Below are 144179 nucleotides of genomic sequence, written 5' to 3' on the forward strand. Positions count from 1 at the left end.
ACCCCATTTTCGGCCTAATAAGCACAACCCGCACTTAGTCTTTCTTAGTCTAGCGCAGTTTAGCACCAAACGGAATGTTATTATTACTGATGGCTTCCAAATTTATTTACTTTTCCGTATGTACCGTAAGATTTGATAAAGAGAAACCAATCGTTGAGATATTGTCAAAAGTCTAACACTGCTTCTTGACGCCAAACTCGGCCTAACGCATTGAAACAGAATTCACTTCGGCCTATCGGATGAAGATAAAAATGGATTCGGTCGGAGCGCTTCTTTTGTTTTTCGGAATAATCGGTGCAAACTTTTATATCACGCGTTCTCATTGACTTCGTTACATAGCTTATTAACTAAAGTATCGTACCAACCGCATAATTGACTTGTTAACTCTGAAATCATGGATTTATTTGAAGTTTTCTGCTCGATATGCCCAACATGGGCGATTAGGCCGAAGTAGTTCTCTACCCTATTGTATCCACTTTTAGTAAACGGGCGCGATAATTTGATTTGCAAAGGTTTGTGCTGACGTTTCTCCCCTGTTGCTTAGGAGCTTGGTGTGCTCACGCTTTCCCTGTGTTGCCGGCAGTGATGGAAAAGTTCGCAAAAAATCACTACACTCAAAAAATTCCACACGCCATCATCATGTGTCTCACACTTAATTTTGCGCTTATTGTGAAACACATCCATTTCATGTGTGAATCTTATGCTATGAACTATGCCTGGATTTGAATTGTGACACACTTGGATTCTATGTGTCTCATATGGTGATATCAATAGCTTTGCACACCATAGTTCAATGTTCTACTTTATCGACTTCTACTTTACCGACTCTAAAAATTGAAACGACAAATATATAATCAAAACTGCCAGAGGCCAGAGCTTTCACATATCTTTTTAATGGGTCTGATTTGGGATTCGATCATGGACTGTTGGGGTGTGCTGCTGCCGGAGTCTTCGTTCTATCTCACTGTGCCAGGGTTGTTCTCATATATGAGGCGGGTTAATAGGATAAAGTCACAACTCTTGTTTTCGATGTTTACCTTTCTGAGCAAGCAATTCACATCGTATTGAAATGCAAAACACTTTAAATGCATGTGTTTTGAACAGTAGCGTGATTCAATGTGCAATACACTTGAATAGAAAGTGAAATTTTTTCAACATTTCAAAGTTTGAAACACTCTAAATTAACGTGTATAACACATCGAACCAAGGTGAAATACATTTAAAGTAAATGTGATTCTGCATTTAAAAAATCAAGTGTTTAAACACTTCGATCAAACGTGTGAAATTTTTTGAGTGTATGATTCACGATTTTTTCCCTTGGTTAACTTCGTGAAATATCGCGAACTTTTCCAACGTTGGAGGCGAACCAGCCCCAGGCTGAAAGCCTCCCTAATAAAGATAAATCAATCAATCAACTTTTCCAACACTGGTTGCCGGTGTGACTCGACAGCACTGATCTATTGTTAGGTTTTTGCTATGTGTATTGGAGATGACGGCGACTCTGTAGCTCTTTACGCTTATGAGAAAATCCATAAGCATCCGAGGCTGAGCGTGAAACATGGCGGACTTTGTACTATCCTTTCACTCCACCGAAAATGCCCATAAGAAACTGTCTATATTTGCTGGAAGAGCAAATTTTTCGACGGTGCCGTCAACGCCAATTAGGTTCTTTAATTTTAAAAAATATATCGGTTTTTATATATAATCTGAAAGAGCTTCGTTTTCTGAGCACAGCGATATTTTTTTCGAACCCACACACTTTCATCTCGATTTTTAAATCAAGATTTAAAGCAAAATAATAACTTCACTGTTTGACACTAAACTGACAAACTGACAGCTCGCTCCCATATAAAGTGACACCGAGGGGCGCTAATAAGGTGATTTTTGCAAATGTAATCGTACTTATTTAAAAAAATTCCAGTGTACCAAAATTAATGAAATTTTGGGTTTGGGTTCCATTTTTAATGCAGATTACGAATATGCATTTACCTCAATACCCTTAAAGAACCCAATTGCTTTTGTACACAGAGTGATTTGAAAAAGAAAAGTTACAGGGTAAATGGCTCTAATGTTGACCTATGGATCTAAGATTGGGCCCATCGCTAAAAATCTACTATTTATCAATTTTATCTGGATGAACGCGTCATTGGGACGGTTCTAGTGGACATTTTTGGTCGCTATTGAAAATTTTAGTCGATTGCTGAATTTATGTATGGGTCCAAATTAGGGGCATTAAGGCCGACATTACATCCATTTCCCCTATCTTGTTATTGTGAGGTTGAAATCGCTGGAGGAGGAATTGGGTTCTTTAATTTTGAAAAATATATCGGTTTTTATATATCATCTGAAAGAGCTTCGTTTTCTGAGCACAGCTATATTTTTTTCAACCCCACGCACTTTCATCTCGATTTTTAAATCATGATTTAAAGCAAAATAGTAATTTCACTGTTTGACACTAAACTGACAAACTGACAGCTCGCTCATAGAGGTAACTCTAAGACTAGAAGGTCCCGAAATAACGTGCTCAACTTTTTGGCTCCGCTCTGGTACTCTCTTCGGTCCCAAGCTAATCGATTCACCCCTCGAAACATAGGAAAAACCAATAACCCCTCATTTTATCTATCAAACTTTCATAGCGAATCAAAACAAACATTGCGTAGTACTAGAATTTCGACTAGAATAGGGTACGTTAATCGTTTGCTTGGGACCAATAGGCTACTAAAGTGGTGAGCCAATTTGAAATCGTTAGTTTCGTATTGATTGTTGGCTCGCTCCCATACAAAGTGACACCGAGGGGCGCTAATTAGGTGATGTTTGCAAATGTAATCGTACTTATTTAAAATAGTTCCAGTGTGCCAAAATTGATGAAATTTTGGGTTTGGGTTCCATTTTTAATGCAGATTACGAATATGCATTTACCTCAATACCCTTAAAGAACCCAATACGAAACTAACGATTTTAAATTGGCTCACTACTTGACTAGCCTATTGGCATAGAGGTAACTAAGACCAAAAGGTCCCGAAGAAACGTGCTCAACTTTTTGGCTCAGCTCTGGTACTCTCTTCGGTCCCAAGCTAATCGATGCACCCCTCGAAACATAGGATAATCCACGAGCCCCTCATTTGATCTGTCAAACTTTCATAGCGAATCAAAACAAACATAGTGTAGTACTAGAATTTCGACTGGAATGGGGTACATTAATCGATTTGCTTGGGACCAATAGGCTTATCAAGTAGTGAGCCAATTTAATATCGTTAGTTTCCACCGGTTGCTATTGGTCCCAAGCAAAAGATTAAAGTATCCCATTCTAGTCGAAATTCTACTACTACACAATGTTTGTTTTGTTTCGCTATGAAAGTTTGACAGATAAAATTAGGGGTTATTGGATTTTCCTATGTTTCGAGGGGTGATTCAAATAGCTTGGGACCGAAGATAGTACCAGAGCTGAGCCAAAAAGCTGAGCACGTTATTTCGGGACCTTCTAGTCTTAGAGTTACCTCTATGATGAAAGTGCGTGGGGTTGAAAAAAATATCGCTGTGCTCAGAAAACGAAGCTCTTTCAGATGATATATAAAAACCGATATATTTTTCAAAATTAAAGAACCCAATTGTTAATGACTAGAGAAAAATATGCGTGGAAGCAACGGGACCGCCATCCAATACACACCAATACACCGCCATCTTGCAAAAAGTAAATTTTAATTTCGTTCGCGTTCTAAAACGTCAGAAAAGTAACCGTTGCGTGTTTTTTTCGGTCGATTAGTGAGCAGCGATGGACGGCAATCGTTTTTCGTTGCAAAAGTTGAGCAACAGCAATTATCCGACCTGGCGCTTTAAGGTCGAGTTGCTACTTGTGCATGAGGAGCTCTGGCGCTACGTAGAGCCGGGAGTGAAGCCGGAAGCGGTAGCACAAGCGATTTGGGATGCAGGAGATGCCAAGGCAAGGACCACCATCGGGCTTCTGATCGAAGATAATCAGCACGGACTGATTCGATCATCGCAGACGGCCAATGCTGCCTGGGTCTCGCTGCAAAACCACCACCAAAAGACCAGCCTGACGTCGAAAGTGTCGCTGCTTAAGCGAATTTGTGACAAGCGGTTCGCAGAAGGCGAAGACATGGCGGAACATCTGTTCGAGATGGAAGAGTTGTTTACCCGTTTAGCCAACGCTGGACAGGAACTCGCAGAGAACCTCATGGTCGCGATGATTTTGAGGAGCCTGCCCATTTCGTTCGACACGCTCACGACCGCGCTCGAAAGTCGGTCGGACGATGACCTCACACTCGAGTTGGTCAAGCGGAAGCTGCTGGACGACGCAGCAAAACGGCAGGGTGCTGTCTCAAGTTTGGCGGTGAAGGTCGGTCATGGTAGCAAGAAGAAGTCGATCGTGTGTCACTACTGCAAGCGGCAGGGGCACAAGCAAAATGAATGCCGGAAACTAGCTCGTGATTCGGAGAAGGGTACCAAGCCTCAGGAGAAGGCCACCAACAAGAAGGAATCCGCTTCTTTCGCGCTAGCTGCAGGAGAAGCAACGGAAAACAATAGTAGCAAGCCTTGGATTGTGATTCCGGTGCAACGCGACACACCATCGCAGATCGAAGATTTTTCCGAGAGCTGCGGGAAAGTGAGGTTAAGTTCGTCAACCTAGCGGATGGGAAGCAAGTGGTTGTCGCCGGTGAAGTGGACCTCAGTTTTGCGCTATACGCTCCAAGCCTATCAATGAACCTGCTGCCCGTGCCGGCACTCATCCAGAAGCAAGGAACGGTGATTTTCGATACGACTGGTTGTCGCATTTTTCAAGGGAACGCCGTCGTCGCTGTGGCATACTTAAAAAAAGGTCTGTACCAAATCAAGCAACCGGCGGACACTGTGATGGTGGCAGGCGATCATCACAATAAGGATTGCTAGCACGTTTGGCATAGGAGATTCGGTCACCGTGACCCGAAAGCGATCGACCGTTTACTGCAGGCTGACCTGGCGGACGGTCTGACGATTCACGACTGCGGGTTGAACGAGAAATGTGAGTGCTGCTTGAAAGGTAAGACACCACGTAGTCCTTTTCCGAACGAATCCAAATCAAAATCGAATGCACCAAAGGACCTGGTTCATACGGACGTTTGCGGTCCGGTAAAAGCAACAATCAATACGAAACTAACGATTTTAAATTGGCTCACTACTTGACTAGCCTATTGGTCCCAAGCAAACGATTAACGTACCCTATTCTAGTCAAAATTCTAGTACTACACAATGTTTGTTTTGATTCGCTATGCAAATTTGACAGATAAAATGAGGGGTTAGTGGATTTTCCTACATATGTTTCGAGGGGTGAATCGATTAGCTTGGGACCGAAGGTAGTACCAGAGCTGAGCCAAAAAGTGGAGCACGTTTCTTCGGGACCTTCTAGTCTTGGAGTTACCTCTATGGTAAAAGCATAGAGGTAACTCTAAGACCACTGGGTCCCGAAGAAAATCATTATTATTTTTGGCTCACTCAGTACCAGAACAACGGTCCCAAGCAGTCCCAAGCTATTTCACTCACCCCTGCATGTTCTGCATGAATCCACACACCCCTGATGTTATCTGTCAAACTTTCATAGCGAATCAAAACAAACATAGTGTAGTAATAGAATTTCAACTAGAATAGGGTACGTTAATCGTTTGCTTGGGACCAATAGGCTACTAAAGTGGTGAGCCAATTTAAAATCGTTAGTTTCGTATTGATTGTTGGTAAAAGTGTCGTCGGTTAGTGGTTATCGGTATTTCATGACCATGATCGACGACCACAGTCGCTATTGTGTACTCTACCTCCTGAAAGAGAAATCGGAGGTCGCCATGAAGATCGAGGAGTATGTCGCGTTTGCCAAAACGCATTTCGGTCGAAAGCCAAAAGCAATCCGCTCCGATCAGGGCGGCGAGTATAGTGGGAGGCAGTTGCGTTCATTTTACAAGCGTGAAGGGATCACACCCCAATACACCGCCGGCTACAGCCCACAGCAAAATGGGATCACGGAACGGAAGAACCGTTCCCTCATCGAAATGGTACGGTGCATGTTGTTCGATGCACAGCTGGAACAGCGATATTGAGCAGAGGCGCTAAACACGGCCGTATATCTCCAAAACGTTTCGCCAACAAAACCCCTCGACGCCACGCCTTACGAGCTTTGAAACGGCGTGAAACCAACCGGTGAACACTCGTGTTTATTTCAGTTACCATGGAGACGTAATTTGTGATTAGCCCCGGTCCCTTTCAAATTGTATCATTATTTATGTACGTACCTTATATTTGAAATGACGTTTCACATTCATCTAGTGATGGCCGATTTTCATTCGAATAATTGATTAATCGATCAACGAACCGAAAAGTAAAATATTTGTAATCGGTTATATCGTGCCGATATAAGCATTAACATCTCCAAAGGATCATCACCGATCGTTTCAAACATGTGCTGCACTCCTATTGGTTAAAAAATGGCAGCACAGCGAACAAAAAATAATCGATTAGTTGTTAATCGAGTAATTAAAAAATGGGACATCTCTGATTTTGGTGTGCTTGTTTTGCTAAAAATGCGCGCAAAATTTCATCTCTACCGAGGGGGCAGCCAAACCACAAAATTACTTTGAATACGGGGGGTATTCATTGGATGAAAGGGACCGTGAAAGAGGACACTAAAATATAAAGTGTTTCTTCCGACAGTTTCATCTTAGTATTCATCTTTGGTGAAACCTAAGGTCGATCACCTGAAAACATTCGGCTGCGCTGCGTGGGTTCACATCCCGAAGGTGAAGAGGAAGAAGCTGAACGCAACAGCACAGAAGCAGACTTTCGTGGGCTATTCGTCGGAGCCGAGGTCGGAGCACAAAGCTTATCGCTTCCTCGACAAAGCTACGCGAAAGATCTACGTGAGCCGAGACGTCAAGTTCATCGAGAACGGTGCGGACACCAATTGGGTTCTTTAAAGGTTTTGAGGTAAATGCATATTCGTAATCTGCATTAAAAATGGAACCCAAACCCAAAATTTCATCAATTTTGGTACACTGGAACTATTTTAAATAAGAACGATTACATTTGCAAAAATCACCTTATTAGCACCCCTCGGTGTCACTTTGTATGAGAGCGAGCTGTCAGTTTGTCAGTTTAGTGTCAAACAGTGAAGTTATTATTTTGCTTTAAATCTTGATTTAAAAATCGATATGAAAGTGTGCGGGTTTCAAAAAAATATCGCTGTGCTCAAAAATCGAAGCTCTTTCAGATGATATATACAAACATATATATTTTTCAAAATTAAAGAACCCAATTCAATGGATGAGTCAGACGCAGGCAACGGTGAAGACGTGGAATTCGATCTCTTTCCACAACGAAACCCGGACGTACCCGAAGATCAACCAGAAGCGGAAGAAGATTACGATTCGGTGGTCGAAGAGGAGATTCAATCGGAGGATGAGTTTCTCGGTTTCAGCGATGAAGATCCTCTACTTGGAGAAGAAGCCAACACGGAAGCAAACGCACCAAGGCGATCGACACGCGCGACGAAAGGCATTCCGCGTCAGCGTTTCGATAATATTACCAGCGTAACGAAGCATGCAAGCGAAGAACCCCAAAGCTACTCCGAAGCGATCGAAAGCACCGAAGCCGCCGCGATGCAGGAGAAGATTGAAGCACTTCAAGACAATGGCACTTGGGAGCTCGCACCACTACCCCCGGCTCGCAAGGCGACAGGCTGCAAATGGACGTTCAAAAAGAAGGAGGATGAACACGGACGAGTGGTGCGACACAATGCGAGATTAGTCGCACAAGGATTCGCACAGAACTTCGGCCAGGACTATGACGAGGTTTTCGCCCCCGTCGTTCGTCAGACTACCCTTTGAACGGTCCTCGTACATAAAGAGCGCCTACCTGTACGCGGACCTGCATGAGGACACGTACATGAAGCAACAGCCTGGCTTCGTTCAAGATAACGGTATGGTATGTCATCTCAAGCGCAGCATTTACGGGCTCAAGCAGTCCGCTCGAGCATGGAACAAGAAAATCGACGGAGTTTTCAAGTCCATGGGTTTCCACCAGGCGGACGCCGATGCGTGCCTGTACATCCGGAACTGCAACGGGAAACAGGCGTACATCCTGATATACGTCGATGATATGGTCGTCATCTGCAACTCCGAGGAAGAATTCGAGCAGATTTGCCGACAGTTGCAGAAACTCTTCAAGCTTTCTTGCCTAGGCGAACTCAAGCACTTCCTGGGAAGTCACGTGAAGATGAATGGCGATCATTACACTCTCGATCAAGCAAGCTACATCGACAAGCTGATTCGTAGATTCGGACACGACCAGGCGAAGCCATCGAAGGTGCCGATTGACCCCGGATACCTCAAGCAAAAGGAGGAGCATGAATTGCCTGCAAACACATCATACCGCAGTTTGGTGGGCAGTTTGCTCTACGTCGCGGTTACCAATCCTACCAACCGCGATTGGACCGAAGCCAAGAGAGTCCTCCGATACCTGAGGGCTACGAACAACCACCGTTTGCACCTGGGTCCCGGATCCGACGAAGTGGAATGTTTTGTGGATGCCTAGGTGGATGCCGACTGGGCTGGCGACGAAGGCGACAGGAAGTCTCATTCCGGTTTCCTGCTGAAGTTCGGTGGCGGTCTTGTCGACTGGGGAACACGAAAGCAATCGTGTGTCGCCTTGTCCTCAACGGAGGCCGAATTCGTCGCACTGGCGGACGGATGTCAACAGCTCATGTGGTTCCGGAAACTTCTTAGGGACTTGAAGCAGTCGCAAACAAATCCCATAGTCGTCTGGGAAGATAACCAATCCTGTATGAAGATTGTAGAATCCGAGCGTCTAGAGAGGCGTTCCAAGCACATCGACACGAAGTACGCCTACACCAAGGACCTGCACCAGCAAGGTATCATCGAACTCCGCTACATGCCACCCGAGCGCATGGAGGCGGACTTAATGACAAAGCCCCTAGAGCGAGTTAAACTAAAGAGGCACAGAACTGCCTGGATCCAACCGAGACGTCGAACTAGCATCGTTGAGGAAGAGTGTCGGTTTACACAACCGTGTAACACCGATGCCAATTCGAAAAGTATGTTTTCACCCAGTGCATAATCCCCAAACATTCATGTATCGTTTACACGACACCCATACACGCACACTCACACACTTTGCTATGTATCACAGAGAAGTAGAAATATACGTTATTCAGTAATCGTCACTCAGTGGAGATAGTTTATCCCTTTATTTGCTCCGTTATAACCATTGCCCTGCAACAAAGTAAGGGGTACGGTAGCCCAAAAATGTGATAATTTTATGGATTCTGTTCCCGTCATACGTAAGGACCAAATCGAAACAGCGAACGTCGCGTAAAAGTAGAATTTAATTAAGGCATAAGCGTTTTTTCGTAGCTTTTTATCTCCAGGCTTAACAGATCATCGGTCGTAGATGCTTATTCTTATGTAAAGGGCACCGCCGTCGAGTTTGAGTTTGAGTAAATCCCAGGTCCTATCATAGTAAGGAGACTTATAGTAACATCGCTTGATTATCGTGTGTTTTGTGGAACTTAATATCGTTATCAACGTCAACGTCACCGTCGGAGCCGGTTTTGAATGGTTGCAATAACAACGCGATCGTAGCTTGTATTATGCGATATGAGGGGCTTGGTGGCATTAGAGCGACCATTTTTGCTTACTGAGTAAAACATCATGAGTTTAATCTCAAGCCTCTCCACATTCAAGATTCGTTGATCGCTTTATTTGTTAATGTGAATACATTGGAATAGCAACAAATCGATCAATGGTGTGTTGTAATGAAAGGTGCTCGTTTACCTAGTGGCAAACGGTTTTGCTTACTGAGCAGAAGATTGTGGGTTCAATCAGACCCCCTTCGCTCTTTGGATTTTTTAGAGACAGATAACAGCGCCAAACGGTTTGTGACGAGACAACGTTGAACTGCAGCGTTGGAAGAAAACACGCACACCAACATCTATACATGTACGAACCCACACAACTGAGCGGACGGTACAGCGCAAATCAAAACACGAAGCGGTGTCATCACTCATCGTCTTCATTCAGCTTCGGCTACTTCCGTATGCGTTTGCTTTCACCGGCGTTGACAAATACTTCCTATGTTATAAAATAGGAAAGTAATGATTATTCCAATGTAATTTTTGAATAGAATGCGTGCTGCGTTGGCCAAGACCAAGACGGCATATTTTATTACGTTTAGCAATGATTTCGATACGTTGCATTTCCAGTGACTGGGGTGTTGGAATAATTCTTTAGAGAGAGTGAATGCTTCTCCCATGTTTGCTTATTAAGATTCTTTTGAGCACCAGCTCCGCAAATCATCAGTTACTATTAGAGATTTGCATCCTACTGATACCGGTGGTATATTTAAAACTCTTTCGCTCGAAAGCAAAACATATTACAAGCACATAATGATGCGCGCTTGGATGTGTGATTGTTTTCTCAAGTGTTTCTGTTGCGTATAAAGTGGTAATGATTGAAAATCGGAACAATCACAAACAAGTAAGAATTTTGCTATCGCAATATAATGATGATGACTTCGAGGATGATATCGTCCTTTTTCCTCGGCTGATCATCAACGTCCGCATTGACATCTATCATGCTGACACCAGTCAGTTATTGAGCCCAGGTGGTGAAGTTGGCGGGGAACTCCCAACAGTTTCAATGTGCACTCAACAGATGGCACTGCGATCATATACGGGTGGTAATTATAACCCTTGTATGAGGAATTGATTAGTGGGATATCTTGTTAATTAGATATCTTTGCTTGTATGAGGAATTGATTAGTGGGATATCCTGTTAATTAGATATCTTTGGTTCAATCCCAAGCTCCTTACGTTATAGGATCGTTAGGATATCAATTCAGCTTATCGTTTTCCAAATCCTGCTGCAAACCCAACCCTTTTATCCAACATCCCAGTGATTTCTCTTTGAAGTGCAGAGTATTTCTCGGCTTTCAACAAAGCGGGCACAGACAAACAGACATAACACATTGAATATTATCGTCGCTAAAACATTACCGCCATCTGTTGAGTACACTGTGGTGGGCAGACGCTGAACAGATCGCGGTAGTGTGTAAACGTCAAATGAAAGGGAATTGACTATGCGCGCCACAGGTGGCGGTACAGCCAACTAAGATACTTTTGAATTGACCGTTAAATGCTTGTTCGATGAACAACTTGCGAGTGCTATGTCTGTTTGTCTGTGTAGCGGGTATCACGCCAATACATTCCTACCCTTTCCTTTCTTGACCTGTGCTCACTTTTGTAAAAATTGGCAATTGCAATAGGTATATAAATTTGTATACAACACCCCCTTATTCTGCGAGTCATGTGACTCTCTGTCACCGGTGAGGTAACTGTTCGTGCAAATCAAATGGAGAATCACCTAACACGAGGTGACTATTGTCACCTCATCGCTGAGAGAGAGAGGGCCTTATTACGGGTGTCACTACACGGTGATAAGGAAGTGATACTCAGAATAAGACCCGTGATTGCCGTACAAATCAAATGGGAATCACTTCACCGTGACAAGTTTTCACCGTGAAGTGACATCCGTAATAAGCCCCAGAGTCACGTGACTCGCCGAATAATATGGATACTTGCACGTTAAAAACCGTAAACTTTCATTAATTATTATTACTTTTGCTGAAACATGCCTTATTGGTGAAAACAAGGTCTTTTTTAATTGCATGATCGACGAACATGTCAGGTGAGCGGAAATTGGTACTCTCTTGGTACGAAACCTTAAAATTGAAATACGTCCCAGAACTTTGAAGAAATGATTCATGTCGTTGATCTTTAAAAAATGTCCCTTGTTCAAGAACTATTCCTTCGATTTCAATAGTTCAAGTCTAACTCCCTTATTCTGCGCCACGACTGAGATGAGGTGACTCGCTGTCACTAGTGAGGTGACTCTCCGTTTGATTTGCACGGAGAGTCACCTCACTAGTGACAGCGAGTCACATCACCTCACTCGCGGTGCATAATAAGGGGGTAAATCTTCTAAAAAAATTGTCTCCCTTTTCTTCATGATTGGTGATATCATTATAGTTTTTAATACAGTTATGAATAAGGATTTAGAAATAATTCCCTTGATTTAATGAAAATTCCCGGAGATTCTTGAACTTCAGCATAAAATACATTTCTCGATGAACATTTCAAATGGTCCTATCTGCTTTGATCGATTCTCTTCATCGACTTTCTCTTTTCATAACCACTGCTATGCAAACAGATTTCGCGCTAATTCTACCACATAGTTTGATAAAGGAGGTTCTTATCTAGCGTCCAAAACGTCAAATACAACAGGGAAAGGTTTTGCAACTGAGTTATTAACGAAAGAGAAAGTCGATGAAGAGAATCGATCAAAGCAGATAGGACCATTTGAAATGTTCATCGAGATTTATGCTTTCCCCCTGCACGCCCAACTATGTCCCCAAATAATGTCAATTTCTTTCCACAAGCAAAAATCAAGGTCAAGTAAAACAAAAGAGAATTTGGCGAGAATCAGCGAGGAGGAGAAAAATTCAGCAGAGCTCAAGGGAACGAATAGTCTTTTGTAATATATAAGTGTATTTTGTTTTATTTTATCTATAGTTATAAATCACATTAGAATGCAGTTTCTTTTTCTCATTTCTTGTTTCATGCTTTTGTTTATTTTTTTTTCCTCTGATTTCAAGTGTGTTTTTGCTTGCTATCCTCATATCAATTGAACAATGTATTTTAACCACTTTCATCATTTATTTAGACTACACGGTCCTGCGCTTACGGGCTTGAGATATACTGTGTTAAATGGTTTGCTATTTGCTTCGCTCTCAATTCAAGTTCTGTAAAGATATTAGATGTAGGTACGTTGCTTATGGTTGTTGTTTGTTGTCCGAATATGGAAGGAGCATTTTCTTTCCGGTAAAAAAAGAACAGCACTGCTCTCGCTATTGGTATTGTTCAAAAAACGTGTTCTAATATTTTCGATAGATGTTTTTTTTTTTTCATTTCTATTTTCTTATTTTCATTTGCATTGCGTTTGGTGGTGGTGTGGTGTGTGAATATTTATAAAATGAATGCCTTAGTCCATACACGCTGAGTTTGTCTTGTTCTACAATGACATTTTTTCTTTCTCCTACTAGTTACAATGAAGATGACTTTACTCTAGAGTCTGACGGATGAAAAAACTGCTTACTTTTCGTGATTTTTTGCATTTTTTGTCTTGTCATAATATTGAATCCTGCTAGAGTAACCCTAAGCGAAACTAGATGCCACACGTTACACGCTAAAAAGTTTCTGTCGATTTACAACGCGAGGGAAAATTCTGCCTGTTCTGTCTGTATCTGGTTACTAATTTATTCTGCTTTGTTCGGTGAATTAAGAATACTTTACATGCCTCGATGTGCTTAATCTTGCTATTGCTGGAAACGAAGACTCACGTTGCTAGCCAGTTTGTTCTATTAAATAATTTTGTAACATTCAACTTTTCCATTAAGCTTTCTAAACAAATGTCTCGTTCATTTTTACATAACAATGAATTTTCTCCGAGGGATTCGCAGAGCAAAGTATACGCAACAACTAAGTCAAATGGAAAAAAAAAACTAACGAATCCTTCAGATCGATCTCAATGGATGGCAGTACACAAATAAGCGATGCGATAAAAAATGAGTTATTTCCATAGCTAAACGGAACAAACAAAAAAAAAACGCAAAATCTCTACCATGCAGCTTGCGCAACTCACTATCACGATTTATAGTATGCGTGTGGGTGTGTTTGTTTTGTTAGATTTTTAGTTTTGGGCGATGTTCTGAGCAATTTCGATTTATACCAATCAACAGCTGAAAGTGGTTAATATTCCATTTCGTACTTTCTTCTACGGGGGGACACCTTTCTCTTCTCTGCAGTCTGTCTCGCGGAAGTTCGAAGACGAAGAATCGCTCGACGACCTCTCACTCTCGCTAAAGGGATTCTCTGATACAGAAAACCGAAAGTACCATGCATTGTTCTACTAGACTTAATAGACGCGACCGGCACAACAGGACACGATCTTGGTGGTTCACTTTTTCACAGTACTTTTCGATTTTGTTTAACTTGACCCTTGTTGTTTTGTTGGTTTCAAATATGCTTTCAGTATATTTTCCGATTTTTATTGATCAGTTTTCCATTTTTTTTTTAAATAATATTTTTTTAAAAAGAAGTTCCACAATCATCGTAGATCAATTCAGGTCCCTGTCTTCTAAGTACTTGTATTCAAAAGTGAATCCTTCCTTCTTTCGCTGACCCCACTTTTCGTAGTCGAAGTAGATGTAGGTTCCCTGTTTGGAACGAAAAAAAAACCCCGCATTAGAATGGATTTGAACTTTATGCTTATGGAGAAACTACGTACCTGCTCGAACTCTTCGTTGATGATCTTCGGCTCTTCATGGCGTTGGAACCACATCATGTACTTGGTATGGAATCGCCAGCTTTGCTTTTTGAGAGCCTTCGCTGCCAGGTATTGCGCCTTGGTGCCCTCCATGTAGTAAAACACAAAGAACAGCGTTTCGGGCGAGAGGCGTTGGAAAAACTCTACCGTGTCAGAATGTGGAAGTTGTTGCTGGAAAAGAAAGGGACGTGTGTTAACGATTTGTGAATGTGTGGGACTCATGATTCCCGCTTTCCATTTGATTTCTTAGCGTTGATATGGAGAAAACCGAGCATATTACTGAAGAATCGGCAAATTTACTTCTGGAATCAAGCGATTGAGCAGTAGACTGATGGATCGATGGACCCAAGGCGGATAATCAACGGTGCCACATAAGGAAGAAGTGTTAGTTTGTTTACTAAAATGAACTAAGGCGATTGTATATGGCATGTTTAGCTACACTCAAAAAATTCCACACGTCATCATCATGTGTCTCACACTTAATTTTGCGCTTATGCTATGAACCATGCTTGAACACTATGGATTTGAATTGTGACACACTTGGATTCTACACGCAGAAAAAACACTCAAGCGTTAATCAACAAAATATTTTGTTATATTATAATACGTTATTTCTGTTTGATTCAATTCATAAAAAATGTTTTAAATAAATGCAGCATTCCATTTAAATCAAACTAATAAAATTGTTTGAACCGCATGTCCGTGTTGGCATGCATTTCATGAAGATCTTCACCACATCTTTTCAACTATGTAAATATTTTTAAATATTATATATATTTTATAAATATTTCTTTAAAAAGAAGATCCGAGAGTTTGTTTTGGCAATTCCAAGCACACCGAAAACTACTAGGCCGCAATAAATGGCAAATGTGTCTCGACCAGGAGAATCTGGTAGGTGGAAGGTGAAACTTTCAAAATAAGCATTTACGAATCTTCTATTATTTCACAATTTCAGATGCGGATATGCTCAGTGGACACAAACCATAACAACAAGCCGAGTTGTAGCAATCCAGATGCTGACGCCACGTCCTCCTATTCAGCAAGAGAACCTTCAAAAGTAATGTACCACCATCGTAACTTAGGACAAGCCCAACTTCCATCAAGCAATCGGAGCTGAAACAAACAACGGCTACCGATGCCGATTAAAATTCCCCACTCTTGAATATGTGTCCATCCAGATGAATTTTCCCCTACCAGGTAGTGGCCCTCACTATTCCTCCAAAATATGGCTCCACCAAATTTCCACGAAAAATCATCCAATTTCCAACCCCAACGTCTGGCTCAGAAGATTTAAGAGGAACATCATCGTCACCATCAGCCACCATCGCTGCACTTACAGCAGATGGACTGGAAGAGAGTGTCACAAATAGTCAACATTAACACCAACAACATCAGAATCAACACCAGAATAGCTCTGGCTCTGGCAAATATGACGAGTATGCCAACTTAATTAATTGAACGTGACAAACAGTGACTGCTCAATTGTCTCAATCGAACAAAGACTTCTGGTACTTCAATGATTACTACTTTTACATGTTATTTGCAATATTTCTACAATAAAACAACCTGGGCATTGAAAAAAATAGATTCTTAAATAATTAAAATGAGGTTTCAAGACAACAAAAAACGTACATTGCTTCAAAAAATGCTTCAATTTGATCCAAGCAAACATTTTGTTTGAATCAATAATAACCGATGATCAATTCAATAAAGTTAGCATAATTATTTCAACTCAATGTTTTTGTTGAATTACTGTATCAATTTTATTGATCCATATTCTATTCTAAATTTTGTTTAAAGTGAAACAAATTTTATTTGATTCACCTATGTTTTTTTCTGCGTGTATGTGCCTCATATGGTGATATCAAAAATGAATCGACAAATATATAAACAAAACTTCCAGAGGCCAGAGCTTTCACATATCTTTTAAATGGTGGGGTGTGCTGTTGCCGGAGTCTTCGTTCGATCTCACTGTGCCACGGTTGTTCTCATATATGAGGCGGGTTGATAGGGTTAAAGTCAACACTCTTGTTTTCGATGTTTACCTTTCTGAACAAGCAATTCACATCGCATTGAAATGAAAAACACTTTCAATCCATCTGTTTTGAACAGTAGTGTGATTCAATGTGCAATACACTTCAATAGAAAGTGAAAGATTTTCAACATTTCAAAGTTTGAAACACTAGGAATCAACGTGTATAACACATTGAACCAAGGTGAAATACACTTAGTAAATGTGATTGTGCATTAAAAAAAATCAAGTGCTTAAACACATCGATCAAACGTGTGGAATTTTTTGAGTGTATAATCAATACTCCTCGTGTTTATTTGCGAAATTCACATCACCATGCCATGTATTTTGATGACACTCAATTTGTGATTTCCCTCTCACAGACTACAAGCTAGATTACCAGAGTACTACCGTAACTGGACCGTTATAGTACCGCAATTCTGTCACAAATCAATGGCCTGTTGAATGAAAACAACCGCACCCTGGATCTCTGCTTTGTGAGTGCTCGTGATACAGCTACTTTCCTCTCCACGGCACCCGAACCTTTAGTCAAGGAAGTGCATCATCACCCTGCTTTAGTTATCGTGATCGAAAATAATATTGTCCTTGATTTCACCAGCACTCCAAACGCTGTGTCATATGAATTCCGTAGAGCTGACCATCGCAGTATTGTCCATGTGCTGTCTAACCTAGATTGGAAGCATATTCTAGATCCTGTAGACGTCAACATTGCTGCACAAACCTTTTCTCACGTATTGGCATATGTCATTGACAGACACGTTTCCAAAAAGATCATCCATATCGACTCTCGCGTCCCGTGGATTACGAAAGATCTTCGCTTGTTGAAAAGAACTAAGAAGGCTGCTCTCAGAAGATTTACTAAGCTCCGCACACTGCCGCTGAAATGCTGCTATGTCAGACTCAACCACGAGTATAAGCGGTTAAGTCGTTTCTGTTTCTGAGCAACGCAGGGAAGTCGGCTTACCCTCTTCCATGATTTTTAATGGTGAAACTGCTGGCAATCAACAAGACATTTGCAACCTGTTCTCAGCCAAATTTGCTAGTATGTTTAAAGACGAGCAACTCTCCGCTAATCTCATTACTTTCGCGGCCAGTAATGTTCCTTTGGTCAACCAAACGTTCAGCATGATCGAAGCCACTACAGATACGATTTATAGAGCAGCATCTTAACTTAAGACTTCAACTAAGGCTGGACCCGATCACTTCTCTTTTAGATCCCCTGCACCGCATATTCCAGCTCTCTCATTTGAAGAGGCATTTTCCCGTCTTGCTGGAAGTCTGCGGATATGTTTCCTGTTCATAAAAAGGGAAGCAAACGCGACGTAAACAACTACCGGAGAATCACGTCACTGAGTACTGTATCAAAAAATTTTGAATTGGTTGTCATAAAGTCCCTAAATGCGCATTGCAAGCAATATCTAAGTATAGATCAACACGGATTCATAACTGGCCGTTCCACAACTACGAACCTGCTGTGCCTAAAGTCTTACATCACAGACAGTTTGATCGCTCTGACCCAAACGAACGTTATCTACACAGATCTTACGGCAGGTTTCGATAAGCTGAACCACGAAATTGCGATCGCTAAGCTTGATAGGCTAGGGATCGGTGGAAATCTTTTGAGATGGTTTCGTTCATACCTCACGGAGCGCCTATTGACAGTAACTTTGGGTACTTGTCGCTCAGCAAGCTTCTGCGCAAAGTCCGGTATACCTCAGGGTAGCCATCTGGGACCATTGGTATTTCTCCTTTACTTCAATGACGTTCACCATGTTATCACAGGGCCACGATTATCGTGTGCAGACGATCTGAAAGTTTTTCTGCGCATTCGCTCACTCGTCGACTGCCGTTCTCTCCAAAATCAGATTGACATCTTTGTTGACTGCTGTAGTCTAAACCGACTGGTGGTCAACCCAGCTAAGTGTAGTCATTACTTTCTCACGCAAGAAACAACCGATTATTTTCAACTACAAACTACTAGGCACGACTATCGAACGGGTGCATTGCGTGAAAGACTTAGGCGTTCTTCTAGACTCAAAGCTGACATACTCACACCATATATCGTATGCCGTCGACAAAGCGTCCAGAACTCTTGGCTTTGTCTCCAAGATTACTAAGAACTTCACAGCCATTTACTGTTTGAAATCGCTCTATTGCTTTCTCGTACGATCTACGTTGGAATACTGCTCTGCAATCTGGTGCCCGAACTACAATAATGGGGCCGAGCGGATTGAATCTGTGCAACGACGTTTTCTTCGCTTCGCGCTCCGTAAGCTGCCTTGGAGATACCCACTTCGTCTTTCAAGCTACGAGAATCGCTGCCAATTAATCATTTTGTTCGACCATTTTCCACAGAGATGGCGCTGTTCCGCTGGGAATAATTCGCTTTCGGTGCATATACAGGTCAAAAAAAGTGAACGACAACCTAAAAAAATTAATTAGGGACTTTGTCGTTCAGTTTTGTCCCGGAAATTATTGTTAAACAAGCTACAGTTAAATAAAAATGATTTTTCCCCATACAGTTTTACCTGCTTTACTACCAGTTCCCAGAGAGCCAAAAAATCAAATTCGAGAGAGAAAATTTGCTCTCACGAGCTCAATCTCTCAACATGCCATGTATTTTGTTGACACTCGATTTGTGATTTCCCTTTCACAGATTACAAAATAGAGTACCTGACACTACAACCCACTCACTATGGCGAGTATCCAATGAGACTTGGTCAGTTAATGCCTGATGTATCTGTGATTTCCAGGGAGAGCAGTCGTTCGATTCCTTGCCGCAAGCAGGACGTCGTGATCTTCTACCAAAAACGCCGGTGGAATGAATTCTGATGTTGAAAAGTACCGCCTAGCTGTTTCGGATCGTTGCTACGATATTATTGTCCTGTGCGAAAAAAACGTGGCTCGATTATCGAACGCTTTCCAGTCAAGTCTTCGGTCCTGACTACGAGGTCTTTCGTTGCTATCGGAATCCTAACAACAGCCGTAAATCTACTGGTGGAGGTGTCCTTGTAGCTGTCCGTAGCGGGTTGGAGGCAAAGGCCATCGGGAACGATTCATGGAACTATGTGGAGCGGGTTTGGACAGCCATCAATCTGGGTGATCGCACACTATTTCTATGCGCTCTGTACATTCCACCTGATCGAGTCCGCGACAATGAACTCACTGTCGGTTAGTTTTCACAGTTGTCGAAAGTGCCACTCCAGTTGATGAGATATTCATTTTTGGTGACTTCAATCTGCCAGGCGTTTCGTGGAGTCCATCTCATAGCGGATTCCTGTACCCAGATCCTGATAGCTCTACATTTCACGCAGGAGCTATTAGCCTTCTCGACAACTACAGCGCAGCGACGCTTTCTCAAATTTACATGGTTAACGAAAATGGTCGTAGTTTGGACCTCTGCTTCGTGAGCACACACTAACTAAGCTAGTTCCACATCACCCTCCTCTAATTGTCACTGTTGAGGACAAACTCGTGCGTGATTTCGACGACTATCCTGCTACGGTTTTTTAAGACTTCCGTAAAGCTGACCACCGTAGCATTATAGATGTATTGTCTAGCATGGTATGGGAGAACATCCTTGATCCAGATGACGTTGAGGCTGCAGCGCAAACCTTTTCACATGTCTTGGCATATGTCATTGACAGACACGTCCCGAAAAGAACTCACCACAAAGTGTCTCACCCTCCCTGGCAGACGAGAGAGCTACGTAGGTTGAAGTCAATCAAGAGAGCAGTATTGAGAAGATTTACGAAGTATCGCACACTTCCTCTGAAACTACATTATGTGAGGCTGAATCACATGTACCAGCGAGTCAGCCGTGAATGCTTTTCATGTTTCCAGCGCATCCAGCGCGAGCAACGCAGGGAATCTGGCCTCCCATCGTCTATGGAATTCAACGGAGAAGTTGCTGCCACTGTTCAGGATATATGCCACCTTTTTTCCGAAAAGTTTGCCAGTGTATTCACTAATGAGATACTAACTGACGACCATATTAACCTGGCTGCCAGGAACGTTCCAGTAAACGATCAAACGCTGGGTGCAATTGATGTTAATGCAGAAATGATTTCTAAGGCCGCGACTCTGCTCAAGTCATCCTTCAATCCTGGACCTGATGGAGTTCCATCTGTATTTTTGAAGAGACATATTGCTAGCTTGTTAATTCTGCTTCCTCGCCTGTTCCGAATGTCTCTCTCAGGTGGCATATTTCCATCTTGCTGGAAATTTGCGCACATGTTTCCCGTCCACAAAAAGGAAGGAAACGAGCTGTGGATAACTATCGAGGAATTACATCCTTAAGTGCCGTTTCGAAGCTATTTGAGCTAGTGATTATGGAACCGTTGCTGTCCCATTGCAAGCAGTATTTGAGTGCTGATCAACATGGGTTTACTGTCGGCCGCTCTACAACCACCAATCTGCTGTGTCTCACATCGTATATAACCGAAAGCATGTCGGATCGGGTTCAAACGGACGTTATTTATTCAGACCTATCCGCAGCATTCGACAAGTTGAACCATGCTATTGCGATTGCTAAACTCGGCAGGCTCGGTGTATGCGGTAATCTTCTGAGTTGGTTTCGATCATATCTTACCGGTCGGCAACTAAAGGTTGCCATAGGAGATTGCAGATCAGCTAGCTTCTTCGCCACATCAGGTATACCTCAGGGAAGCCACATGGGACCGTTAATTTTTATACTGTACTTCAACGACGTGCATCTGGTCATCGAAGCTCCTCGGTTATCATATGCAGATGACCTCAAAATCTTCCTACGAATCTGCTCCATTGCTGACTGTCACTTTCTTCAACGTCAACTCTGAATGTATTCGCTAGTTGGTGCAGGTTAAACAGAATGGTAGTGAACCCAGCCAAATGCTCCGCTATTACGTTCTCACGAAAACAACAACTGATAATATTTGGCTATGACCTGCTTGGCTCGACATTCGAACGCGTGAATCAGGTGAAAGACTTGGGTGTGATCTTGGATTCGCAGCTTTCATTCAAGCAACACATTGCATATGTTGTTGATAAGGCGTCAAGAACTTTAGGGTTCATTTTTAGGATAGCTAAAAACGTCACTGATATCTACTGTCTAAAATCTCTCTATTGTTCGCTTGTTCGATCGACGCTTGAGTATTGTTCAGCGGTTTGGAACCCAAACTACAACAACGGTGCCGAGAGAATTAAATCTGTTCAACGTCGCTTTCTTCGTTTTGCGTTGCGTAGATTGCCTTGGAATGATCCGTTTCGATTACCCAGTTACGAAACCGTTGTCAACTCATCGACCTAGAACTTCTCCGGACTAGAAGAGACACAAGCAGAGCCCTAACCGTGGCCGATATCCTGCAAGGAAGGACAGATTGCGAGGCTATCCTGAGGCAAATTGACCTGAATGTTCAACCCCGACCGCTTCGTAATAACCTTATGCTAAAACTGCCTCTACGTCGCATAAATTATGGAGCGTACGGTGCGATTTGCGGACTGCAGAGAACTTTCAACAGAGTTGCATCTGTTTTCGACTTTCATCTCTCCCGTGATGCGCTTCGTCGAAAGTTTTCTTCTGTTTTTCGCCGGCAGGAGTAACTGACTATAAGATATATGTTTTTTAATGTTTTTTTTTTTATGTTATGACCATGCTTGAATTTTTTTTTTTTTTACCATTGTTGGTAAGGTTAACATCAATGAAGCTTCATCCAGAATCTCTGACGCAGCGCCTCGCGTGCCAAGTGAAAATCAAATAAGGAAGCAACACGATTAAAAACCCTTTGTAGCACGATACGAACTATAGTTTGTGCGACGAAAAGGTATCCTCAGCATTGCGTTGTTACGGAGTGCTCGTGGTTGAGCGTTAACGTCAATTTGTTGTAGAATAGAAGGACAATCTATTCTGCACTGTAGAATGTCTGCCACAAACAGGGCCCTTGTCGTATCTCTTCGACTCCACAAAGGATCCAGGATTCGGAGATAGATTTTAATGTCGTCTGCGAACGACAGTCGTGGACCGTCGAGGACGAAATAGGCGTCGTTGAAATACACAAGAAATATCCACGGGCCGCCACCTCGACCTTGCGTGGAGTGGCAGGGAACGAACGAGGAGATGGGCAGTCGTCGATTGCAACTTCCAACTGACGATCAGATAAATAGGATGCGAACCATCGTAGGAGACTGCCGTTTATACCGAGCCTATCCAGTTTGGCGATCGCTATAGGATGGTTCAACTTGTCGAAGGCGGCTGATAGGTCAGTGTAGATGACATCTGTTTGCATATGGTCTGTCATACTCTCCTTAATGTACGAGGAGAGACACAGAAGGTTGGAAGTAGTCGACTGGTCTTCGCTCAAGTGGTGCTTGAAGTGAGAGACTAACTCGAACAGTTTAGCTATGGCACACAACGATGTGATGCCGCGAAAGTTGTCGATGTTTCTTTTGCATCCCTTCTTATGCACTGGAAACATCTCAGCTGATTTCTAGCAGGAAGGAAACACCCCTACTGGAGAGGGACATTTCGAACAGAAGGCAGTGAGGAGCCACCAGGCTATCGATGTGTTGCTTGAGAAAGACGGAAGGAACTCCGTCAGGTCCAGGCCTAAATGAAGACATCAGTTGCGAAGCCGCCCTAGTTATCATAGCGAGGTCGATGTTGATAGCTGCCAAAGATTTACCAGCCATTGGAACATTACTGGCTGCTAGAGAAACGTGCTCGTCAGGTAGGTTCTCATCCAAGAATACACTCGCAAACTTGGTTGAGAACAGACCGCAAATGTCCTGAGGGGATGAAGTTTCTTCGCCGTTCAAGTACCATAGTCGATGAAAGGCCAGACTCCTTTTGTTGCTCATTGACACAATTCCAAAAAGTTTTCTGGTGAGATCGAGAGCATTAGGTCCTAAGTAACATCCTAAGCAATGATCGATTCTCTTCGTCGACTTTCTTTTTCGTTAATAACTTGAGCGCATTACCGTTTCTTGTTGTGTGTGCTGAAAATACCTGGGAATGTTTTTACATGGTCGTGGGGATACAAAGAGAAAGTCGACGAAGAGAATCTGTCAATGTTACTTAGGACCTAATGCAAAGTTCAGCTTGAATTGTCTTTCGTGTGAAACAACAGATCAACCATATTGTATCATAGTATGGCCAGTAAGGTTTAGTTCGCATCACGGGATCCCGAGATGTAGGGAACTCTCCTATCAAAGTTTCAAGCTGTATTGATCATGCTTCTATTTGCGAGAAATTGACGGCTAAAGCCATTGTTTATAAAAACAACAATTACGCCCCTTTGAAATGTTGGCACAGAATTTATTAAAAAAAGACAAAGGCGCCATTTTGAAGGAAAAAAAAAATACAAGATCCGAGCTGTAAGATCTAATTACCTGTGGATAATGCGGGGGTGTCTGCACAGGCTGCCGTTGCAAATACGTTCTTAGCCTTTCGGAATCACTTGGCGTTGGCAAGTGGTAGTAAGCGGCTTCCATCATTTGGAACTGAAACGGAAAAAAGGTCGTTACATTTAACACCGGCACAAATGTTACTCTGCTTCGTTAATCTATATTACTTGTATTTGATGTTCTTTCTGCAGCGGCGATGGCCCAAGCGGTGCCACGCCTAATAGCGGCGGTATGTGTGCTTCGTTCGTTCCGCTCACTTTCATACTGGCGCTTGTCACGTTAGGATTCGCCGTATTTGCAACTATACTAGAGCTAGTGTTTATGATAGTATTCGGCCCGTTGCTGATGGCAGTAGATGACGACGTAGGTATCAGAGAGTTTGCACTGTTCGCCGGATCGACCAGGGTGAATGCCGGCTGCTGCTGCTGCTGCTGTTGTTGTTGTTGCTGCTGCTGCTGCTGTTGCTGCTGCTGCTGTTGTTGCTGCTGCTGCTGTTGTTGCTGTTGTTGCTGCTGCTGCTGTTGTTGTTGTTGTTGTGGTTGCTGTTGTGGTTGCGTTTGCTGAGGCGGCAGCTGCGGCTGAGCTCCAGGCTGCTGCAGACTTGGCTGGCCTGACTGACCACCAGGTTGTCTCGTATCTGGTTGGGGTTGTGGTTGTTGCGGTACCGTCGGAGGTTGAGGCTGCTGAGGTTGACCACCGCCTTGCGAGGGCTGCTGCTGCACCAGAGCACCACTAGCGGCCGGCGATTGGCTAGCGTCTAGACTTCCGCTGGTCCGGTTTATCACTTCCTGGGCTATGTTTTTCAATGTAGACATCGGGTGAGTGCTTGCTATATGCATTGATACAGCATGATTGGTGGCATTCTTACCGAGTGTTGTTGGACCGTTCAACAGTTGCTGCTGGGGCGGAGACATTAGGCTGGGAGATGCCCTAAAGTGAATTAAATTAAATTAGCGTTAGAGGATTTTTGATCCCATTAAACAAACAAAAAACTGGATTGGTTAGTACCTGCTGCTGACAGCCGAGTTACTAGGAGATACACAATTGTTGATGATATTCGCTCCACTACTGCTAATCGTTGACGCAGATGAGGTCGTCATTATGTGATTATTCTCGATGCCGGAGGACGCTGACGAGAGCGCGCCACCATGTGGTAGTGGTATGGAATTTTGACCCGGAACCTGCTGGGGCAGTTGCTGTTGCTGCGGTTGCTGTTGTTGGGGCGGAGGGGCTGGAGCTGCCACTACAGCCGCCGCATTCGTCAACAGACTGGACGCGAGGTTCGTCTGCTGTTGCTGTTGCGCCTGCTGCAGTTGCTGACTAAGCGTAGGTTGAGATGCATTTACTATCTGACTGAGGTTACTAACGGCCGCACCGGATGCGTTAGGTGCCACTGTTACCGACGACTGACCACTCGAAACCGACGACGCTGTCGACGAAGATGTGACGCTGGACTGATGTATGGAACCGTTTTCTGCAAAAGGATTTGTGAAACGTTACAATCATCGATGAGCTTTTCAATATTTACCTATCTTACTAGGGTGCTGCTTTGCCACGGCTGCAAATGCCGGACCAATAATTGGTTGAACGAGAACACCTGGCGGCATCTGGGGTGCTACGATACCGGTTATATTCGGTACTACCGCTCCCGCCACCACTGCTGCTGCATTCGTGTGATTTTTACTAGGCGTTGAACTTATTAGACCCGGCTTGCTACTGGACGTAAGGGTGGTGCTACTGCTGATACTCACACCAATACTTCCGATAGTGACTGCTAACACGTTCATGTCCACCTTACTTGCCCGAATCGCCATTGGTTTCACCGGCTGAAATAATCGACGGTCAGCAAATGCATGCCTCGACAGCAAATTGGATAACCTACCGTAATCTTCACATCTTTTGGTCGCTTATCGCTACTGCCATCGAGGGCAACGGCGGACACATCGCTACTGTGATTGTGCATCGTGGACGCACTGCAGTTCATCACTGGCGACTGCGACGGGCTGGTTCCGGAGATTAAGCTGCTGGGAGATCCTGCGGTTTCGTTACTGTTATTGCTATCCGGTGCACCTATGCCTGCCAACGGGAGCACTAAAACGTTATACAAGTGAAACTCTACCTTCTCGATGTGACTCTTGAAGGATTTGAAAACGTAAAATCTTACCGGACATTTCCACCTCGTCCAAACCGATGATATCGTCGTAGATGTACTCATTCTCCTCGAAATCGGGTTCCTGCGAAGAGTCGATGTAGTACTCCACGTCTTCTTTGATCTTTTTGATCTGTTCCACCTCCACCCCGTCGTTGTCCAACATTCGGAGTAACGTTTCCAGCTTTGTCACGTGGAACTTGTGCCTCTCCAGCTTGCCCTTCAGCTCGTCCATCTTTTCCTGTTTGTCCTTGTCGAGCTTTTTTTTCTTGCCGGCTATCAGCGATTCCACCTCGCACTCGAACTGGTCGATCTGTATCTGCAGCGAGCTAATCGACGTCGTTAGCCAACTGCTAATCTCCTCCTTTTCGCGCTGCGCCGGATCCATCTTCTGGGCAGCGCCGAGACCCTCCTTGGAGTATGCTTTCGTTTTCGTTTCCCGCTCGACCACCTTGAAGCGCTCCATTTGCTACAATAGAATAGAAGAAAACGATGTCAGAGACTGATCGTCGAAGGGGACGGGATGACGACTCACAGTCTCTATGAGCCGTCGATTCTCCAGCAGCGCACTCTTGTCCTTGATCTCGCCGGATGCGATCCATGATTTGATCTGATCACGTAACCTCTGCAGCTTCTTGATTTCCTTCTTGAGATCGGCTTCATATTTTTCCTACAAAACGGATGGAATGATGGCGCGTCAGCAGGTGGATGAGATGGACAGTAGATAGGAAGCAAACCTACCTTTTGATTACTGTTTGTAGCATTGTGTACCTTCTGCCAGATATCCTCGAACGTTTCTACACCTTCAGTGACTTTCTTGAGACACCGATCGATTTCACCTGTTGGAAGTCGGGGATTAAGAAGAGAAATTGGAAACATCAATCCATGTTCAGGAGCTTTCAAATTGCACATCACTTTCGTAAGACTTTTCATTTATTCGTTGAATGAAATCTCTTTAACTTTTTCGAAGGGACGTATCAGCTTTTGTAAACAATGCATTTGACTAATTTTTGTTCGTTTTGTGTAAGATTTATCGAATTTGACTCGATATTTTTATGTTACAGCCAAAAGTTTCCATACACATGTGTCGTTACTGCTCAATAGATGCCATCACAGAATGTGTTAACTTTCTATCCATGATGTATCGGAATAATTATTGAAAAAAAAGAAGATATAAATCGGCGAGCTATTTGAACGAATCCTAAATTTAGCTAAATAAATACTTAAATACCTGTTTGATCAATGCGCAAATGTTGCAAACAGATTCAATCATCCCAACAGCAAGCAGAGGCAAAAAAATACAACGATCATTTCGAGCGATTTTGCACGATACAAAAACAGTCAAATTTGAACTGATACCACAACGTTGTGAGATTTGAATAAGAAATACAAAGTATAGAGCATGGTTCTCCTATTTTTTGGGTATACAATGTAACAATTAAAAATTAATTTTGATTAACTTTGAAAATCGCCAGCTAGCTTAGAAGAAATACCCCTCTGTGAGGCGTTCAAAGAATAAAGATTGTAGGGACCATCCCTAAAAGACGTAGCACATTTTTGACCAATTTTAGACCCACCCCTCCCCCTTCGTAGCGTGTTTTGCCATACCTAATGCATTTATTTATTTATTTACATCAACAGGTTTAGTGTAGCCTAGAGAGGGTCTACTATAAGAGAGGAGCGGACTGGTTGGTTTTGAGCCGAACGAACTGTCAATGCCACACGCAGAAAAATGGATTTTTGTTTCAGGGCCTAATGTATTTTGTTATTGATTCAAACATATTGTATCACTATTTCAACAAAAAATATTTTTGAATCAACAAAATGGTTTTTAGAATCAACAAACAGAATATTGACTCTACAACCGGTTTGTTGATTCAAAAATATTTTTATTTGAATTACCGAATAATATATTTGGATCAACACCACAAATATATTAGGCTCTGAGCCAAAAATATATCCATTTGAATTTAAAAATCATTTCTCTGCGTGCAGAGCCAATCGAGCAGCGCCTATCTTGATTGCATTGCCAGTGTTGCTAACAATCACCTAGGCATAGTTTGCCAAGGTAGTTTGTTTTGAAACCGCTTCTCTTTTACACTAGACACATCTCTAGTTCAGACTAAAGAGTTATGAGGGTGTTACTGGGGGTGAGACAGCTTTCGATCAATCGGAATTAATTTTGAGTAACTCTAATAGCGAATTCGTTTATTATTCAGTTCCAACCTGGATCGGGTATCAAGATTGGGTCTGCTTGTTTTCTGACAAACGTCAGTTTGTTCGTTTGTTTTTAAAACCTAGCTCAGGTTGAGGTTCGCACTGACAAAAAGTTCGGTTTCGCACTGGGTTGGAACTGGTTCCAACCCCGATAATAAACGAATTCGCTATAAGTAACTTGCGTTGCTCAATATCTTATTCACATAGCAACCTGATTGTTATATTGAAACCAATGTTGATACCGATGCTGTCAAGCAAAGTAAGTTGACGTGCTTTCCAGTTTTCAATGATGAACCTCGATGTAAGTATCAAAATAAGAGAAGAGGTGACAATACGGGGGCGAAAATGAGCCACTTTTCTGTCAAACGTGAACCAGCTCCTGATTGACCGATTTCATGTGCGTACAGGGCTGGTAGCAGGTCACTTTTTAGTGACTTGGTCACTATTTTCAAGCCAGTCACTAAAAAGTCACTTTTTTCATCAAAAGGTCACTAAAGTCACTATTCCTTAAAATTTAGTCACTAAAGTCGCTTTCTTACTACCATGTTGAGAGTAAAAACAAATTTTAAAAACTTACATCAAATCATAGATTTATTTGGTAACAAATGCGTGTTAGAAAGATTATTTGTTTGATCTCGAATTGGTTTTAGACCTATCACAAATTGTCAGAGGTTCCGAAAAAATTCTAGACCCAGTAGTCTGGCTATTTTCCTTCGAAATCTTGCATGTTTTCCAAGCCTAAAATGTCAAAAAGTAGTCTAGGAAAGTGCTCTCGACATTTTTTCAAAGGTCAGAATTTGAATAATCTCTGACACCCGGTAGCTTTAGCATTTGTCCAAACACCGAAAATATCATGTCACAGAATCAGGAGTTCCTTTTTAAGTCCATTAAATTGTATTGCATTTTTTTCGTACGAATAATCCGGAACTACGAAAACAAATTGCCAGGTCCAGGTTTTAGAAAAACAAAATATGTCCATGGCAATAACATATTATTTTATATGTTTCAGAAGCATTTAAATTGTTCAAGGACACTTATGTAAAAAAATTGGAAAATTATGTCAGGCATTGCAATTTTCTCAATTCGGTGATCTCGAATTTTGAAGCCAAAAAAAATGTCCAAAACCAAGGGATAGGTCACTACGCACACCAATCTTGGGTCATCTTATTTGTCAGTGTACCACAGGTGTGCCGATTGTGCCGGTCATAGAGCAAGCTGCGATTGTTTGTAAAATACCCATCCCGGCAACCGGGTATTTCTGACACCTTGAATGTTTTGGTTTAAAATCGCAGGGATAAATCGGATTGAGGATGACGCGGGAAGTGGCGGGTGTGCGAAATTATGATGTTTTGTGTTCATAGGACAATAAAAATCCTGTGTTTTAGGGTTTTATAATGCCCTCAAAGGCAGATCAGAAACCTAGCCTTTCGTGATGTGAAAAGCAACGGTCTATTAGCGGCCGGAAAGATTTGGAACCGGTTGGGAACATAATTCAAGATCGACTATAGATGATGATGAATAGACTTCTGTAGTTTGTTTGGTGTGAGTTGCAGCATTATTCGAATTAAGGGTATTAATAAGGTCTGATCAACTGCCTCTGTCTTTTGAGCCCACTCTAGAACCTACATTTCGTATTTAGATCTATAAGTTAACTGCTCGTCTGAGTTCCTCTGGTATATTCAATTAGAGGATGTTACTGAATATACAGTCAAACAGCACGTAATGACAGTTGTCCAGTAGTGCTCCCATTTTATTTAAAATGTACCAATACTTACGAAATTGTGCCGAAGATGTGCCGATGGATGTGTCCAAGTTGTGCCGAATTTAATTTCGGCATAATGTGTTGAGTGACTTACCCTTTGTCCAAAACTCTAAAATGCATCCCTAAATCCCTATTTTTTCACGATCGAGATTTTTAGTCCTAGACGCATTCAAATGTTGCTTTATGACCGTGATCTTTCCATCTGGGATAATTTCCTTCGTTCCATACAAATGAGATGTTTTTGCGATCTAGAAAAGTTGTCTAGGTCCAAGTCTAGGTCCCACAGTTATGAATTTATTTCTATGTGTTACAGAAGTTTCTCTTCTTGGAAGGAATAGAGACGACCAATGCGCTATAGCGGCTACAAAGAGGAGAACGATTTTTTTAATTAAAATACTAATCGCTAATCGCATCGCTTATTCTATATTCTAGATATTTAAAATTGACTGTCCTAAAATTGTCAAAATCTGTCTAAATCTTTGAATTTGAACAATTTTGTCTGTGCCTCAATTTTGTGATCTAATCATCAAAGTGTGATTTGGATCTAATATCAACTTAGTAGATAGTTTGTTTGAAAAAATAGCTTATTACATTCATACTTATTTTTTGAGGACAATGGGATCCTTAAATTGTTTGTTTTATTTTTTTAGAAACATGAAAAATGCGCATGATGGGTTTGTGGGTTTATAAAATTTCTCGAACTGGCAATCGCAATCAACGGAAGATTGAAACCATATCTTTCCAATTAATAAATGTCACTATTGGTCACTTTTTTATTGTTTAAAAGTCACTATTTGGTCACTATTTTCGTTATTTTAGTCACTAAAGTCACTACTATTCAATCACATACTCACTACCAGCCCTGTGTGCGTAAGATAGAGATAGAGATAGAAATAAAAGAGGAAGAAGCCAATTGTCACCTCTTCCTCTTAGGCATAAAATAAAAAAGGAAACTTATAATCTATAATCTATAATCTTTCCGAGATATAACTTTCGACTGTATGGGTGTTGCATGCAAGCCAGTTGGTAGAAACAGAATGTGTGTAATAATACCCCGTACAGACTATGGCTTACATCATGTAATATAAGCTGTCTTGCAATGAGCACTCATACATCTAGTTTTCACTGGAAATCCTATGTATGAGTGCTCATTGCAAGACAACCTATATTACATGACATAAGCCATACTCTGTACGTCAATCAATACGAAACTAACGATTTTAAATTGGCTCACTACTTGACTAGCCTATTGGTCCCAAGCAAATCGATTAACACACCCCATTCTAGTCAAAAGTCTAGTACTACACTATGTTTGTTTTGATTCGCTAAGTTTGACAGATAAAATGAGTACCAGAGCTGAGCCAAAAAGTTGAGCTCGTTTTTTCGGGACCTTCTGGTCTTAGAGTTACCTCTATGGTATAACAGTTGATATGGAAAAAAAGGACAATATCCTGGGTGGTAGAATCTTAAAAAGTGGCGGCAAACTCCCAATCCATGAAGTGGAATGAGGAGAAGAGGAATGGCGTAGATGGCTTGAAAAACCTAGGTAAGCCACCATCGCCTCATACTGTATGAAACTAATATTCTGCCCGACAACGACTCTGCAGCTTGAAACTCTGCGAACTGTGTCTCAGAGTCGGCGCACTACCGGGAAAACTGGAGGAGCTTCGCGTACTCAAGCTTTCAAATTAATTAACCACTTCATTCGAGCAGTTAAAATGACGTTTACTACCACTCGAACTTTGAAATAAAACATTATTTTGAAATTTTTTTCTTCTAGAACCACGAGAAAAGTAGCCAACATTTCAGGCATAACATTTGATAACGGCACAAGAGCATTTGTAAACAAACTTTCTAAGGCCCTTTCCACGTGAACCAAAGTACGTCCACGCAAACCAATACCACTTTCGGAAAGGTGCTAGTTGCCCCTATCCGATGATGTTGTTGGTTTGCGTGGGCGTACTTTGGTTCACGTGTAAAGGGCCTTAGAAAGTTTGTTTACAAATGCTCTTGTGCCGTTATCAAATGTTATGCCTGATTTGTTCGTTTCTTTAAAAAAAATAGAAATTAGTTGGTCCAGTTTTGTGAAATCGCTGGTAGAAAGTCACACCAAAACTGCTTGACAAAGTGGTCAATTAAAACCCGGACCGGATCAACTTAACCATTATATTGTCCGAACATTCTTCAATACACGTAGGAGTGAGTAGTGTGGTGTGTTGGATACTCTGGCACATACTTTTACGAGAACCACGACAAATGCAATCGCGGTCTGACTAGCGCGTCTACCGTTCGTTGGCTGTCGTGCGATGGCGGTTTGGTTTAGCTGTGTGGTGTTTTGGTGATAGGCTGGTATGACGGCTTGTGGAGCTGTTCCCGATGCACAGGCGCTTCCTTAAGACGAAGCCGGTCGACGACGGCAAGGCCGCGTTCTGTCAAACCGGGAGGGGAATCTCTCCTTAGCGATTAGGGCTCTCTGGAAGTTTTAAAATACTCTTGCCCTGCAAGTTTAGGCAGCCCTCACCTCGAGTGAGTGGCAACAGGAATATGGAAGAAGTAATACGAAAGGTGAATTCCGTCCTGAGCGATATTTCACGCGCAAGATTTTGCGAAGGTACAAGAGGGAGAGAAGTAATAGTTGTCTCTCTCATTCCAACGCAAAGTTTGTGACTCCGTGTCACCATTTTGTTGTGGCCATGCACGCCTTATTCAACAATCGGCCGTTAAGCATGGTCGTGTCGTCTTCCCAGTGGGTTTCATCGCTATAGTTTAAATTTACCTGAAGGATCGATCACATGGTACAATTAAGAAAACATCAAATTGAAGGTTTGTAACAGAACGGTTACATGTACCAGGCGTTCGTGTGTTATAATCAAGATACCTCCATTTTGGACTGGTCAGGACCAATCAGGCCACACGATTCGGCATAACAATTAAGCTTCACTTCGCCTAACAGTCAAGGACCAATTCCAACCTCTGGTTCGACTGACCACGAAGGAGGTTACCCCTAACCGAAAAGGAGCATTTCCCTTTTGGCACGGTCACTCCGATATCGTCATAGTACGTGTGAATCCTTGCCAACGAGGGAAGAAGCCTGGAAAGTCTCCAAGCCACACACGAATAACAAGCCCCGTCAAACCGGCGTGCAGTCATCAAACCACCATTCCTCATCGGTTCAGAAAACACCAGTCACCTTTCGTAGCAATAGCAGCGAGTAATTGCAGTACGTCGCCGGATCGTCGGCATCAGCAGCAAGGTGGCAGTTTCCCCGCCAATCCATATCTTATCTTTCAGTTCATACTCCGCAATAATCTCTATGCAGGTAACCGTACACTGCACATCTTGTTCACGAAGTTCCTTGGACTACTAAGTAATAAGTAAACCCTGAGACCCAGCTCGAGGAGTGTCTTGCTACTGCACTTGCCGGTACGAACGAATAATTAAACGTCTTTAGAACTTAGTTGTACTTTTCACGAAATACCTCAATATTTATGTTGGATTTCCTCATGTCTGAAATTAGTTCAACAAGATGAGAGGGATCTTTTACAGATTGTGCGAGATAAGCTATTTATGTGCACAGGGCAGAAACGTCTCAAATCTCTGGTAGAGTACCAACATGTATAGTCCTGAAATAACACCACCCCATCATCAAAAATCTTCAACAACAACACTTTAACCAATCGATCCCTTGAATCTTTTAATGCTTTTAAAAACTGTGTTTATATTGAAAACCAAATATGCTGTCAGACGATATTTTCTTTGATCAGAAAATCGAGACTACTATGATCATTTTTGAGTGAGTAACTCAAATTTACTCGCTGCAAATATTTTTACTCTGAGTACAGCTGTGTTGCCCCTAGTACCCCGTTCACATTACAGCGTATATCACGTGATATACGTTGTCTTGCAATGAGCATTCATACATCTAGTTTTCACTGGAAATCCTATGTATGAGTGCTCATTGCAAGACAGCCTATATTACATGATATAGGCTGTAATGGGAACGGGGTGTGTTATAAGAATTATCAACAAGAAAAACGTCATCAAGATAGCCTTGTAACATGTTACAACTCCGTATTGTCAGTGCCGAAAAGTTCTACGTTACGACACTCTTTTGAGTGCAATATAGGTAGTTATGCTTGCCGAGTTGGATAATAACGACAAGTGATGAAAAACCAAATTTAACAACGAATGACATACAAGATTTTTTTGGCACTCGGTACTGAAAAGTGTCGGTTTTCGACACTGTATTGATTAACATAATGGCCTAGTACCCTAATAAAAATAACCATAAAAGAGAGCTTAACGACGTGTTCGGGGTATCGTCCAAACCATTTGTGGGATAGTTTACCCATCCAGGATACAGTTCGTTTATGGTATTCCTTACTATCAGATTAACGGGGGTTCACGGTACTATAGACTGTTCCAGAAAGTATAAGCACACCTTATTTTAACGGTCACTTTGAATATAATGAAATATTTCAACATGTTTTGGCTGCGGCCTTTTGTTTGCTCATTTCTGAATGACATAGCATCAAAAAAGTGCTCAGTTTTGTGTTTCCTGTCAAAATGCGTGGTCTTACTCCGAAACAACGAAAAAGTATCGTGCACAAATGTTCACTCGGCTGTCGACAAAAGCAGGCCACTCTCGATGTGTACTACGCGATCGTCTGTTTTCTCGGCAGCAACCATTGTGTGGTCCTCCTCATTGTTCTTCATCAGCTGTTCTTTCGGTCGATGCGTCGTCGACTTTGGAAAGCAACCGTTTCGTGATAAGAGTGTGAGTGCTGACCACGTTTTGCGTCCATTGCTGCAATGGACGCACTCTGACCCTCGTTGGCGTACAACAATTTGCCATACAATGACCCTACTGGAAGCGGCTCCAGTTCTGATGGAGGAGGCTTTTTGGATAGCGGAAGATAAAGTGTTTATTGTGTTGTACCTTTTGACTATAGTTTTAAGATGTATTGTATAGTGACCAAGAATCCTCGGCTCTGTAAAGTTAATTCGGTTGAGCCTTATCAAATAAATTAATAAACAAACAAATGGTGCACTGTGTGCGGACTCTCCTTGAGAAAAATTGGCCAAGGAAGAGGGCAACCGGTGAACACTCGTGTTTATTTCTGTTACCGTGGGGACGTAATTTGTTATTCACCCCGGTCCCTTTCAAATTGTATTATTATTTATGTATGGTCCTTATATTTGAAATGACGTTTCACATTCATCTAGTGATGGCCGATTTACATTCGAATAATCGATTAATCGATTAACGAACCGAAAAGTAAAATATTTGTAATGGCGATATAAGCATTAACTTCTTCAGAGGATCATCACCGATCGTTTCAAACATGTGCTGCACTCTCATTGGTGGAAAAATGAAAGCACAGCGAACAAAAAATAATCGATTTGTTGTTAATCGAGTAATTCAAAAATGGGACATCTCTGATTTTGGTGTGATTGTTTTGATAAAAAAGTGCGCATATTTTTTTCTCTACCGAGGGGGCATCAAAACCACAAAATTACCTTGCATACGGGGGTATTCATTGGATGAAAGGGACCGTGAAAGAGGACACTAAAACAGAAAGTTTTTCTTCCGACAGTTTCATCTTAGTATTCATCTTTGAAGAGGGTGTAAGCATCGGAGCGGTACGAAGTGCGATTAAAAAATATAGAGAACAGTGTACTTTTGAAGATGCGCCGAAGAGTGGCCGAAAATCCGGTCCTTTAAGTCCGGATATCGATAAAAAGATCAGGGATGCCTACAAACGAAAACCAGCGATTTCCGTTCGGGATGTTGCGAAAAAACTAGGGACCTCGTCGAGTAACGTCATGCGTGCCAAAGAAAGACTTGGGCTAAAACATACCGGAAGCAGAAAAAACCCAAAAGGAACCCAAAACAGGCCGCGTCCGTGAAACTACGGGCCCGCAAACTCTACGATTCGTTATTGTGTCGAAATTCTGGGTGTATAATAATGGATGACGAAGCGTACGTGAAACTAGATTATAAAACGCTTCCCGGACCACAATTCTATACTGTAAGCGAAGGTAAGGACATCCCCGAAACGGAGAAGGCAATTTTTACCGAAAAATTCGGTAAGGTTATGGTTTGGCAGGCAATATGCGAGTGTGGTAAAACATCTAGTCCGTACATCACAACGGAGACGATGAACATTCAGAAATACGTTAAGGAATGTCTTCAGAAGCGATTGTTGCCGATGATCAGGCAGCACGAAGGTCAAGTAGTATTTTGGCCTGATTTGGCGTCATGTCATTACGCAAAGGACACTTTAGAATGGTACAAAAGTCAAAATGTATGTTTCGTGCCGAAAGACATGAATCCGCCGAACTGCCCGGAGGCACGGCCAATCGAGACTTTTTGGGCTTTAACCAAAGCAAAGCTTCGAAAATTAATAAAACCAGCGGACGACATCCAAAAATTCAAAAAAGATTGGCCAAAAGTGGTCAAAATGGTGGGAAGTACCACTGTGCAGAAGCTAATGGATCATGTTCGAAGAAAAGTTAGGAGTCTTGGCTATGATTAAATATGTTGATTAAACGAGAGTAAAATATCATTTGAAATACAAATACAAATATGATTTGCCAAATAAAATTATTAAAACTTAAAAAACATGACTTTTTTGTTATTTTGAAAGTGTGCTTATACATTCTGGAACAGTCTATCGCATAGAGGTAACTCTAAGGCCAGAAGGTCCCGAAAAAACGTACTCAACTTTTTGGCTCAGCTCTGGTACTCTCTTCGGTCCCAAGCTAATCGATGAACCCCTCGAAATATAGGAAAATCCATCCCTAATTTTATCTGTCAAACTTTCATAGAAACATAGTGTAGTACTAGAATTTCGACTAGAATGAGGAACGTTCATCGATGTACTTGGAACCGATAAGCTATAATCCAGTGTAAGCCAAATTTAAAATCGTTGGTTTCCACCGGTTGGTAAAACCAATCGGTCAGCACTCGTGTTTTTTTTTTAGTTACCATGGGAACGTAATTTGTGATTAGCCTTAGTCTGGCGGATAGAATCTCGGGAACCAATTGAGCTGTCAAATAGCGAAACCAATCGAGCAAATCATGACCAACAACAGAAAAGAGCACAACAGCTATTGCGAACAAAACTTCGGAAACTCTTTTCTCGTGACTCGAGGCTCGCCTAGGCAAACTGACACCATCTTTGGGTTTCCCCTATCCGATAATGCCGGTAATTTGCGTTCGATTGGCGAGGAAATAATAATCAACGTTTTGTTTATAAATTTAATAATACCTTGTCAATTGTTGGTCTAAAATATATTGAATTGTTTCCGCTTTTTGATCGATCGAAATTCTATCCGCCAGACTACGAATATAGCAACTATAATATTATGCGTAACATTTGATAACGGCACTAAAGCATTTGTAAACAAACTTTCTAAGACCCTTTACACGCTAACCAAAGTACGCCCACGCAAACCAATACCACATTCGGAAAGGTGAGAGTTGCCCCTATCCGATGATGTTGTTTGGTTTGCGTGAGCGTACTTCGGTTCGCGTGTAAAGGTCCGCGTACGGGTTAGGCAAAAGATGTGCGTCTAACTTTAAAAACTGTCGGATTAATGGCCCTTCGCTCATTTTCAACTTCTATTCAATTTTCATACTGCCGTACTCTACCGGAACTATCCACCTGCCCTCTTCTAAAGATCATTCTCTAGCTAATAAATTATCCCACTAAAGCTTCATGTTAGCATTTCCAACCAACTCTTGTTTACAAAAGCTTGTGTGCCGTTATCAAATGTTACGCCTGATATATACTCATTGGATGAAAGGGACCGTGGAAGAAAGGATTTTAAAATAGAATGTTTTTGCTTCTGATTGTTTCATCTTGAATTCGTTTATAATCGGCGAAACCGAACTTTTTGACAGTGCGAACCTCAACCCGAGCTAGGTTTTAAAAACAAACGAGCAAACTGACGTTTGTCAAAAAACAAGCAGACCCAATCTTGATACCCGATCCAGGTTGGAACTGAATAATAAACCAATTCGCTATTAGTAGGTATTCCAATTTGGTAAAACTATGAACAGCAGAAAAAGTGAGTTTATGGTAGCCTTATTTCGAAAGACAACAAATCAAGAAGACTGGCAACTTTGCCAGAATCCAAGCGACAGATACAATGACGCTGCGCTTGAGTGAAGGTGGAAAGCAACGCATAGGAAAATGAGCAAATACACAAACCCTTCTTCTGAGGATGTAATCTTTGCTATCAAATTCGTTCGAAGCATTTACCTTTGAGCGGCAGATGACGCGATTGTACCCGTCTCATAGCGTTCGTATGATAAAATGGAAGAGTTGCCAGTCTTCTTGATTTGTTGTCTTCGCTTATTTGATGTTTTGTTTTGATTCTGCTTTCCGTTTCGCATGATGTTTGAGCAATTTTTAGTTTGCACGACGTGCAGATTAACGGGGTTCAAACTAAAAAGTGTTCAGATTAAGAACGGTCAACGGTACGGTAGAACGGAACGGGGGTCAACGGTATGCCCTTACAATTTGCTCCATAATACTCTAGAAATTATCTCCAGAAGCATGGTGACCAGTAAATTCCGATTAGCTATTTCCCGTATTTTTACCGGAATTTTGGATGTGCGATATACATTAAACTTAAGCATAAAACGGGAAGCCGAAGGTATCAATAGGTTAAATAAGTCATTACTAAGACAGCAGCATTTTTCCTGGGTCAAAGTTTGATCCATTTTTTTTATTGGGTATCAAGCCGGAGCTGCGTGACAGCTTAGTTTTCAAGACTTGACCCATTTGAATAAATGTTGCTTCTATCTTTGACAATACAGCAGAAGGACTAGCCTATGTTGGCAGCACTGGATTCCGTGTGTTTCAAGATAGTAATGGAAAAAAATGCTGTGGCCTGTGCGCGTACATACATCCGCGTAGTAAACCGATTGAATGAGTAAATCCGTTTCGAACGAAATATCTAAATTATGTAAGTTACGAAAACCGCGCGAATTCCGAAAGCCGTGCCGGAGTGAGAAAAAAAGGCTTACTATCATAAGAGTGCCACCGAAATAAATGTAGCCTATGAAATAGCCTATGTTGAAAAGATCGATTTTACAGTCACGTAGGGTTTAGCTCATGGATTAACATTGACTGCTGTTTACAAATGTAAGTACTTAATAAGTTAATTCAAATGCTTTAACCGCACTTATCAGAGATTTCGTGTATTGAGAGAATAATATAGTTATCGAGTACAATAAACTCAGGGGAAAACAATACCTACCAAAGATTAAAAGTTATCAATTGTCACATATCTCTACTTTTACTTATTTCCTAAACTATTCATCTCCTTGTTAATTTGCTAAATGCTATTGGTTTGCTTGTGTTTTGTCATTAAAGTTCAAGACTAAATAGGAAAATATATTATACAACTTTAAAGTCTAGTTGCCTCCTCAAGCGGACGAGCATCCCAAATCTTTTGTTAATCTACCTAATGTTATTAGACTTTCTGAATTTTCTTATATAAGATCGTTTGATGATTATGATATCTCATTAGTCTAATTTAATAAATAATTGAAATCTCTAATTTACCTAATCAATCATAACCCATGCTTTATTAAGTTTGTAATCTAAAATTAAACGTGTTTCAAGTACTTTTGATTTTGACCTATACCTATTTATTATATCTTAGTTCGACCCAGGTGACACCTTCAAGTGACTAAAATGCTTCACTTTGAAGTTAGTTTCCTAGCTGATGTTTAAATTATATAGGGTAGGGTAGAGAACTACTTCGACCTAAGCGCCCATTTTGGACCTATCAAGTAGAAAACATCAAATAAATCAATGATTTCGACGTTAACATGTAAATTATGCTTTTGGTACGATACTTTAGTTCGAATGCTACCGAACGAAGTCAATAAGAACGCATGATATGAATGTTTACACCCAACACTCTAAACAAAAATGAACTTCATCCAGGCCAAAGTGAATTAATTGGCGTTTCAATGCGTTAGACCGAGTTTAGAATCCGAAAGCCGAGTTTGGCGTCAAGAAGCAGTGTTAGACTTTTAACAATATCTCAACCATTTGTTTATCTTTATAAAATCGTACGTAAAGGTAAATAAATTTAGCAGCTATCAGTAATAATAACATTCCGGTTGGTGCTAAACTACGCTAGATTAAGAAATACTAAGTGCGGGTTGTGCTTAATAGACTGGAAATGGGGTAGTTAACCCTATATGTCCCAACTATGCTCACACGCTTCCACTATGTCGCACCACAAAAATACGTATGGGTATGTCAAAATAGAAGCCCGCCACAGTGGAAATTCCGAGTTATCCCAAATTAAAATGAAGCACATATAAGATTAGTTACAATGCCATGTACAATAATGGTGTTTAGCATTGTTCCCTGAGTAATACCTCACGCAATTAGAAGGAGTACTGTTGGGCACTTTCTGAAATATTTCAATAGTATAATTCCCTTGCAAACCCAAATAAATCTATCTGCGTAAAAAAAATAAGAGTGATTTGCGGAAAACCCCGCCAGTATCGCACCCAACGCCAGTGCCTATACGTAAGCGTACTACGACGCGGCTCTCAAACAAAGGAGTAACAACTTCTAAGGAGTACTATCACTGCTAGACTAGATCTTTGGTTTCCTCATGTAGTAGTTTATCAGAGTGGGGAAGCTTAGTAATCCCCATCGCCTGCCCATGGCGCCATTCTATCGCGGCATGAGCCAGCAACGCCGGTAGGTGTCTCCGTCTCCAACACTCCACTATAAAGCATGAAATTAAGACCGCCCACCAACTGCAAGATGCAAAAACTAGCCAAGGGGAGGGCCTTATTATCTTTCTAGACTTTAAACACAAATATTTCCAGATTTCCGCTAGGTCCAGGTTTGTCTAATCTGTAGACATTATTCATGACTCAGAACCCCTTAAAAACAATTCAAGTTTCAGAATTTATGGTGTAAGTGAAGATAAATCCACTCCACTGTTCAAAGAGTAAAAGTGAATAACGAGGAAGATACAGTTGGTTGTATTTCAAAATGTTCTGAAATTCTTGACAATGTTCTTTGGCGTACCTTAATACTTCTATTTTAATTTAAAAAATTGCTGGAGAATTTCAGAATTCCATCCACATTTTCCAGGAAAAATAAAATTTCTTGAGGATTCCCGGTTTTCCAGGTAGTAGATACCCTGAAAACTCATATGCAAATGAACTCACGCATGATATTTTAGTTTCCTATTAAGATTTCCAATGTAAACATTAATTTTGTAACATCACAAACAATCGAAAAGCTGACTCTTCCAAAATAAGTAAAATAGCCTCTTCATTTCCAATAGAAATCGCTCATTTTAAAGTTCATCATTCAACAAGTTCAAAATTCTGTGCTCCACCTAAATTCCAAAGATTTTATTACGCGGGTGCTTTTTTATTTTTTTTTTTTTTTTGCGTTTTGAAGTTAGAAAATTTTAGTAGGTACCATATTTTTATTTAAATTCTAACGAAAACTGACTCACAATGCATACTGACTTAATACCATAAACCACCTTGTTTCTTACATTGAAAAGTTGTTGTCGTCCTGAACGGCTTTAAAATGTAGATTTTTCTAAACCTACCTACATATTCGAATACTGAAAATTTTGCATGCAGAGAAAACAAATACTTTGTATTCGACAACCGCAGCATGATACGATTGTTTAAAGATAAATCCAATGCATAATGCAAATTTATCTCTGAACTGATAATACGCAAAAGCACATTAATTACATTGCACCATGTAACAATTACAACAGAACTTGGTATTATGCAAACACCGTATGAGGACAATCAAAGGAGAAAAAAAAACCTAACATTCTCATTAGCCTAATTCCAAGCTTCTCGTCTCTATTCTGTTTGTAAGTATAGGTACCTACATCATGCCAAGCAGAATAGCAAGATTGCACTTTCCCACTCTTTTCTCCTGCATGATAAGGTAAATGCATTTTAACGCTTGCACAACGATTGTCCCAATCCCGCGGGGCGTTACAGCCAAACAGAAACACCGTATCGCAAGCTCCCGCAATTGAATTGGACACCACGCAAGAAAGAAACCCAAGAGCACAAGTCTTGATAAACACAGCGCACAAAAAGTAATTGAATAATAATCATCTTGAATTGTTTTTCTTCTGTGGCGACTTTTCTCCACCCCCATTACCCCGTTCCTGTTCCACCCTGCAATGGCAACGTTCGCTCACGGTTCATTTCCCATTATTGGGCATTATTTGCCAGAAGAAGAAAAAAATGGATAGTGATCGAAAAATTTCGGATGCAATCCGAAGGAATGTTAAATTTTTCGCTCGCCAATCTCGCCGTTTGCTGCACTAGAAACGATAATTGATTTTGGGGGGCTTTCTCGTTCTCGTTCTCACCTTGCAACTTGCGCGTCGCAGCCATGGCTATGTATACATCTGGTCGCAGGGATCAGGCATAATCTAGACATACAGGACTGGAACCTCCGATTGCTGCTTGCTCAGCACTTCACACCGTTGATACCGTGCCGATATTCCTGCTCCTTTCCCCCGGTTGCACCCGGACGAAAAATCGTAACAAAGAGGAAAGATCGGGGTCACTGCCGCAGCAGCAACTTTCTTGCTAGTGTTAGCGCCGTTCTCTTCTACAGCCGCTCGCTGGTAACAAACTTTCCACTGGCAATCTCCGGGAGCCGCTTCTCTGCCGGAACACCGCAAGATTTGTTCCACCACCGCACGGTAGGTGCGCGCTTACGGCAATTAGCCGAGTATTTCCCTGTGCAGTGGATCGGCTACGACGAGAGCATACAGCGACGGCAAGAGGATCAACTTTCAAGATGGCCGTGTGTAATGGTCGTGGAACAATTTTCTTTCGGATTGCGTTCTTTCTGGTTACACCGAATCGCGCGAGCACCGCCGTTTATTTCTACTACTCGAGGGGGACTAGATCGCAAACAATTCGCGGGGACCGAAACATTCGAATCAAACGTGAACGGAACGGATTAAAAATGCCTTTTTGCCACGGGTATCCGATAACTTTTTTTTCTCGTTCGCTTTTCGGGGACACTCTCTGGTGGTGCGAAAAACCTTCTGTGTGTGCTGCTGTCCGAGAGAGTTGAGTTGATTGGACTTTTGCTGGTTGGTTGTGTGTGCGGAGTGTTCTTTTTCTTTTTTTTCATTGTACAATTTGGCAGCGTTTCGTTTTTGTGATCGTGTTTGAAGTTGTCAAATCTGTGGCTGCATCCGTAGAAGTTTGACTGTCAAATTTGTTGTGTCAAAAAAATGTTCGCAAGGAGAATTTTTCAAGCTAGTGGTCACAAATAAGTTTTAATCAAAAGGGCGTATTTATTTATTTTTCTACCAAAATTTGAGTAGAATCCACCCAGATAGGTCAAAGCTAAACCTATCAAAAAATGGGTAAAATAAGTTGGGAGTGACAAGTTGACCAATGAATCACATCGACCATCATCGATGTTCATATATCCCTATTAAAATTGGTATGGTTATTTTTAGAGTCTCTCTAGTTATTTGACGACGTGTTTCAGGTATCATGCAAACTAGAGGAGGGTCTAGCAACAATCAATACGAAACTAACGATTTTAAATTGGCTCACCACTTTAGTAGCCTATTGGTCCCAAGCAAACGATTAACGTACCCTATTCTAGTTGAAATTCTATTACTACACTATGTTTGTTTCGATTCGCTATGAAAGTTTGACAGATAACATCAGGGGTGTGTGGATTCATGCAGAACATGCAGGGGTGAGTGAAATAGCTTGGGACTGCTTGGGACCGTTGTTCTGGTACTGAGTGAGCCAAAAATAATAATGATTTTCTTCGGGACCCAGTGGTCTTAGAGTTACCTCTATGGGTCTAGTACGAGGTCTAATATAAGATAGGAGCGGACTGGTTTTGAGCCAATCGAACTGTCAAAGCCAATCGAGTAGCGACTATCTTGATTGCATTGGCAGTGTTGCTAGAAATCACTTAGGCATTGCCAAGGCAGTTTATTTTGAATCCGCTCCGTAGGTCCCGAAGAAACGTACTCAACTTTTTGGCTCAGCTCTGGTAATATCTTCGGTCCCAAGCTAATTGATGCAGCCCTCGGAACGTAGGAAATTCCACGAACACCTCATTTTATCTGTCAAACTTTCATAGCGAATCAAAACAAACATAGTGTAGTACTAGAATTTTGACTATTATGGGGTACGTTAATCGATTTGCTTGGGACCATTAGGCTAGTCAAGTAGTGAGCCATTTTAAAATCTTTAGTTTCCACCGGTTGGGTCCCGAAGAAAATCATTATTATTTTTGGCTCACTCAGTACCAGAACAACGGTCCCAAGCAGTCCCAAGCTATTTCACTCACCCCTGCATGTTCTGCATGAATCCACACACCCCTGATGTTATCTGTCAAACTTTCATAGCGAATCAAAACAAACATAGTGTAGTAATAGAATTTCAACTAGAATATGGTACGTTAATCGTTTGCTTGGGACCAATAGGCTACTAAAGTGGTGAGCCAATTTAAAATCGTTAGTTTCGTATTGATTGTTGCTAATACCCCGTTCACACTACAGCCTATATCACGTAATATAGACTGTCTTGCAATGAGCACTCATACATTGGATTTCCAGTGAAAACTAGATGTAGAGGGCTCATTCACGCAGAATAAAACTATCGTCGTAACAAAAATATTTGAGGTAAATTTAAATGTAAACTCAGTTTGTTCTGGCCACAAACATAAATTAGGTTGATTTCAAACGTATTCCATGTTTGAAGTCATGTGAAATCAATGTTTAAAATAAAAATAATGTTACGTTTATTTCAAAAATATTCTTGTTGAAAATAAACGTATTTATTTTTGTTTGGTTTGACAGCTATGCGAACAATAATAAATATGTTTATTTTAAACATGCTTCTCATGTTTAAAATAAACATACATATTTTGAAATTATTTGAGTAGTTGAGTGCAGGGTAAAGCAGAATAAAACGGAAAGAAATGAAAAAAAAAGATCTTCAGGCAGGGCATCTTAATTCCTGCTCTTTTCGGGTGCGATTAAGGGTGACCTGTGGGTATTGGGGTCCTGGTCCGGGATGCGAGGACCCGTCGGGGTGGGTGTCCGGGGGTTCCAGTTCAGTTGAACCGGTGCAAATTTGAGTTATTCGCGTCGTTTTGCCGTTCCTGCCACTGGTCCTCATACCGGTTTCTTTCCGTGTTCGATATCGGAGGAGGATCCGGAATGGATTCGGAATGGATGACCGTTTTCTGTTGAGGTTGAGCAAAGCTGGGGCAACTTTTCCGAATGTAACAAGAAGCAAATTGGAAGATTGCCATAAAAGCTCGACGCAGATGTCGCCACTGCATAATGATGATAATGTTGACAGACTGCATATGAAATTCGTGAAAATTAGGATTAAGTCATAATTTTTATCAAGCCTGCGTAAAATCCTTCCAATATAACATTCGAATTGAAGAAGAAAATGTTTTCACGATCAGACTGATCCCGACCAACCATTCGTGAAACTTCTTCAAAGTTCTTTACACAAAAATAAAGATTGATGTCGGTAATTCTTTACTTTCAAGTTTCTTTGATTTCGATGAATATATTTAAAAACCTTTATTGATCGATACTTAAATTTAAGATAATTTCTTTATCTGTCGCATGATAGTAATCTATAAAGATGCCATACTAAATGTCTTCTAATTTCGATGTGTCACAAGGACTATAGTTTTCTTTATAAATATTCATCTAAAAATATTTGAATACTGATACCATCGTAACGTTGAACTTTGGCAAAGAACAATAAAGATTACCATCGATGCACATTTATAATCTCCTTGTTATCGATTTGCATCGCTGGGTAAAGAGAGTTTGATACACACTAGATGACAGATGGCAATGTTTATATTAGTTATCGACAAATTTGGTTCTTTATCGAGAGAAGCATGATCTGTTGGAAAATGAACGGGAAGACTGATCGATGGCCACGATGATAAAAATGTTTGCCATTGTAATAGTTCTTTAAGTTTACGTCGATACGCTCTCGGCCATTTCTTAAGAATCAGCGATAGCAAGCGTGGTAGAATTCTCGGCATTTTGAACCGAATGAGGAATCTTGATACTTTGGTTATTGATATGACAAATAAATTTTGAATTCATGCTTGAAAAGATGTACATACATATACATACACCATATACTAGAGTGTGATTGCCAGTCGTTAAGAAGCTCATCAACAGCAGCTGTAGACCCGAGGATTAGCTAACAACAAAGAAATCAGTACACCCTAGATGGCACGGGATCGAAACCTAGCAATTATGCAGATAAAAAAAATCCCAAAAATATCAGTACCGTGTATTGTTATTTTGATCTGACAAGAGAAATCGATATTTTGATCTGGCAACACGAATCGATATTTTTACATAGGTAACGATTAGTAGCAACATTTTGATAAAGATGTTTATAAATGATTCACGATCAGGTTTTTAGTATCTTTACATTTATTCATTAAATGGTGACGATCGCTATCGATTTTTCATATGAATGTCTTTGAAGATCGATATATCGAAAATTAAAGAAAATTAACGAAATGGTTGGTCGGGATGTGCATCTTTGACTTTTCCAGATGAACTTTCATATAGATATATTCATTTAATTTCACAGCTCCATCAATGCTGCATCGTACATATGATGTAAACAGAAGTAAATTGCTCAATTACTCAAAATAAAGATGATTTATCATCTTTTTATCACTTTATAAACCATCGAGTACCATTTTACAGTATGGTGCGTGTTGAGTAAATCAAGTTCCGTTGCGTTTACCGTCGAAAATTGTGAGTATCAATATGTTTACCTATAAAAGGCCAAAATGAACATTTATTGAATATTGGCGTCCTCTTCAACCATTTCTCCATTATCACCAGCATGATACAATCTTTCCTAAGTAAATTCACTTAATTTCCACTTTCATCCTAGTGGAAATCGCACATATTCACCATTTTCCGAAAAATGCAGCTGCGCAGGAGGTAACCTCTACCTGTGGGTGCAAACTTGTTGTTCTATTTTAATAAAACACACTAGATTTAGTTTAGTAACACCAAATAGTCTCTTTATTCACTAGCGAACTGTACTCTTCCATACGCAGTAGAGTTATCAATGAATCAACAAAAGCATGAATGAAGTGAGAGGCAAGAGAATGAATGACAACCCAGAAGGGGTGCACATACTCTGTAGGGATGTTCAAGTAATGCAACATCCTCCCTGTTTCAACAAAACATCACTTGTACTCAATAACATAGTCCATCAGCTTCTCTGGAATACGAGACACCCGTTTCCGACGACTGTTGATGGAACTGGATGCTGAATTCAAATTCTCCTTAGGCTTCGGTGACTGACACATACGAGGCGCTGCGATCGGTAGAATCGGCGAAGTCGAAACTGGCACCACTGCCTGAGCTGGTGACTTGTTGTGAGAATTCTGGGTGAGAACTGATTGAGAACTGTCAACTGGATAACTGCAATTTTCTTCTTCGTTTTCTCCCTCCGATGGCTTTGGAACTGTGTTTGTTGTTAAATTTTCTGCCGACGATTCGGGTTCCTTACGCGGCTTCAAGTGAATCAAACTCCGACGATAGTTGCTGCCATTCACATTCACGGTGTAAGACCGATCACTGAGGCGATTGGCAACGGTTCCCGGCGTCCACTGTTTTGAAATTTCCGGATTCATCTGCACATAAACGGGTGATCCAGTCTGTAGGTCAGGTAGGTTTCTTGTTTTTCTGTCGTAATTCAATTTAATCTTCCTTCTGTTCTCCTCGATTGCTTCAGGAACATGTTCGACAACTTTCGGCATAAGATTCGCCCCGGATGTTGGTATTCCACAACGTGTAGAACGAGAAAACAAACGAGCAGCAGGACTAGAGCCAATCTTATTCGGGATGTTCCTCCAATGCAAAAGTGCATACCAGAAGTCCGTTCCGGTTTCCTCCGATTTCTTCAGTAAGCGCTTTGCAATCTTCACGGCTGCCTCCGATTTCCCGTTAGCCTGCTGATGATGAGGAGCCGAAGTGATGTGTTTGATGTCCCATTCCGTTGCAAACTTCCTCATTTTCTGGTTGAGGAAGTTCGTTCCATTGTCGGTCAACAAGGTTTGTGGTTTTCCATGTCGAGCGAAATTTCTACTGCAAGCTGCTATAACCGTTTCCGGTGTCAGATCCTTTAGGATATCCACCTCAAAGAAATCTGAATAGTGGTCGACGGTGACCAGGAACTTCTGATTGCGACCACGGAACTCACTGAAGAAAACATCCATCGAGATCAACTGGAACGGATACAGGGGAATTTGATGACTCATCATGGGTGGATTCGGCTGCGACGAAGCAAATTTTGCGCAAACCGGACAACCTTTCACGACATCCTTGATTTGACTGCTCATGCCTGGCCAAAACAGGTTTGCTCTAGCCAACTTGAGAGTCGCTTCACTCCCATTGTGACTAACGTGACACTTTTCGATCATCTCTCTTCGCAAAGCATGTGGAACAAGAATGCGATCATGTCGAAAAACGATTCCATCCTGTACTGATATCTCATCCCGATACCCGAAATACACACGGAGTCCATCTGGTACTTTATCAGCCGTTCCAGGCCAACCTTGCTGAACAAAAGTGATGATGCTCTGCATACAAGGATCCCTCACCGTTTCATCCATGATCTCGTTCAGGCAACTGTCCGATATGTTAAGAAACTTCGTAAGCTCCAACCCTTCGACATCATCAAACACTTTGTAAATGTGCATCTTGTTATATTCGTCTTTCACTGCCTTGTCATCGAACGGTGCACGGGATAGCGCATCAGCCACAACATTTTCCTTTCCTGTGACGAACTCAATTACCAAATTGTAACGTTGTAGGTTGAGCAGCATATGTTGCAATCTTCTTGGAGCAGACAACAAAGGCTTCCGGAAAATGCTGATCAAGGGCTTATGATCGGTCTTCACAATCGTTTTCGGATTTCCAACCACAAGTTGGTCGAAACGAACACACGCAAACAGAATCGCCAACAGCTCCTTCTCAATCTGCGCGTAGTTTCGTTCAGTCGCAGTCAACGTCCTTGAGGCATAGCCTATTATTCCTTCATCCTGGTAGACAGCAACTCCCAATCCAAAGCAACTTGCATCGCATTCAATGGTCAATGGTTTTCTTGGGTTATAGTACTGCAAGGTTCCAACGTCTGCAACCAAGCCCTTTACTCGGTTGAACTCTTCCACCTCAATATTCGTCCAGCGCCAGGGAACTTCATCTGAAATCAGCTTACGAAGGTTTGTCAGGTTGCTGCTAAGATTTGGAATAAATCTGCCCAAATAGTTCACCATTCCAATAAAACGGTGTATTTCCTTCCGGTTGAGAGGTGTAGGAAAATTTTGGATCGTAGCAACCTTCGACTCATCTGGTAGAAGACCTTTGCTTGACAGGACATGTCCGAAGAATTTCACAGACGTTTGGCAGAGCTTGAGCTTCGTTTTGTTCAGTTTTACGTTGTGCTCTTCCAGGCGAATTAGAAGATTCTTCAAGCATCTGTTGTGGTTAATGAGCGCTTCTTGCAAAGTTTCCCCAACTCCAAATATCAGCAAATCGTCTGCCAAACATTCGACTCCTTCGAGACCCTGGATAACCTCCTGCAGCTTCGTCTGGAAGATTTCAGGAGCTGATGCGATACCAAAAGGCAGCCTAGTCCAACGATACCGACCGAAAGGAGTCCAAAATGTTGTAAGCTTGCTGCTGGGTTCGTCGAGCTCTACGTGCCAAAACCCTTTCTTGGCGTCCGCAGTAGAAAACACCTTCGCCTTGCCCAGCTCAGGAAGAATTTCATCCAGTGTAGCAAACTGTAGGTTCGGTCTCTTCAGCGCCTTGTTGAGTGGAATAGGATCAAGACAGATTCTGATGCTTGAAGATTCCGGGTCACCCCGTTGCACAATCACAATGTTGCTGACCCAATCGGTATGCCTGGCTTCCTTCACGATCATTCCCTCCTTCTCCAATGATTCCAATTCGTTCTTCAACTTGCTTCTCAGGGCGATCGGAACACGACGAGGAGGTTGGATTGAAGGTGTAACAGAATGGTCTACCTCCAACGATACTTGACCTTCAAATTTTCCGTAACCAGAAAAGATTCCTTTGTGGCCTTGGATAATCTTCTCCGCTTCGATCCTGTGAACATTCAACAAGTTTGGCGAATTTGCTTCATCAGACTTACCGAATGTGACCGATTTGCAGAACTTGACGAAGCCCAGAACACGTGATGCCTTTGCCGACAGTAGGGGGCAATGGTCCACGTCCACAACTTGCAGAACCAATCGGTATCGACGCTTCATCCGACGGCACGGTATCTTCACTTCCCCAAGCACTTTGATGGGATTCCCACCGAAGCTTTGGAGCTTGTACGTCGACGGCATCATCTGCGGGGTTTCCTCTCCTGTGAGTTTGACCAACCAATTATGGCCAATCAGGCTGGTATTAGCTCCGGTGTCCACTTCGCAAATCACTGACTTCCACTTGTTATCAAAGTTGAGATCCAACTCAGCCATCACGCCACCTCCTTTCGATGAATTATCGAAAATCTTGCCGATTTCGTATTCGTCCTCGCTTGCTTCCGATGAACCTTCATTGCAAGAAAGTGCTTGCTCCTCCGAATCAGTGCTTTCGTCCTTCACCTCCTTCACCCTACGAGACTTCCTGTTCTGGAATCTGTTGCTGGCCTTGCATACCTTTCCGAAATGGTTCCTTCCGTTGCACCTATGGCACCGCTTACCAAGAGCGGGACAGGAACCTTTAGAGAAGTCATGACGGTCTCCGCAGAACTTGCACCGCTGTGATTGAGGCTTGGAACGGAACTTAGCTTTCGCGACTTTGTTCACCTCTACTTCCGGATAGAAAACTGAAAGTTCCTGGGACCGCTTAGTCGTGATCTCCTCCGCTCGACACATGTCTATCGCTTTCGTCAATGTTATGTCTGCAATGCTTAACATTTTTGATCGCATACTTGGCCACTTGTTGGACGTGACCACCTTATATGCGATAAGGTCCGTCTCTAGCACTCCGAGTTTAGCCATTTTTGCCAGAGTCTTGAGACGAGAGGCATAATCGTCGATTGATTCTCGAGTCTGCTGTGTCGTAGAGAAAAAGTCGAGCCGGTCCACTATGACATTCCTCTTCGCAACAACCTTCTCTCGTATGGCGGCCAATGTGGCCTCCGGATCTGCACCTTCCGCTGCTGTCAACTCGAAGTTGAAGTATTTTTTCCTTGCCGGCTCTCCTATGACCGACAGCAAGAAGCTTACCTTCTGTGGGTTTTCTTCTGGCGGCCACCGATCCATACCAATGGCCTTAGCGTAGTCTTTCCAGCTTTTCTCAAAAAAATCCATGTTTTCCTGCATGTCGCCTTCCACTGCTAGCGGCGATGGTTGCGGAACCTGCACATTCGACGCACTTGGCCGCTGCATCGCTTGAGCCTGATTCTGCGTCGCTTGCATTCCCTCCATCATCTTCGTAAACATCTGCATTTGTTGCTCCAACAACATTTTCATTTGATTTGCATCCATTTTTAAGCGAATCACTCTTCACTCCCGATCCCGACCGAAAAATACAAAATGGCCGCTGACACGACGCGACTTGAGAACGATTTTCCCCGGACCGATTTCCGATTCGCGATTTCGATAATGACGCGAATTTTCACTTGAAGCACACGGTAACTTCTGACACCATGTTCTATTTTAATAAAACACACTAGATTTAGTTTAGTAACACCAAATAGTCTCTTTATTCACTAGCGAACTGTACTCTTCCATACGCAGTAGAGTTATCAATGAATCAACAAAAGCATGAATGAAGTGAGAGGCAAGAGAATGAATGACAACCCAGAAGGGGTGCACATACTCTGTAGGGATGTTCAAGTAATGCAACACTTGTTATGCATAATTTACCATGAAAACATCTCCGATCTATACCGAAATAATAACAGTTAGTTTGCAAACACGTTTTCTTACACGATTTAAGCAAAAGTTTCCACCGGAAATTATTAGTTTTTCTTTATGTACCGATTTGCCCCAAAAATCGTCTGTTTTACTTGGAGAATTTGGAAACTATCATCCTTCTAGAAGTTCTCACTTCGAAATGTAGGTGGCGAAAGCTTGAAAAAGTTTCACTGCAAGACGCCAATCCAGCTTTCCATGCTCGGTAATGGCGGCCTGCTTGTATGAATAAATGTATCCTTCACTGTGCTTTTTGACACTATCTGGATGTTCGAATCTCGGTTCGAATTTCAACCCCTTCCCTTTCCCTCTCCCAGGAACAGAAGAAAATGGAACAACATAAGCCCTCCAGTTAGTGTCAAAAAGCACAGTGAAGGATACATTTATTCATACAAACAGGCCGCCATTACCGAGCATGGAAAGCTGGGCTGGATAAAAAGGCATGACACGCTAAAAACCGTTTACCCAAATCCTATATTGTTGAAATAAACATGCTTTTGAATTTAATTCAAACATAAATATTTTAGTTTTAAACATGCTTTCAATTTACTTTGAATAATTCATATGTTTAGAGTATAAACATTTATATTTTTGTTTTAAATGAATGAATGATATAACCATAGAGGTAACTCTAAGACTAGAAGGTCCCGAAATAACGTGCTCAACTTTTTGGCTCAGCTCTGGTACTCTCTTCGGTCCCAAGCTAATCGATTCATCCCTCGAAACATAGGAAAAACCAATAACCCCTCATTTTATCTGTCAAACTTTCATAGCCAATCAAAACAAACATTGCGTAGTACTAGAATTTCGACTTGAATGAGCTACGTTAATCGTTTGCTTGGGACCAATAGGCTAGTCAAGTAGTGAGCCAATTTAAAATCGTTAGTTTCGTATTGATTGTTGATTGAACTAGCATTTTCACCAAATGTACTAGAATGTTTTGTTTCTATCATATAAAAGCGTGTACGCTGATTGAGGAGAAAGATTTACGATTTTGTCTGTGTTCCAACCATCTTGTCAACTTCTGCTATATGGGTGCTTTTATACACACCAAATTTCGATTTTGAGTTTCAGCAAAACAATTAGCTGAAATGGGTTCAGTAAAATAATATTTTACTGTAATTCAGTATTAGCATTTTTGCCTTTTCCAGAATCCTGCAAAACAGACAATGCATGTTTTGATTCGCTATGAAAGTTTGACAGATAACATCAGGGGTGTGTGGATTCATGCAGAACATGCAGGGGTGAGTGAAATAGCTTGGGACTGCTTGGGACCGTTGTTCTGGTACTGAGTGAGCCAAAAATAATAATGATTTTCTTCGGGACCCAGTGGTCTTATAGTACGTTCAGACTACAGAGTTATAACATGTTATAGCGCTATCTTGATGGTGGTTTCTGTGTTGCAATTATTTGACAACCGTTATAACATGTTATAACTCTCCAGTCTGGACAGCGTTTTAGAGTTACCTCTATGCTTTTATCGTTCAATTTAAATATTATTAGTCACGCGAATCCCCCACCTCAGCGCTGGCATCGGCTCGCTTTGACGTTTCTATGCATTGTAGCCTTGTTCTGATGAGGGGTGTGACACATCTAATTCTGAATTCTAGATGCTCAACAAATCTCACACTTGTGAATCAATGAATAATGAATAAAAAGAGTTTACTTTACTTTCCCGTGCTTTTCTTACGTGAAAAGTAAAGTATATGCTTTTATGCATACGACCTAATGAGCCGTATGAATAAAGAGAGTTTACTTTACTTTCCCGTGCTTTTTTTGAGCTTGAGCTTGAGCTTGAGCTTGAGCTTGATTGACCGCCCACGGTTGCTACTCTGTTATTGCCAGATCAGCTGTAATTACACAGAGAACCAATAGACGATGCTTGGGACTAGCAATCATCCTCAATGTGTAAAAACTGGTGATCTTAAATTAGGCAATACCAGCGCCGGCCGCGCCCGAACACAGGTCAAGAAAGGAATGGGAAGGATTGTGTTGACATAACACTCGCTTTGATGGAAGCCGAGAACACCTCTGCACTTCCACGAGGAATCACTGGGATGTTGGATAAGAGGGTTGGGTTTGCAGCAGGGTTCGTTTTGGTAAACGATAAGCTGAATTGATGTCCTAACGATCATATAACGCGAAGGAGCTTGGGACTAAACCCACGGTCTTCTGCTCAGTAAGCAAAAACGTTTGCCACTAGGCAGACGAGCACCTTTTTAATCACCGAGTTGCTGTTATTACCATCAGGGCTTCTGTCTGTCCTTTTTTTCATGCGCAGTCAACATAACCATTCATTCAATTTCATGTAGTCTTTTGTGTGCGGTACTTCGTATACCATCCGTTGCTCCACGCTACTTTTCGCATTCATACTTCCAAATGCACAGCTTTACGAATAGGTAGAAAAATCAGTTCTTGCTCCCTCTCGTAAAAAATCCTCTCTCGTTTAGTCACTCTGCTTCGTTTTGATTTTTTTTCACATTTTCATTTCGGTCAAGTTCCCTTTGTCGTTTGCAGTAGTGAATGACTGCAAAAAAAATCAGTTCTACGGCAGTCACCTCTAGCGCAGATAGTGTTATATGTTATATTTGCAAACTTAGCAGTGTTGTTTTTAATAAGAAACTGGTTGAAATTGGAAAGAAAAATCGCAGGCAAGAGGAAGTTTCGTGATTAGGCGAAGGATTTCGTAGTGCAAAATTACGTGGGTGTGTGGTGTAGGTTGAGTGGTGATGAAAGTTGTAAATATTTCCAGAAGAATTTTGATGCGGGAAATTTTGTGCGTAATTTTCGCAGTACACATTTTGCGTTGGCCAAGGAAAGGGTTTTTTTTTTTAAGGAAGGTGAGGAAGTGGAAGCAAAATCGAAGAAAATGAAATAACGTCCGTGGCTATTGTCGATTCATTGAGGAATATGCCTTTGTCTTCGATTGACTGGCCCGAAATGCGTGCGATTCTTGACACGCTAGCTAGTGCGTTAGGTACCAGTTTTTCATCGGGGAAAACCAAGAAATACATTAACATCGATGCTGAGAAAATTCAGAAAAACATTCCACATGAGATGAGAGGACAATTAATTTCACTGAAGATCGACTCTGCATCGCGACATGGTCGTCATATTTTGGGGATTAACGTGCAATTTGAGAATGAAGACCAAATCGTCATAAGAACCCTTGGTAAGATATATATTTTTGTTCAACCGTAGTGCCTCAACAAATTGGATGATGTTGTGCTAGTGGTCACCACTATTTCATCGCTGTTTTTCAATTGATTGAAGGAAAGCGCAGAAAAAGCGGTGAGCAGATAGTATCACTCTTAATTTATTCATCATTTAAATCTAAGGTGCGGTTCCATTGCAGCATACCTCACTTCACTTCGGCAAACCCCCAAAAATCAGTCTTCCGACAGCGCCATACACACAGCTTTTTTAATTAAACTTCTGAGCAAATCATTTCTTACATTTATATATTTTGGATATCGCTGTTTGTCTTCATTATTTTTGACGAGTATAACGGAAACTTTTACAATATTCCGAAGTAGTGCTTCACTCTACAACCTTGTTTCTAAGAGCATTCGTTCTTAAGCTATGTACTCTTATAGCAAGTGATGTTCTGAAAACCTCGAAAAGTTGAACTGTAATTCGCTGAGATAAACTCTATTTTTTCCTTCCATCTAATATAAACTCTACCCAAGGGCAACATTTTATTAAATTTTGATACTCTGATACCCTTTAGCCCACTCGCAAATAAAATAAACGTAACATTTCCCTAACCACCCTTTATTAGGACAAACCTGTAAGATAATAAAGAAATGACCCCAGTTCGAATGCTTTACCGTTTTTTCCCTCAAATTCGATACATTTTTTACGCTAGAGATTGCTAGGTTGCTAAAACAACAGGCTGAAAATGTTCATAAATTATCTTTAGCATATCCATGACTTACCTCTATACAAGGGTGTTTAAAAATATAGATTTTGCTCTACCCTGCTCAATCGATTATAATTTCTGACTATTCTCCAGAAATTTGAACCCATTTGGTTGCGATCTTATACTTCTCTTTGATTTTTATAAGGAAATTATTACGAGAAAATTTGAGAAAGTTCTTTCAAAAAGTGGTCTCCAAATTTTACATAAGAAAAGATAGTATGCATACCCGTATATCATTTTGGAAAAAGGCTAAAACGAAGAAAATAAAACAAAATATTTTTTTTCCCTTGTAATTGCCATTTAAACCTCGAAAGGCTATTGTGGTATGAAATAACAAGCAAATTACAACTCAAACGCAAAAGAATAATCTGGACGGACCTACTTTGGCGGAGGTGGAGCAAAATCTGAAAAATCATTGCAGGGGTTTCTTTCCAAACACTTCTATGGCCACTAGAGGCCCTACGGGAACCAACTCCGGGACAATCCATCGGATGATCACAAAATCATGATAAACAGTCTCCTGCTGTAAATTCATGAATTTTGATACCCATATTGTAGGGGTTTCTTCCAAAACTCTTCCATGGCCACTAGAGGCCCTACGGGAACCTGCGCCGGAATGGCCGTTCCGGGGAGAAACCTTAAACTGGTCCTCAAGTAAGCTGAAATTGTTTCTTGAAGGAGATTCTACTTTGATATCGATTCCTTCAATATTCTAGCGAGAGGCAAGAAAATGCTTAGTTATGGAACATTATACAAGAAATCCGGATTTCTGGGAACCAGACTATTCCGAATGGACATTGTTGGCAATGTCCAGAAAGAAGACAAGTTTCTGAATCCTATGGTGCCAAAAGATTCAAAATCGATCAAATTTGACCGTAGTAGCAAGTATTTCAATTTGTGGAAGTACCTTGTCGAGCTCCTAAAGGTGTTTTTTTTTGTCGATCACATAACGGTTAATTACTTGGCTACAAAACCGTTGCTGATAATACCTTCTTTTATCAAACTGTGATTTGAAAATAGCTGGAAATTAATATTTATGGCCATGCAAAGATAAAATCGACAAAGAGAATCTGTCAATGTTACAAAGGATCTGATTCATTGTTCGGCTCGGTAGGAAGAAAGAAGTCGATTTCATTTTTGTACGTAAAAAGTATTAACCAGAGACTTCAAATATTAAAAATTAGATCGATTGGTTTGAAAACAGCCGAGTTATAGCGGTGAATATAACATATTTCCTACCGCGTTTATCGGGAGACTCGTACAGCATAGCTCACCATTGGAAAAGAGAAATGAAAACAAAATACGCAGAGTACTCCCGGTCATTCTGCAGCTTCAACTTTCAACATGCACGATAAGCGGGAGAATGAATGAATTGAAAAATCGGCTTCCACCGAGTTGCTGCGGCAAACACCACACAAGCAATCGACAAAAGGCAGAACGACTGCGCCATTTTGCCAGTCAAACCGCCGTGCTTGCTTCGCACATTGAATGCAGAAAACGTACGCGATCACGCAGTCACAGTCGATATGCGATCCCCTTTCAAGCCCTGATTACCATGTAGTCATATTAACAAATAAAACGATTGACGAATCTTGAATGTGGATGGGCCTGAGATTAGACTCATGATGTTCTGCTCAGTAAGCAAAAACGGTTGCTCTAAGGCCACCGAGCAGCTCATATCACATAATACCGTTGCTCAAATTTTATCCATCAAACCCGGAACCAACGACAACAACGAGTTCCGCAAAATACACGATACACAAGCGATTTTACCATAAATCTCTTTGATATGTAAGGACCGCGTTTTTCTGCTCAGTAAGCAGGCCACTGTAACCGACGATCTTTCAAATCCGAAAACTAAAAACTACGAAAAAGTACTTAGGCCTTCATTAAGTTCCACTTTCACGCGACGTTCAATGTTTCAATTTGCTCTTTACGTTTTGTTCAGGCTATAAATAGGCTCTTTTCAAAAGTTACGCGAGAAATACGCACAATCGTCGCCTACCTCGCAAAACTGGTTCCAAACGACAACAAAGGCATAAGCAACGATGGATTGTTGAACTTTGCTGGCTGGTGTAGTGTTGCGGCATACTATCATAGAGGTCTAAAGATAAGTCTATTATTTTGGTTAGTGATCCTTTGTATTTGGGTCACCCCACGTTGCGTTTAGGTTAGTATAAATAAATAATACTATTTAGTCATATAAATCACCACAGTTCATTATCTTCAGCGTTATCGGTTTTCGTTTCTGGATCTTTAGTTGCCTCTGTGATATACTTACTTGCGGCATACTATTTTGGGAGTGTATATGAGCGTGTACCATGTACGGTAGCTCATCTCTCATCGTGATGGTGGGACATAGAGATTGCTAAAGTATGATTGTGTCAGTGATTTGTTTTCATCGGGAAAATTTTTCGCTATGAAGTTTTTTTTCCCGATGAAAACATTTTGCGTATACGTATACGTGACGTAGTGTGCGTACGATAAACGTCAGCAATCTCTATAGTAGACAAATTAGAGAGAAAACAAGGAGGTATTAGTATTAGTTATATGTAAACAAACAAAACAAACGAAGAGAAGAGGAAAGAAGAGCAGAAAAATAAAAAAGCGATGAAGTAGATAACAAAGAAAAGAAACGTAGGCAGATTATTAGAAAAGGCATTAGCAATCAAATGTCACTTCCGCCGAGATCTCAGCGAAACCCCCTCCCCGCCGAGACCTGCACAGCCGAGCTCGGTAGAAAAAACTAAGTGTGTAGATAGATTAGTAGGAAAATAAATAAAACTACTTTATGACTCAAAGTGCAATGAATGAGCGTTAGTTTCGGGATCATTTCAGTGTTAGAGTTATGTTAGTTTTGATCCGTAACCAGCCCTGCTGACCCCTCCAACATTAGTTGCAGGCAGTGGTTGTTAGATAATGCGGCACTGTAACTACTACTATTTTAGAGGTATTATTCGTCAAGTTTATACAACTCAATGTTTCAATTGAGCCAAACTATCTATCTTACAATTACAGAAGCAAACCTAAACTTACAATTATCTGCAAATGCAAAATGAAACTTGACAAATCATCGTCAATCCCCTTATTACAGGGCAGGGCCTGACGATTTGAATCTAATTTTGATCAGTGAACGGGCACCATATGGTACATTTTCTCACGATGAACCTATCATTTCCAGCCTATCTGAACTATTTAATAAATGGAAGCCTTAACATGGGTTACGCTCCCCCTAAGCGGGCCCTCCGCATCCTGTCTCTGTCTTATCTCAAATACAAAATGCCAATGGTATGAATGTATCTATATATAACTTGGAAATGACGTACAATCAAATAAACCCGTAACCCACTCACTTGGTCAGGTTTCAGAATCGTCCAGTGGGCAGTACGCTCTACACTCCAAGTTAGCTTTTTTTTCAAATTTACCGCAAATTTGATATTTTACCCATTGAGTGTTGATTAGTCACAATGAAACATTGTGACAGAAGTTGAGGTTACTAGTGTATTACATAATCTAGGTCCTATTAAGGATTATATCTGAAAAATCCAAATCTGGCCAACGGCCACCCTCTAAACCTGTTCTAATCCACCTGAAATGACTAACGAATGGAAGACTTTGACTACCCAGCCATGCAATAGTCTCATTCCGTGCCTTATGGCAACTTGATGATTCTATTGCGCTCATCTTCTGGCACCACCCAGGGGAGACTTGGTCCTGTACCCAATGCTTAACTTATCTCCATTCCACTCAGCTACTCGCAATTTCTTGTGATATAGTGGGCGGAATATTATTATATGAGACAATTCAATGCAGACGTCTTTCCAAATTTGGCAGATCGACAGGTAATCGGTGAGTTACCACGATAGTTGCTATTCAACAACTCGACAACGTCCCATCGTCAACGCCTGCTATGAGAATTTCCCATTGCAGACGCCAACGAAATGACGTCATCGAGCTATCCTGGTTATCGCCTGGTACCTTATAGCACGATGCTAGAAGGCGAACCGGAAGAATCGATGAGCTACCTCCCCCATACTTTCCCGTGCTTTTTTTACGCGAAAAGTAAAGTAAACGCTTTTATTTATACGACCTAATCTTCGAAAAATCTTCTTTAATTCCCCACATAAATGCGAACCATTATTTGACCGTTCCAAAAATGGTTAAAACTTGTTTATAATCCCTGCTAAACTTTAACTGAAATGGTTATGGAACTTTACATGAACGTTTGTGTGATAAAGTTTTAACCGTATGTATTCCCCCTTATTCTGCGAGTCACGTGACTCTCTCTCACCGGTGAGGTGACAATTGTCACCTCGTGTGAGGTGACTCTCCATGCAAATCAAATGGAGAGTCACCTCACACGAGGTGACTATTGTCACCTCACCGGTGAGAGAGAGTCACGTGACTCGCAGAATAAGGGGGATTGTGTTTTTTTGGAAGTGAACCTTACAAATAATGGGTTGTTAAAAACCATTACCATTCCAAATTCTTGTTTTCTCCATACATTTTTTCGAAAAGGTATTATATCAGAACCGTTTTATTTATGATTTGTGAACTTTAATGGTAATGGTTATGGTAGTCCGTAAGTTCTTAGATGGTTTTGTAACATCGATCAACTTTATGTGGAATATATCGGGAATTGGTTGGCTGTATATTAATGATTAGCCAGGCATTTACTAAGGTTCACTGCCAAAAAAACATAACATAAAAACTTTATAACACAATTGGATTTATCGTGCAATTTGTTTGGGCATTCCGTTTTGAAGGGAATAGAGAATATTTTCATTTTACCTGGATTGCACAGAAATTAGACTATTCTGTTTGCTTTGTAAGCTTTTGGAGTCAATTATACCAGTAAAAGGTTGAAGGAATGGTGAACCATATTCTAATCAAGAGTCAAAGTGGGTTAAAATCCATCAGAAGCCAACAAAGAAAATCTTAATATTTTTAAACTTGCAATATATTTTTTATTTAGCTTAAAAGTATAATCCTTACGAACCTAATTAGTTATCCAGAGCGTGAATATTTCAGTAAAAAGTCAACATTTTCTCACGTTTCAGCTGAATAAAAAACATTACATTTATTCAAAAATACACAAATTGCTTATCTTCCTAAACATGATCGATAGGTGTAACTGTAAGAATGCGTACTTAGAATTCGGCGGCGCATCAATTCGGATAAAGCAAGTAATGTAACACAAGAATAGTAGAGTGGGCAAACGTAATGCTCTTCGATCCAACTGATCGATAATCGCAGGCGGAAGATGTAGATCACCGTTGATTTTCTGGGAGTAGCTTTTGTAGTTATCCACTGGAGTGCAACAGCAAAAAGGAGATTTAGGCTTCGACATCGGCCTGGATCTTGGCCATGAAGTCGGCCTTGTGCTTGGCGATTTTCGCCTTGCGGGCTTCGAGGGTTAGCTTGGCCAGGTTGAAGCGCTTCTTGGTGACCTTCTTCTCCGGCTTCTTGTGGAAGACCGGGTCCTTGCGGATACCAGCGTGGGCATTCTTGTAGATGGTCTCAATCTGGAACGATAAAAAAAAATCATTCAGTTTTGTTCAATCGGAAATATCTGAGGTGACCTGTGTAAATGTTTGATAAAAATTAGGAAGTTTGCAAGATTGATGACTCGAATACTCCGAACTGATTATCATGTTTACTGTGGTCCATTTTCGGAATCGGCTGTAACTGAATTTGTTTCAGCAGAAATTTGGTAATGGACGTGAAAGAGGCAGATTACAGACAAACAATAGGATTCGAATACTCACATCGTCGGCCTTGATTCCGAGGCCAATGTACTTGCTGAACTGACGCTTGTAGGCATCATCGTCCTCTTCCTCCAGGGTGCGCATGTAATCGGCGACGTGCTGACCGAAGATGTGAGCACGGTGGACTTCAGCGTTGAAGCTCTTGTTTTCAGCGCTGTAGCCTGGGAAACGCTTGACGGAGTGGGGGATATTGAGGCCACCATCAACAGCACCCTTCATGGCACCGAAGACACGAGCACCAGTGGTGGTACGAGCCAGACCAACATCCAGATAGCAACGGAAAGCTCCTGGGCCATCTTCGATTGATTCGACCAAGTATTCTTCACCGGTCACATCGGTGCATCCAGAATACACAGTGTCCAGACGAAGCTTATGCAGAATGCGGCGGGCAGCCAGCAGTCCAGTGCAGTAGGCAGCAGCGTAGTTGGTTAGACCGACCTAAGAATAGAATAAACCACTATATTAGCGCTTATACCGGATTTGACGAAAACAATAACAATATTTACCTTAACGCCATAGCGCGGTAGCTCGTGCGAGTAGGCAGCGCACACAATGCGATCACCTTCAATACGGGCGTAAGCAATCTGGCAAGTGATGTCACGGTTGCTCAGACGGACAATCATACGATACTTGGGGGTATTGTACTTGTTCTTGTCCTGGACGATCAGACGCTTGCGAGCATAGTAATCGGTCTTACCCTCACGACGCCTGCGGAACCTGACCTGGTAACGCTTGAAGTACTGCTTATTCTTAACAACCTTCACGAAACCCTGTTGGGAGAAAAGAATGAAAACAAGCATCAATAAAATACTGTCAAATGTCTTTCGAGGTTAGGATCACTTTCCCATGCTAATGGGATAGTAATCCGGTACACAGGAATGTTTACACCGGGTATGGCAGTGTTACTACATTTTGTTCTACACTTTACAAAAAAAAAAGACAAATGCAACGGAAATCGCAGAAAATCATGGAAACAATACATTTTGCTTCAAATAAAAATGAACCGTTCAAAATGGTGACGTAGGTCGATCGCCTGGAGAAAAACATTAACCAGAATTTTATCTACTAAATACTTGAATAACATTAAATCTAACTACTTCCCGAAATGGTATACACAATAAGCTGCAATCTGAGGCAAAAATATTGACAATTAACTTACCATTTTGCTGTAAAAGTGAAAATTAGACACTCGCTACGTTTAACACGTTTTCAACACGTCGGTGTCTACGAGAAAAAGAAATAATCAAAGATGGCGCACAGACAGAGAAGAAGAGAGAGAGAACGCAATTTGACATTTCGGTTAGAGGTGCCCGATGTAAAATTTAACGAAACTTTGCAGAACTAATAAATACACTGAAACAAATTCGTTACTTTAAATGTTTCACGGATAGAATCTACACTGAAACAAAGACCATAGTTAGGAATACTATTTTGCAGAAAACACTTATTTTCAGTATAACTACGCTTAATGCCGTTAAATCTACCATGATTTCAGTATAGTTGACTAAAAATATAATCAAATTTACTACCATTCTGTCAAAACTACTATTGTTACTCAAACGGCATAGTAGTTTTGATAGAAAAAATAGTAAAATTAAATGAATTTCGTTTCTGCACAAATCTATTGGTGGGAGTATTTAATTTAAACCATCAATATAGTATTTTTGCCAATGGATTTTGTTTCTGTGTAGGGGTATCCCACTCTAAACTTTGTATTTCTCGCATTATACTCAGAAAGTTCTTACTGATATCTAAGATACCTGAAAATACTTAAAAATTCTTAAGAAATATTTAGCACTAGTTTGCTACCACCGTTGATAGGCAAATTTCATTCGTTTATTTACCCGGTGTCATCTGAGATTTAGTGTGCGCGTATTTAGAAATTCAAAAATTATTTTTAAATTTATTCCTTTTGTGTAGGAATCGAAAAGGAGACCATTTTGATTTAAGGAATATGACATTGCCAAACTGGTTCACCTGTCATTCAAAGGAAGAATAAGGAGCTTTTTGGAAATTTATTGTAAAAGAAAGTGCATTTGGAAACAAATCCTCGAAACAAATTTGTCTATCCCAAGACCATCTATCGATAAAGATAGATTTTTCTTTCATTAGGATCTTGACCGTGTGACGATAACTTGAGGCATTTACGCTGATTGAAGCTGAATACGAAGTTGTGAAAGCTTTCCGCACCATCCGTACTTATGGCATCCGGAAAGCCACATCTCCTAGTTTGCCGCCGAATGAGTTTATTGTAGAAGTCAATCACATTTCCTCGGAATTGGAACCTTCGATGCTCTCCTGGTTAAGGCTTATTATTAAGGCTGGACATGACGAACCAACATATCCACTTTGTGTTAATCTCGGAATCGCTTAAACATTGTTTGGGAAATTGTTTGAAATAAATTAATATAGGGGAAATGGATGTAATGTCGGCCTAAATGCCCCTAATGTGGGCTCATACATAAATTCAGCAATCGACTGAATTTTCAATAGCGACCAAAAATATTCATTAGTACCGTCCCAATGACGCGTTCATCTAGATATAATTGATAGATAGCATATTTTTAGTGATGGGCCAATCTTAGATCCATAGGCCAACATTAGAGCCATTTCCCCTATTTTATTTTAAGATTATTTTACTCGAAATGAGAAAAGATAAGTAATATTTTTGAAGTACATAGTTTTATTTGGTATATCAATGGTTTGAAATAAATTAATATTACAGCACAGATTAATATTTTCCTTCTTATCCTTACTGGTTTCAAAGCCTAAAAGTTAGAAAATCAAGTTGATTTCACATAAATCTTTCGGCTACTATCAGGATACTCACTTAACTCCCTCACCAGTCCGTCGTAACTCATCTTTACCGATGTAAGTTTCTCAAAACGCAGCACAATACGGCCACCAGTGACAATTACAATCAGTTCAATTTCAAGGCAGTTATGCTTCATTGTATTTCTATTGCTCTCTGACAAATAACCAGCGTAGTCCTAGTATCCTAGTAAAAAAATGCCATACTCATACAGCTTGCGGTAATTCTAAGCCGAAATTCCGTTCAACATACGCTTTTATTATGGCAGTTCAGACTGATAGGTTAGGAAGGTCTGTTAGGAATCTGGTTGCGAGTCTGGACGACAACGGCACCATTAACCTCCAGTTAAGCAATAGAATTCAAAACTTTGATATCGCACTGAACAGCCGGGTCGTAATCATAAATAATTCGGTTATCTCGATCCAACAGCAGCCCCTGCTCCAAGGTTCGCTGAAAGAAAATTGTTTTTTGATGATCTATTTCATAAGTACAATTAAAGTACTTACTTATAAACATGATTACACTACTTCATTTAATTTTAACAGATTGAATTAATGCATTGACGGAATAAACAACAACAAATAACTACATTAGAAACTGGTTACTACGATTAAAAAAATAACTTAAAATACTTAAAAATACTTAAGAATACTTATCAGATACTTGGAAAAACTTAATTGATACTAGAGCTATAGTTTAGAGTGGGATGCCCCTACACACAAAGAAAAGTCGTTGCTAAAATTAATAAAACCATTGGTAGAATTAAAAGTTTGCATTGGTTCTTTTTGGTAGAAAGCGGTTGGCTTTCAAAACAAAAGTCAGCCAACTGTTAAAGCAAAAGTTGACCGCTCACTACTTTCAAAAGTTAAAACTTTCAAAATAAATTGTACTACTGTCAAATTAAAAGCTCGGGAGTGGTAGAATTAAAATTGGCATCTTTTCAATTCAAAACAAAGTTCGGTTTGAAAATGTGATATAGTTGAAACAATAAATAACATTTTAAATAGAAAAACAAAATTTTGAAATTAAAAACATGCATTTTCATTGTAATATCACTTTTTTTCATTTTAAATTCTAAACAATATTTAATTTATGCAAAACAGATCAAAAATGTATTTATTTTCATTTCCTTTTCAACTACACAGCAAAAAAAGTTGTTGAATATTACATCGAAACTGCTGCAACCAGGTCAATCAATCGGTTGTGTAATATCACATTGTACGATGTACATCGATTTTGCGAACAAAATTACATCCATTGATGTAATATTGTATCTGCTTTTTGCTATTACATCATTATTTCATACATCAGCTTGAATTACGTTGATTGATATTACATTTTTTTTTGCTGTGTAATTAACAATTATGTAACGAAATTCACAGAGAGACACAGGTAGACATCCCGGTAAGTGAGGGTTGATACGAGGAACACAGAATCCAGACACTGACAAGGCAAGCTTGGTATTGTTTTCCATTTGCAGAAAGTACCAACTGGTGACGGATTCTACGGGCAGCGGGTTTTCGTCCTTCTCCCAATCAAAGCTGAATTTTCGTTTTTCCGAGGCTTGTAGTAGGGTTTGATCCTTCTCCGACAGGAATTTTATAAGGTCGATACCGAAACCTGGCGTGATGTCGTCCTGACAGATTTCATAATCTGATATAAAAAAGAATCTAAAATCCAATAACAATAACAATGAAAATAGTTTACTTACCATTTGGAATGTCAATTTCACATGAGTCTCCACGAGGGTCTCTATAGCAGCGAATAATTTCGGAATATCTAACTAATAACAGTTCAGTTTCTGGTATCCCACAAAAGAACATGACTCTTGTTGTAGCTTCTTACCTGGATTTCATGTTTACAGCGGCCAGACTAGTGAAAAGGGCGGCATATAAGATTCCAGTGCAGCCAGTAAAAACATCGCTGAGGGGTATTTTTGACAGTTGAACAACTTTTGTTTTAAAAATATGTACTTTTAAAATCACGAATCAAAAGTAAAAGAAAAACTTTCAATTAAAAAATCCAACTTTTATTTTGAATATTTTTGCTGTTGAAACTAAGAATTTTGGGAAAATTTTAAAATGAAAATGCATTATTTTTATTAATACAATTTTCGTTGTTTGTGTGTAGGATAGAATAATGTAACTAAGAGCAACCGTAAAGGCCCTAATAAAAAAATAACATACCCGAGCCAGAACCCAAATTATTGAACTATTCCACAAATGGATGGTATGATACCCTGAACACGTCGTTAAGCAAAATAACCTTACATATTTTATTAGGGGGACCACCCACATTAGATCCGTTTGCGTTGCGTTGACGTAAATTTGACAGTTAGACAATAGATTTAGCTGTCACTTTGCCGCAACGCGTCCGATCCTGATCTAATGTGCGTGCGAGTGTGCGTGGGCCTTAACGGTCGTTGTCATTTGCGCGACTATTTTAACAGCGCACAGCGCTCTCATTTTAGTTTAGACACTCTTCTCCACACCGGTCGCTGCTATCGCGGTTATCAATTTACTCGCCGTAGTCCGTACCGGTAGTGAGCATTTTGACATTTCTACGAAAAACAACCTTTCTCCCGCGCTGCTAAATTTGGTAACGCGCTTCTCACCGAGAAGCCGACTGCTATTTTAGTTACTCGTATGGCAACCCCCGATACGGTAGTTGCGATATGATGAGGGCTGCTAAAATGAGTTTAGCAGCGTACCTTACGGTTGCTCTAATATTGGAGAATTTCCCCAATTTTTCACGCGCTCTTTGCTCTAGCCGGCGCAGTTTTCATCCCACCCTAATAAAAAAATACCGTAGGTGAACTATAACCCAAATGATAGAACTATTCTAAAAAAGGTTTGGACACGTCGTTAAGCAAAATAACCTCCTGTTTTCGGAAAAACCGAAAGGCCACGCGTTCTATTGTCGCTAGACTTGGAAACCGAAATTACCCACTCGCGACAATCGATTTTACTCTCGTTCTGTACGTTAAACATAACGTCGCATCTATTGCGCTGTATTCGTTAAATGATGTGCTATAGTTCGCACTAGATGAGACGTTATGTTTAACGTACAGAACGAGAGTAAAATCGATTGTCGCGAGTGGGTCATTTCGGTTTCCAAGTCTAGCGACAATATAAAAACCACTGAATATTACAATATTGAGTTCCATCGAAGACAACAAATCAAGAAGACTGGCAACTCTTCCATTTTCTAATACAAACGCTATGAGACAGATACAATCACGTCATCTTCCTAATAAAAAATACCATAAACGAATGATAACCCAAATAATAGAACTATTCCACAAATGGTTTGGATGATAACTCGATCACCTCGTTTAGCAAAATAACCATAACAATTTTATTAGGGCTGTCGCTCAAAGGTAAATGCTTCGAACGAATTTGATAGCAAATATTACATCCTCAGAAGAAAGGTTTGTGTATTTGCTCATTTTTCTATGCGTTGTTCCACCTTCACTCAAGTGCAGCCCTATTGTATCTGTCGCTTGGATTCTGGCAAAGTTGCCAGTCTTCTTGATATGATGTCTTCGGTTCCATGAACCCGAGCATGCACCCGAGCATGCACCCAGGTCGATAGTTTCGTGCGCCAACTTAGTTTAGAGCCTGGTTTAGAGTTAACACGCTCGATGTTGATTTCATTCACTCGTATGTACATCAACACCCTGAAATGAGATCCAGTTCTTGATGCTGCTGAAAGCCGCAAAGAAAGTCATGCCAAGAGTGAAACCAAGGCTACCAATTGAACTGTCAAACTGGCAGCCTATCGTGCAAAGTAAACAAACATTACGATGCTATGAAAGGTCCACGAAAGATATTGCAATAAAATATAAAATATAATTGAATAAATGATCATAAACACGCAGTGAGCATTAAATTGTCATGTGTAATTTTAACCCAGATATTTAATGTCAAAACATTGCATGGATAGAAACCTCCTGATACCTTTTGGCAAGTTTCAATTACTGCTAATAAACAGACGCCTTGTAAAAAGTTAATGAAGATCATGTGTCAAATGAAATGTATAATCGGTCACACATACCTTTTATGCATTCTTATAGGACCTATAAGTGGTTTGTCTAATGGAATGTATAAGGCTGATGTTTTGGCAAAAATGTATAAGTGAAACACATGAATAAAATAAGTTATTTTCGTTTCAAGTAGAGTTACCTCTATGGTAAAACCTACCAATAACCTTAGTATTTGAGTACTAGAATTTCGACTAGAATGGGTTGCGTCAATCACTTTACTTGGGCTGATAAGGCCCACGCACATTAGATCCGGATCGGACGCGTTGCGGCAAAGTGACAGCTAAATCTATTGTCTAACTGTCAAATTTACGTCAACGCAACGCAAACGGATCTAATGTGAGTGGCCCTATAGGCTAGTCCAGTGTGAGCCAATTTAAACTCTACACAGCAAAAAAAATGTAATATCGATCAACGTAATTCAAGCTGATGTATGAAATAATGATGTAATAGCAAAAACCAGATACAATATTACATCAATGGATGTAATTTTGTTCGCAAAATCGATGTACTTCGTACAACGTAATATTACACAACCGGCGGAATGATCTCTGTACAGCTGTTTGGATGTAATATTCAACAACTTTTTTTTCTGTGTAAATACCACACAGAAAAAAAAATTGTTGAATATTACATCCAAACAGCTGCACAGAGCTCATATTACTTTATACGATGTACACGGTAATCGCAAAATACCCAATAATGACTACAAAGTAAGCATTTTCGAGGGAGACTGGGACTACCCATTCAATGAGTAAATATATTACCTATTTATGAGTATTTGCTACTCAAAAATGAATACTTACTACTTGTTTTTGTAGTTCTAATTACTCATAAATGGGTAAAATTTTACTCATTTAATGGGTAGTCCCAGTTTCCCTCGAAAATGCTTACTTTGTAGTCATTATTGGGTATTTTGCGGTTACCGTGTACATCGATTTTGCGAACATCCATTTATGTAATATTGTATCTACTTTTTGATATTACATCATTATTTCATACATCAGCTTGAATTACGTTGATCGATATTACATTTTTTTACTGTGCATTACAATTTTGTTTGGTGCATTCGTATTCGTGATATTATTTGCTTTCGTTAAGTTAAATCGCTGTCACTACTTGTCGCTTTCCCACAGGACGCAATTAGATTGACAGGTGATAGTTGCGGTACTTGTTTCATCAAAAGTTGTTTGTCATTTCTGCAACAGAGAATTTTGTTAGTTTACCGACTTTAATCCTTGCTAAATTGTATAAAAAAGTAAGTAATTTGTTCTAGAATACTGCAGAGGTGTCCTGAAATAGATGAAGTGTGTAGTGAATTAGTAATTTGGTACTATTTAATTGTGCTGATTTATTTATTGAACTGCTATGTCACTTGGAACATAACCTTTTATAGTCTGGTGGATGTTATTTGCCGAAGAAACAACTGGATCCAATTGTTAAACATTTTCTTCCAGATGTTCCTCACCAGATCCGAATACGACCGTGGCGTCAACACCTTTTCGCCGGAAGGACGTCTCTTCCAAGTTGAGTACGCCATTGAAGCTATTAAGCTCGGATCCACGGCTATTGGGATTTGCACTCAGGAGGGTAAGAATTTAAAATTGATTCATTAAATTTTGAAACATAATCTTAACTTTTCTACTAAAACCCGTAGGTGTTGTAATGGCAGTGGAAAAGCGAATCACCTCGCCGCTGATGGAACCGACCAAAGTGGAAAAAATCGTCGAAGTCGATAAGCATGTTGGCTGTGCCACTTCTGGTTTGATGGCCGATTCGCGTACTCTGTTGGACAGGGCAAGGGTTGAGTGCCAAAATCATTGGTTCGTTTACAACGAGCGGATGTCGGTTGAGTCGTGCGCACAGGCTGTGTCCAGTTTAGCGATCCAGTTTGGTGACAGCGACGATACCGGTTCGGCCATGAGCCGGCCGTTCGGAGTGGCGATCCTGTTCGCTGGCATAGAAAGCGGTGAACCCCAGCTATGGCACATGGATCCTTCAGGGACGTACATTCGGTACGATGCCAAGGCTATCGGATCTGGTAGCGAAGGAGCGCAGCAGAATCTACAGGTAATATCGATTGCCTGGTTTTCTTGCTAGATGGGATCAAATGACTTTCCGTTTTCTGCTTACAGGAATACTACCTCCAAACGATGACCATCAAGGAAGCCATCAATTTAGCTCTCAGCACCCTGAAGCAGGTGATGGAAGAAAAACTCAATTCCACCAACGTAGAAGTAATGACGATGACACCCGGCGAGCTGTTCCGGATGTTCGTGAAGGAGGAAGTCGAGGAGTACATCAACAATATGAGCTAATTGCATTAAAAACATAATATTGATAATGATTATTTCTTTGCTGCGGATAAAATTTGGAAATGTTAATTTACGGAATGATGAACTGCACTGATGGAAGATTATAAATAATCCGTTTCTATCTGAGTAATCAGATTCAGTATGTGATGTGTCTGTGTTTTAATCTTACGAGAAAAATAGTTCACTAATTTAGAAATGGGTCGGCAATAGCACAGAGAACAGACATTAAGGCTCGAACAAAATTTCTCTAAAAACTTGTGTAAAGATTCCTATTTGACTTAAGTGCCACTAACGGCGACTTCTCTACTTAAAAACCCTCTTTGAAAACATGATGGCGCTGGCGTTGCAAAAATTACACTAGACACTAAGTGCTGGTAGCGCCAAGTGGCAATTTTCAACAGATAATTTATCAATACTAGCGCCCAATTGGTCGAAAGCGATACATTTATAGAGGAAATCAGGAGATGCTAGCGGTATGTAACAGCGACGTTTCCACTTAACTTTACACAAGTTTCTGACCGAACTTGAACGTCTGTTCTCTGTGTTTATACCAAAACACCTGACATACGGGGTTTTCATTGGATGAAAGAGACCGTGAAGCGATCCCCACACGTATAAATATATTGACACGAAGGCGAATTATTGACAATAATATTAAAGGTGTGAACACCGACAAACCGACATGACACTTAATTCTGACTTATGCCCGAAAATCGTAAACGGCCGATTTAAATGTGCAGTGATCCGAACTGTCAAAACCATAGAATTTTTTACGTAGAACTACGTCTTTGTCGACTATACTGAGGTGCAAATCAAAAAAATATGTGTGGTGAAATAGTGTTAGGTTATGAACGCTTGTAACTTTGTCATTTATAGATGAAATTAAAATCCAAATACGCCAATCGATAGAAACCTGCTAAAATAAATACTTTTCCAATTTTTAATCAAACATTTTTTGAAAAATGCACAAATGCTAATTTTATCACTGTTTTCATGAACTAAACGTTTTCCCCAAGCCCAGTCATCATAAACGATTACCAATTAATTATATGATTTGAGTAGTAGCTATACTGAAGATCCGAGAGATGTCGCCCCTTTAGTGGTAGGAAAATCATTTTTGCAGTATGGAGAATATCAGAAAATCCACGATTTGTGACTAAACATGCTTTCACAGAAGGAAACAAATAAACGAGTGTTAACCTTATCACGGCGTGACCACCAACACGCAGAAAAATTTATCGTTGAAACAAAAATATTTGAGGTAAATTTAAACGTAAACTCAGTTTGTTCTGGCCACAAAAATAAACAAGGTTCATTTCAAACGTATTCCATGTTTGAAGTCATGTGATATTAATGTTTAAAATAAAAATAATGTTACGTTTATTTTAAAAATATTCGTGTTGAAAATGAACGTGAATATTTTTGTTTGGTTTGACAACTATGCAAACAAAAATAAATATGTTTATTTTAAACATGCTTCTTATGTTTGAAAGAAACATAGTTAATTTTAAATTATATTAGCATTTGAATGTAGGATAAAGCAAAAAATGGATTGCAAAGAGATGAAAAAAAAAAAACGATCTGCAGACAAGGCATCTAAACTCCTGCTCTTTTTCGGGTGCGATTAAGGGTGGGCTGTGGCTTTTGGGGCACTGGTCAGGGATGCGGGACCCGTCGGGGTGAGTGTCCGGAAGTTCCAGTTCAGTAAAACCAGTGAAACTTTGTGATATTAGCGTCGTTTTGTCGTTTCTAACGCTGGTCCACATACCGGCCTATTTCTACGTTCGATGTTCCATTTATAATTTTCGTTTTTCTTCCGACGTCAGTTGTGGAGGAGGATGATACAAGGATTGGCATCAGAAACGACAGAGTGACGTCGATACTGTGAGGTTCGTCCGGTTTTATCGAGCTGGAACTTTGTTAAGACACTTGCCTAGGTGGGTTTCCGGATCCATGACTTCGGTTTTGTTGCGGGCCGTTTTCAGTTGATCGGCAAAGCTGGGGCAATTTTTTATCCGAATGTAAACAAGAAGGAAAAAAAAAATGCAGGACACGCTAAAAATCGTTTACCCAAATTCTATGTTGTTGAAATAAACATGCTTATGACTTTAATTCAAACATATATATTTTTGTTGCAAACATGGTTTTAATTTATTTCGAATTATTCATATGTTTATAGAATAAACATTTATATTTTTGATTTAAATGAAAAAAATTCGGTTCCGTGATTTTTGGCTCACTCAGTACCAGAACAACGGTCCCAAGCAGTCCCAAGCTATTTCACTCACCCCTGCATGTTCTGCATGAATCCACACACCCCTGATGTTATCTGTCAAACTTTCATAGCGAATCAAAACAAACATAGTGTAGTAATAGAATTTCAACTAGAATAGGGTACGTTAATCGTTTGCTTGGGACCAATAGGCTACTAAAGTGGTGAGCCAATTTAAAATCGTTAGTTTCGTATTGATTGTTGGTAATAGTCCTTTCTGCTTCAGGATTGTCTCCAAGTTGGCCATGAAAAGTTCACACAAGAAGAAGGATAGGGGGTTTCCCATTGGGGCATTGGGGCTCCTTTCGTCTGCTTGTAGAAGTTACCTCGGAAAGAGAAGTAGTTCTCTTCCATGCAAAGGCGGGTCAGCTTAAGGTACGTCCGAACCTTGTTTCTCCATGCTGCATCCTCTCGTTGTGTTAATAGCCAGTCCTCCAGATGGTTGATCGCTTCCTTGACCGGTACGCTGGGAAAAAGAGCTGTGACGTCGAAAGATACCATAATCTCGTCCTCGTTGATGTCTCCTGAAGATTGTAGTTGCTGGGCGAACTCCTGGGTATTACTAACTGCTTTACTCTGGAACTGATTCGGCATACTCTGGAACTCTTTGACTAGCCACTTCGCTAGTTTGTGGGTGGGGGAACCAACTGCAGACACGATCTCTCATCTCATCTGTCAAGGATAAGCAAATAAAGTAGTGGAATTAAATGGAAAATACTAATCCTTCTCTCTCTCATTATTCAACCCTTTAATTTTTTTATCTAGATAAAAATAATTTGTGCATTATAGATCAGACACGAACCAATTCATAACTTTTGCATGCGGGTTCATGACTTAGCTAAATATTTCCCACGAACATGGCCAGATGTTAGTAGTGTGCTTTGGTCAGAAATTTTATTGTTTTTACTATGGTCATTCATGTCGGTTTGTCGGTGGTTTGAATACAGAAATATTGTCAATATCGATGTATTGACGTCAATACAGAATGCACTGATAAAACGAATTTTGTCAATATAAGCAATCGTGTAGGGTCCACTTGAAAGCGGACACTAAAATAGAAAACCGTCTACGATTTTCGGACATAAGTCAGAATTAAGTGTCATGTCAGTTTGTCGGTGGTATAGAGTTGATAGTTCCGTTAGAGTACCGCAGTGTGAAAAATGTATATACCGTGGATCCCCGTTAATCTGAACTTGAGTACTGCGAACTAACTCAAAATGCTTGTCATCTGCGAGCCGAGTCAAACTGTCAAACGGGAGCCAAACATTCAAAATAGTTCAGAAGTCACGTAGGGGAAAAGTTGGCTTCGGCAATACCTTAACCTATTATCGTCAGGGGGTAAACAACGTCCTTAAGAGCTCAATTTAGGCATGTGGATACATTGTGTTTCAGAGCAACTATTGGCCAAATTTGAGTGCTCCAGGACTTTGTTTACCCCCTGACGATAATAGGTTAAGGTATTGCCGAAGCCAACATTTCCCCTAGGTAGTTACTGTTTGAACTACAAGTAAAGGTGTTGCCACCTACTGAAAACAAATTAAGAATTATAATTATGAAACTGCCGAAACATCAACCTTAGTACACTGAAACAAATCGACATGTACCGTTTATTGGATCCATCTTATAACATAGCAATGTCAGCAGATTTATTCATTCTATGTGATGATTGATAGATTCCATTGGATTATCACTTAAAAACTATGACTGCGATATGGAATGATTTCTATCGTAATTTCACATACTTAGTACTTGATAATACTTTGCTTCGAACGTGGTTAGCGATAGGTAATAAGTATATGAATATTGTCTGATATATTTCATTGTGAAAAACTGTTGATATGTCATCCCGTAAAAAAAAGAACCGTAGAGGTACAATGAAATGTATTGTAACCATACAATAGAGTTTATTGTATTTACAATAAATCGTATTATTTACAACGATAAAATTACAGTAGAATGTATTGTTTCTACAATAGAATATATGGTAAATGGGGGAATATACAATAGAACAAGGGGGTCGTTATGTATCTTAACCATACGAAAAATCCTTTTTTCCCGAACAAACTTGAACCATTTACCATTAATTGTATTGTTGTTCTAATGTTGAAAACTCTTACTATATGGGACGTATTGTACATCTATTGTAATGACAATATGTTAAAATTTTGTGTACTATATACGCACAATAGGATCGATTGTTGGCAATAGATTTACTTGTAATTGTATTTTATTTTATGGTAATTGTATGGTTATTTTTTTCCGGGATGGGTGGGAACAGACATCTAGAAACTAATGGAAAATAATATAAGTTTGCACTATGAGAAAATCCAGTAAAATATACCTGTTTTCATGATGAATATTGCTCACTAAAATGTATATCTTATAAGATAATGATGTATATTTTGTTGGAGTTGCTTTTAATGATTTTTGACGTTTGTTGATATGTCGCGTGTAAACAGACATGAAGAAACTATTGGACTGTCATTTAACTTTGCAGTATAGGAAAACATGTATATCTCATTGGAATAGCTTCCTTTGATTTTTGAGGTTTAAAGATTGTAAACAGATCCATCCCAATCATTTAATAGTCATATAGATATGCCTTTTAAGAAATCCAACAGCAAACGTTTGTTTTTGCATGTTTTTCTGGGCTGAATATCGCTCCCAATAAAATACATTTTACATGATTGTTCTTTATAAATTATTGAAACAATTTTCAACGATGTTATCGTACACTATGATTCTACTGCAATATTTACTTTGCTATGATTCTAATTGTAAGCCTTCTACACGGCTAATTCAGATTCCAGCCCTAGTACTCGAACTTCATGAACCAGTTACATCAACTTATATAATTTAGTCGTTGATTTATTGCACACAGGTGCATTAAGAAAGATTTGAACAAACCACACCACCGAAACGGAACATAAATTTGTCAGTGCTATTTGTCTTCACTCTAGCAAAACGAGCATAACGTTGCACTGCATTCCATGTCGGGAGAGCTGTTCTTACTTCATGCTATTTGAACGAGCTCAATCTTGAAGTCAGCCGTGGCCCAGTGAAATCGAGCGCAGACACCGAAAGCATCACACCTCAACAGTCCTTGATCGAATCCCAAATCAGCTACAATAAAAAAAGGCACAACTGTGAAAGCTCCCACTGCCTGATGTTTATTTTTCGATTTATTTTTAGAAATCGATTAAATATATGTGTCAAAAGAAGAAGTAAATTTCATGTGATTTTCACACAAACTTTACTTCGATTGATATATGACACATATATTATATTGTGGTGAAAAGTGTAGCTTATGCTTATGTGTCGCCGCCTTTAGCTACTTTCTTCTCCGGTTAGGGAGAGTCTTTCGCTTTCAGGTCAGACACTGTTTCTCGATTCTAGGAGCTACTTTTTTCCCCGGTTAAGGAGAGAAGTTTTCACTTCTAGGCCGAAAGTTCTTTCGGATTCAAAAAAGAGAAGAATCTGGAGTAACCTATGAAACTTAATTTTATTCAACAAAATTGTACAAAGTGATCTTACAGCTACGTGTTGCATTAGCAACTTATAATTATGTAAAACTTTTACTTGGTTCGTCCAGGGTTTTACATATCCCTTTCAATACCGGACTTTTGACCTAATTTTGCCTATTCTATTAGCTAGGATTTCGATCGCCCTTGAAAGGGTAAATTTGTGTTATTTGGATCTTATATACTATGCCCTCTCAGATCTGGGATTTCTCGGGTTATCTTGCAAGTTTATTTCTTTTTGTAACTCAGATCTGATATGGCTCTACAAATAAGAATGAGACATTTGTAACGTTTAAACATTATAATTATATCCTTCGTTAAGGATAAACAGAGAGGGAAAGCTAAACGTAACCTAGATGCGCAAGCATGCCATGCGTGGGCGTGTTTATCCTACTTGAACGCAGAAACGTTCCTAAGTAAATACTGCAGTTAGATTATGTAAAACGAGCTCTCGCTCCTTTTGCCCTACTTTTCATTTCATATTCTTGGCCTTGGTATCAACGTCAGCTAGGGCTATGCAAACGGGATGCAACTATGTGGTTATCTTATGGTTTTGGTTTTAAATTAATTGCCTCGCGGTAACATTATGGGTTTCAAATCCATTTCAGTTAATTATTATAATTTGATCGATTGTCATTTATCATACGACGATCATATAAAAGTTACCAAATTATCAGCATTGTAAATGTATCAGATATTCATATAGAATTTACCTGGCACATTTTCAATCATATAATTTTCAATGGATTATCTTATAGCGCAAATTTATAAGATTTCCACATAACAGGAATATGTCATATTGGTTCAGTGTAGGCGGATGATGTAATCACCGACAAACCGACATGAAACTTAAACTTAACTCTTGATCGAGAATCCATAACGGCCGATTCAAATGTGCAGCGATCCCATCTGTCAAAACCATAGACATGTTTTATCTAGATAAAAATAATTTGTCCGAAATAGATTAGACACGAACCAACTCATAAATGTTGTACGCGTGTTCGTGGCTAGGATAAACATTTTCCGCGAACACGGCGGCAGATGTCAGTTTTGTGCTTTGAGCAGAAATTCCTTTGTAATTTGTATGATCATTCATGTCGGTTTGTCGGTAATGTAATCATCGAATGTGATGCTCGAAAAAGTTTTTTTATTTGATATTAATAATGCCAAAACTGGGTTGCTGAAACAAGAATGTAATCAAACTTTATAAGAGTCATGTGAGCTTTGTGGGAAGGTGCACTCCCATCACCATGTATACGTTATTTTTGGAGCAGAGGAGGAGGAGCCAAGAGTTCATTTGACAGCATGTATATACAATTTCGTTAGCTGTTTCAACAAAACAATTTGAAACTTCGGAAAATATTCAAGATGTTTTCTAGCTCACTTGAAAAATAAAATCGGCTGAGTTCGCAGTACTCAGATCTGAACGACACTGCGTGCATATTAAAAGAGTTCATTTTTAATTAGAACTTCTATAGTATTCCTATAGTATTCCTACGACCATCAGAAAAGCGAGTTTATGGTAACCTTATTTGCTGTTTTGTTTTGATTCTGCATTGCGTTTCGCAACATTCCATTTCGCTTTTATCTGTGCCGGCGCCGGTTGTGTAGTGGTAAGCGTGACTGCTTTCTCACCCCGATGGGTCTGGGTTCAATCCCAACCGAGGTCGGTGGGATTTTTCTGAGGCATAATAATCTCTGGTCACGTCTTCCTTCGGAAGGGAAGCAAAGCCGTTGGTTCCGGCTCATGTGTGTTGAATGGGTGCGATATCCTACGCAGGTGTGGAAGCTGCCTTCCTGCACATTCGATTGCCGTAAATGGATGGTAATCGATGTCCGTCGGTGATTGGCACTAGATTGTGGAACGGGGACCGACGTAAAATAAAGGAAAGAAGAATAAGAAGAAGAAGAAGAAGAAGGAGAAGAATTTTTATCTATTCCATGTGCTAGATGACGTTTGAGCAATATTTAGTTTGCACGGCGTGCAGATTAGCGGAGTTCAAACTGAAAAGTGTGCAGATTAAGAACGGTCACATTATCGGGGTCAAAGCGAACAAAGGTCAATTTTGAGGAAGGTACGAATCGTATCGTATAAAATGACCACTTTAAGTCTGATATTTGACGATGAGCATCTCCACTAATAAAATTTCAAAGATTGTATTTATGGTTCCTACACATGAGTTTTTACAATATAATCAACAAATGATATCTATGTGTCGGACACATACTTAATATGTGTACACATAAAAGCAATGTGTAACCACACATACTAATCATTTGACTCATAAATTTCATGTGTGCTTCTGGGTGGATTCTGTTTATGTGTGGTTACATGAAAATCATGTGGAATTTTACATGGAAATTCGTCAATAAAAATGTGTGGAATTTTATAAAGGGGTCGTCCATTAATTATGTAACACATTTAGGGGGGAGGGGGTTTTTGAAAACTGTTTGAAAACTGTAATTGTTTGTTATGGGCAATGCTTTACACTTGTTTATTTTTTCAATAAATCTTAGCATGAGAAGTCACTTTTAATCGAAATGATGTCTGTAAAAAAAAAGAGTTATAATGACCGAATTTAAGCTCAAATGTGAATAACATAACAAAACCCTGCGCTTTGGTCAGAGAGCGTATAGGGCGTCGTTGTGCCAATTTGGTCGTGGCACATTTCGAGTATGAGAGAGTGATTGCAGTTAGATCAAAAGTTGCGATAGTGAAGGTATGATCACAGACAAGCAGACATAACATGTTTAAGATGTTCATCGAAATCGCTTGTAACGGTCAATTTAAATGTTGCTTAGTTGGTACTACCACCACCTGTGGTGCGCATAGTCATCTCCCTTGCGTTTTACGTTTACACGCTACAGTTATCTGTTGAGTGTAAATAACAGATGGCGGTAGTGTTTACAATGATAAATGTTCAATGTGTTGTGTCTGTTTGTCTGTGATATTCATCAAAACATCAAATACGAAGCGTTAGAGAAAAGCACAAGGGATTCCAAACATGAACTCCGTCAAGATTTATACTATGCAAGGAACAAAACGGACTAGATTGTTATTTTGGTAAATTTTGGCCTGTGCTCCATTCTTTTCCCCCGCCATATTAGCACCGTTGTCAAAACTTTGCCCACGGCAATCAGCTATGTTTATTCCGTCGTTTTGCAGTTTTTGTAAAATATTTTTCGACAGTCCTGATTCTTGGCCGTGTTGATAGAATCGATGCAATATTTAATGATACATAAATAAATACTCTCGTTTGGCGCATGTGTTTTCAAATAGGGCGCTTGAGGCAATAGCTGGTGAGAGTAGAAAATTGACTTTGAGCATCGATGAGCATAAAATAGGCGGAAAAATTAAAGGAGGCAAGGAGCGTACCTTTCGCAGTTAGCATCAGTACACTTTTAATTTCTGTACTATTAATTTTTGAAAGTGAATTGAATGAATTTGTGGAAAAGTTTGTCACTATAAAATCATGGATTTCGGTGCCCCCTCACTACGCCCCTGGTGTGACGACGGCATTAACTAAATTCTCCGTGTCATGTAGCACGGAAACATTGCATTAACGGGCTATAGCTGAAGTTGTATTAATTAATAGTTCTTGTTGATAGTATTGTAAATGACCAGAAAAGAAAAGATTATCTAAATTGAACACCGAAAAAAAAAACATCTAACGGTTACACCTTGCATTTTTCAAACGACAGCTAAATCAGCACAATTAAGATGAATACCAAAAACCTCCGAGATAAGCTTGATCGTAAATCTTCTCGCTGAACAAGCACGAGGCAACGGGAAATTTAACACAAGAATACAATGGTCAGCCAGAGGAAAGACGGTTCCTAGATTATTGTTTTACCAAGAACGTCTCACCCCTCCTAAATCATAAAACAATTTACCGAAAACAAATGTTGAACCGACCACTGGACATTTGCTATCGTTCAGCGTGATCGCCGAAACCATGTGCGACATAAATTTCCCGTTTATTGATTTTGAGCCCCATTTCAGATCCGGCCTCAGCCGGTCAGTGCGTGCCTTCTTCAATCCTAATCGCAAACGAAACATCAATTTTCAACGCCTCCTACTTTTTTTTCCGGACACGCTGTCCGTCCAAGCTTAAATTGAGCCAACTAATAGACACACGATTGCTTTGACCTTACCATGAGCCAACTTACTTTCACTACCTGATGTGTATGGTCTCATACCAGGTACAGAAGAGAGACTCCGAGCACATCCGCATCCGAACACATTTCGGTCGCGAACAGGTGCATCCAAATGAACTCCAAGGACACTCCGAACGATTCACCGAAAGACACAGAAAAGAGGAAGTCCTTTTCGACGCGCCGTTCGCTGCAGCTTTTATTTTGGAACAATCTCTATTATAGGCCTACAGAGCAGACAGCAGATTTGTTACGATGGTTAAACTCTATGTGCACGTGTCGGAGAAAACGGCCAGAAAAAAAACCGAAATTCGATGGAAATGAAATAATAGCGAATAATAGTTTAATTTTTATGCAATCGTTAATGAATCAAAGCCGGTGCCGCGATGCAATGCGAAAACTTACACCACACACAGAAGCCGGTGGTGGCGATCCTCACGGGTGATGCGCTTCTATAGTTTTTACATTCCCACTTGGAGCAGAAAATGTAGGGGAAAAAAAAAGCATCGATTGTAATCGTGATTAATTGCACATTTTTTCCTATTAAGTTTTGCCGGTCCGCACCAGCAGGTGGTTGATTGCACTTGCAATGTATTTGAAATGGGGGTTTGTGGAGAAAATCGCATCGGTAATTCCATGGACGATTTAATTTTCGGGGGAGATGACTGCCTTGGAAAGATGAATTGGATGATCATTGGACACGAAGGATTTGCTGATTGAATTGAATTGAATGGCCAATGGCAACTCTTGGTCTTTGATTGACGTCTGAAAATCGTAAAACAGTTTTTGCTATGAGTTTAGAGAAACTTGAGGATCGTCTGATAATTTGGTAACAATTAGGGTGGTGTTAGAGTGGTGAAAGTTTATGTTATAAACTCATTTTTTTTTTCAATTAGGTGGAAGAAATTACTTTTACGGCATACGAAAGTACATAGTTGTTTGTATACATAAGCTTGGTTCGACAAGGAATGACATACGGGTTTATACTAGAAGAAAGAAAGAGAGAGAGAGAGAGAGAGAGAGAGAGAGAATGGAAAGAATGAGTAATATGCCCAGTAGAGATTACCACGTACGGTTGTGTTTGTGCGATAAGTGTGAGCGTTTTAGTGAAAATTCGAGAACAATACATAACAAATCGCTGTCAAACTCATTTTGACAGATCTAATTTGATACATTTAATTTTTTACTCATTATTTGTTCCAAATTCAAAATAAATTACATTTTTCATTTTAACCTCATTTACTCATCGCTGAGTTCCCGCAATTAATGTGATTTATGAGTTAACCAAACTCAAATTTGGGTCGTTCTCATTCGCCGTGTACATTCAGAAAAAAAATTAAACTAATTAGTATAAAAGTCACACTAAAACCTAAAACGCTATTCGCCTGCACAGCAAAAAATAAATTTTAATATTACATCCAAGAGGATGCACTTCAATCATGTCGAAAATCTCATGTAATTTTTATGGCACACAAATAAACAAATGCAGTAAAAGCAACGTAATGTCAGCACATGCACTGTATTAATGATAATTTTGCGCTTTTTGGCAAGTAATATTACACCATATTTTCGACACGATTGAAGCATAGAGGTAACTCTAAGACCACTGGGTCCCGAAGAAAATCATTATTATTTTTGGCTCACTCAGTACCAGAACAACAGTCCCAAGCAGTCCCAAGCTATTTCACTCACCCCTGCATGTTCTGCATGAATCCACACACCCCTGATGTTATCTGTCAAACTTTCATAGCGAATCAAAACAAACATAGTGTAGTAATAGAATTTCAACTAGAATAGGGTACGTTAATCGTTTGCTTGGGACCAATAGGCTACTAAAGTGGTGAGCCAATTTAAAATCGTTAGTTTCGTATTGATTGTTGATTGAAGTGCATCCGCTTGGATGTGATATTAAAATTATTTTTTTGCTGTGTGGTTGACCCCAGGTTTCGATTAGTTGCCAACAAAATGAGCCTAGTATAAACTTGAAGTTGCTGGCGCCGGTGGTGTACGCAGGTGTGGAAGCTGCCTTCCTGCACATTCGATTGTCGTCAATGGATGGCAATCGATGTCCGTCGGTGATTGGCACTAGATTGCGGAACAGAGACCGACGTTAAATAAAGGAATGAAGAAGTAAACTTGAAGTATAAGGGGTATAGTTTATCTTTTGAATATACATGCATAGTTTACCGGTGGATTATCCGTAGAATGTATTTAATCACTGTCATTTTAATGATGGTATTTTTATTGATTGAAAAGCAATAAATTCAAATAAAATAAAGTTTATTTTCTTAGGAAAGCATAAAAAAGTGAAAACAAAGCAATCAAATCTCGTGCAACCGTGCTCTGGATCAGACTCGCTGGTTGACCGTTTTCTTGGTTCGGATTTGGACCCGAGAAGCTTTAGTTTGAACTGCTTGGCAAGAGATTTCTGGGCAGGCATTTTGGTACGTACGATCTCTGTCCCGCCGAGGCATCCGTTAGCATGTCCGTGTCGGAACGGATGACCTCTTTGATGGACTGCAATTCTGCAATCGATTTTCGACGCTGCTTTTTGTTCAACTTCACACGATAGTTGAAATCGAACACGGCCGATGATCCGGCGGAGGATACTTCATTCTTCGGGGAAGTCATGGCCTCACCGGTATGGCTCGAAGCAACTGACTGTAAGGTCGTGGCCAGGCTGATTTCTTCACCATTTGAAGAAACCAACGAGGAAGAACTAGAAGTCGTGGACAGCCGTCACTTCGATGTTGGTTTCTTTCGTTTAGGGACCACATCGTAATCGCTGTCGTCACTGTTCATTGCGGTTCGTCTGTTCTGAGATTTACGTTTGGTCGTCGATGCAAATGACTCTGAACCGTCCCCATCTGAATCATCCGGTTTAAGGGACTACCCCCTATGACTTCCACATGTCAAATTTGGATCCATTTAATTGATTAGTTCTCGAGTTATGCAGAAATTTCTGTTTCATTTTTATGGGACGGGAGAAGGGAGGGGTCTCGAACCATCATAGGAACCTTGACTGGCCCCAAAAACTCCAGCATACAAATTTTCACGCCGATCGGTTCGGACAGACAGACAGACAGACAGACAGAAATTCATTTATATATAGGGAAAATGGCTCTAATGTTGGCCTATGGATCTAAGATTGGGCCCATCGCTAACAATCTGCTATTTATCAATTTTATCTAGATGAACGCGTCATTGGGACGGTACTAATGGATATTTTTGGTGGCTATTGAAAATTTAGTCGATTACTGAATTTATGTATGGGCCCAAATTAGGGACATTTAGGCCGACATTTCATCCATTTCCCCTATATAGGTATTCTTATTAAATGTGAGCTCCCTAAATCCTTGTACGAAATATATTTTCAGCAGATATTAGGAAAAAAAAAATGTTTTAAATGGAGTTGCGCCAAAATGAAGCCATTTTTTTATATACCACTAGTAATCTCTAATAAAGTCATTAATTTCTAACATTGTCCTTATATATTTAAAAATAAAATAAAATGATTGACACTTAGTTGTCAATGTAAATGTCAAGTCAAGTTAAGGACGTCAATCGTTTCAACCCTATGATTTAAAAATTGTATTTGAATGTTTTTTTTCTTTGATTTGTTTTCCGTCGATCTTGTATTCCGTACTAAGTGTGAATGTTACCGACGCCAGGAAGGCAGCTCCCACACCTGGACCCTACCTATCGATCCTTCAACTCATGGACCCGGGACCAACGGCTTTACTTCCCTTCCCCCTGATCAGAGATGTTATGCACAAGAAAATCCCGACGGCGCCAACTGGGATTGAACCCTTTGAAGTGAGATATGATCACGCTTACCACTACACCACCGGCGCCACTTACACGTTATTATTTTGGGAAGTATAAAATGAGGTTACCTTTAGAATCATTTTCTAAGTTTCTCACTATCTTTAACACCTGTTTTACGTACCCCATAACAGCAATTTAAAAGTCAACGGCTGTTTAGGAGTTACAAAACTACACAGCGTAAATTGTCCCACCCTCAACTAAGAACTTATATATTAAAAGCGATAACTTGTGATCAAAAACCATAATCTTTTCAGGTAATTCAGCAAGTTGATTCATATATCAAATGTTTGGAATGCTCTTATTTTTGCATATGAAAATTCTTACAACCGTTGAACAAATCTTGCATCGAAAGTGGCACTCAAAAAAACTTTAATTTTATAATTTTTTTGTGAGCAGAAAAAGTAAATTTTAAGATTAGAATAGCATTTAACTCCAAAATATTACTGTGTCTATTAAGCGAAATATCGTGGTGACACGTATTACCCCGCCGGCGCGTATCTATCAAAATCTATCATAATTTATTAAACACATTCTTTACGGTAATTCTGGCAACTGAAGCAAGCTGGGATGAAAGCGTACAAAGTGAAGAAATTTTTATAAATGCCTTGAATGTATTCAGAGCAGCGAATCCAAACACATAAAGCAACCAACGATAAAGACAAAACGCTTGCTACTACTACCACGATAAACTCTCTCTGTAATATAGTTTGATCGGACTTGTAGAAGGGTAATGATATGTCGAGTAACATTTGAAATGGGCCTATGTCCAAAACATAAACAAATCGGGTTTTGATACCATTCTTTAGCACCGCTTGATAGCTACTAATCGTGTAGGAAAGTTCCGCATAATCGAGAAGAATCATTAAAAATAACTCGATTTTCGAAACGGCCGATCAACGAAATTTTTCGATTCATTAATAGGCCCACACGCTAAAACGGCCAACCATTCATTTATTTCATTCCAATGATAAGCCTAGTGACGTAGAAGGGCCAATGATTGAAAATTTTCAAACCAAAGCTAGGCCCTGTTGCTTGAGGCAGGGCCGATGATTTTCTGTTTTGAATTTATTTGACGTTGCGAAAAGGCTTAGCAAAGGGCGTACCTGACAAGCACAACGGCTTAACAAAAAGGGGCTATCCATTGAAAGATTCACAAAAAGGCTTATTTATTTATGAAATTAAATTGTTACCGATTTTCATATATTTTTGAAACCTTTTCGCATATTTTGGATGTTGTATACTGAGATACAGGTACTTTTGTTATTGTGAACAATATAAATGCCTTAAATACTTCAATTTTCTTAAATATATATTGATTAGTGGCTTAAAAATTTAAAATTCATTTTCTGGTTTGTTTACGTTTTGGACATAGGCCCATTTCAAATGTTACTCTAGATATATTGCTTGTTTGCTTTGTTTCAATATACATGGTTCAGGACATAGCTTGATCGGAATCGAGAAAAGACAACAAAAACATTAACACGGCTTTATTTCGTGAAGAAGCTTGTCAACAATTTGGTCGTTTCTTTCAACCGACCCGAGTGAGCTGTATTCCAAAAGCTGTTTGTTATGATAAAAGAAAGAAGATATTTTTGATTCCTTGATTCAGAGACGACAGAAATGTTCATGCGTCTCAGAAGAAGTCAGGCGGCGGAGTCCTTATAGCACATTTCGGCCAATTTTAACTCAGAAATCATCTGTACAACAAAATTTAAATAATTTGAGCATGTTTGGGTGAATTCACACATAGCCGGGGAAATGCACGTGTTCGCCTCAGTGTATTTTCCACCAGATCATGCTATCAATCCTAAATGGTCGAAAAATCTCATGAATACCAATCCATTAAAAATCTATTTGCATTTCTCGCATTTACTTGCATCGCGCTTCATCTTTTCGTAGGAAATCTTTTAAATCTTCATTAATCTTCTTTATATATAGGGGAGAACAGTCGATAACGCACGGGGGAAAAATATCCTCACGTAGTTTTCGTTGCTTTCCCATTACTAATTCTGGGATTTTATGTACCGGAATGCTAGTTAAAGTAGGAACTGAACTAACAATGCTTTTCGTTAAATTCTCGAATAGACAATCGGAAAGTTTTGAAAAACAGCACGGCGCAGCTCAGCACGGCAAAAATAAATCTTTCCATAGAGTATTTTCGGTTCTGACAGTCTCAAAAACAGCAAAAACGGGTTTTGCGTCTATATCCGACGGTTCTATGTAGTTCCAACATCCCAGTCGCCAAACAAGCGTTACTAAATCTTTGCTGTATCGTAGATAGAGTCATCCCGCATGGGTTCAATCCCAAACAAATGTTCACATAACTTACAATGGGAATCCTGATCTTACTCTTCAAATTAACAAACATCTCTTCCGTGACAATTGTGGAGATGCAGAGGAAATCTCGTTCTATAGTAACATTCCTTCCCTTTCTCAATGACTGTAAGGTCGTGGCCTGCGCCATTATTGACAGAATAAAGTAATGAGCTTCCAAAATATGTAAAGCGAGAATGTTCAGCTCAACCCAAGCTACTGTCATTGGGTTTGTTGTGCAATTTTGCAAGCATTGTCAATCATGTAGTGGCAACTTCGATATGTGCGGTCCAGTTCACATTTGGCGATCTACATACCCGTATAGCTTGACTCAAGTTTTGGATGCGTTAAATCTGTTTTGCTTAAACCACGATTATTCATAGACTGATTAAAAATTCGCTAGAATTTGAGTAAATGTCGACCACCAGAGCGTAAAATTATTGACTGCTAACGCTGAGTGTGAAAGCACTGCACTATTCAATTCATTGCTCTGTCTAGACCGTTTGTACCAAACGGTAAACGACGAGGCAATTAAAGGAGCCAAAAAAAATCGTTCAGTCACTCACGAACAGGCGACTCACACAGCATGCAATTTAGGTATTTTCCATACAAAATTTACGCTCAGTCATTCACAACAAGGATTGGGTACCATCAAGGAAGAATAAACGTGCTTACTGAGCTACTGACTGAGTGCTCGGCTGTCAGTGACTCGTTTACTTCTTAATAATTCAGAATTAATAATAATAATAATAATAATAATAATAATAATAATAATAATAATAATAATAATAATAATAATAATAATAATAATAATAATAATAATAATAATAATAATAATAATAATAATAATAATAATAATAATAATTAATCATTGAATGATGAGGCAGATGGCAGTTCATGTTCATATGAAAATGACTCATTGAACCTGACTGTTTTGCGCACTGTCGACCACATTATTCTTGAATTTGAGCCGTAAAGAGTGAAAATATTTGACGTTTTTCTCACTGAAAGAGTGAGTCACTTTTACTCATCGTATGGAGACATTTCTAAAAGCGTACACAGTAAGAAAAAAAGTACCCAACACCCAGTTCACTTTGACCTACTTTTGACTAGTTTGTCTTCTTTTCTCCTTCTAATTTGAAGTATGTCTTCAAATCTACAGGTAAAAAGTGTGCGCCTGACTTTCCTCAAATACTGCCTGCGGCTGTGGAATAGTTCTAGTGACGTTTCATCACTACCTAAAGCTCCAAGTTGCCGAAAGCGTTTCCAGTCGATGGTGTGTTACTATATAATGCAATTTTTCTTTACCCATCTATTGTGTTGGTCCTCTCGTCATGACCAACGTAGTCATCTCAGAGAGAAAGCAGTAGGGTGGTTGTAGCGTGATGTACCATCATCAGCATTGTTGACGGCTACTCCCGCCTTGAGTTGTTACATTCAACGTGTTTTTATGTTACTTCATACGCGAAGTTTGAGATTTCCAGAGTTGGTTGGAAATGCTATCTAACATGAAGCTTTAGTGTGATAATTTATTAGCTAGAGAATGGTCTTAGAAGAGGGTAGGTAGATAGTTCCATTAGAGTACGGCCCAAGGCCGAGCGAACCGTTTCATCACCGCTAACAGCAGCTGATTTCCGTACCGCCGACCTAGCACTCGTTCGACTTGTTCAAAGGGACAGCTTTCTTATGGAATGGAAGGCACTGCAGGCAAATCAAATCGTCTCTTCGAATTCATGACTTCGCTGGTTCAATCCGATGATTGCTACTGATAACGTTTTACGCATCGGAGGACGATTGAGTCGTTCCGCACAAACGTATGACTCTCGCCATCAGATACTTCTGCCAGGATCGCATCCATTCACGACACTTCTCGTCCGTTGTCAGCATGAACGCCTTCTGCACGCAGCTGTACAGCTGCTTAACAACACTACTCGGCAGCGGTTTTGGATCCTGGGCGGCAGAAACATCACTCGTCACCTGTTTTCGAGCCAAACCGAAGGCAGTCGAGCAATTGGCTTAACTTCCAACTCAGCGTGTTGCCGCTTCGAGACCTTTCTCCTTCGTCGGTGTTGATTTCTGGGGACCGATCTACTTCAAGCCTCGTCACCGCAGCACAAAAGCTGTACACCTGGAGATCGTCGTGGACCTAACTACAGTCAAGTTTCTCCAGACTTTCCGTCGCTTCGTATCTCGTCGAGGTTTGTTTTCAGACGTCTACAGCGACAATGGTAAAAACTTTGTTGGGGCAGCGAATGAAATCCGGAAACTACTACGTGACAAAGACTTTCAGCACACTTTCGCCAGTGAATGTTCTACCAACGAGATTCGTTGGCACTTCAATCCGCCCCGTGGTTCGCATTTCGGAGGATTATGTGAAGTTGAAATCAACTCTGCACAAAAGCACTACGTCCGTGTACTCGGAGATCGTAAGCTAGCCTTCGACGAAATGGAGACACTTCTCGTGCAGATTGAAGCCTGTCTCAATTCACGGCCGCTCACCAAACTATCCGAGGATCCCTCAGACTTCCAAGCCCTCACACCGGGACACTTTCTGATCGGTTTGTCCTTACAGTCCGTCCCGGACGTTGACTATTAATCGATTTCAGCAAACCGTCTTCACAATCGCAGCTCATCCACTAACTACTCCAGGTTATCTGGAAACTCTGGCACGTGGAATACCTCGCATCGCTACAACCACGTAGTAAGTGGTGCAAACCACCTGTACCACTGCACAAAAACCAGCTCGTAGTCATCGTAGACGATTCCACGATGCACGATTCCACGATCTACACCCAGGAAAGGACGGTGTAGTACGAGTAGTCACTCTGCAAACTGCAACCGGATTCCTCACTCGTCCTACGGAAAAAATCTGCATACTTCTAATACCACCATCAGTTGACGATCAACCATCAACGTCAGCAGCACCGCAACCGCGGTCGGGCTAGACGTCGTACCATCAACTCCACTACGAAAGCGATAAATAGCGATGACGTCACGACAGCCGGGGGTAGAACTCATCGTAGACTATCAGCATACAAGGCCCTCGAACAGTAGTGTCCAGGTAAGGACCTGTCCAACACTTTTAATTTATTTGGAAAATCCTACCGAGTCTTCTTTATCTGTTTCATGTCATCGAGCTCTTTCACGAATCCAGCGTCGACAATTTCCAGAAACGGTCATTTATGCCGGGGGCAGGATGTTCGTCAACGCTATCTAGGTGTCATTAGTCTGTCTTGTTGAAGTATTTTTGAAAGACCTCCCTGGGTGAGATTTAAGTTAAAGGACTGCAAATGTGAAAAGAAATGAGCGTTTCAAGAACATCGACAAACTTTAGAATACTTACTCCACGATTCCAGCAAAATTTTTGTCATCCCAATGTTAATTTGCAAGCCGGGCGCTTCTTGGACTGCAAAATACTCAAATCCGTGAACCTGTCATTTACCAATCAAACTCTGACAAGCCTGAATTAGTAATTTGATACAATTTACCAAAAAATCCAGTAAAATTTTCAAATTAATGACTTTCCAGCAAAACTTGATTTTGTTGTACATGATCCAGCAATTCGTTTTGCTGGAACTTACTTTCAAAATTTGTTGTGTATACTAGGCTAGCATGATCCACTATTTTGTCTTCTTCGTCTACAATTATAGAAATAATTTACCTCTAGAGCTTTTTCCATTCGGAAATCTGCCCACACATCAATGTCAACGCAATCATATTCAAACGGTGGAAAACATTTTCAAAAAATTTCCTTTCTAATCACCAAGTCCAATCGCATAAAATGCGCAACATAGCCCTTCAAGACATTAAGGTAGCGCAGAAAACCATCGAAACTCGAGAAAGCGTTAAGGGTTTCAAAATTATCCTTGATTTATTGCGCTTCTGTTGGTGGTATGAGGCCGGCAGTCGAAATACTCAACATCTCTTGTTCAAATGTATGTAGAATAACCATTCGTTCGGCTTCGACCACTACTTGCAGCAGCAGCGAAGAAGAAGCGACAACGCAATACTTATTTGGAACATTGAAACCTCATAAGCACTTTAAGCTGCTATAATATATATCTAGATCTAGCCAGTCCCAACAACCACAGACCGGCAGGTATGGATGCATTAGCGTTAAGTCGAGTGTGGTTTGAGCAAATTACAATATTTCAAACTAATTAACCACACGTTCAGCGACGGTGAGGTACATACTAATAATCGCACCATCTCTCTCGCGACGATGTCGACGGTTTTGGAAGGCAAGGTACCGGCGAACAGCTGGAACTCAACGTCGCTTGATGGATGCAATGGCAATAACAATGATTTGTAATTGCATTGGAAGCGCACCTATGCGCGTTGATGTCAGTTGGGTTTCTTGGGAAGGGTGATGTTTTGTCTGTTGCAGGCAGGTCACTCTATAGCTGGAACAATTAACGAATCATGTATGTAAATCCTTGGTATTGACGTGTACTTGGAAGTCACTCGTTTTGTGATTTTTAATATTGATTTGTGACAGGAGTCATGATGACAGAATCAAAGGCATTGCTCGTAGGATTGTTTTTGAATTAATGATATATTTTTTTTCCCTCAAACGATGAGTCACATGAGTGATCACTAAAACAAACAAAAGCCATACATTTAGCTTATTAGGATAGATAGTAGTTATATAAGGCTAATAAACTCCTTCTCTAAATTATGGATTAGTGTAATTTAAGAATTTAGTCAACAAATACCTATTCAGTTGATGATATCGATAAAACGTATTTACTCTACCTAATCTTGATTACCAAGATACATTCTGCATCGGGTGTAAAATTAATGCACCAATTCAAGCAGTAGTTCCACGTTGTATAAATCCGACCCATAAACGTCAATTAGGAACAGCTAATAAGGTATCGTGCGAACTGCGGGGGCAAATTTAGTAGACAAAACCACAAATTATGGCAAACCATCAGTTTCCACCCGTACAATGTAAATGCTGCCTCTCGACGCCGTGGGCCCTCAAGTCAGGTATCGTCTTTTTAATGAAGCTCTTGTAATGATTTTATTGGCACTTACCAAATTTTATGCGGTACTTATGGTCATGTAGTGGTTAAAGGTTAATTGAGATTCGCTATTAATGGCTTGTTGTAGGTACAAGGGGGTGTACGCAAATGATCTGAAAGTGCAGGGCTGTTTGTTTTATGGGTGATACATTTCGTGTCGAATTGGTGTTTTTCATTCGGGAAAACATGATTCATATTCTCCTGGGGGCCTAATCCTTCGGCACAGAGCATAGTAAATCTAATTGGAACCATTGATAATTATGGTAATTCGAGAAAGCGCCACAGCTTGGGCAATTGCAAGGGACCTTGACAGAAACGGCTTGGAACCGAACGTGTAAAACGATCCAGCAGCAGCAGCAAAACCAACGGCATTTGGTGGTTGCTTTTCATTGAATTAATCGGTAATCCATCTCGGAGCCAACCAACCAGCAACTGAACGGTAAGAAAATGCGTTCAAAGCGCTCGTGGTTTTGCGATCAAGAGCAGCAGTCGAGACTCTTGCCCAATACAATCTTCAACGCATCATCGTTCGGAAATTGTAAATTTGCCTCAAGGTGAGCCTCAGCAGATTTCAAACCACGGTGGGACAAGGCATTAAAAAACAAAAGATAATCGGTCTCAATTCAGACATCAGGCTCATTTTCGATTATAGAAAGCTTCTTCACTACTGCTTTGGAAAGTGTTATTTAACGTTGAGCCACTCTGGGCTGAATGGGAAGGTCGCACAGAATGACATTTAGGTTTTCGGGGGAAAGGTGTGATACTGGTCGAGTTATTTTTATTTATCGTGCTGTTGACAATGAGAATGGGTTTCACCTGCGAGATTGACCTTTCAGTAATCATTACAGTGGCTGTAGGATTGTAAGCCAGTTAAATAATTAAAGCATGGTCCATTTGAAAATGGAACAACTATCATGGTGTGTGTATTTCGGATTTTGATCAACAAATCGAAGAACTGTTTTGGTGAATGTTTGCGATTCCGAAGACCTATGTTCGTCATCCGGGGCACATTTTTTTCATCTACCGTTATGGAAACCAACAGCTTATTTTCATCTGACTGGTGTTTTGGATCATTTTCCCCTTTACCTTCAGCATTTTGTTGTTAATTACTAAAAAATCAGGCTAAACTGAGGATAATTAGGTGGGTGGAAGGCTGAAGGACCCTTTTGCCTTCGTACCATTGTAGTACGGCCTTGACCATGACGAGCCACTCGGGAGATTGGATGAATGTCAATATTCGCGTCTGTTCCTGTTAAGTTCCGAGTATTTGGTCTTACATGATGAAAAAATTTGTAGTCTTCTGGTCGCATTTTCAGGAACGTTCCCGAGCGGTCGCCAAGTAAAACTTATATTTAATATCCGGTAGCATTCTGAGGTCAGCTTTCACGTCCCTGAGGTACATCCGTTGAATTTGACCAACACAGTGGTGTGCACCGTTAATCAGAAAGAAGGTTTTAGAAAAACTCTTCAACAAGATCGAAACAATATCTACAAATGTCTTTACCGTCACTTTTAATCACGGTCAGATTGTTTCATTATTTTTTTAATTGATGACATTATTCGTAATCATGTGTGCATCCAGAGGTGGCAGGAATAGAAAAATAAATTTCCAAGGTTTCTGAATCTTGACTTTTAGAACTCGAAACCTTGTCAAAGTCCCGAAATTTTTAACTGATCTGGCTTACAGAAGCAAAGCAAATTGTGTTCCTATTAATGGAGGAGAAGTTTTTGGAAAATGTAGTCAATTTGATTACGATGTAATATTTTTCTAGCAAAATAGAGACTGAAAGCTATAGATTGACATCTAAAAATTGTATGTTCATGGTTTATTTATTTTTTAATAAATAACTTGTCTTAGCTCCTCCACTACTGGCTCACCCACCCTATATTTAAAATCAAGCTAGCCCATAAATAATACTGACTGATCAACGGGGAATGATGTCAGCAGAAGAACATTGCACTGTGGTCCAAAACTGGTATTATTAGTATTATTAGTATTATTATTATTACTATTAGTTATTAGTAATAATACTGTGGTATTATTTTTGAGCTATACGCGAATAGCATAACAGTTTGTGTGATTTCACTGCCTGCTGGCAGTGTTGCTGATATTTAGGTGTACGTGTCGTGAGCATTTGGACAAAGAAAGTAACTGAATATGTTATTCGCGTAAGTACATGGTGTATTATTTTTGAGCTATAATTTTATTGCAGCGAATGTTCAATATATTAAGTTTTCTATAAAAACAAGAAAATATGTAACAGCGTAAAGTTGTCATACTCAAATAGGAGGAGGAGAGGGTGAAGTTGAATCTGCATAGCTTTTTGGTACTTGGGCTTCAAGAAGGCTAGATGATGTTGTGTTCCCATTGCCACATTCTTCCATATAAACAAAAAAATAAAGCAAAATAAAGTTAAAATAAGCTATAACTTTGCAATGCATTATTGTAGAGACTAACGGTCTTGTACAAATACATTTGTTTCTACTGTTTTAAGATTATTTAGAACATTATATACTTCAAATATAAAAGAGTAAAAAATTATGTATAAAAAATCTAAAAAAGAAAGTGAAAAATGAAAATGCATAAATAATAAGGTTATTGTACTCAAATTTGGGAAGGGAGCGACAAATGAAACTTTCTCAACTTTATAGTACTTGAGCTAAGCTTCAAGAAAAAAGTTGGGTTTGTGTCCTCACTTGCCCCATTCTCTCCTAAAAGCTTATGAAGTAATGGAAAAATAAAGATAAAAGTTGTTATAACTTTACAAGGAGTAATTTTAATGATTCATGATCTTAAGCAAAAACGTGTGTTTTGATTGTTTAAATAATTGTCTAGAACATTGTATACTTGAAAAATGAAATTTAAAGAAGTTAAGTATGAAAAACTAAATTTAAGGGAACTTCCATAGAAAAAGCTCCATAACTCTGAAAATACAGGATTTAGAATTTTTACGTATTGAATGAAGTTGCTTGTTTTTACATTGTCTACAACTTTGCCGAAGACATTGTTCCCCTATATCCTCAAAGAAAAAAGTTAGTGTTTTTATTTTTTTGCATAGTAAGACATGACTAATTTTTGACAGTTTTATATTATGTAAGATATTTATACAAACATTTTTTCCGAAGACATTATATGGCTAAAATGTAAAGGCTAGGCTCTGGGAATAAAGTTCCACTTTTTGCCGTTTTGGACCACAGTGCATTGGCGTAGCTAATGGGCAGGCCCGTAGCCAGCATTTTGTTTCGGGGGAGCTAATTTTATGACATAAAAACTTCAATGATTTATACAATGTGCGCCTAACTGAACATCGATTGATACACTGTTTCTTTACCTTAACCAAAATCGTTCAAAATCATGTGTCATTTTTTTTTTCGTTTCAATCTTTGATCGGAATTTTTAATGAACCATCAGAATGTAAAATAATAATTTTTCAAACTCTTTAATACGCAGTTATGAGAAAAGTTAAACAAATGTATGAAATTCAAGAAAATATTTGTAGTTTTAATTGTTTTCTGTTGGTAATGATGATCAAGATTTGCATTCTGTTAAGAAAGACAAAAATTTGTTACATATTTTTTAAAACATAATTATTTTAAGATTTTAATGGTGTTGAATCGTAAAATCACCGGCACCGGATCCTAATTCATTTAAATTTATGAAGGCGGTAAATAACAAACATCCCTCGATGCAGTGGTAGCAATGTGATCCACACGAAACACGAACAGCGAATATTGTTGCCTTCATCATTCTGTATGTTTTTAAGTTTTTGTTTTAGCATCACTGTATTTTTGTTTTGTTTTTGAATTGATCGTTATTCTGTGATATTTTGTATTGTTCCAGTTAGCTATATAAGTGCAAATATTTAATGCAATTAGATTAAGTTTGCATTTGACTTCCGATCAGGGTGCTGCCTGAAAGAGGTAATAAATAGTGAATGAGAAATGTATTCTTTTACTTCTTTTGAATCAGTTGCCGATCTCCAAACTGCTGTCCAAAAATCTGAGCAACAAATTAAACATAACGTAGAGCCATATGCTGAACATTATACCTGGTTATTACAAAAGTAATCTTCTAGCTTTACTCTAAGCAGTTAATTGATATTATAGCCAAGCCCGAAAGTCGCTGGTTTCCCATTAGTTTTAATTCGTTTCAGTGTGGAGAAAGATCTTTCCACACTGGCTGTAGTGACCGGTAGTGTCAACAAAATCTTCAACAAAACATTGATTGTTGGAAAATACGTCGAGTCACATTTATCTAGCAGCCCACATGCCTCAAAATTCTTGTTAATATTTATGGATGTCCGGCACCAGAGCTCGTATTCCACCTTTACCTGCAACCAGCCAGTGATGCAAAATATCATGACATTCACGTGACACTCGTCTTTGCATCAACCGACTATCGCTGACAGATCGTTTTGTCACGCTCTGAGAGTTAGAGCTATGGCAAACAACAATCACCAGTAATGGTCGCTGCTCACAAGCAAAACGTTACACTCGCTGCTGATCATGAAAAGCACAACGAAAACAGTGAAGAATTCTGCAGTACGATGATGAGAAAAAGCGAAGCGACAGAAGAAAATGAAAACAATGCCTACGCATTCCAAGTTCGTCTCGGCAGGTGCGACTGTGTGAGTTACAAACAAAGCAGGCAACATAAAACGGAAGCTGTTGGGCTCACTCACCAGCACACTCAAATAAGCAAGCAAAGCAGCAACTGCTTCAAAACGAGCACAGATGAGTGTCGTGTTTGTCGGGAATGACCAGATCGGTGATGGATCACAACAGAAGACGACATTCATAAGTTGCTTTTTACTTGTTTCGTCAACTTGATGGATGGTCAGCTTCGACGAACACATTGATAGGAATGTACAAAGCGTTACTACCATCAACTGTTTAGCGATCGTGATTGTGATAGTTCGCAACTCTGGCAACCACGCTGGTGAAATCACAGAGATAACAGTTAAGTTTGTCAAGTTGGGATGACTCTCCAATATCTGTAAAACCAGGCAACAATATTTGGAACACCGGAAGGATGTCATCATTTTTTGTGAAACGTCCCATCATGTTTTGGATGAATCCATCGAGCATCAATGTCAGCTCGTCTCTCCTTAAAAACCTGTATTATACTGTTCGCATGATTAAGAGCCGATATGAGGTTCACATATTTAGATTGTAATCCTATTGAAAGTGGTTGTGTTGAAAGATCACATTGGTGTTATAAATATATAAGATGTTTGTATTCTTTTATAAACAGAAAATGCATACTTTGCCTGAAGAATAAACTTCTAATATTTAAATAAGTTTTTAGACCGGTCCTGATTTATACTGTGCCAATATGGTCTAGATCTTGCACTACCAGGAAAAACAAACTTCAAAGGATTAAGAACAAAGTTCTGAAGATGATTTTGAAATTGCCTCCCTGGTACAGTACTATCGAAGTACATAGAATTTTGAATGTTGAGACTTTAGAACAAATCTAGATAGAGCTGGAATTAGGGCGTAACAGATTTTGTAAACAATGAATTCTCTCGTCGATTTCTAGCAACTCAAGGCACAAATCAACTTATCCATCGGGTAGGGGAAGTCTTCCCTTATTCGATGGTAATGTTGATTTGCCAGGAAGATCCATGTCTTTCGAAAAATCATCGAGAGAAGCCATTGTTTACAAAAGCTGTTATGCCCTAATTCCAGCTCTATCTAGAAATGTCCAACAAAATAATTAATAATTCAATTGGAACGATTAATTACCTTTATAATAGATAAGATATAGTTTTAGTTTTTAGTTTTGATGTGAAGTGTTATACTGACATTCAGGTTTATTTCTAAGGCAGGAACAATGTAAAATCACTTAGATTTATATCATACAAATTACATCAGATAAGTTACTAGGTGGCTTGAGCACCTGGGTTAAAACGAAAAATAATTTATTTTGAATTTTGAACAATTAAAGAGTTAAAATCTAAATAGAAACAATGTGTGACTCTTCGTTAAATCCAATGGTACATATTAAAAGGTAAATAAATTAAGAAGTCATTTGTTGTAGAAACATTCTATTTTGTATGAAATCCTGCTTGAAAAAGAGGGGTACAGTGCGGATTGTGTTAAGAAGGCTACAAATTGGGTCTACACCCTAGTTCCTACGGAAGTGAAACGAGGCTGTTCTTTCATAAAAACTCGATGGTCCCATGATCTTTAACAGAATCGCTGCAAACATAAATTGTTCATGCACACTATATAGGTACAGCCTGAGTCTCATTTTAGAGGGGGCTATAGGCCTGAAGCCTCGTCCATGAATTATTTTAATATAATATGAAAAATAAAAAAACCTTACCCACACACTTAGAAAAATTCATGTAAATATAGGTTCCCTGAGACTGACATATACGAGCGTCAATTTTGACATAGAGTTGAGTCATAATAGATGCAAAATTCAGCTCAATCAAACTTACTTTTCGTCGAGTACTGAACTTTTCAGTCTCGGATCATTTAATTTTACATGACATGTTTGTTTACGTCTCATCCTTTATGTCAAAGATGGCTTCCGTCACGTGTAAAATTAGGTATTTCTAAGTGTGCAGGTAATGGATATCTATTACCTGTACAGTACAGGTTATAGATATCTATTATCTTGGGTCAGATTTTTTTTCACATGATTATAATAATTTTGGGGGGGCTTCAGCCCCATAGCCCCCCCCCATGGCTACGTGCCTGTAATGGGGATGCTAGGGGGGCAGGCCCCCTCCATAATTATCTAGGCCCCCTCCAGAGTTTTTGGTGTTTTTTTACTCTTTTTTGTCAAGCTTGTCTAGTTCGATGCTACTATTTAATTTTGATTAATAAAATTGGATCACCAACAAAGATTTTTTTAAAGTCCTTTATGTTGATTACTTTTGTTATGAACTGGCCTAGAAGAAACAATTTTGAGATATTATATTATATCAAATCGATCGCAACAAGATGTCTTCAGGATCTACAAATTAGCCATGAGCCCAGGGATTTTTCTTTAACTTGTGGGAACTTCGTAAAACTTCAAATAGAAGTTCAGGGAAGATCGTAGAAATTAAGTAAACTTGGTCTGGGAACTTCATAGACCTTCAGAAAAATTCGCAGAAAAAATGAATTTGGAATTATTCTGAAAACTGCGTAGAAGTAGAGAATTCATTTAAATTTGAGGAGCTTCGAAGAAGCTAAAGGAACATTATTTTATTTTATTTATTGCTTGAACAAAGAGAAAGTCGACGAAGAGAATCGATCAATGTTACTTAGGACCTAATACAATGTTCTGCTTGAATTGATTTAAATTCGTTGACATTTATTTAAATTTGTCTTCGAAGAATTTATGATTACAATCTTTATCAGAGATATTCTTTTTTGTCACTAATGAAATCTTGAAAATATATGGGTTTGGGATCCCAAAACTATTTTTATTTTAACATTCACAATGTTAAGAATTGTGCATCTGCAGCATATGCATGTACGTAATTGGTAATTGGTGGATTTGTTAGTTATTTCGATGCTTTTGGTCAATGCTTGACATTTCTCATTTTTTCAATAGTTTCTTGTTGAAAATCAAAAATGTAATCAATGCGTAGAAATATTTCTGATCGATTGGTGATTAAATTATTGAAATTGGTCCAGGGACAGCCAAGTTATTAACGTTGAAAATCTTTCATAATTTCGTTCCATCTTCCATTTTCGGTTTTGACAAAGTGTACCCCCATATAAAAATCACATACGTAGTCCTACGGAAAAAAAAATTGTGCTGCTTAAAAACTTTCCTACGTGTGCACTTTTCCTTGACAGAATTTTATAAAATTATAAAATTCAAACTCTTAGAATTTAATTTTGGTTCCTATGCCTGAGATTTGACTGATGGTGATATATTCAAAATCTAAAAAAGCTAGTTACAACATTCATGAAATTACCTAACTCTGATAATTTTCTTAAGTTTGAGATGCTTACATTTACAAGATCCGGACTGTGATTTCATTACAAAAACCACGAACAAACGATCATTGCTTGTTCAAAATCAGTAAGCGTTTAAGGCTCTTCCAATCGAGGTCCCAATCGTTGTTATGGAATAAATATAATCAAATTACTTGTTTCACCATTAAAATAATAGTAAGCCTCAATGTCATGTACCCATAAATAAGTTGCCTTGACGCAATTTGAGTGAGGTTTTATTTAACCGTAGTTTTGCAAAATTAAAAAAAGTGCAGCAGGCCTCCCTTAGGCCCCCTCCAGATAACGCCAATGCAGAAGAAGCTTTTACCGGTGTTCTTCCATAATTCATCGAAGAAAGTGCATCGAAAATAAGAGTGAAGCCTTCGGCGCTGATGGAAAATACAGTGGAACGAACCGTAAAAATTATCGATGCAGAACTCAACGAGTATATGGATTACAATAATCTAGATTCTACAGAACTGGTTCTTTTTTTTATATCTGGGGTATAGACAGATTAAGACATATTTTCGCCATCTTAAATATTATAAAGAAATTCGAATTTGGAGGCCATTCATATTTGTATTTATCAAAGATAGTGAACAAGTAATTATTGCTACAAAAGAAGATGCAGAAAAAGAAATGAGTGAATTAACGCCAGTGAAAATTTAATTTCAAACGACAAGATTATACTTGTTGATTTCAAAATATCCTCTGATAGATGGGAAAGTCCTAACTTATATTACTGGAAATTCTTCGATGCAGAATTATCCAATATGTGGAGCAACTCCAAATATAATGAATGATATAGTTAAATTTTAGGAAGGATTTATATCAAACAGAGAGGCCCTACATTACGACACATCACCATTTCATACTTGAAAACGGTTTTTTCGAATGCATTTTACATATTGCGTACATAATGGATATAAATGAATGGAAGGTCACAAAACCATTAGAAGAACTATAGGTAGCAAGAAAAAGACATGTAACGACACAGCTTTACGAACAAATTGGAGTAAGAGTAGATCAACCAAGATCGAGTGGAGCAGGTACCAGTACTACAGGAAACGTTTTTCGACGAGCATTCGGAAATCCTGAGCTTTTAAGCTCCGTGTTGAACATTGACGAAAAATTAATTGTCCAATTGTGTTGCTAGATTCGAATTATCAGCATCCCTCAGGGCCCGAGGAAAACAACCTTTGCGGCCCGTTAGAGACATGTTAGCGAGCCGATATAATTTATGTGTTTTGAAAACGGATAGATCTGAGGATTTAGTAGTTAGTGTCATCTTGTGTTCTCCGAAGTTGTTAACTCCCCATCGGTGTACTCCCATGTCTGTCTTTTTCATTAGTATGTCGCTTAGTTCGAGATCAAGAGCACATTGCTCCCTAAAGCTTGTGTTCTTAAGCTCTACCTGCCATCCATTGGTAACAATTTGTTACCCCTATCCTCGAGATAGCCTTGTGTAATCGGCCTTTGCTTTACTAACGTTAGTTTTAAGTAATTTTGTAATCCAAACGATGAATATAGGCTCTGCATCGGCTAAGTGGAAATTTTGGTATCCATGATAGATACGTATTTCGACTACAATGTGCAGTCTTCATCAGTGTCATTCCCATTAAAGAACTTAAGTACCTAACCCCTTAACCCCTTAAGTACTCATCCCCTAGGTAAAAATGAAATTACAAGAATCGGAACCTACCTAACTAAAAAACCAAAGATTTAAGTAAACTAAAGGAGAAAAACGATACAAATCTCTAATAAAGAAAATTCATACACATTGTAGTCGAAATACGTATCTGTCATGGATACCAAAATTAATCAAGTGAAATTAAATGGATGATAACCTTTTTTGCTGTTTTATTTAAAGCATTCCGCTAACAACCCAATTCCATTACTACATTCCCCTACTTTTAGCTGATAGGTCCTTTTCACATGTTATTCTTGAGTTGTAGGTTGTCTTTCAAATATTGATTTTATTTTCTGAAATCAAGCTTCAAGCTGTAAGTCATCAAAATATAATCATTAAATTTAAAACAATCAAAAGTTAAGACCAAATGTTGGTCATGAAATGAAACATGTTTATGAACAACGTATATTGATGATACCAAGCAATAATAATTGCAGAAATTGCGAAAAAATTTCGGAAATATTTTCTAGGCGGGCATGATTGTATGGAAATCCCCTACAGATTTACGCGACTCAACGACCTGTCAACCTTTACCATTTTTTGCACAACTTATTATGATGGCCGTGCTTGGGAATCTTTTCCAGTATCGAACCATTGAAATAGCATCCTTAGCCATTTCTTCACTCTTATTCAGTTTAGCTTTGATGATACTCCAATACATTTCGATTGGGCGGAATCCGGGCAGTTTGGGGGGTTCATCCCTTTCTCAATGACGTCTACTCCATTATCGTGATAACACTGTTACGCATTCTTACTGTAGTGACAACTCGCCAAATCTGGCCAAAACTTGACGGGGCAACGGTGGGTCCTAATGAACGGCAATATATGTTTTTTCTGGCATTCGTTGATGCATAACTGTACGTTCATATTCTGGCCAGAGCTACAGATTCCCTGCCAGATCATCAGCTTACCGGCAAACTTGTCCGCAAAAACAAACTTATATTTCTTTGGAATTTGGTCCGCACCTGACCATACAGGTGTCGGGCCCGCATTTTGGTCGTAATGTTTTGCTTTACGGTCCGGCTCAGTAGCTCGAAGAAAGCTTCCCGAATTCGTACATTCCGAACTGTACTATGAACAGCACCGAGTTTGTTGACCACATCCACGTCCGAAAGACCTGGATTCGCTTTGAAAGCCTTCCTGACGTTCTGACGCAGTTTCAGGTCCTCTATACCGCTTCGACGCCTTGATTGCAAAACTGCACAGACGGTGGTCTTTAGCGATCCTCGTATCCGACCATGTCGGGTTTTCATATCTTGTGTGTAGAATAAATTGTCTTATTTTTGCTTCCATCGCGTGGCAATTCAAGAAAACATATGTTTTTAAATTTTTGCACTGGATTTTAAGAGAAACATATTTTAAACAAATTTCTGTCAAACGATTCCAGAACCCACCACTAAGAGCGCTGTACTGGACAAAAAGAAGCGTACCGATTCTAAATTGGCAGGGCTTTAATCTTGATAGGGTGTTTCGACTTTTGTTGGTTGCAAACTAAGAGCTCGGGAATGCACATTTTCAAACGATATTTGACAGGGAAACGAACAGTGGCACTGGTGGTGTAGTCGTAAGTGGTATTACCTTTCACCCCAGCAGGCCTGGGTTCAATCCCACCCGGCGCCACCGGGTTGTTCTGAGGCATAACATCTCTGATCACGCCTTCCTTCGAAAGGGAAGTAAAGCCGTTGTTTCCCTGTTCATGAGTTTGTCGGGTTGATAGGTAAGGTCCAGGTGTGGGAGCTGCCTCCCTGGCGTCAGTAGCACAAGATAGACGGAAAACAAATAAAAGAAAAAAAAGACATGGAAACGTAAAATCAAATATACGGCTTTAACGCATAGCAATATAAAAGAGCGACAAAATGGTCATAATTGAGTACAATACGCCAAAGGGTTGCAACTGCCTGCGGACTTGAACTGCATGCGGCGAAACGATTGCAAAATTGCGAACAAAGTGCACTTCAAAGCGATCAAGGAATGATGACTCGATTTTTGAACGCCATACCAATTTTCAAGCTCCGGTTTTGTAAGCATTCTGAGACTAACTTTTTACAATGGACTTTCTTGTTGGTATCCTGAAATAATCAAAAATAGTGTAAATAGTGCATTCCGTAATATCATAGTGACTATATAGTAGGAGAATGTCCCCAGAGTTAGAATAGTATTCCAGAATATATTATTGGGAAATAATAGGCTTATACATTTCATAGCAAATTTTTCTACGAGTTGGAGCTTACCACAATAATTAACATATGAATTGACGAAGTGGTAATTTTGAGGATTTCTTTTCTTCGTTTTCAGTCAACGAGCTCCAAGTAATCCCATGCTTCACCCAGTGACTGACTGCCTTACATTCTGCCTATGCCATATAATTGATAGGGGTGTTGATAAATTCTCTATTCTAGAGAAACATTTTCATGACATATACATGTTGAATTCCTGCTTTCAGATTTCATAATAAAACAACTTACAATTCAAAATTATTGACCATCCCCATCAATGTTCCATATGCGGTAAAGTGTCTTTGCTAAAGACAACCTCCAAAGAGATCTCCCTGCAATAGCGAGGATTGCACACTGTCGCGCGACTACTCCGAACTGGCGGATGCCTTCAATCATCTCAAGGGAGGTTATAATGTTCAATCATAAAGACTGCCTTTTTGCTATTTTATTACAACAAATAACAGCCTTGGCTAGCACATTAAATAATGAATAAACACATAATTATGCGGACAACCTATTACATCACAATTTACAATATAATGATTATTTCAATTTTCCGTTTTGGTTGTGTCGGCGAAGGCTTCGAGGTGTAGAGATGGAAAATTCACTCCAGTTTTACGAAGCGATCCGCAAGAGATGCAAGAGGCATTAGTATTGGATTTCTTCGCCATGCACGAACATTCGCATGATGTTGGATGGGGTGTGGGCCATGTATAGATGCGTGTTAAAGATCAATACGGATCGATGTTTTTGTTTTGCTCGTGTTTTGATATCAGCAAACCTGTCTGCTGCCCCCGATTGGTCAATATTGATGGATTTTCTCACACTTGATTTGTAGATAGCAACACGTGTATTGGCAATGATTGACCGATAATTGTCAGTCGACCAGTGTTGTGGTGGCTGCAACACAGAGCTAATCCATATGTGTGAGCCGTCCACATTCATATCTGGTTTGATTGCCTCAATTGGCGTACGTTGTTTGCATCTGAAAGTCATTTGGACTGGACTGGATGGATGGAGTCTTTTAAATTTGCCGTCCATCCGTGATAAGCAGGTGTGCAAGGGTGACTTGCAGGCGGGTTGCCGTGAGGAAAATTTACGTGCAAATGTATTCATGGCGGCAATTGTTGAGCTGTTGCAGTTATTCATGTGGGCGCTGTTAAAGTAGCATTATTTCGATCGATACATTTGCTGGCGACGTTTTGGGTTCCAATGTTGATTTATTCAACTGAAATTGAAGTTTGCACGCGCCAGGCTACGACTGCACAATGGAATTAATGGACATTGATAGTTTATGTTAATTTTTGAATTATTTGAATTAGGAAAATGTTTACTACGGTGTTGTTTGCAATGAACTCTGGTAATGACATGAAAAGAAGGTAACTGTCTTTTCGTAGGTGGAATCAAGGTTCTCGATCATTCAAAGTGCATGTACAGTAAAGTTGCTTATATGCTGTAGAAACTTATAAACCGACAAACCAATCATATGTTATACTTAAAAATGTGTTCTAGTTTTTAGCTCTAGTGGTCTTTCTATTGGTCCTATCTTAGATTAAAAATATTTTCAATCTTAAGGGGAAGTTTACCACCCCGAAAATAAAAAAATATTTTTGGGACGTTTTTATTTTTTTTTAAATATTGGGAAAAATTATTAAAAATCCATGCAAAAAAAAAAAATTGAATTTAAAAATATTTTTTTTCTATCTCATCATGAAATAAATTGACTATCAGCAAAACTGAAAAGTCAATGTTTTGTGGTTTTTTGAGTCCAACTTTATGTTATAATGACTTAGAAATGTTTTTTTCACGTGAATTTTTTTTAAGAAAATTTGAAAAAATGTGATCGTTTTAAATTTTTCCAGTATTTTCAGAAAAATCGAAACGTATTTAGTTTTTTTCGGAGCGGTAAACTTCCCCTTAAATTTAACTTTAAGTCTTTACCAAATTTATTTCGATACAAAGTTTCAACAGCGGTGCCGGTGGAGTAGTGGTAAGCATGATTGCCTCTCACCCCAGCAGGCCTGGGTTCAATCCCAGTCGGCGCCGCCGGGATGTTCTGAGGTATAAAATCTCTGATCACGCGGAAGTAAAGCCGTTGGTCCCCAGTTCATGAGTTGATGGGTCGATAGGTAGGGTCCAGGTGTGGGAGCTGCCTCCCTGGCGTCGGTAGCATTGGTGCTCAGCACGGAAAACAAGATCGACAGAAAACAAATAAAGGAAAAAAAAAAACAATGTTTCAACATACAGGCCATATTTTATAACATTGAATAACTTTGACATTTTTCAACGGATTGAGTTGAGTAGACAAGTTTTGGAAACGTTAATTCAATACAATTTTAACCATGAATTGCTTCACACCGAAACAACGCGCTAAAATTCAGTCGTTAACTCAGTTAACTCAGCGTGCATATCGTCGATAATATCGTGGCAAACAGGCACCGTCTGACAACACTATTCGTCGTTTGGTGTCAAATTTTGTTGAGCATGGGATAGTGGGAGATCGTCCACTTGTCGTTCATCAATGACTAAGACGTTCCAATGAATTGGTTGAAGGGGTAAAAGAGAGTGTTGCCTAGGACCCAAATATGTCGTATCGCCACCGCACTCAGCATTTTGACGTCAGTGGAACTGAAGAAAAAAAAGACTGAACGCTTAACGGAGTGCCATGCCACACTGCAAATTAAGCAATTCAGTTTTTGTAATGAAAATTTCCTGGGCGTCTGGTATAAAAAATGCGAATAGAAATCCATGATACAGACGATAATTTCCACAGCTTTGCTATTGGTTTTTCTTTAATAGTGAAAGCCTTCATGCTAAATTTGTTTCCAATTGTATTTTTGATGAATAGTTCCCTGTCCAAGGATGACGGGCTTGATGATGATTTGTCAAGTGTCGCTATGATTTTTTTTAATTTGTTAAAATTCTAGTTTTTCTTCAGTTCATTGATTTGAACGGTTCAAGCGAGTTAATTTCACGGAGCCTTAAATTGTAGTTTTATAATAATTTTAATATTAGCATAAAATAAAATAGTAATTTTAAATTCGCTTTTGTAATGCTAAGGTAAGTAGTTTGCCTTGAGTGTAAAGTTAATTTATAAGAAAGTTCTAACAGTTTGTTTGCACTTCGAAACTTGACGGGTCATACCTCTAACATAGTAGCAGTGACAGTGTCGCATGTCCTAACAACAACTGCCTGCGACTAGTGTTCGAGGGGCCGACAGGGCTGAATAAGGGTCAATACTAACGAAACTCTAACACTAACATGACCCCGAAACTAACGTTCATCCATTGCACTAATAGTTATAATGTAGTTGTACTTTCCTAATAACCCATCTATCACAGATAAACAGACATAACACCTGTGGCGCGTACGGTCGGTTCCCTTGCGTTTGACGTCTGCACACTAGCGCCATCTGTTAAGCGTACTATCCATCACGTGATACTCGACAGATGGCGGTAGTGTTTTAGTGACTATGTTTTGTGGAGAGAAATATTAAATGTGTTATTTCTGTTTGTCTGTGCATCTATGTTTCTTTTTCGTTGTGTGTGTGTGTGTGTGTGTGTGTGTGGGGGAGGGAGGGGTTAATGTAACCAATACTAATACCTTTCTCTCTGTTCTTTTATTCGTTTTCTATATCCCTTCATCTTGACGAGAGATGAGTTACTTGCATGGTGCATGCCCAAGTCGTACTACAGGATAATATAATGAGCGTGGTTCTATCACAACAACCACGCAGGAACGCAAATCGATACAGCTGAAGAATAATTAGGTAAATTCTACACAGTATTTTAAAGGAGCCAACTCTAAGCAGGTAATAATAGCAATTAATAATCAAACAACCATAAAAAGGTAAGAATGAATTTATTTATTTTAAATACAGTAATGACGCGATTTTGTCAGCCCCTCCGCGCTTCAGACTTTTTTCTTTCAATAATTTCACATACCCATAAATCTATTTTTTTTTATTCATCGTTAAGAGGGATATTTAAAGTATACTTTGGTGCAATAGGTTCAAAAAGATTACTGAAAAAGGGCATGGGTTTTGTAGAACATTGGAATACATTTTCAAAAAAGGAGGCTGACGAAATCGGGACATTACTGTATTCCATTTACATTTACATGATTTATCACATATTTCCGGAGATCTTCGAGGTTGGAGCGTAGTTGCTTTTGTAGATGGGCACGTCATTTGCCGGTTTCTCGCGAATTGGGGCTCAGTTTGGAAAAACTAATAACACAAACAGGTAGAGGAATATTTACTCTATGATTTGGTATAGTTTGTTTGCAGGATTGTTCTTTTGTTCGCGGGAGACCGGTGATTGGCGTGTTTGTTTGCAGGGGCGATTGCGCCCAGATCTCGGGGTTCTCCGGATTTATGTTCGTAATCTAATACACACAGTTGATCACAATACGAGCCTAAAAGCTGCAGTGACCTAGTGAGCACCATAGCTCGAGTCGTCTGAAAGTATTGTGTATCGCATGGAGAGCCCAACCTAGATGCTAGCCTATTAAGATTGCAGTTGGTCAACTCTCAAAAAAAAAAAAAAAAATGTATTTTTGATGAATAGTTGACAACATTTCAAGTAATTTTTGTTCATTGGGTTTGACTGTGCAATGCTTGATTCAAAAGTTATGTTTTTTTTTAAAGTTGATGGTGTCCGAGAAATCGGAAAACTTTAACTAAGGTTTTCCGTAAAATGTGGCAACCCTGATTTTTTAAATTTACTTTTGTTAATATTTTCATGAACCCTACCTATGGGCGATGTTTCATAGCAATCGAAGACCCTTCGGTCCAATTTGTTCGGTAATTTAAAAAAAAATCCTCAAGTGTTATTTATTTATTTCGTCAAGCAAAAGTAGACTACATACAATGGTTGCAATGTTTTCCTTACATGCTATGCATTATTTCTGTTTTGTTTTAGTCTGTTTCTAATTTGTTCTTTTCACATAATGATGCTAATGACTTCGCAGTGTAGATTATACTGTCGCATCATTCGATTGATGGGGCCATTTTTTGCGTAATTTGCTCTGTGTGATTGCCGACAGGGTGTGTAAAAGTTAAATTGTGAGAGTAATTCTGATGATTCTATGCGATGTGATAATAACCAAGGATTCAAAAATATCGCAAAATGACAAAATGACAAGCCGAATGATAACGCCGAATGTCCGAAATGGAAAGCAATAATGATATAATCTTCTTCCCTTTTTTCATGACAAACATCCTTTGCAATATAGCTCGCTCGGGCCGATAGAAAGAAACGACTAAATTGTGCGCAAGCTGCTTCACGAAGTAACGCTGAATGTGATACACGTGAGTTAATGGGATTTTTTTTATGTCTTCTCTCGATTCCGATCAAGCTACAGCCAAACGTAAACAATGGCTTTAAACGCAAATTTCTCAAGAAATAATACACACCCACGCCAACTAACAATTCCATTCGATAAAGGAAGTCAAACATTACTTTTCAAAAGAACGTAATCGCAAAAAATAAACAAATGGATATTTTGCTTCTAACCGAATATATAATACATGCTTTTCCTACGAGCTAATGAAAAAATAGGTTGGAAATTTTAATGAACTATGGAAAATATATTTAATGAACGCTCTATGTGATCTTCTTTCATTGTTTTTTTAAATGGTGTTGATACACCCTTTTATTGTCAACATGACTTAACTGTTAAAATTTGATGATAACACAAAAACTGCAGATACGCTCACAGTGAAGCGTCGTATGTGAAAAAAAAAAACAAAGCAACCATTATCAATCAGCAGAGTTGTTTCTAAGTAGATACAAAATGAATTTCAACGGGATTCAGCTACTGTTAGGTATGTTTTGTTAAATATTCTTGACTAAAACATAAATATTATAAACATTTTTTTTTACATGTAGCCACCCAGAGATGATGCTGAGAAGGCAGAATTTAAACGACAACACGAACTACATCAAATGTCAGCCAAGGTAGTGTAAGACGAGAAGAAGAAAGACAAAGCGCATGCCAAAGAAGATCCCACTGTTCGGACCGCGAGTTTCAAGAGACGTATGTTCACTGCAAAACAAAAACCGGTGTATCTAATTTGACGTATGTGAAAACCGTTCTGTCAAATAGAAGAATCATGCAGGGTGTATGTAACAATCAAGGTGTACAGGGTGCGTGACGAATTTTTGCAGTGAATATCAAATAGTAATTTCTCATGCTTGTGCATCATGATTTAGATATATTTGGCAGCACTGGATAGCTTATACTGTTAGGTGTAAGATTTAAACAAACAATGTTGAGTAAACGTAAAGATGTCGAAACAAGAGAGCAATCTGTCAGCCGTTGTCGCTTTGTTGCGCGCCGGAGTATGCATGAAAGAAATAATTCGGTCGGTAAATGTGTCTGAAAGAACAGTGTATCATATTAAAAAAGGCTTGGGAAAGTGATAAGACGGAGCACCTGCTCATACTTCTAATAAAGCACAGAAATGGCTTACGGAAAATATTTCGTAAATTTGGTAGGAAGAAATTTGGCCCCCAAGCAGTCCCGATATCAATCCGTTGGATTATTTTGTATAGGGCATCGTCCAACGGGATACCAATAGAACCCCTCACACCACACTTAAGTCGCTAAAAGCTAAAATACCAATAGAACCCCTCAAACCACACTTAAGTCGCTAAAAGCTAAAATCAAGGCAGTGATGACATCTATGGATCGAAACATTTTAAAACGTGCATACTGCAGTTTCCGGAAGCGTCTAACTACAGTTGTCCAAAGGGAGGCCAATTTTTTTGAATAAATTTACTTACAACTTCCTTATGTTGCGATTAAGAAAATAAATCGCACAAAATTCATTGCTAGAATAACTAACTGGTGTATTTTTCTCAAATATGCCATTTACTGCAAAAATTCGTCACGCACCCTGTATGTGAGTAGTATAAAAGTAAAAGGTGTATCATTTTGTTTTATTAAAAGTCTTGTTCGTGTTTGCCAAAACTCAACATTTTTCACGATTTCCCTCAACGCAATCCCTTTATCCAACTAATAGCAGAAACAGAATAAAAAAAAAAATAGCATCAACTTTCAAATATGATTTAATAATCTCATATGGACATTGCTATCCAATGTTTCTAAATTCCTATCCAATGTTACATACGTCCTTTTGAAAAGTTTTGCTTGAAGTGTGCTCTACCAGATGCTGGTGTTAAATTGCTTGGATGTGTTGAGCTTCTCGAGAAATTTGCGTTTCAAGTATTTGTTTACGTTTGGTTGTTCCGCCTATTTCAAATGTTGATCTAGAAATAATGTCATTGATGGCATCGCAAATGCGCGGCTTTCTTTGAGTGTTTGTAAGTTGCTGAGCATGCAGCGTGCTTCATATGATGGAAGTGGAAATGCGGTCCAATCCAATTTGCAAAGCAGCTACAATATTACATCCATGTGGAATATTGGACAAAACATTTGCAACCAATCAACCGCAATCATGAAACTATTAATTTAATTTATTTCAATAGTCTATGATGATGCTATCGTTTCGCATGATAACTAATTGAGTGATTTGTTTAGTTTTCGGGATTGTTGAAAACTCTCAGAACATCAAACATGTGACCAAAACATATATTGATTGACAGTCTTTTTTTTTCTGTTGGGTACATTACCACTGCGACCATTTATTTGATCTATTGTAGTATATTCCCCGGTTTTTTGTTAACCTTATTAGGGTGAAAAACTACTATTAGAAGCAACCATCAACTTTAGGTATATTCCCAGCAAGGAATTATGTGTCGTATGAAACGCACTACCTTACTAGGAGATGAACACCATATTTCAAAGGGCTGTAGTAGTCCCTTATCAAAGAACTTTTCCCTTCTGTTAAGAAGTGCTGCACAGTTGCACAATAAATGTTCGGAGGTTTCTGTTTCCTCGTTACAAAAACGACAAATATCATCATCAACTTTTTTAATTAGTCTTAGATGATATTTGGCTGGACAGTACCCTGTAATTAGTCCTATGTAAGTACATAGGTCTTTCTTTGAGAGGCTAAGGAGTTTTTGGGTGTTTGATGCATTTGGCATCACAAACTTTCTTGATTGTCGGGCTATGACAGTATTATTCCAATTACAATCTATCATCATCTTTTTCCAGTTCCTTAATTCCATCTTGATGGAGCTTGGAGAGACCCCACAGAATGGTTCAGGTCCTAGAAATTGTTTAGATGATCCTTGCCTGGCTAGTTCATCAGCCTTTTCATTACCTTCTACTCCACAGTGTCCTGGCACCCAGTAGAGATTTACTGTATTGTTATTAGACAACTGTTGAAGTAACTGAATGCATTCCCATACTAACTTGGAAGTACATGTAAATGATTTTAAAGCATTCAAAGCTGCTTGGCTATCAGAAAAGATGCATAGATTTGCATGTTTATATTTTCGCTTTAAACACACAATAGTGCATTCTAATATGGCTTGAATTTCAGCCTGAAAAACGGTTGGCCATCCACCCATGGAAACTGAAATATTAACACCAGGACCTGTCACATCAGCTCCCACTTTATCATTTTGTTTTGATCCATCCGTAAAGAATACAACTGATCCTGGGCGGATTTGTGGTCCTCCCGCACTCCAGAGAGAGCGGTCTGGTTGTACCACATTGAACAGTCGACTAAAATTGAATTTTGTCTCCATCCAATCATTACTGACTGTAACTAATGGATTGATTCGAATTAGTTTTAATATATGTAAGTGTCCCTTAATGTTCCCTTCAAACAAGGTTTTAGTTCGCTTAAGTCTTCTTAGTGCGCTCTTTTCAGCATCTAATTGCACAAATTGGCGTAGTGGAAGAAGATTTAGTATCGCATCTAAGGCTTTCGTAGGTGTGCTACGCATCGCACCTGTTGTAGATACCGTAGCCAGTCGTTGCAACTTTTCTAGTTTGTTTATTGCACACTTTTCCTTAGTTTTTGGCCACCATACTAATGAGGCATATGTAATTCTGGGTCGTATTATAGCCGTGTATATCCAATGGATCATTGCTGGCCTCAGTCCACATTTATTTCCAAAGGTTCTTTTACTTATCCATAGTGCATTTGTTGCTTTACCTATGATTTGGTTTAAGTGTTGGTTCCAGTTAAGTTTATAATCAATTGTAATTCCTAGATATTTGACTTCAAGTGAAAGTTTCATTGATGTCCTTTCCATGTGAAGACCAGTTATTTTTTATGTTTCTTCTTTTTGTGAAAGGGATAATATGTGTTTTTTGAGGATTTATGCTCAATCCTTCTGACTTGCACCAAGCAATGGTGTAATTTATGGCTTGTTGCATCCTGTTTGTAATAACATCGTCATATTTTCCCCGAACAATTATTACAATATCATCTGCAAACCCAATTATTTCAAAACCCTGTGATTCTAGATTTGTTAGTAAATCGTCTACTACTAATGACCACAGAAGTGGAGACAAAACACCCCCTTGTGGGCAACCTTTAACAGCTCTTACTGAAATATTTGAGCTACCGAGCTCAGCCGAAATTTCACGTTTTGAAAGCATTTCACTAATCCAGCTTATGATACGTATGTCAAAGCCACGCTTTGACATTGTCTTTGCCATAGAAGTGTGTGATGCGTTGTCAAACGCTCCCTCAATATCGAGAAATGTTGCAAGCAAAATTTCTTTTGCTTCAAACGATTTTTCTATTTTTGAAACAAGTGTGTGTAACGCTGTTATAGTTGATTTTCCTGATTGATAAGCAAATTGATGGCTGCTCAAAGGATTACCTTTCAAAATTTTTGATTTTATGTGTTGATCTATAAGCTTTTCCATGATTTTTAGCATTACGGATGATAAGCTTATTGGTCTAAACGATTTAGGTGAAGTTTTATCTTTCTTGTTAGCTTTCGGAATAAATACAACACGTACTTTTCGCCATGATGACGGTATATACCCAAGCATAAGACTTGCTTTAAACATATTAGTAAGAGATGAAGTAAGTATCCCATTACTTTTTTGAAGAAAGGCAGGAAATATTCCATCCCTGCCAGGAGATTTGAATGGTTCAAATGCATTTATGGCCCATTCTACCTTAGAACTAGTAAACATTTCATTAGCTATGTTTTTTCCATCATATGTAGATGTTAATAAACTAGCATTTGACCTATTTATGTTAGATTCATCCTGAACATTTATCTTGTGTTTGATTTGATCAGTATTGTCCTGTAAGGTTGGTAAATTGTTTTTGCTTATAAGTACTGAACATGGGAAATGTGTTTGCATCATTACTTCCAGTGTTTCAGTTCCATCGGAAGTAAAGCAATTGTTTTCCTTTTTGAGAGTTCTTAAACCATTTGAATGATCTTTGGAAAGGACTTTTTGCAGTCTTGCAACTACAGGAGTGTTTTCAATGTTTTCACATGTACGCCTCCAGTCCATTCTTTTTGATCTTCTTATTTCTTTATTATATTCGGTTAGGGCACTTCTATATTGATCCCATTGCATTGTATTTTTTGCTTTATTGAACAGTTTTCGTGCTTTCTTTCTTAGTTTTTGTAAGCGTTTGTTCCACCAAGATACGTCTCTGTCATTTGAACGCTCAGTAACTGGACAACTAGCATAAAAAGCCTGTTGAATTAAGTTTGATACTTGCACCGAAGCATCTTCTAGTTCCTGAATTGTAGTAAAGCTACCTACAGGAATTCGACCTTCTTGTGTTAAATTTGTGCAATATAAATCCCAGTTAGTTTTCCTGGGATTCCGAAAAATCTCTTTTTTCAATTCGTTTGCCTGATATTCGAACAATATTTGTCTGTGGTCAGATACATGCCAATTTTTAATGTTTTCTGATAAGCTGGCACCACATAGAGTCAGATCAAGAACTTCTTTTCTAATTGAATTAATAAAGGTTGGTTCACAACCTTTGTTGCAAATATCAATATTGTTATTAATAATATATTCTAAAAGGAACTCACCCCGATTATTGACATCAGTACTACTCCATACTGTATGGTGAGCATTCGCATCACAACCGATAATAAACGGTTTGTTGTTCCTTTTACAATAAAAGATAAAGTCTTTAACATCAGTTGGAGGAATCTCCTCGTCATCTCCAGGAAAGTAAGCGGAAGCCACATACATTTCCTTCACTCCACGTGAAGTTGGAACCTCCATTGAAATTGCAACAATATCTCTTTTGATATATTCAGTTATTGGTAAGAAATTAGTTTTGCCATTGACGAGAATGGCTGCTCTAGGTGCTAGTTGATTTTTGTCGTATATCAACTTACCTGACTGTGTAGGTATTCCCAATACTCTACAGTTATTCGTCCATGGCTCCTGAATCAAAGCAACATCCAGTTGGCTTTGAATGAACTTTTTACAAAGTACAGCTGTAGCATGATGTAAGTTTATTTGAATAAATTTGATATTGCTGTTGTTGTTGTTTTGACTATTGTTTCTATAGCCATTCCTGTTATTCGTATTATTGTCTAGGCAGTTGTTGTTGTTGATAATAATTTTATTTGCGTTATTATTGTTCATTGTGTGTTCGGTAGAGTATCGCTTTTCTGAGGTGCTTTCAGCCCCCCTGTGTTAGTTTTGCGATCACCCAAATTTTTCATATAATTTGAAATGTACTTATTTGTATGTAAATTGTTTGTTTTGTGACCCTTGTTTAGACCAGTTTTGGAGTGTGGTACTGTATGAGGGGTTCTAGGAGAATTATGAGCATTTTGTTTGGACCCCACAGAACCTTTAGATCCTGGAGGTTGTTGAAACGTGTTCTGTGGTCCTTGTACGGTGTTACTGGTTCCTTCGGGAATTTTACTAATTCCACTAGGTCCCGGTAAGCACAGTACTTTGGAATCTGAACTACACTTCATACTTCCAGTACTCTTATGCTGTTCTAGAGGGATCTTCAGCTGCTCATCCTCCTTGCCCCCATTCAGACCATCGCCATCCTGTTCTTCTGATTTATCCTGTTTATCATCAGTATTTCCATCTAGTATTTTATCGGTAATTTGTTCACCCCGGTTTTTAGTGACTTATTTTTCTGCATATTCTTGCGTCGGAAAGAAGCTGTTCCAAACTTGTAATCAAGAAGGAATTCACACTTCTTGATAGTGTTCAGTGAGACTCCATCCACATTAAAAACTAATTCAACATGTAGCTGATTGATGGTGTTTCTTTCCAAGATTCTCCATTCATCAGTATTTAACCCTTCATTTTGACTCTCAAGGAGTGCTAGAATATCATCAGTAGGGTCTTCAGCACTCACAGAAAAAAAAAACCAATAATAATTTCAGGGCGAGGAATATTTTTCTCATCCACAGCAGTAAGTTTTATTTCTCCCAAGATGGTAATGGTAGAAATAACGCTTTTCAGCCAATCAGCAGTTTCCTGATTTTTGCAGACGAGAACTAGATACCCCGTCCTAAAAACAGATTGTCCAAATTTAGGCTTGACAAAAGTTGACAGTCTTAGTTCAATGACAAAATGAAATTGAATTCTATTGAACGGTAATTAAATAAAATTGAAAATTATGCAGGAAATTCTACTTTTATTGTAATGAGAAATTCGTCAAACATTGGTGTCTCATATTGCAAAATTATCAAGATTTCCCTTGATATCTACCTCTAACCATTGTTTGATTTTCTTTTGATTTTTTACAACTAATTTCAAGAGGAAAAATACGATCGTGCATTTGAAATTCAAACTTTGATAGCAGATAATTCGCCCCCCCCCTTAAAAATAGCTTCTCTGGGCCCCCTGGATCCTAAATCTGGCATGATTGGGAAGGATAGGTAAATTTACAATTTTTCTACAAGTTTATGTTTTACGATTTTTGTCTCAATTCGATTAGATGAGCCGTTTTCTTGCTTTGGTGATATTGAATATTGAATACGCCATTTTGTAAAATTAAGTATAAAACAATATCCATAAAGCATAGCCTACACCATTTAGTAAAATGAGTCAAAATGGCCGAATTCCAGCACAAACTTGGATCATTGCCCCTTGCGAACAGTTATGCGAAGTTTTATGGAATTTTGAGCAGTAAAATTTTGAATTCGCTTTTGGGTCATTCCATCTCAAGTGACCGAGCACATGCACTGAGCCTCTCCAATTTGATCCAAAATTGGTGTTTTTTCCTTTGATTTGTTTTCCGTCGATCTTGTTTTCCGTGCTGAGCACCAACGCCACTACCAACGCCAGGGAGGCAGCTCCCTCATCTGGACCCTACCTATCGACCCATCAACTCATGAACCGGGGAACAACGGCTTTATTTCCCTTTGTCCGAAGGAAGGCGTGATCAGAGATTTTATGCCTCAGAACATTCTGGCGGCGCCGACTGGGATTGAACCCAGGCCTACTGGGGTGAGAGGTAATCACACTTAGTTACACTGAGAAAACAATGTTTTAGACATTCTACGATTCCACGCTAAAACGGTCGGTCACCGAACTCAACTATCTTCGATCTGGATGACACTTGGCAAATATTTTCCACATATGAGAAAACCATTTTGAAAAGATCCTTTGTGTTTTTGCGCTCACATTTAAAAAATGTAGTACAGAAACAGTTGGTTGTAAGAAAGAGTTGTAGGGAACTAATTAGGCTTCATGAAGAAAAAAAATATACACTGAAATTTTGTTTTTCAGTTTTTTTAAACAAAGTTAAAAAATACCTTAAAATTCAAGTAATTTAAAAAGGATTTAGGATGTTTTTATAAAAACTCTAAAAAAATAAACGTTTTGAAAGCAGCTGCCTGATGTTCCAGAATGGAGCAACTTTTAATAAAAAAAAAGTTACTAAGAGCAAACTTAGAGGCATTTTTGAAGCTTTGATTATTTACAACAAAAAGTACAGTTTGATGACAGAATATGATTTTTAAAATCATTTCAAACAAGCGTTTTTATTGCTATTGTTCCGTTAAACTGTTAAAAGATAATTACAAGGTAAATATATGTGCATCTCACAAATATGGACCAGTTAGGTCTGTGTCACAAATGGGAAAGAAAAAAAAAGTGCATCTTGATGTGTGCTGATCGAAAATCACGGTTAATTTATAAAAGAGGCATATTTTCAAAAACAAAAAAAAAATAATGATTATGATGATGCTAAATTTTACGGTTACATTTTCGCTATGATTTCAAATAATTTATGTATTCGTATTTTTTCAGCAAATTGTACTTTTTGTTGTAAATATCAAAGTTTCAAAAATGTCTCAAAAGCTGCTCTTAGTGAAACTTTTTCATTAAAAGTTACTTTCAAAATGTCCACTTTCTTTATAAATTTATATTAAAAAAATAAAATAAAAATAACAAACATGTTTGTTTGATTATGCTAAATTTAAGGTTTAATTTAGATTTTTTTTTGTAAAGCCTAATAAGTCCCCTACAACTCTTTCTTAGTAAATTTTTCATTGCAACAAACTGTTTTCAAACTATTTTTTTTAACAATATGTGTACAGACTCATAGGCCCGTTTCAAAAATAACTCTCTAGTCAAAATGGTCTTCTCTCTTGCGGAAAATACTGGGTCTATTGTACTGAAAATATGTGCCAAGTTTTATCCAAATCAAAGATGGTCGAACACGATTTCAGGATTTTTGAGCTCATTCTGGATGGAATCGCTCAGTTTTCAAGTTGTTGGAGGCGAACCAGCCTCAGGCTGAAAGCTTCCTAAATAAAGATAAATCAACCAATCAATCAGTTTTCAAGTGTAGAACATTCCAAAAGTTTTATTTTTCATGCGCTTTACAATTGACAGAAAAATTTCAACAATCGGCAAGGACATTTTGAGTTATTTGGGTTATAAACATTTTATTTTAAATTTTACTTAAAAATAAAATAAAATAAATGTTCGATTGTTTTTCCCAGAAAGACATTATTTTTCTATTCAAGTTTAACCCAGACGTCATTTTGATCAGAAATGCCGTTGGCTTGCTACAATTGTTTGAAAAATTCCGAGGGCGCTATTTTGAAATTTTTAAACATTAAAAATGGCTGAATTTAGCAAAAATGTTAATCATTGCTCATAACAAGCAACTACCCAAAGTTTCATTAAAATCGGAGAAGATCGATTCAAGAATTCTATTGTTTTTCGTTAAATTGCCTGGAATTGCTCCATTGCTGAAACATAAATGAGTCAGGTGGATATGTTATGGTTCTGTATTTTTTCAATTACTTTCATACAACTTTGTCTCAGACGTCATTTCGATCTGTAGCGTCGTTTTCGTGTTGCGATTTATTGAAAACAGCCGACTTCCAGCAGAAAGTTGAATAATTACCCATTAGCGAACTATTATGCAAAATTTCATGGAAATCCGAGAAGGTCGAGTCCGATCTACTCGTCTGTTGGCGTAGAAATGCTCTGTAGCTGCTTTCATATGAAAGTACGAACGACGTATTAAACGCGTTCCATTCAAAACACAACCGTTCCAGTTACGAATGAAGCAATATCCACTGACTTGCAATAGTTTCACATCAACCGTTAAACATTTATACTCGCGTCTACAAGTGAGTATATCACGTCGAACGCTGCTACTTACAAACTACTGACCGTTAAAAAGTCGTTTATGGTACTGGTTCTTATCCAACAAAAACAACACACACACACACACAGGATGGAATTTGATCTGTTGATATAGATCAAACGCTACTCTAGATCAGGCCAATCACCAATCTTACTAGGCCGATCACCTTACTGTTTGTGTCGGCCACTACAGTAGTAGAGAATAATTTGATCGCTGCCAACAGCACGACGTCAACATAAAAAAAGGAATATGATTTAGCAGTGGTGCTGCAGCGCAGCAGATGACGATGGTAGGTCAACAACAAGGCTTCTCTCCTGGTGGACAGGCAAATTGCAACTGGTCTACAATTGCTAGCTGCTGTGCGGTTGCGGTATGCAAGAAATGTACGGATTGCGCAACACTTTCTCTGTTTACGGTTGCAATGGGATCAGCTGTAGACCGTCGGACTAACTGAAAGGTGCCGGCACTAAGTGGAGACACTTAGTAAGGCACACATGCGGCTCACCTGTTTTCTGGTGCTGCAAGAAATCGAAAGCAAACTTGTTAGATCTCGTTGTCGGAATGGGGCCGCTTGGAGTCATGTAATGGGTGACTAGTGCCACCTCAGACCGTAATGAATTGAAGTTAATTAGATTGTTCATGTTCACGCGCAGGTTATGACGATTAGGTCCTACTAGGCTCCGTGCCGGGAGGATGGGAAGGGTGAAGACCTCTTGCTGGAACGGTCGAATGTGAACTGTTTTACGCCAATTCTGGTTACGTTGAGCTTTGCCAAGTATAGGCAAACACACAAAACACGTGGATACTTGCGTGACTGGTGCAGGCAACTGGCAGAAAACCAACGGAGCGCATGGCTTCAACTTTTGGAGGCCAACGGACTGGATTGGATGCGCTTGTTTCGTTTGCGTTATATTTTTACGGGTTTTTTGCCCACCCAGTCGGCACCGAATAGCTTCGAAATGGTTTTTTTTTATCAGTTTCGTTTCATTTCTTTCACTCATCAAGCGCGCACACGGGCAGTCAGCTGGCAGAAGCATGCAACTGGCATTGTGGGGTGTTGGGTTGGGTTGGGTAGACTGTGGATGTTGGTATCCCCACACAAAAAAAGTAGCTACGCTCCATTGAAACCGCGTGGTGGAAACTATGGTTGCAGATATTGCGCTCTTCAATCGCCTGCACACTCGCGTCTATTGAGTGCAGCAGTGAATGGGAAAACGAATCTCACCAGAGCCTAAATAAAGGAAAACTGTGCTGGGTCAACTTGCACTTTCGAACGAAACGTGTTTCTTTGCTGCCATACATTACCGACTCAGCTGAGCTGTATGACAGCCTGGTGGTAACGTGGCTCGCGGGGGCTCGTCACTAATCCGTAGTTCAGCGTCCCGAATATGGAGCCGCTAGATGGACCGTTATAAGCGTGTGGAGGCAGTATTTGATTTGCTGAACTAAATCAACAATTTTACAGTTGCTGATTGAAAGCAGCTTGTCATGCCTCTGGCATTCGAAAATTCATTGTGTGAAAAACACAATGAAAGTTGGATAAACTTCCAACTTGAAATGATTTTCAACTGGACTGGGAATGGAACCCATCGTCTCCAGCAAGCTATGCGTTGACTAGGCCAATGGAGACCCAAAATTATAAACTTCCATCAAAAGACTTCAACAAATAAGCGACGAACTTCTATTGCATTCAAAAAGAATAATTCTAATGAGTATTATTTTATACACACACGCACTAATTCCGTCACTAGGCTTACCCGAGGAAAGTGGGTTAACAAAATGAAAGCAAGTCGATATAAAAAGTTTGTAGCTCCTATCATAATGAAAATTCAATTCGATTTCAATTGTCGCGGCATAGGTCTGATATCATATTGTGCTTCCATTATGTAGTCAAGAATTTTTTTTAATGAAAGCAACTTAACTTTTAGTTCTACTGTTAACGTCTTGTTGAAAATTTAATCTAAGTTAATTTGTCGTTGTACTAAAGATTATTGTTTATTTGTTTTCTTTAACACGTTTCAGGTCATTCGTGACTTGTACGTGGTGAGATTTGAACTCAAGTATTTCAGCGTAAGAAGCATCCCGAGCAGAGAATGAAAACAAAATGAAAACTAAATTTGATATTATGATATAAGCGTTTGTGATAACATATTTTGCCTACCGTGTGGTCGAGTTAACAGTAATCATAACAAAAATGAGATCTAAATGGTATTTGAAGGATATTACAAAGATAACAAATTATGTTTTATTGATAACAAAACCATGTATGCGTGTTGATATTAGTAATTTCGTTAATAATAGACTGGAACGCGCAAAAATTGGCCGACACAAAATCGTTTCATTCAGTCAAAATTCATATCACAAAAATCTTCTTATTTTTCTTTTGGTAGTTCAATTCAAATATTTAAAGGAAAAACTAGAAGGGACAGCCCTATAATGGGGTTGTACGCAATGGTGACGTAGGACTACGTGGTCTTATATAATAAATCTTATTTGTTAACTGCAGCAGGAGCTTGTGTTTTGTGTGGAACCCCGGCACCGATATTGAAAGCATCCGATGTGATGCCACTCAGAGAGACTCGGAACGTCCTGTCTGATAGATAGTTGTTTATGATCTTCACTAGGAAGATTGGAAAACCGTACTGCTGCAATTTGAACACCAGGCCATCATGCCAGACATTGTCGAACGCTTTTTCAACGTCCAACAACGCCATGGCAGATGTTTTCGATACAGAGTTGTTCCTTCTGAGAATGTTTGTTACTCGAGTCAGCTGGTGGACGGTCGATTGTTTTCATCGGCAGATGTTAGGAGCCGGTGGTACAGTGCTCTTTCGAACAGTTTTGATAACCCTGAGAGAAGGCTGATTGGTCGATAACTTGAAGGAGAGGACGGATCCTTAACAGGTTTCCGGATGGGTATGACTTTAACTGACTTCCAACACGAGGGGAAGTAGCCAAGTCTGACGCACTGATTGAAAATCAGTGCCAGATGGTTGTAGAATCTGGAACTCAAGTGTTTGAGTTCCAGATTCAGGATATTGTCGAAACCTGGGGCCTTCATGTTTTTAGATGATTTGATATAGGCCAACAGTTCGTCAGCCGTAATCTCGGATTCCTCTGGAAAAGTGTTGGGAATCTGAAGAAGATTGGTTGCATTTTCAGCACCCTCAGATTCATGAGGGCTGACGATGTTTTGTCCGAGATTATGGGAGCTGACGAAGTGTTGACCTATCGCGGCAGCCTTCTTTTCAGGACTTATCAGATGAACCACTGGGTCGCCGGGACGATCCAGTGGGGTCAGTGGGGGAATGGGCCTAGGATTGTTTTTAAGAATTTTTGTAAGTTTCCAGAAGGGCTTAGCACAATCTGGGAGAGAGCGGATCTTACTAGCAAAATCGTTATTTCTGAGATCCACCATCCTGGCTTGAATGATCTTTGTTAATCGATTACAATTGCTCTTCAAGTTAGGCAGGCCAGTACGCTGGTACTGCCTACGAATGGTGTTACGGAGTCTAATGAGATCTTTGGTAGGGCTGTCAAGGTTCAGAGTGTTACTCACCTGTCTGAATACTGGCACGTGCTGTTCCCTGGCCCGGGAAATCGCCTCCTCGATGGTTTGTAGACACCGGTCAACATCTTCGGACGTCCCCGGTTGGACATCGTAGTCGATGGTTGTGTCGACGCAGTGTTGATATTGCGCCCAGACGACTCGATGGTAGTTGCGCCGGGAAGCTTCGAATCGGTTTACCGAGGATCCAACTTCGGCCACCACCGGGTAGTGGTCCGAGCTCAGCTCCTGGAATGCCACAGGTTGCGAGACGTTGTGTCCCATGTTGCTTACGAAGATGTCGATGGTCGCATGGACCCCAGACCAACTCAACCGGGTGGGGGAGTCTGGGGCCAAGATGGTATAGTGGCCCTCTTGCAGGTCTTCATTGAGGATGATGCCGTTTCTATTGCTCCGACCGCTGCCCCAAGCTTGGTGTTTTGCGTTCAGATCGCCAGCGATGATAAAGTTTCCGCTCCTCCGGGTGAGTTTGATGATGTCTTTCCGGAGGGCCACTAACGACCCGTCCCTGATGTTGGTTTGCTTGGGGCAGTAGGCCGCGATGATGGTGATTGGGCCTAGTGATGTGCTCACCTCCACTCCGATGGCTTCAATTGTTTTCAGCTGGAAGTTTGGTAGCAGCCGGCAACTGATGTTCCGTCTTGCAGCGATGGCCACTCCTCCATCTCCAGAGCAGGTGCGATCAAGTCTGACGAGCCGGAAATCGGGAAGGAATACGTTCAGTTCGGGCTTCAGATGCGTCTCGGTGATGATAGCAATGTCGACCTCCTTGGTGTTGAGGAAATCGAGTAGCTCTCTATGCTTGTTCGTCAGTGAGCAAGCGTTCCAATTTGCAATTTTTATAGCTTCACGGTCCATACTTGGTGACGAATGACAAGGTAGCATGAAGCTGTTCAGATCGAGTCTTGAAGGTGCGCAGAATGACGATCACCTCTGCAACCAGCGTTACTAGTTCAACTGATGTTAACGAAGATTCGTCAACTGAATCACCTGAGGCAACACGGGCATACGTGGCATAGGCATAGTCCAGGCGCCGAGGCAGAAGCTTGATTTGGCAGAGCTGCAGCAGCAGTGAGGCGATGCTGAGCTGAGGGGGCCGCTCGTTGTCTGTTGTTGAGAGGTAGCGGTGGAAGATTTGGGACCAATTAATTAATTTAGCTTTATTTAGGAGGCTTTCAGCCTTAGGCTGGTTCGCCTCCGAATCAGATTTGGGACCAGACGACGAGGATGGATTGCCGGGTATTGTTCGTCCGTGATGGCTGGTGGTGCACGTTTATTTCGATGCCGGCCTAGCTGGTTGCTAGTAGCCACCTTCTTCCTCATGGTGATGAATTCTGTTCGCTTGGGACAGTCCCGAGTAGTGGCACGGTGAGTTCCGCCGCAATTCACACACTTCGGGTCGGTGTTATCATCATGAGCACAGGTCGCCGTCGAGTGGGTCATAGCACACTTGTCGCAGCGTGGTTTCATATGACAGTTCTTCGTGCCATGGCCGAAGGAGAGGCAACTTGTGCATTGGGTCACATCAGGAATTTGAGCGGGGTTCTCTCTGTTTATACTCTTTAGTATGACGGTGACACGCACTATGCGGTGAATGAATGGTGAGACCGGATGGAATTTAACTTTGAAATCTGTGTTAGGGAAATCGCTTTTCGCAGGCAATCGGTGATTATTTTAACTATCATAGAAACAGTTACACATTCGTGCAATTTTATATAGTTACATTTTGAAAAATTATAAAGTCTTAATTTTAACAGATTTCTATCGATAGGCGTCTGATTAAGGATTAAAATCAATCAATCATCACTGGATCAAAATCAGACCACTTTCATGCCGCGACCGACTTTGGTTTTTGAAATTGCACCACCAATATTGCCTTAAAGTACATGGTATGTTAGATTTAAACATATCTAGATAGAGCTAGAATTAGGCGTAACAGCTTTTGTAAACAATCAATGACTTCTCTTGATGATTTTTAGGAATTCAAGGCACGTCCACGCAAACCAACATTACCGTCGGGTAGAGGAAGTCTTACCCTATCTGATGGTGATGTTGATTTGCGTGGGCGAGAATTGACTTTCAAGACATCATCGAAAGAAGTCATTGTTTACTAAGGCTGTTACGCCCTGAATCCAGCTCTAGCTTGATATCGAAACTGACATCCGATTTAGGTCATCAAATGTAAAAAAAAAAAAAAAAAAAAAAAAAAAAAAAAAAAAAAAAAAAAAAAAAACACTCTTTTACAAATTTATGGTGGTTTTGAAACAGACCGTTTTGTCGTGATGATTGAGTAATGCTGAGCTATTAGGGTGTTCAACACTAATGAGGCTGGTGAGCTGTATGTTGTTTGGAATGAGGGTGACGCGCTTGGCATAGATGGCCCACAGCGACAGACGATCAATAGCGGTGCGGCTTATTTCTCCTTCTATGGATGCTCATGTGGGCTAATCGTTGTGTACTGGAGAACAATGTTCAACGCCACGTGCCCAAAGCACTGCTGCTGGTGCTGGTGCCGACGACCGGACACCACCACACACGGTGATTGGAACTGAATCCGATCAACGGTTGAGGCCAGCCTTGATAGCTAGCTGCTTGCGGGGAGCCTTTCGTTGTGTACTGGAGAACATCACCACTCACCACACTGTGATTGAATAAACACCGTTTGGTGAGACCAGATGGAATTCAACTTTGAAATCTGTGTTAGGAAAATCGCTTGTCACAGGCAATCGGTGTTTTTTTTTTATTATTGCACATTCGTCCAATTTTCAATAGTGACATTTTGAAAAATGATAAATTCTTAAATTTAGCAGCTGCGTAAAAATATATCTGATCGATTGGTGATCAAATTATTGAAACTGGTCCAGGAACAGCTGAGTTATTAACGTTCAACATCTTTCATAATTTTGTTACATGTTCCATTTTCGGTTTTCACAAAATGTACCCCCATATAGAAATCACAGACGTAGTCCTGCGTCAAAACTGCTCGTTTATTCTTTTGGTTTGCCAAATCCGAACTACCGTGCCTTCCGCTTAACCCCTTCCATTAAATTTGCACAGTGGTCTCATCGACCTTATTCGCCGCCGAACGCCAGTTAGATTTGAACTGCTGCTCGTTTTCCATGGATTTATTAGTTTTTTTTAGATTCCGTTTGACCAAGGCCCAATACCGTTCGATAGGGCGGAGTTCTGGGCTGTTGGGAGGGTTGTGGCCTTTGGGTACCACAACCACGTCGTTCGCATCGCACCACTCGATTGCCTTTTTTCCCATAGTGGCAGCTCGCCAAGTCTGAGCACAGGTCTATTATGTTGCTTTAGGAATGGCAACAGCCGCTTTTCCAGGCACTCCTGGACGTAGATCTCTTGATTGCTTGTAATCTCCGGCTCTTTTCTTGACCCGCTGCACAGTAGTATGGGAGACATTGAGCTAGCCAGCGACGTCCCGGATGGAGAGGTTAGGATTCCGCTTATATTTCACCGCCACCTTCTTCGTTGTCGCTGCCACGTCCGGATTATGATTGCCACCGCTTCCAGGCTTCCTGTCGGTCGGTAGACGCTCCCCGAACAATTTTAAAACGTTTGTCACGGTAGATTTGGCCACATCCAGAAATTTTGCCAACTTGGCAAATGTTTGATGTTTTGAAATCTATTGGTTGACATCAAGATTCAAAATGAACACTTCAAACGCAACTTTGGAGCACTATGGAATTCTTCATTATTTCCTTATGTAAGTGCTAATGATGCCATATTAAAGTACAGCACTGGAAATAATCATCCAGTGGTACAAATTTCAAGAAAGTATGTAATGAATCGCTTTAGACATTATAGACAAATAACAGAATACCATCTAATCAAAAATTGGCATTCGCAAATTTGGTACCCGAAAAAAAAAACCAAAAGATAAAATAGGACGAACGATTGAAGTTTATTAGATTCAATAGCATAGAAACAGACGAAGTGAATTTTTTAAATTTAGAGTTTAATTTTCATGACAAATGCCAGTGGAATTATATTCAATATACACAGAAAAAAATTCTGAATATTAACTATCGCATAGAATCTCCCTTCGTTTAACTTTGAGCTATACTTGGCATAAACAACGAAATCGTTTACAAGCTTGCATCCAATGTTGCTTATTTATGCGATATTGCGCTTAAATTTACACGAAATGTCGCGTAAATTTATGTCAAATCTAGCGTTAATTTCATGTGCGCTATATGTCGCAGAAATTTGCATGAATTTTTCAAACGGTGTAGGACACACGAAACATGTAAAAAATTAGGCTACGATGGCTCTTATATTTTGAAGGAATTGTTTTGCATCGAACATATTTTAACAAACATGAATGACGATCTTTATTTTGTTGGGAGAGAGTTGATAGTTAATGAGATTTATGACAACATTTTTTAAATATGCTGAGAAATCGACTAAGCCTACGAAAGCTAAATAACAATATTCGACAATGTATTAGCAGTGATGCAAAATATCATGACTCTCACGTGACACTCGTCTACGCATCAACCGACTATCGCTGACAGAAGGTTTTGTCACGCAGTGAGAGGCAGAGCCATGGCAAACAACAATCACCAGTAATGGTCGTTGCTCACAAACAAAACGTTACACTCGCTGCTGATCATGAAATGCACAACGAAAACAGTGAAGACTTCTGCAGTACGATCATGAGAAAAAGCGAAACGACAGAAGAAAACTAAAACAATGCCAACGTATTCCAAGTTCGTCTCGACAGGTGCGACTGTGTGAGTTACAAACATAGCAGGCACCATTAAACGGAAGCTGTTGGGCTCACTCACCAACACACTCACATAAGCAAGCAAAGTAGCAACTGCTTCAAAACGAGCACAGATGAGTGTCGTGTTTGTCGGGAATGACCAGATCGGTGATGGATCACAACCGACGACGACATTCACCAGTTGCTTTTTACTTCTTTCGGCTACTTGATGGATGGTCATGGAGAGAGCGTCGACGAGCACATCGATAGGAATGTACAAAGCGTTACTACCATCAGCTGTTTGACGATCGTGATTGTGATAGGTTGCAACTCTGTGTATTAGTATACATATTATTTTTTATAGATTTTTAAATTTAATTCGCATGTAGATTCATATTAACAAACCGAAATTGAAAATAGCATATCAAAATATGTTATCAACATTATTTCAAAAACATAATTTGATATCAATTTGATGGTATTTTGATATCCAACTTTGCTCGGGATACTAACCATTTACGTCAGGCCCGTATTCAGTTGAATATTATGAATGCTAAATCAGTAATCAAATTGATTTCTTTGAAATCAGGATTAGTTTTCCGTTAGATTCAATAGTGACAAATTTTTCTCTCATTTTTGCTGTGTTAATCGTTAATGAGATCAACTGGAGTATTCAAAATAAGTTTCATCATAACAGCAAATTTTTATTTCAATATGATGTCTAGCCTTGCTCGGGTACTGGGTTTTTTAATTGCGGAACTGTTCGGTAAAAGTTAAAAAATCTGCGAATATTTGAAAAATGGGAAAATATTTTCCGAGTTTGTATAGACTTTATGAGTAATTCAAAAATACTGACTCCTGTAAAAAAATCTAATTGTGCAGAACAATTTCCCCACTTCATTCCATTTATGAATCTGCTACAGCTTTAACCATGCATCATGCATCGCACATTGTTGCGATTGGCGTATGTTCATTACTCTAATTGCCAATCGCACTTGTATGGAGCGTCGATCTCTCGTCGTACGTACAGACGGCACAGCCATAGCGAAACCATCGACGATTATTAGTTACGAAATTGGCGATTCTTTCGCGAACTTACGCTTACGCTCATGAGCTACACCGTTTGAAAAATTCATGTGAATTTCTGCGAAATATAGCGCACATGTTGTTAACGCTAGATTTGACGTGAATTTACACGACATTTCATGAAAATTTAATCGCAAAATCGCTTAAATCTACAATGCTACAAGATTGTTAACAATTTCCTTGTTTATGCCAACTATAGCTTCAAATTAAACGAGGTGAGCTTTTACGCGATGGTCTAAATACAGATTTTTTTTTTCTGTGTAAATAGAGACTGCGCGCGTAGCAAAACCATCATCGCAAGTACTGTGTACGCGCCGTTGCAGTGCAATTTCTTTGTTGTGTAAATTGATTGGTTTGGAGATTGGCCACCACAGCGCTGCACCATCAGACCCGGAGGCTGCCGCGCTGGCTGGCTACTGGCGGCTCGACGAAAGCGCTCAAATTGCGTTCACGTACGGATTGACGATACAAATAAGACGTGTGAAATCTTAACGAATGAATGGAACCAATTACGCGCATTATTGTTTGCAGATTCAGCGATTGCAGTAGAGCAGACCAAAAAATGTCTCTGATTGAGATGAAATTGTATTTTTAAATCAAAGTTAAAAATAAAATCACAAGGCACGTATATATATATATTATTTATAGCCAAATGTGGTAAGTTTTCCCTGAGGGACCCCAAAATAAAAAAGCACTCACTGGTCTCCAAACGGACATGGTAGATGGTTTTTGCCATAACTGAAATTTTTCAAATCTCAACTTTGATCGGTTCAATCCGCACCGGAGTGTTATGTCATGGAAAATTACGATTTTTAGTCGCGATTTACGACGCTTGGTTGAAAAATTAGAGGTTTAATTTTGCGAAACCCCTGCTGCACTCAGTCGATCTTTCGTTAAAACAAAGAAAACCAAAATCTTCGATCTCACGTACCAGTCAATCCTATACACTGTGCACGTAGGCACGTCGAGGTTTTTTTTTTAGCACATCTGTCAGCACAGCACAGCGGACCTCCTGCGGTGCACCGAGATGTGTTACACTTCAATTAAGTTCAAGGTGAAATTTCGTCAAATAATTGAACGCACTCAGCACCGCACAGCTGTTGCCTCATGGTCGATAGAAAACGGGAAACTGTAAACCGCTCGCTTGACTTGTTGTAAGTACATATGTAGTAGCTTGTGCAGCTCTATCGTGAAAATGTTTCGGTAGGACACTCACACCTCTCCGCACCTATCCGATCAAATAAGCCTCGATAGCTTGTTACACGCTGGTCTGATATACAAGTGCTAACTATAACTGCCACGCTGTAGCCGCAGTCCGGATGGAGGCTTCTGATCGGGGAAATGGCATGAAAATTTATGCTTTGAGTCAAGCAAGCGTAACCACCGCATAGTGTGCACACAACCGCACACGACCGGTAGAAGGAAACTATTAAAATTTATTTATTCTTCGGTTTTCGCGTGCGGTATGGTTTTTGATTATAGTGTGGATTGCTGTGAATGTCGTTTGAATGGTCCGGTGGTTTTGTGGAAGATGCATTCGTTGCAATTTGATGTTGATGAATTCTGCAACAGATCGGTCTCGACAGGTTTGTAAATGTCAATGTTTCGCATTGAGAGGCCCAAAGAAGCGAAATCGTCTGCTTAGGAATGGGAAAACGAAGTAACAAAACACGTTGCTTCATTTTACCCCTCAGTTTGGCGTTTTGAAGAGAAAATGTATTTTTGCTCATATGCATATTATGGCGTTATGGCTTAGATTTAAACGATCACGTTTTTTACTGTTTGAAACTTTATGAACTTTTAAAAATGAATAAAAAGTCAGCTCCCTTAAATTTCATACAATTTCAGAGAAACAAAGTATTGGACATGAATATTCATTCTTACTTTTGTTGGTCCCTGCATTACAATGTTGTGCCAACTACACGGTTCATGGCTGCTTGTCTCCAGTTTCTCGAGCGTCCCACACTACATTAGATCTTGCACCACTTGGTATAACCACCTAGTTTGTGGGGTTCTGAGGCGACTCCTAGCAAAACCTGGATTTTTTTAATACCTTAAAACTGACTAACAAGGGTTTTCCTCGATCAATTTCAAGACTAGGATCCAGTTTTGTTTAAAAGTCTTATTATAGATATTCAAAGCACTCTTTGGTCACAGCCTACTTTGATGTCACGTAGAATCGGTTTGTGCTGTTTATCAGAATATCAAGTCAAGTCAAAAATCATATTTTTTCGCTAAGTTCCGAAAGTTTCAGAAAGGTAGGGATACGATTTTTGAAAACCTGGCAAAATTAGTAGAGGCTAGATTAGATTTTTTTTGAATATTTTTTTTTTATATATATTTATTGTAATTCATGATTGAATATTGATGGTTAAGATATAAGATGAAAAAGTCTACAAACGTTTTTAATTTTGTTTTTTATTTATTTTATGAACACTTAAAGAAAAATAAAAGCAATAATTACATTTTTAAATAGCAGATAACCGTCTATAGAAAATATTATTTGGGTAGCATGTTTTGTATTTTTGTAGTTTGAAATTCTATCATAAACCCATTTCTTTACCGATTGGGCTGAAAACTTGGATATCCAAATACAATTAATGACGATTATTTGAAAAATATCAAAAGATGATCAGAGATGGCTCTTTGTAGGCTGCGCTGAGAATAATGATCGCTCGGGCATATTCCTCCGGTAGCTGTTCCGTATCCCAGATCCTGCCGACAAGTAGTTAACTTATCCGGGCCATTTTGATATCCCAAGTAACCAAAAGTTCTGATAAAAGGCTATTTATGGCTTAAGCACCTTGGTTGAAGGTGGTCTATATAATTCTAAGCAGCCTCATTTTTAAGTCGTTATAAGAACTTGAAAGTTCCGGCACCATAATTGAAGAGCATTCTAAGCAGCCCCAGGCGGAACTTGAACGGAACTTTTATCCTGATGAATGTGGGCGTCTTAGTGGAATACCTGTATAATGAGAGAGAGAAGGATTAGTATTTTCCATTTAATTCCACTACTTTATTTGCTTATCCTTGACAGATACGCGTATTTCGTCTACAATGTGCAGACTTCTTCAGTGTCTTGTACTAATACTCGACTGAAGAAAAACATCGCATTTACCGAATATATATTAACACAGGTACACTTTCACTTTCTTCAGTCGAGTATTAGTACAAGACACTGAAGAAGTCTGCACATTGTAGACGAAATACGCGTATCTGTCAAGGATAAGCAAATAAAGTAGTGGAATTAAATGGAAAATACTAATCCTTCTCTCTCTCATTATACAGGTATTCCACTAAGACGCCCACGTTCATCAGGATTCATCATGGCAACCAAGCCGTCGGAGCCAAATAAATTCATCGGATTGAAGAAAACCATCGCATCGCTTCACAAGGACGTAGCATTTCTGAAGAAATGCCAAAAATATAAGGTTATACCTATAAGCCATAGGATTAAGGTACGGACACCCACCCCACCCAGCGTAGTAAAGAGGATGGAAGCAGAGTTCATCAAGGATAGCATCAGACGGCTATATAGCAAACTGGACATGAAGGTTTTGGAATGTTATTATCTACATCTCAAATTGGCCAAGGAGTATCCAATTAAATTCCAGGAGTTTCTGTCTAGGGCCAAGGTAGCAGAAGAGTGCGAATCGGATAGGAAGCGGAAGCTGCAGGATAGGAAACTAAACAGACTACGGCAGGAGTCTCAACGGAGACGGACGACACACCGAACGGGTGAGCAGATCCCATCAACCATCACCACGACGCCGAGGGTTCACTCCATTGATGGGTTGGTTGTCAACCGATCGACGACCGCATTCACGGAAGAACAATTGACACACCTCAACAAGGGGCTAGGATACGCGGTTACAACCAAGCCAGACGTGGAGCAGATCATCATTGACGTAGAAACAGCGATTACCAAGACGCTTCCAACAACATCACAGAATACGGTTAGGACTATCACATCGAACATAATCAAGGACGGACAGGACGGACGCGCCAACGAAAAAGAAATTCGGATTGTAAAGGAGCTAAAAAGTAAAGCAGTATACTACGTAAAGGCAGACAAGGGAAACGCGGTCGTTATCATGGACAAGGACGATTACGATAATCAAATGATAACGAAGATTAACAACGGACCGTATAGACAGCTTCGAGTAGACCCCTTACAGAACATAGTGAAACGCGTGGAGAAAGCACTGAAGGAGTGCAAATCGATATTAGGAGATGGAGCAGGTCGTATACGGGAACCCAATCCCATTCTACCCAGGATCAAAGGTCTTCCCAAAGTCCACAAACCAGGAAATGAAATGCGAGAGATCGTGTCTGCAGTTGGTTCCTCCACCCACAAACTAGCGAAGTGGCTAGTCAAAGAGTTCCAGAGTATGCCGAATCAGTTCCAGAGTAAAGCAGTTAGTAACACCCAGGAGTTCACCCAGCAACTACAATCTTCAGGACGAGGACGAGGACGAGATTATGGTATCTTTCGACGTCACAGCTCTTTTTCCCAGCGTACCGGTCAAGGAAGCGATCAACCATTTGGAGGACTGGCTATTAACACAACGAGAGGATGCAGCATGGAGAAACAAGGTTCGGACGTACCTTAAGCTGACCCGCCTTTGTATGGAAGAGAACTACTTCTCTTTCCGAGGTAACTTCTACAAGCAGACGAAAGGAGCCCCAATGGGAAACCCCCTATCCCCCTTCTTGTGTGAACTTTTCATGGCCAACTTGGAGACAATCCTGAAGGAGAAAGGACTATTACCAAACCGTTGGTGGAGGTTTGTTGACGATATCTTCAGCGTAGTTAAACGGGAAGCCCTTCCACAAATTTTAGATGAGATCAACAGAATTCATAAGGATATTAAATTCACTGACGAGGTAGAAAAAGACGGGAAACTCGCATTTCTCGATCTTCTAGTCATCAGGGAATCGTCATCATCTTCCTCGCTTGAATACGAAATTTACAGGAAACCAACAAGCACCAAAAGAGTTATCCCCTATACTTCCAACCATTCGTTCCAGCAGAAAATGGCCGCCTTTCACCACATGATTCACCGAATGCAGACTCTTCCACTCAGCGATACAGGAAAGGTTAAGGAATTACAGTACATCTTCGAAACAGCAAGACTCAACGGATACAAGGAGACCACAATCCAGGCAATCATCGATAAAAAAGCGAGAATTCTACAAAGGAGATTATTTACAACCCTCACCACAGCACCTGAACCATTGAAACGAGTGTCCGTTCCATTTGATCAAGATATTACTTGTAAACTAAGACCACAGTTAAAACAATTCGGATTAGATTTAGTTTTCACCAGTAGACATAACCAGTTGAAATCATTGTTAGGATCCACTAAAGACCCAGTTAATGTTTTAGGTAAAGCAGGTGTATATAAAATAACCTGTAATCATTGTAACAAAGTATATGTAGGACAAACCAAGAGAACTTTAGCAACTAGATTTAAAGAACATATAGCGGAGGTTAATAAGGCCAAAAAGCAAGAGGAAAAAGGTCTAACATATGATTTCAAATCAAAGGTTGCAGAACACATCTTCACAGAGGACCACCAACTATCGACGGAGGACATAACGATTTTACGAACCGTATGTACACCATGGAAATTGGATGTTGCAGAAAGCCTCGAGATCAACAAACAACGTAATTCAACTTTACTCAACAGGGATCAAGGAAACGGACACACATGGCTTTTCAAGTTACTACCTAGGACACATCACGAGTAAGCAGCGGAGTACCTGTTCCTATAGAAAATTAAATTTAAGTTTACCTAGTTTCTAAGTGAAAATGTACCTGTCTTAATATATATTCGGTAAATGCAATGTTTTTCTTCAGTCGAGTATTAGTACAAGACACTGAAGAAGTCTGCACATTGTAGACGAAATACGCGTATCTGTCAAGGATAAGCAAATAAAGTAGTGGAATTAAATGGAAAATACTAATCCTTCTCTCTCTCGGAACTTTTAGAAAATAAATTTAAAAAGGTTTTTGTCCTCTACACCAAACACCAATTCTATATTTAGTTTGCACTTTTATGAAAGTTATTTCTAAAGACAGGTATTAATGTTTATTGATTTATCAGCATTAGTAGTAATGGAGCTGTTTGAAGAATTAAACCCAGTCCTTCTGCGTGAGAGTCTCAGCACAAACCACTTCGTCATCTGAAACATATTAAAGTGAGCTGTTGTCCCGCCTACTGTTGGAGTTTTCTGAGCCAGCTGACTGACTTGAATACGAAACACAACACCTTGATGAATTTAAATTAGTGTTTGCCCACATGGTATTCCATCACACTTGTGGTGCAGTGGTTAGCAATCGTAGATCACATGCCGAATACACGGGTTCGAATCCAGGAAATTACTTTTTAATTTTTTTTTATAGAATGTTGCATAAATATAAGAATTATGATTTGTTCGGGCCACTGATTATTTCATATTTACGTACATTAAATTTTGTTACAAAAAAGATTTGTGCAGATTGCTTCATGTGGCTTGAAAGTTCTGTTGGAACTTTATTTGAACTTTATGGAACTTGAAAGTTCTGTCGGAACTTTATTTGAACTTTATCGAACTTGGAAGTGTTGAATGCGGAACTTTTGGTTACTTGGGATGTTCCGTTCTTGAGCTGTTTGATAGCATCTTATAAGTAAGTCGGTAAAAAAAATCATGGGTGGGACTAAGCAAACATTTTTTTAACTTGTTTTCAGGGCATCAGCATAAACATTTTCAACTGTAAACAAAATAAATATGAAGACATTTGGTAAAAAAATCGCTGGGATATTCTTATTTGAAGTTAGTGGTTTGAAAAAAAAAACGGGTCCCACGATATCTAATAACAGATTGGACCAAATAGGCTCATATTTTGGGTGAAAACTCGTTAAACAGATCTCGTGTGCATCAAGAAGGCTGATTTTTGAAAAGAGGATTTAAAAAAATATATATATATAAAAATATTTTTATGTTTTTTCATATTAAAAACCGTTAGTTTTTTTTTGTATTTTTGTATTAAAAAAATGAATTAAAAAAAAAACCGGATTCGTCATGCACACGGAATACATCTTGTGAATCTTCACTCTAAATTTCAGTCAATTTGGTCCATCAGATGATCAGATATAAGGTTTCCACAGCGATTCACCTTAACTTCAAATATCGTGGAAGTTCACTGAAAAAAGTTTTCACATAGTTTCTATTAAGAACGTACATAATATTTTTCCAATAACAGAATTAATGATTTTTATCTGAATATCACATAACATCATACATTCTATGTGAGTAATCATATAGCTTTCATTGGACACATAAGGCTCATGTGATTTAGTGGAGCAATTTTGAATTATGGGATCACATGAAAGTTATGTGAAATTCACATGGATATTTTCCACTGGTTATCTGGTTACTGGTTATGGTCTGCCGTATCGATGAAGTCATTCAGGTGTTCATCGTAGTGCTGCTTCCACCAAATATTATAGGGTGTCGTACATTGTAGATTGAGCGGTTAGCAGCTGACATCTCAATATCAACAAGGCTACCGAAAAACAACTCACAGTTGAGTAAAACTTTACTCATAATTGTGAAAAATTAAATATTATATTATATTATGTTTGCAAAACATAATATAATATGTAATAGAAAAACTACAAGGGACAGCCCTAAGGGGTTGTACGCAATGGTGACGTAGGACTACGTGGTCTTAAATAACTGCATTTGTTAATTTGTTAACTACAGCAGGAGCTTGTGTTTTGTGTAGGAATAGGAATTTGAGTGGGGTTTTCTCTGTTTATACTCCTTAGTAAGACGCGCTTGGCATAGATGGCCCACAGCGACTCACGAAAAGCTACTGATTCCGATCAATAGCGGTGTGGCTTCTTCCTCCTTCTATGGATGTTCATGTGGGCAGGAGCTCGCTGCTTGCAGTCAGCCTTTCGTTGTGTACTGGAGAACAAAGTTCAACGCCACGCGCCGAAAGTACTGCTGCTGTTGCTGATGTAGACGACCGGACACCACCACACACGGTGATTGGAACTGAATCCGATCAGCGGTTGAGGGCAGCCTTAATAGCTAGCTGCATGCGGGGACCCTTTCGTTGTGTACTGGAGAACACCACCACTCACCACGCGGTGATTGAATAAACACCGTTTGGTGAGACCGCATGGAATTCAACTTTGAAATCTGTGTTAGGGAAATCGCTTTTCGCAGGCAATCGGTGATAATTTTAATTAATCAGGCATTTTTAAAAATGATAAAGTCTTAAACTCAACAGATGCGTATAAATATTTCTGATCGATTGGTGATAAAATTATTGAAATTGGAAGAGGCAGCTAAGCTATAAACGTTCAAAATCTTTCATAATTTTGCTACCCCCATATAGAAATCACAGACGTAGTCATACGTCAAAAAAAAAACATTAGTCTAAAACGAATAATATTTAATCTTAGATGTTTGTTTTTAGTTGAGAACCGGCAAAATGATCACTACAGAAGCGTTAAAAGTCTAGGGAAAGTGAATCCTACTCAATTTAACGATGTTTTCATGGACCGTGTACCGCCAATATCAGTCAATTTCTCTGCTAACTCATCATTTTAACCAGAGGCACGTCTAGCTTCAAAGATGTGGGTGTGTCAAGGTGCTATGGTTTCATAGATTTTTTTGAATAGTTTTGGAATCGTGAACTGGTTCGGGACATGTATGGACAGGACATTTTTTTCTTTGATTTGTTTTCCACCGATCTTGTTTTCTGTACTGAGTAGACTAAGTACCAATGCTACTGACGCCAGAAAGGCAGCTTCCTTACATGGACCCTACCTAACGACTTCGCTTCCGAAGGAAGGCGTGATCAGAGATTGTATGCCTCAGAAAATCCCGACGGCGCCGACTGGGATTGAATTCAGACCCTGTGGCAGAACATGTTCTGGTTTGTAAATACGGCCTTACATTAATTAAAGCCATCAAATGACATGAGAATAAAAAAAAAAACCACTTCAATGGTAGTAATAATCAGAGCGCAGGACTATAATGGCCACCTCCAGCCATGTTCCGGGAAACCCCGGCCACAGTTTCTAGCTAAGTAGAGGCAAAATCCATCAAGCGTTACCTTAAATCACATGAGAATTCATCTATCTTTTCTCATCGTATGAGCTCTCTAGTCGGAGGCACAAGCAGTTGTTTTGGCAACCATGAAAAATAAATGATCTTACTGGAATCCGTGAAAAATGTTCATGTCATCATGACCTCTTAGTTGTACAGTTCAGTTAATCGAGCAGTGGATTGCGTTATATTTCCGTCTCCCGTCTTATGCTACATAAATCGGAATGTGGAGTGTGGAAAGCGTTTTTTGCTCATAATATTACATTACTTCTTCCACTAAAAACACCATGATGACGTCATGCTCGTTTGGCTACATGCTACTTTGCCTCCGCTTATCTATGGAATCTATAGTATCTATAGTTACGCATGGTTGGTTTCAAAATATCGTTTTTTTTCATTTTTGGCATCATTATACCTTCTAGTATGTTGTGTATAGATTAGCAGAATGAATGTAAGTCGCTATCAGCCATGTGTTGAACGCACTTAAATATAACTCAACCCTTCAAACGTATTTTTCTTGAAACCAAATTTTGTTACCTTGCGAGACAGGGATCTCGAAGACGATTCGATCAATTCAGCTGATTCTAACATTGGATTTTTAGGATATTCAGTCTTTTCGGTTTTTTACGCGCATTTGAGTAGCGATTTAATCGACGAAAATTCAAACTTTTTTTTTTGAACGCCACCATTCCGGTAATTTAGCTAATTTTTTTTTTAAAAGCCTATATTAGATTTTACATATTTTAATGAAGAACTCAAAACACCAATTATTTAATATCTCCGATGTTTCACTGTTAACAACGCTGTCCCGTAAGCGAAAAAAAAAACATCACCTGCATCTGTCATGTTGCAGGGCTGCCAACAGCGGAAAAAATATTTTGGGCTGATTTTTTTTAATAAAGCTGAATTGTTGGTTAATAACATACTGAAACCCGGAAGTGATTGCATCTATTCTAATGTTCTAAAAAAATAACAAAAAATACCCTTTTTTTAGAGATCTCAACAGATGTCCCACTTCAGCTAATACCCAAGCAACAATTCAAGCTGAACAGTAATAACAGAAGCTGACTATTGAATGATTTAAAGTGCACAAAGCTGATTAGCATCAGGATGAATATATAGTTGATTAATAGTGCATAAAGCGAATTGTATCTCCATAATTCCACCTCAATAAGTTAGCTGATCTAAAGACCAATGGAAGATTATATGGAAATTACTATGGGAAAACCAATCATTTTGTTCATATCTATCTAACTAACCATATAGCTCTGCTTTAAAAAATGATATCTGTGCTCATAGGAAATTTTCTCAGCTACAACTTTGCTGACGACCACTGTAAGGAATGCAAGTTATTAATGCTTCAACTTGCTGATGTCTTATGATCAGTCTTGTAAGCGGTCGCCGTAGTCGATACATTTTCTGTGATAATCGGCTGCCTTTGCCTCCGACACTTGCAAAACAATCTATCGATGTTCAGAACCAAACTAAAATGTCATATGACAGGCTCTGTCATACGACACTGTCACCGAAGACCGTCACGAATGTATGTATTTTAGTTTTTCTCATAACAAGAGCTGCTTTTGTTGTGCTTGTGTGCATTTTAAAAATAGCAAGCAACGATGTCCTAGTAATAGCATTTTTGATCAGAAATGGTTTAATTTACACCAAATTGAAGAATTAGAACGAAATCCCACATGTCATATGATAGTTATTCAGCGGCGCCGGTGGTGTAGTGGTAAACGTGATTACATCTCACCCCAGCAGGCCTGGGTTCAATCTCAGTCGGCGCCGCCGAGATGTTCTGAGGCATAACATCTCTCATCACGCCATTGGTGCTCAGCACGGAAAACAAGATCGACGGAAAACAAATCAAGAAAAAAAAAATATGGTAGTTATTTGTTAATTTTCTTTTTGCTCGAATGTCGTTCTACCGCTTGTGTTGTGTGAGAGAGACGACGGTAGAGCAAGAGTGTACGATACTAACAGACTGTCACGCACAGGGGAATTCTATCCCTGTAAACCACATATAGATGCACCATAGTTCACATGCTTTTGATGTTTTTGGGCAATCTGACACTTTTGTGTAAACTGACAGCGGTTAAACTGAAGGAGGTATGATATAACAAAACAGCTAACTCTTTCACAATTGCAGAGAGTTGAATGCTAAAAAGAGTAGTCTGTCATCCTAGACCCTTTATTAATTACATTGATGAGAGCTGCGACGAAATGCTTGATTGTTGCCCCCGTGTACGCGCATGACAACGAAGCGAGTGTAGTAAAAAACGTCAACAGTTTCAACCCCTGCTTAAGATTATGCTCAATCAACATTTGTGTTTTTGGCACGTGGAATAAAGGGTGTCCACAGTTAAATTGCATCCCTTGAAAAAGCTGTCACATTTTGCCCCTTGGATCAATTTGAATTAAATTTGGGGTGAGATGGCCTTAGCGTGTATTGTTTACATTTCGTGAGCAGTGTTGACAAAATCATCAATCACATTATATTTTTCCGCTCTCATACGCTCTCAAAATCACACGTGATATTGGAACAAAATATCATGCTTGATGTTGATTTCACAAGCTCCTTTGATATTGCGAGACTATTCACAACGTGCAAAAATCAAGCTGAGAGTTGAAACGACACAAAAATGATTCCATTGCACATCGTTTTTTTAGAAAGAGAAAGTACAGTTTGCTATCTCTTTTTACTCTTTACCGATGGCAGACACGAAGGGCCGTTATGGAAGTTTCGGTTGCGTTCGGGTGTAAAGCAAAGCTCATTAAACTCAATCTCACTGAGATTTGCAGCTGGTGAGTTTTGTAAGCTTGATATTCCGAGCTGCGATATCACAGCTTGCAAAATCAACCGCAGTTGATTGCTTGTTGATTTTTGTCTACGAAAATCAAACGTGATCTTGGGCATTGGTGAGATTTGATTTTTTGATATTTTCTCAGCACTGTTCGTGAGTTTCATTGTGAAATTTCTAGTAGTTTTGAAAATGGAGTCGAAGGAACATCGCGTGCGCTAGTAAATTTTACACACTCACCACAAAAACCAACATCTTTCGCACCGAGTCATCGGAAATGTTTGGAATCTATCAATCTACTGTTTCTCGTGTCATAAAACGTTTCGGAGAACGTTTAACCACCGACAAATCAACATGAATGCCCATAGCTAAAACAATAAAGTCTCTGACCAAAGCACACATCTGGCTCCGTGTTCGCGGGAAATATTTTGCTAAGCCATGAACCCGCATGCAAAAGTTATGAATTGGTTCGTATCTGATCTATTCTGTACAATTTATTTTTATCTAGATCAAACAATCCTATGTTTTTGACAGTTCGGATCACTTAACATTTAAATCGGCCGTTCACGATTTTCGGACATAAGTAAGAATTGAGTGTCACGTCGGTTTGTCGGTGGTTTAACTGTCGATCGGAAGCAAGTGTGTGCAAGAAAAAGTGTTCCGTACTGCGAAGATTACAAGTGAGTTGATGCTGCGTAGTGAGAGAGTTCTGAACTAATATGGTCACCATCCAAAAGAACTTAGCCTCTTAAAAAACTTTGCTGAAGATAGCAACTTTCTGTATGGCCAGGATCACGAAATATTTTATGTTGGGCCAAAGTTCAATATATTATAGCGCCCGTCATAAGTAACATAAAAGTGAAGCGCCTCTAGCGGCGTAGTTCCCAATTAAACCTGAATCCAATGACACAGGCCTATTGGTCTAACCCAGTACAACAACTTTGTCGAAGACAGTATAGCTTTATATATTGAAACAAATGAGATAATCCACCATAGCCCCTATTAGTGAAAATCCCATTAGCTGTGGGTATCCTTATTCCCGGATAACCCGGCAATAAGGATCCGGCTATAAGGGATACTGGCAATAAGGAATCCGGCAATAAGGATTCCTGACTGTAGATTGAAAGAGCAGTGAGAAGTAGGGGGTTCTAAAGTTTACCCACCCCAACACCTATTCGTACTCGGATAATCATTGTAATAATATCATTGAACAGTGCTGTCCAACGTGCGACCCGCGGGATGGACGTGATCCCTGAATGTCAACAATGATATCATTCTAGTCTAATTTTATTCATCATTATGAATTTTATCCCACAATGAATGAGAAATATATAAAATGCAGCTTGAAACATGTTCATCGAACTAGATATAGCCATTTCAAAAAGCATGTTTTGAAAGGTTGGTTAGCTCTGTCATTCTTCGTTTCACTGAGCAATAATATTTAAATTATGTAACAAATATCAGATAATCATGTAGTAGGTCTCTTTTCTTCAGGCATTTTGGTTTTTGATAATCAAATGTTATGATTACTCGAGAATTGTAAAATAATGTCAATATTATTGTCTCGTGAACCGAAGAATAGAAGAATGTTGTCTCGTTCGGACAACTAGTTCTGGAGATATTTGCTGAAAAATATAGTTAAGCTCACGGTTTCTATGTACAATTTACGACAGGACATAGGAGGATAAATTTGGTTTTCTTTCTCCTTTTTCTCGCTGCATCAAACTTGGCTTTGATCTGCTCGGAGACATTTAAATCGTTCACAGTAAAATGTTTCGAACATTACGTGTAAGTATGTCGCAGAAAATAAATAAAAAATATATGACATGTCATGTTTAATGCATATACCATACCAGAAATGTTTATTTCAGTTTTGATATTTGTACATATTGGGAATAGATCATTCCATTCTTCCATAAACAATAAAAAACATACAATCGAATGGTCACCACAGTAGCGTTAAAGTGTGCAGAAGTTCTGTCAAATGAAATTGGATGTTCAATTGTTCAAACAAGATGCGAATAATTTCTTCCCTAGTTCATTACGCATCTTGCAGAAAATCTACTCATTATATTATTTGAGCGCATTGAAACGACCTCATGTGTGTAACTTTAATGCATCGATTTGCTTACTGCATCCAGCATTAAGCACCCTTCAACTCTGGCATGCAAAAACTGGTCTGAAGTAATCACGGAAAAAAAAAAGTTGGTTCTTAGTGAAATCAGCCACCTATGCACTGCATTACGCCGTGTTACCTACCTTTATGCGAGTACATACATTCGATGCATCAAAGAAGCATAAAAAATTAAGCTTGCTGCACGAGCTGCGCCTCATTGTTGTGGACTGATGCCGGCGTCCGCCGTCGGTGTTTCGTTGTATGTGAGAGTGTCTCTACCTAATTGAAGCGAGGTTCGATTTTCGTCCTATGCCAACTGCGCTATCGTCTTTTCTGGTAAGTTTCGGCGCAGCCAGCTGGTTTGCTTTCCGTGTGCTAGTGTTGGTGCGTTGGGGGGCTGGCTGGGTGGACGGAGATTGGCAACCCACCGTGTCGACGTCGTCGAGCGTCGTAAAGGCGAAAGTTTCTTCATGGTAGTTGAGGCTTTTCTTCTCCGCTCGCAAAGGGGGATCCCTCCACACACTGCTGGCCGCCTCCGCTCTCGTACCACTCTTCGCTCCGATGGCCTCCCCGAGTGGGGATCGTGGCGCTTTTCCGACCAACTATATATACCCGCGGTATTGGGTTTTTCAAATCAGTACCTACTTTGGTCTCGCTATTCTATACACTTGAAGCGCACAATGCGAATGGTACGTTGGTTTGGATTTAAGTTTTATTTTTGGTGAAAATCTAGTTGCAGTTTAGCTTGGAAGCAGCTGATCGTTACAGTGAATTCGATCCGTAGTGAAATAACAGCTTGTGTGTTTAACAAAAAAAAAAATTGGAGCATAGCTATCCACAAGCAAAGAGCAGTGCCTTATTTGGAAGATTAGCTTCAGGGATTTTAGAAAGTTGACTGCATGCTTTTTGAAATTAGTGATCGACGAGCTAATGAATGATGAAAAAAAAAACGATCAAATTTTATGGACTGTGATCAAGACTGTGCAAGCAAACGAACATAATTGATTATAAAGATGAACAGATGGACTTTGCAAAGTGTTTCTACCAGTGAAAGAGGTGGATTAATGTTTGGTTTTCTCTGTGTAATATTTTCAGATTATTGTTCCTTGTTGTCTAGCCCTATTTGTGGCGTTAGTCACATGCGAGGGTACTGCTGCAGAGGATAAAAAAGTAGAATCCACTGATGCCGAGGCCAAGGAATCGCAGAATTTGGAGAAACGTGGGTTGTACGGATCCTTTGGCGATTTCGGGCACGATTTTGGAGGACACCAAGAACACCACCACCATGAACACATCAAGACTGTGACCATTGAGAAGAAGGTTCCGGTTCCATACACTGTTGAGAAGCACGTTCCTTACACCGTGGAAAAGAAGGTTCCTTATGAAGTCAAGTACTCAATCCCACAGCCCTACATTGTGGAGAAGAAGGTCC

At 39.6% G+C, this 144179-nt stretch overlaps 4 protein-coding genes across 10 annotated transcripts in view; 2 read left to right on the forward strand and 2 right to left on the reverse strand.

Moving 5' to 3' along the window:
* Window positions 1-14138: 14138 nt before the first annotated feature.
* Not3 (CCR4-associated factor Not3) lies at window positions 14139-42563 on the reverse strand. Of its 7 annotated transcripts, none has more exons than XM_065221251.1 (12): window positions 42387-42563; window positions 26741-26838; window positions 26535-26669; window positions 26015-26468; window positions 25733-25941; window positions 25388-25676; window positions 24859-25324; window positions 24719-24780; window positions 24018-24643; window positions 23836-23946; window positions 14400-14609; window positions 14139-14328 (listed from the first exon to the last, which is right to left on the reverse strand). In XM_065221251.1, the coding sequence occupies exons 1-12, from the start codon at window positions 42409-42411 to the stop codon at window positions 14230-14232; spliced, it is 2784 nt and encodes a 927-aa protein (XP_065077323.1). In that variant the 5' UTR covers window positions 42412-42563; the 3' UTR covers window positions 14139-14229. The 7 variants fall into 7 exon arrangements, with proteins under 7 accessions (XP_065077323.1, XP_065077318.1, XP_065077327.1 ...); XM_065221246.1 differs by having other exon boundaries at window positions 25379-25676; window positions 42387-42562; XM_065221255.1 differs by having other exon boundaries at window positions 25733-25926; window positions 42387-42561.
* An 18415-nt stretch (window positions 42564-60978) lies between these two features.
* Window positions 60979-62967, reverse strand: RpL5 (ribosomal protein L5). The gene is made up of 4 exons (XM_065221380.1): window positions 62862-62967; window positions 62209-62472; window positions 61703-62140; window positions 60979-61459 (listed from the first exon to the last, which is right to left on the reverse strand). Exons 1-4 carry the CDS (start codon window positions 62862-62864, stop codon window positions 61271-61273), a joined length of 894 nt encoding a protein of 297 aa, XP_065077452.1. The 5' UTR covers window positions 62865-62967; the 3' UTR covers window positions 60979-61270.
* Window positions 62968-69710: 6743 nt separating this feature from the next.
* Prosalpha5 (proteasome alpha5 subunit) lies at window positions 69711-71013 on the forward strand. The gene is made up of 4 exons (XM_065221061.1): window positions 69711-69814; window positions 70014-70146; window positions 70214-70626; window positions 70692-71013. The coding sequence occupies exons 2-4, from the start codon at window positions 70014-70016 to the stop codon at window positions 70872-70874; spliced, it is 729 nt and encodes a 242-aa protein (XP_065077133.1). The 5' UTR covers window positions 69711-69814; the 3' UTR covers window positions 70875-71013.
* A 72352-nt stretch (window positions 71014-143365) lies between these two features.
* Vajk4 overlaps window positions 143366-144179 on the forward strand; it is a 2105-nt gene continuing 1291 nt past the window's right edge. Inside the window, exons 1-2 of the mRNA XM_065221368.1 lie at window positions 143366-143436; window positions 143843-144179. The exon at window positions 143843-144179 is cut by the window's right edge and continues 1291 nt beyond it. Coding sequence (XP_065077440.1) covers window positions 143428-143436; window positions 143843-144179 — 346 coding nt within the window. The 5' untranslated portion in view covers window positions 143366-143427. The remainder of the gene's footprint in view (window positions 143437-143842) is intronic.

This window comes from Ochlerotatus camptorhynchus, unplaced genomic scaffold (assembly GCF_037179485.1).
Source record: "Ochlerotatus camptorhynchus isolate MF236.1 unplaced genomic scaffold, CSIRO-AGI_Acam_v1.1 ptg000012l, whole genome shotgun sequence".
In the NCBI taxonomy this organism is placed as follows: Eukaryota; Metazoa; Arthropoda; class Insecta; order Diptera; family Culicidae; genus Ochlerotatus; species Ochlerotatus camptorhynchus.

Excerpts from the sequence above, each read along its gene's own strand:
- Not3 (XM_065221222.1), bottom strand. The coding sequence starts at position 42,411 with ATGGCTGCGACGCGCAAGTTGCAAG. Across the intron at positions 26,469-26,534 it reads ATCGACGGCTCATAGAGACT|CAAATGGAGCGCTTCAAGGT; the intron begins GTGAGTCGTCAT and ends ATTCTATTGTAG. Across the intron at positions 23,947-24,017 it reads AGAAAGAACATCAAATACAA|TTCCAAATGATGGAAGCCGC; the intron begins GTAATATAGATT and ends TTTCCGTTTCAG.
- RpL5 (XM_065221380.1), bottom strand. Across the intron at positions 62,141-62,208 it reads TACCGCGCTATGGCGTTAAG|GTCGGTCTAACCAACTACGC; the intron begins GTAAATATTGTT and ends TTCTATTCTTAG. Across the intron at positions 61,460-61,702 it reads TCGGAATCAAGGCCGACGAT|ATTGAGACCATCTACAAGAA; the intron begins GTGAGTATTCGA and ends TTATCGTTCCAG.
- Prosalpha5 (XM_065221061.1), top strand. The coding sequence starts at position 70,014 with ATGTTCCTCACCAGATCCGAATACGACCGTGGCGTCAACACCTTTTCG. Across the intron at positions 70,147-70,213 it reads TGGGATTTGCACTCAGGAGG|GTGTTGTAATGGCAGTGGAA; the intron begins GTAAGAATTTAA and ends TAAAACCCGTAG. Across the intron at positions 70,627-70,691 it reads GAGCGCAGCAGAATCTACAG|GAATACTACCTCCAAACGAT; the intron begins GTAATATCGATT and ends TTCTGCTTACAG.